General features: G+C 42.4%; 2 protein-coding genes across 2 annotated transcripts; one reads left to right on the top strand and one right to left on the bottom strand.

Annotated features, from left to right (window-relative positions):
• Window positions 1–30,263: 30,263 nt before the first annotated feature.
• On the top strand, window positions 30,264–102,483 carry LOC129337255 (collagen alpha-6(VI) chain-like). Its single transcript, XM_054990817.1, has 38 exons — window positions 30,264–30,464; window positions 35,121–35,216; window positions 35,882–36,502; window positions 37,033–37,653; window positions 39,586–40,146; window positions 41,795–42,352; window positions 44,157–44,744; window positions 45,535–46,098; window positions 50,158–50,507; window positions 51,029–51,107; window positions 52,467–52,612; window positions 52,771–52,863; window positions 53,887–53,940; window positions 54,022–54,093; window positions 54,190–54,216; window positions 56,986–57,030; window positions 57,115–57,168; window positions 59,148–59,210; window positions 60,839–60,904; window positions 61,873–61,926; window positions 65,226–65,261; window positions 66,437–66,499; window positions 68,045–68,107; window positions 68,278–68,340; window positions 72,275–72,337; window positions 74,300–74,350; window positions 75,870–75,905; window positions 77,619–77,681; window positions 78,683–78,745; window positions 81,071–81,106; window positions 81,202–81,238; window positions 86,539–86,550; window positions 90,326–90,819; window positions 91,691–91,787; window positions 91,890–92,561; window positions 97,553–97,649; window positions 98,579–98,705; window positions 100,223–102,483. Exons 1-38 carry the CDS (start codon window positions 30,446–30,448, stop codon window positions 100,235–100,237), a joined length of 6,819 nt encoding a protein of 2,272 aa, XP_054846792.1. The 5' UTR covers window positions 30,264–30,445; the 3' UTR covers window positions 100,238–102,483.
• A 674-nt stretch (window positions 102,484–103,157) lies between these two features.
• Window positions 103,158–130,619, bottom strand: PIK3R4 (phosphoinositide-3-kinase regulatory subunit 4). Its single transcript, XM_054990816.1, has 20 exons — window positions 130,531–130,619; window positions 127,637–128,399; window positions 126,328–126,461; window positions 125,647–126,229; window positions 123,871–124,005; window positions 123,499–123,720; window positions 121,829–122,002; window positions 119,964–120,109; window positions 118,573–118,776; window positions 116,562–116,763; window positions 114,894–115,093; window positions 113,731–113,941; window positions 109,032–109,197; window positions 107,999–108,163; window positions 107,056–107,267; window positions 106,499–106,630; window positions 105,523–105,623; window positions 105,133–105,221; window positions 104,482–104,590; window positions 103,158–103,764 (listed from the first exon to the last, which is right to left on the bottom strand). The coding sequence occupies exons 2-20, from the start codon at window positions 128,364–128,366 to the stop codon at window positions 103,594–103,596; spliced, it is 4,086 nt and encodes a 1,361-aa protein (XP_054846791.1). The 5' UTR covers window positions 128,367–128,399; window positions 130,531–130,619; the 3' UTR covers window positions 103,158–103,593.
• Between the last annotated feature and the right edge of the window lie 557 nt (window positions 130,620–131,176).

Raw genomic sequence — 131,176 nt, 5'->3', positions numbered from 1 at the left:
ACCAGAAACAGAGTTTACTTGTAAGTACATATGTGTAATAGTTTCAGAGCAATTTATAAGTGTATTGGTTTCAGAATAGTTTGGTAGTTTCAAAACAGGTCAGATCTTTAAACGTTTATACACACATTCAGTCACAAAGACTAAACTTCTCCACACTTGCCACTAAAAATATCCTCCAAAGTGAAGAATATGGAATTCTCTGAGTTTCCAGAAGTTAACTTGTAGGCTTGCCAGCCTCCAGGTGATAGCTGGAGATCTCCCAGAATTACAACTGATCTCCAGGCAACAGAGGTCAATTCCCCTGGAGATGGGTGATCTCTATGGAATTATACCCCACTGAGGCCCCTCCCCTCCCCAAACCCCATACTCTTCAGACCCCGCTTCCCAGATCTCCAGGAGTTTCCCAACCTGGACCTGGCAACCCTATTAACTTGCCACATAGGCTGATTTCATCCAAAAAGAAAACAGACATTCTCTCAGCACTTCCCTCACAGAATAAGAGCAGAACCACAAGTGACAAAAGGCACAGATTGGACACTTGTCAGCTTCCCTCAAGTTTTGATGGGAAATGTAGGCATCCTGGTCTCGCAGCTTCGCTCTCTGACTGCTGTCCAATGGACTTTTCAACTGTCACTTGTCCAACATTCCGCCAAGCTGCCTACATTTCCCATCAAAACTTGAGGGAAGCTGACAAATGTCCAATCTGTGCCTTTTGTCACTTGTGGTTCTGCTCTAACTCTCTCCTCTCACCCACACAGACACAGACTTCCACACAGACTCCCTGAAGCTGACTGATTGAACTCTTCCCCTCAGCATTCTGATTAAACTGCAGTTCACGTTGCCCCCTATGGTACAGCTACTGTCTAATCACAGCTCACTTCACTCACTTGTCTAGCTCCCCATCCTTCTTTCTTTTGACACCTGCATTTTAAACCATACATTCAAACCCCCACCTTAACTAGCAGAAATAAAAAAACACAAACTATTTACATAGCAAAACATTACACTGCCCCTATCAGCATGTCTGTTGTTTAACATTAAAGCAGGGCTGGATCGAGCGGGGGGCAGGGGAGTAGTCTGCCCCCAACGCCTCCAGGGAGGGGCGCCAGAAGCAGCTGCCAGCTGCCGGAGTGCGCAGGCGGCAGCATGGGCAGCCTCGCAGCTCCCCGCGCTGCCTTTCGCCTGCCCCACGGGACAGGGGGCAGCCGGCTTGCCGCGCACCCCCAGTCCTTCAGGGCAGGCAAAGGGCAGCACGGCTACCCATGCCATTTGCCTCCCCGCAGGAGAGGGGGCAGCCGGCTGCCCCCTGTACTGCGAGGCAGGCGCATGGCGCGGGCAGTCTTGCAGCCCCCCTGCGTTGCCTTTTGCCTGCCCTGCAGGACAGGGGGCGTGCGGCAAGTCGGCCGCCCCCTGTCCCATGGGGCAGGCGAAAGGCAGCACGGGGGGGCTGCGAGGCCGCCCGCGCCATTCACCTGCGGAGAGGCGAATGGCGCGGGCATCTTCCCAGCCCCGCACGCTGCCTCCAGCGCCCCGCATGATGACCACCAAAATGACATCCTCACGCCACGCTGGGAGCGCACGTGTGTGGTGCGTGCGTGTGCAAGGCCGGACTAGGGTTGCCCCGGGTGCCGGCAACCCTAGATCCGGCCCTGCATTAAAGTAAATGTTAGAGTCCTGATAAGGGATTTCCCGTATACCATGTGGCTTGACTAGAAGTGCTTACCTTCCAGAAATATCCTGAGAAGCAGCCATATTTATATTTCTGGTATTAATTTGGCTTTGGTTACATGTATCCTAAGCTGTTGTCAGAATTGTCTTGTAAACATCAAAATGTAGGTTTTCATCTTGCAACATCATTTTTTAAAACTTAATTTAATTTTTATATATAAAAACATATGTTTCATCTTAGATTTATCTAATGAGTTTCCAAGCATTCCTGACATTCTGCCAGCTTTGTAGCAGATGCAGAACGGCGTGAACAAAACATAATTAGGATTGCTTTATCATGTTTATTTTTAAAATTAAACATGGATATGGTCAGTGACCCACAGAGAAAAAGTTACAAATATATTACTAATCTGAAAGAATTCTGCTGGGATTGAACCGTGGAGGTATAAAAATCAGACTGGACTGTCCTGGATTATTTTTCACCCCTCATACTTTTAAACCCTCATATGTAGCCCTGGCAGGCAGTAAGACAGCAGTAAGGTTTTCTCCATGACAACTACTAAATAATAAAGTTCAAGCTGGGGGAAATTCAGTTTTGGATCCCCACAGATTTAAAATTTGGGCAGTTTTTCTTATAGTATGTTTAGGGGGAAGAAGACAGGAGACCTTGCATTATCTAAAGCTTATCTCCAGTATGGAAACTAGCAGTGCCATCCTAAGCAGAGTCACACCCTGGTTAGTGCGTTGGGATAGGACCTGGGAGACCCAGTTTCAAATCTTTATTCTGCCACAGAGGTTCAGTGGTGACCTTTGCACTTCCTCTCAGCCTTGCCTATCTCACAGAGTTGCTATTGTGAAGATGAAATTGAAATGAGGAGAACAAAGTTATGAACAGCTTTGTGTCCCTGTTGGGGATACAAATAAATCAAAGATTGTAAATTAACTCTGCTTAGGATGGTGCTGTAATTCTACTAATTACTTGGATTTAGGAATTCTAGTCACACCTCATTTAACTTTACCAGCCTTTACTATACAAGGATTATTACAATGCTTTCTCTGAACAAGATTATTTTATGTATGTATTTATTAAATATTTATACACTGCCTTTTCCTATAGCTCAAGGCAGGGCAGCTCACACATTCTAATTTTAAAATACAGTATAACTCTACATAAATCTGTTCCCCCTTAAAAATATTTGCAGCCTAAATCATATTCAATGCCCTAGCAAATAGAGTAGCCTCAAAGTACCTCCAAGACACCTTTTAAGATGCCAGTCCCTTCACCTCATCCAGGAGCCCGTTCTGTAGGATGGGAACTCTGACAGAAAAGACTCGGTCTCTACTGATGCCAGACAGATAGTGGGTCCCGAAAAGACGTTACTAACCTAAGTACATTATGCCATGATCCAGAATTTTATGGGGCTTTTCAGTTTCCACTTCGGGTGCTGGCAATTTACCACTCCACTGAAAAGCACCTCAAGATCATACAACCTCCACAGTAGAATCCAATAAGGAGCTGACATTGAAGGAAAGATCTACACCTGCCCACATATACATCTTTGTAACTTTTGCAACACATTGCAACTGGACACAGATCTCTGGATCCTAGCATTATCTAGAGTTTCACATTAACTAGCACCACACAGGTAATATTTTACAGATAGTTTTCCAGGTAAGACAAACACTACAAAACTATGAACACTGAATAATTACATTTTTTAGAAAGAAAGTTATGTTATCCTTAAAGCCCACAATCATCATGAATAAATGTTTATATTGTGGGGGTTAGTTACAAAGTGAAAAGAATTTCCTGGAGCTACAGGGAGGAAGATAATCTACTTTGTAAAAGAAATGAAATGAACATGACTGCATCTCTGTGCTATTACACTGTGATTTAATACCTTTTTAACTTTATATGCAAACAAAAGGGAGTAAAAGTTTTGAAATCAAATGAACAGTCCCTGCATGGAGAATGAGTAGTCCATTTTGCTGACATTTCATTAAGAAAGAACATAGAGATCCTATTTGGGGAACAATTCCATGCTCCTAACCAGCCATTTTTATATGCTGCAGTGGGCTACAAGAATAATGTGCTCAAGGATCTTACTCTCTAATCTGATGGCCAGTCAGATTGGTTCATGGATGCTGCATTATTTTGAGCCCATAGGGCTGCATTCAAAAGAGCACCAGAAATACTGTTTCCATACACGGATTGTCCTTGCTGGACCAGAGAAACTGTGAGCTGATGTGTAGTGGAAAGTGCCAGAAGTTATAGCTGACTTATGGTGACCCCCTGCCAGGGGTTTCAAGGCAACAGACTAACAGCAGCTTGCCATCGCCTACCTCTGCAACCCTGTTTTTTCTTGGAGGCTTCCCACCCAATTACTAAGCAGGGCTGACCCTGCTTAGCTTCAAAGATCTAATGAAATTGGGCTTTCCAGGGCTATCCAGGTTAGGGTGTGAGCTAATGTACATTTTCCTTAAACAACAACAACAAACCATGAATGGTGCATCACTTATGAATGGCACATATAAAACAGTCATTTTTCTCTACAGCATGCATGGAAGCATGAAACCCATCTTTCCATCTGATCACTGATTCCATGTGGAAGAGAAAAGAAGGTGCTTTAAAGTGTGGGCAGGGCACCATTCATTGCTGACATGTTGACTGTTATATTTTGTAGTTGAATATCTATGCTCACACACAGAAAGTAAAAGGTCAGTTAGCCATTGTTTGTGCATGTGTTTATTTTCATATTTATGTGAGAAGAAACTTTTCAGTGTTGTCATTGCAGCAAAGATTTTGATAAGTTTCCATTTTGAAACTTACTAGAATTCTTTTAGAATTAGAAAGTACAAAAGCTAGAAATAGATGCTACTCAGAGTCAGGATGCTTGCATGGCCTTCTCCAATAGTGGCAACCTACTATCTCCCTCTACCCCTCTCCCACAGAAAGTCTTCCAATACAAATGTCATCCTGCTCCGTTCCCTGTTCCTGTTTTACTACTCCACAGACTGCTGCTTATGCAGAGAAAGTACCAGGGGTTCTTGGGTAGCTCTGTGCATCATCTTGCTTGCCTGGGAACTTGGGATTGCTTGTTTGAGCCAACTTTGGACAATGGGATGAAACCAATGGTGCCTCAGAAATATTGCTGTTCTTATTAAGGGGGTAGACAAATTCATGGAGGCAAGGTCCATCCGTAGCCATGATAGGTAAAGGGAACCTCCACATTCAGGTCAGAGAGCGTCACAGTGTACGAGCAGTTTGATTAATGTATATATTGATACAGGGCATGTTTTAGCCTATAACAAGTCAATGTAATGTATACTTGTAATGTATGCAATGTAATGTACGTTTTCTACTGTTCAGAGTTTGTTGAATGTGTCCCTTGTTTCCCTTTTATTCTCTCTGCCGGTAAGTTCTTATATCCCAAAGACTCTTTTTTGTTGGAAAGTTTAATACTTCAGGCAATCCTGTTGTTGCAATAAAGTTTATTGAATGATCCTCTGTGTGTGGGACTGGTTTATTTCCTCAGCTGTGCTAATAGCTTAGGGGCAGGCTGATGAAGAATCCTTAGAACTGTAAGGAGCTTTCAAAAAGTTGTCTTTTTTGCCATTCCCCTCCCATCTTCCGTCCGGATTGATTCCTTTAGCTGCCTTTATTCATGAAGTGCTTATATACCCCCTCATAATTAAAGTTATTTTAGCTATCATAATGGAATTTCTCTCACTGATAATTAACAAAGCCTCTAATTGTAGTATTTTCTCTCTAATTTAGTATTTTTATCTCTTCTAAGTTTAGGTGGCGTCCATAACCTTGGAATTTCAGAAGAGTCTGAGCCAAAAAGAATCAGCACGTCAATGGCAAGCAAGACCTTTATTGACAGATTTTGTGACTTAAATGGATGTGTATTATTGCGCTGATTGTTTTGATGTGCTTTTTACACAGCTCAGCGATGATAAAGCCCTTGGGGTTAAACCAATTACATCATGAGTTCCGGTCTGGTGCAGTGAATGAAGTACCGGATTCCTGCCTCTCTAGTTGATTGGGGTAAACTGGGCCAGCCACTCCTCCAATGCACCCTACCTCACATGATTGGCCGATTCCGCACGGCTTCCCTGAAGCCGGGACGTTGCAGAACATGCCAGAAAAACTGCGGAAGATCGCGTTTTCTCGCTCGAGTTTTGCGCGATATCGCGCAAAACTCGCGTGAGAAAACGCGATCTTCCGCGGTTTTTCCGGCATGTTCCGCAACATCCCAGCTTCAGGGAAGCCATGCGCAATTGGCCACTGTAACTTAGATAAAATGAAGGAAGCCTATGCATGCTATCCTGAGTTCCTTGGGGGAAGGGTGGGATATAAATAGGATTTATTCTGTAATTGCACCAGAAGGAAATAGCCTAAGGGCTGCTCTCCTTCCTCTTTTAAAAAAACGTTTCTAAAGATTTGCTTAAATTGAAGCATTCTACCTCTTCTACATTGTGAATCAGGCTATACTTGTACTGGCCATAATAATACCTCTTTATGTTCCTTTAAAAGTACTTACAATAATAGCAATGCTACTATTATTATTTAAAAAATTCCTCACTGCACTTATCTAGAACTAATTTCAAGGGAAATATATGCCAAGAGCCTCTAAAATGTGGATTAGATTAAACATGTCACTTTCCTTCCTTCCTCATTCTGCAGCCATGTGAGCTCATTGCTTACATTTGGGAGCACAACTGTAAGTCTTGATTCCAGCAATAACCCTGCACAATTCACATATATGGAAGAGGGACTCATGATAGCTGCCCAAAGCCCTGTATTCTGTGCATTCATTCTCCACACATTGGTTGTAATTTGTGCACTGTGTCCTACATGTACATATGGAAATTATTGCACAAGCATGACCCTGTGAGGAAATGGACTATACTAATATTCTATTTCTTTTTTAAAAAAACATTTTATTATGTATTAAGCATGATGCAAACAATTGCATTAAGTTCAGGAAAAAATATACGCAGGTCAGAACTGTATTCTTACTGTTCTACAGATCTATAAGTAAAATACTTTCACAAACCTAACTATGTGAATCTTTTCTAGTGCTCTTTTAGAGAAAGTCATTTCAGTTAAAATGCCATAGTCCACCTCCTTTTAAGAGCCATTTTGCCAAAGTTAGTGCAGCCGCAGATGTCCATTTTTGCATAGTTATAGGGGAGTAATCAAGACATTCAAATATAAACAACAAATGGTTACCTTCCAGTGTCTTTGTAATTGAACATTATTAGTCTCTGACCCAAGTAACAAAACTGTAGAAAATGTTTATTGAAGCACTGATCAAACACCTTGTGAAATCTGTATGACTAGTTTGACAAGCAGTCGGCACTCTAGTAACATAGGAATACCCAAAATATCCCACTGAATGAAAAGTATCCATATATACCATTCCCCAGAAACCTGAACAAATGAGAGAGATTGACATAACAATTGTGAGCAATATCAAAATGAGTGGCTGTTGTGTTCTATAGCTCCAGTGCCCACCATCAGATCCACTTCTTAGATTTCTGGACCAAGAACTTCTTGCTCCAGGAGCTAAAATTCTTTCTTACCAGAGATCCTCATATGGACATTAATGCTTCTATGAGATTCATTTCCAAGAATATTTTTGTTCAAACTCTCCAAGGAGTTCATATGAGAAGCTGTTGTGATCTTCCTCTAAGGCCAGTTTAAGAATCCAGTTTCCATAACAAAGTCTTGGAGTCCAGTGGATTAGATAGCCTTCTGGCCTACTGCTTTAAAAAAACCCCTGAGGTCAATCATTCCTTTGCAGTGAGGAAAAGTGTTTGTCTGCTACTTTCAGCGACTGTCTCTTCTAAAAATGTTGTTTATATTAGGGGTACTTATAGTGCAGTCCTAAGTACAGTTACATGCTTCTTAGTCCATTGAAGCAAATGGTCTTAGAAGGCTGTAACTCTGCTTAAGAGTACACTGAAAAGCTCTTACTGCACAACTCTGAACATGTTGTTCTGCTTAAACAGAGAATGGGCCAGCATGACAGTGTGACACCAACATAACAATTTCAAAAATTACTGTGCTGCTGGGCAAATCATGTATATATGTTAGATACTGATGCCATCTTCAATAGGTAACCAGCCTGTTATATAGTGCAACTATCCTGCCAATTGGCCTTTGTAAAAATATTCACTTAGACAAGAGTTGATATGTCTAGCTCAGCTGTAAGGGATTTATTGTGAGGGAAATTAGAAGCAAGGCAACCAGAAGCCAGGATCCAAAGAGCTACTTTAGGTACACCTGGGGGCTTAGGAATTCCCAGCAGTATTTTTAACTTTTAAAACAGCAGACCCTGTCCTCCTAAAAAAGTCTCCTGAGGTTGAAAGAAGAGTTGTCAAGAAATTCAAACTTTGTATTGCCATAGGGTATGCGAAACTAGTTGTGAAATTTTTGGATGCTGGCCTAGGTTTCTAAGTCTGTGCCCAGACTACAAAACTGTCACTGATGGAAAACAAAACGTCTAAGTCTGAAAGTGTTTCTTGTCTCTCCTCTCATTTAATTACTTGCACATTTTCTTAAGCCAAATATCACTTGTTTTTTGTTGTTGTCGCCAGAAATTTGGCCCATTATTTTTTTTTTACTTCTTCCTAAGAAATGAATGTTCCCTTTAGTTTTCTACCATGCAGTCTCTGGACACTTAATTCTTCATCTCATTACTTGTTGGAAATGAGTTGCTCATCGGAATGGACAGGTTCATGGGAAAGCATTTCCTGGATAAATGCTTAGAGCTACAGAAATGACTTTCTAGTGAACCGTACAATTTCTGGATTAGTCATGGATTTCCTGAGAAGGATTTGACCAAATACTACATTTCAGAGATACTGTTAAGCTCACAAACACATAGTAAAGATAGAATAAACAACCTATTACATTCAGGACTGATTCATAGAAGATATACAGCATATCTCGTTTGAGGATTTATCACGATGTCTCAGACTTTCATATGTGAGCAGCCTTCATTGAACAGTATTTTTGGATCTGATGCATGCATGTGTCAATTCTTAGACGTATTAAAAGTAAATTCATAAAAGAGATGTCAGAACATGGAGAAATGTTGAGATGTTTGAATGAGCAACTATATTAAATATATTGTGATTCAAACCGGGGTGAATTGGCCATTGAGACCTTCAGGAAAAGACCCGGTGTATCCTGGTGTGATGATGGCCTGGGAGACCTCCCCCAGCCCTAAGCAAGGGATGACCTTCCTACACATATGGTGGGCATGAGCCTCTGGAAGCCAACAAACCAGAAAATAGTATCACATGGACGAATGGACCCAGCCTGCCCACCCTCCCATGGCACAGGGGGAAGGATGTATTTTGTCCAGCCTCCCAGCCTTGCAGGGAAAAACATGATGAGAAGAACACACCTGCTGCAAAGGAGGTGCCTGGGAAAACCACACACGTTACAGCACAGGCCTTTTCTTTCTCCCTCCCAATTTTGTAGGAATGGGGCCAGATACAAGGCTCTTTTCTAGGGCCATTTTTCCTCCTAGTCCTCTACTGACCCAAGCTTCTGTACTTAGGGCAACTGTAATAAACAGTAGACAATACTTTGTTCTATGTTGTGATATTTATAAATAGTAATAATAGTAGAACTATTTGTATCGATATATACACAGTAGCATTCGTGTACATGGTATTTTGTGAATTTTCATAACTGAAAGGAGGCAAAACCCTGCCCTGAGGAGATTACAGTCTAAAAATTAAAGTGGTGAAGACAGCAGAAGAATGGGAGAGAGAGCAAATGATAGCAAGAGAGGACTGTAAGAAAATATAGTTATACATAGCAAAGCTTAGTAATAGCTGAGGATGATCTGTAGTCACTGTCAGGTCTGTTGTCCACAGTCCCTCCCTCTTTGTGAGTTTTGCGATCATCTTCTCTGTGTGTGTCTAGTTTTTCACATAAGCTGCCCAGCTCCTGGGAAGACTGCACTCTTATCTAAGATGGCTCACCACAGCGGCCTTGGGACAGTTACTTCCCACTCTCCCACTGACTATGCCCAGCTGGTTGGGCACTGAGGGTGGGGGGCTTACAGAGAGAGACTGAAACTTTGTAACAAGCATTCCATACGTCATTCTCAACAAGAGCCCTGTGTACAGCCAGACGCTTTAAATTGCCTCTGTATAACCTATGGACATATATATGCTGAAGCTATGATATCTCATTAAAGAACCTTGACTCAAGACAGCGTGGATTTCTTGTTGCAAGGGGTGGGAGTCAGTTCCAACATATCCTGTCACACCACAGCATTTTATTGTGGTTTTAACTTATAGGACCCCTGTAAGGGTACATCAAGGTGGATTTTTAAACATTTTATTTATTTATTTCACTGCCTCTCTAGCGGCCTGCTTGAGGTGACTGACAACTAAAACAACGAAACCAATGCATTAAAATACAACCATTAAAAACAAACCACTAAAACACAACCATTAAACAAGCTACTAAAACAAGCTGATGCTATTAAAACAAGCCACTAAAAAACAAACAGCATAAAATAGATGCTGAGGAGCCTAAAGTAATGTAGATAAAATGATGCTTAGGCCAGGATACCATAAAGCATTTCAGAAATAAATCTTCTGAGTTAAAAGCCTGTATAAAAAGGAATATTTTAGCCTGGTAGTGCCTAAAAGTAAGATTAGTGCTGGGTAAGCCTCATGGTAGATGACATTCCAAAAGTGAGGTGCCACCACAGAAAATGTCCTGTCTCTGCTCATCACCCGCCTCACCTCTGAAGGCAGAGGTACAGAAAACAGGGCTTCCGAAGAGGATCTTAACTGGTAGGCTGGACAATATGGGTACTATAATCATGTGGGGCGATGATGGGGAAACCAAACTCCTCTCTTGCCTGCTCACTGTTTGTTTGTTTTAAAAATATATATTTCCACCTCGATGTCTCTGGACAGTTTCAGTGTTAATGTTCCTTGCAAGGGAAATGCAAGCCTTTTAAAAATAAACACTTCAAGTTAGAGTATGAAGCATAATCTACTTACAATTATACTTACATGATAAAGCTATATTTTACATTAGTGGGCCATAAGCCTTGCGAAGAAATCTCTGGGGTTTTAAGTAATCACAATGGAGTGCTTATTTCTGGTTACTTGCTAGTTGTGAAGTACACTTTCCCACAACTTATACATATGCATAATAGATTTCATGAAGGTTTTTGCCAACATCCTAATCACAGCCTGAATACCAAATTTTCCCGTAGGAGAAAATATATTAAAATTCAATACATAAAATTCAATTGTTTATTTATTTTATCCCCAGTGGAGACCCAAAGCAGCTGAAGATGTCGACACCCTGCTCTGGAGATTGGCTATAATTCTGAGAGGACACCAGGTCTCGCCTTCAGGTTCGCAATGCTAGGGCTGCACTCTTGGCTTTCTAGGACAGAGAAGCAAAAATTGGAAACATTCAGCTGAAAACACACAAAAAAGTAGGTGATCATGTCTCACAGAGCTATTGTGAAGATAAAATGGAGGAGGGGAGATCCATCTTTGCTGCCCTGAACTCCTTGAGATGGGCGTGATGAAGTAAAGAAGCAGCTGTCAGTTTATGGCGTCCAGGCTCCTAGATGGCTGGAGTGCCGTCAGGGTTGGTGCCAGCGTTTCTGGCGCCTGAGGCCGGGGACAGCTTCAGGTCTGTTGCTGCCCCTGCGTGCGTGCGCAGAGCATGCATGTGCACGCGTGCCCAGACTGTGTGATGATGTCACTGTGTGTGATATCATCACTCAGCATGCTGCTGCCAGCCAGCCCCATTGGCACAGTGGGCAGCTGGGACAGTGCACGGGTGGCTTCCCAGCCCTTCCACTCAGTTGCCCTGTGCCATTCCGGCCGCCTGCAGCACCTGGCCCGCAGGTCTGTACTGACGGTGGTGTGGGGCGGTTGGGCGGGAAGGCTGGGAGGCTACCCACTTAGACTGCCCCATGCTGCCACCGCTGGCACGTACTCCCAGCCAGGTCCGGCAGGTGGCTGGGGAGGTGTGCATGCATTCTCCCAGCCCTCCCGCTCCATTGCTCCGCTCACAGCCCCGGCTGCATGCCATGCCTGGCCCGCAACTGCTGTGCTCAGCCGGGGGCGCATGTTGGCGGTAGCAGCAGTGTGGGGTAGGAGGGCTAGGAGGCTGCAGCAGCTGTGGGCCAGGCATGGCAGGTGGCTGGGGCGGCGCAGAGGAGGCTTCCCATCCCTCCCACTCAGCCACCAGTACTGCCACCGCCAGCTCCACGGCACACGCCCCCTGCCTCAATGGACGCGCTGGCCCTGAGTGCCTGGGAACCACCTGACTCTTAGAATGAAGAGCAAGATTTGGGTCAGTAGCACCTTGAAAACCAACTAGATTTCCAGAGTATGTGCTTTCAAGAGTCAGAAATTCCTAGTTGGTCTGTAAGGTGCTATTGGACCTAAATCTTGCTCTTTTACTACAGACCAACATGGCTACCCACCTGAAACTATCCCTCAAGATGTAAGTTCTTTTATACTCCTTTGTTAAAATAGATGAGCCTTTGACCTGCAGTTACCTTGCTATTGGGCAAAAGGGATTTCCTCAGTTTGGGGGGGACTAGAACATTAGGAACTGATTGGGTAACTTGTCTAAGAGCCCTCGTGGGCTACTCTCTAAAACAATTCTGTTCCTTGATGTGTGCATGAGTATGTGTGTGCTCTCTCACCTGCTAGCTTCCCATTGAAGCTGGCATCCAGAAACGTTTAGTTAATAACTCTTTTATCTCTTTATTTTTATTAGCCTGTAACCTTAGTCTCTGCCTTATTTTACCTTAGAGCTGTGGTCTGTAGTAATAAAGTTATTTAGTAGATATCATTGCGGTGGTTCTTCTTGCATGCCCCTACTGCAAAGCCAATGCTACTGCATCCTCCTTGGAGACAGCTGTGCCCTCGGGCAGCTGGGCTGGTACAAGAAAGTCCATTCAGTATGGAGGACACCCATCCAGGGGTGGTGGCATGCTATGAAGAGAGAGGCTCCAGCATAGGGTTGCTAGCTCCAAGCTGGGAAATTCCTGGAGATATAGGTGGTGAAACCTGGAGAAAGTGGGGTTCGGGGAGGGAAAGGACCTTGGCATGGCATAATTCCATAGAGTCCACCTCCCAAAGTAGCCATTTTCTCCAGGTGAACTGATCTCTGTGGCCTGGAGACCAGTTGTAATTCCAGGAGATCTCCAGCCACTACCGGGAGGCTGGCAACCCTACTCCAGCACCTGCCTCACAAGGTCAGTGGGAAAGAATTAGAACATGCTCCTGCCCAACCTCAGCTTCCCAGGCAGAGGCACAGTACCAGAGAAAGAGAGAGAGTCTCACAGGGCAGCTGGGGTGGAGAAGGACATGGCAGAACCATTTATGCTGGTGAAAGAGTGGGATTTTTTTTTTTTAAAAAAAATCACTTTTAAGACCGTGATTTCAGTGGAGCTTAACTATCCTTTTTTAAACCCATAGGATATAAAACAGCTCAATAAACTAGATTGTGCCATATGTGACAAAGAACTCTGTACAGTAGTGTAATTGCTCCAAGAAACTCAGCTGCAAGGGAACCTAAATCATGACAGATAATGTTGGCTCCCCTTCCTGGAGGTCCCTAAGAGTGCAATGGCTGTATCTATCCCACCTCCCCTGTACACATAGTTCTTTCCTCCCTTATTCTTGGGAAATTTCAAATAGCCACCAGGAACATCCCAATTACTGTTCCTTGCCATTTTGGGGAACATCTATGACTTCCTTTCTTAGGTTATGGTGTCAGCTGTCAGTGTGGAAACGAGTGCCTCACATCTCTGAATAATGTAAGAAAGGGGGAGGGGTAGCTCAGGCTGCTATTTGCCAACCATCATTGTGTACATCAAGACTAGCAGGCCTAGACAATGCTTACATCATGGTTGGAGCCTTGGAATGTTACATGGCTCTCTGTGGTCTCTAGCATGTTGAATGTGAGGTTTTTGTGACATACAGTTGTGATTGTCACAGCCATCCATACAATCTTTGCCTGGAGCAGGATGCCAGGTGAATGCGCTATCCCCATGCAGATGGGAGCTGGGGAAAATAGGGGTACGAATGATCAAACATGGCCACTATCAGGCAAGGATGCTAACTGCCTGTTAACTTCCACAGCCATTGCTACAGCTGATCTATTCCCCACCTCTCTTCGCTAATTCTATGCAGTGCCAAATTGGTGAAGCATAACGTTGCTCATTGGTATGTTACAGGAAGAGAAAATTGACCAGGCTTGCATAATAGAGAAATGGTTGGAAGAAAATGATGTGGTGTGTCTGTCTCAATTAACACCACCTCATTATGCAATCCCCTACCAACCTCTGCCCCCCACCAGGGCCAGAAAGGAGGAGTTGCTATTATCCTCAGTGAATCCTTTAATTTTTTGCAGACTCCCAGTACAGACTATAGCTATATGCTCATTATGCTGGGAACTGCTTCCCCCTAACCATCAAAGAAGCCCACTACTTAATAAAACCATTGTATACTCTCTATATAATCGTCCTTGTTGCAGCTTCTTCTGGACCTGGGGTCATCTGCAAAACACAAGAGACAAGACATATTTTATCACAAGGACTATTATATAGAGAGTATACAATTGTTGCTCACCTCAGATCCAGGAAGCAGCCTCTGCTTGAGAATATTGTTATCTGCAGTAGGAGAAAACAGCTACACTGTATGATTACTGCCTAACCAGCAGAGATTGTAGCTGGAACCTATTTATTGTTATACTTTGTATCTTGGTCGCCATTACTCTTGTTACCTATTTATTATTGTGTTTATATGATATTTTTGATGCTGATATTTATTGACTATACCTGTAGCACTTTCGCACTTTAAGAAATAAGTTTTTCAAACTTGATACTGGTGTTGACTATATACCACCAGGGGGGAGGGATCCATTTTGTTCTGGTGCTTAGTCCGTGGTAGCTTCTCTTGTTTGGTTGTATATTCTGTTGGGACCAGCTGTCTCCCCACCTGTCCTGATTGTGGCTCAAAGGGGGTAGTTTGTGCGTGCTGGGCCATTTCCACATTACTCACGGAACATTGCAAACAAAACTCGGAAGGTAGTGTTTTCTCGTGTGAGTTTTGCGCTATGTCACGCAAAACTCATGCGAAAAAACACTACCTTCCGGGTTTTGTTTGCAACGTTCCACGGCGTTCCGATTGAAGGTGAGTAGTGTGGAAATGGCCCTGGTCTTCCCCTGAAGTGCTAGAAAGTGTGAGAGAGGGGAACTCAACTCTGGACAACCTGCTGATATAATCAGAAGACTCCATAAGAATATCTTAGTCCAGTTCCCTGCCCCAAATTCAGGAAATTCCATAAGCTACCTAAACAATCAGCCACAGTGCTCTACAATCAGATAGCACCACAGAAAAAATATGAACATTACTGTGAATCAAGGCAAAAACTGAAGGAAAGATAACTTCTGCTGACATTAGTCATGAGCCAATTTGACTCTGAGGAAAACATTTCTTTCTTTAATTATAGCAGTTTGGCAGACCCTAAGCACAAGATAAAACCAAGCTGTTAAGCGTTAATCTGTTTTTAAACAGATAATTAAAACATTTGTTTATTTGCAGATAACTGTAAAACAAATCCTACTTGTATACATATCCAAAGAACCCACCCACCACAGGAGTGTGTGGATGCTACTTTCATTTTGGATAGCTCATGTTAAACGAGCCATAGTGAATTAGGATGCTTCCACACATGAATTTTTTCCTACGTGGAATGCAGGAGGTGCCCAATTTAAACAGCATCCACATGATAATGTGCCCATTCTGATCAAGATTCATTAACATCATGAGCCTTCTCCCTTTAAACCAGATCAAAGAAAAACTACCTTTGATCCAGTTCAAAAGACAAACTATAGGATGGCTGCAGGTGGAACATCCATATGGAAATTCTACCAAAAGCCACTATGGGGAGGGTCCAATTAAGGAAATTACAGAGTATTATACCTAATAACCTTTTATATAAAATGCAAAAGTGCAAAAAGTGCTTAATTTCATAGCAATACATACATATTGAATCTAATTAATATCAATCAATATCAAGAGAGCAATCAATGTAATACAGTACAATTATTTCCAAAATGGTGGGAGCAGAATGCAATGAATATCAGCGCAAGATTCTTGTAGGTGCATTCCGGCACTCAAAGGTAAGTCCAACATATGCTGAAACAATGAAGTAAAGCTGTGAAGCTGTAAAGCTGAAAAGTTGCTTGAAGGATGACAAAGGTGCAAGGTGCCACGCCTACGGGTTTTGCTGGCATATGTTAACCATCCTGTTTCATGATATCACTTCTTCACAGGCACTTCATTCAAATTGCAAATGCTTAAGTCATACCACCATATTGGTCTTCCTCATGTTGCACAAAAGTGCCTTCCCCTTTGCCCCTCCAATTCGCTGAGCAAAAGAGATGAGACAGACAAGGGCTGATGTAGAAGAACAAAGTATATTTGCAAATATAGGGTACCAGCTACAAGGTGAGATCAGAGTGGACCCCCAGAACAAAGGAGCACATGGTATTTTTAAGGGCTAATGACATCATTTTGGAGAAACAAAAGTCACATTCAAAATAAAGCATCTGGTCTCTTTTACACCTTTAGATTGGCTATTGTCCACTTTTCAATCTTGCGACAGCATCATTTACCATCCTATCTTTGTCTCCATAGAAGCACCTCTCTCCATTTCACAACTTGTTACTTTTCTACACACACTCTCTTCTCCAAGGGGAGGGGGAGGAAAACTCATAATTCTCCCTTTGTCTCTGCCTCTGCCTCTGCAGATGCGCCTCAGGAATGTCCAGTTATCTATCTGCAAGGCCAGACATTCTCTCTTTCCATATACAGCCAGGGAGAAAAGGGGGGTGGTGGTAAAAGAGCAGGGACCAGTTATTTTAAAACATAAAGAATCCATCTTATGCCTCTTGCTAGTTTAATATCATGGCTACATGATTAATCCAAAATCCTTACTAATATAAATTTGCTAATCCCACACTCACATGGTCTAACGCCGCGGTCTTCCTCGGACAGTCTAACATTGATTGCTCTCTTGATATTGATTGGTATTAATTAGATTCAATATGTATGTATTTCTATGAAATTAAGCACTTTCTGCACTTGCTGCACTTTATATAAAGGTTATTAGGTATAATACTCTGTTATTTCCTTAATTGGATACTCCGAGAAGTTTTGTTTTGTTTGTGGTCCTAGTTCCCGGAGGAGCCCCCCCCCCCCCCGCAAGCGTTTCGGACTATGGTGAGAGTGGCAGAGCTACATTTTGCCTTCAAAATGGCAGAGTTAAGGTACATGTCCTCTCGGCCCTTTAGAGAACTCTTCTGCTTTCTCAGCTGAGCTGCACTATAGCTTTATAACACAGCTCAGCTGGGAAAGGAAGGGGGTTTCCAGCATGGGCCTGGCATGGTCTCTGTTGCAGCTGTATTTTTACATAGGTGTGGCAGAGGAAAACAGGGAAGGATGGAAGTGACAGTGAGCCGTGCAGGCACAGTGCATGTGAACATCATTCCCACCTGCTCTCACATCATGTGCTGCTTCTGCCATGGCTGGGGTGCATTTTTGCTGCCTGTATAGAAACAGCTTTCAAGAAGCCGAAAGACATCTTAAGCAGAACACTTGACAACACTGATGTACTCTTGGAGCCTGCAACTTCTTCTGTAGGTGTTGTGAATCGTGATAACTATGGTTTGCCATGCCTTAGTCAGGAAAAAGTTTAACTTAGTGACTTAATGCAATATGTTTATGACAAGCACATTCAATTATCTTCTGTGCAGTTGAATGGGGTAGTTGTGCTTGGCATGCTGGCCAGTGGAAGTGATGTTTTCCTGATAGCTGCCTCCTGAGGAAACATAAGATTGTATCAGCTGGAGAAACAAGCTGGTGGAATTGAAATATTGTGAAAGAAAATAGCCCTGAGACTCAAGTGCCAGCCCAGGGTTATGCTCTGCTGGTTCTTTCTTTAAGGCATTCATTCAGCAGTATAAAGCTCGAGAAGCAGAGAATCCTACCCTTTGAATGTAGCAGTTCAGCTGGCAGAGTTCACAAACCTGAACTGGGGATAAGCAGCAGATGTTCATGAAGCGACTCCTTCCGAGTAAGTTATTACTGTGTCGTTGGGAAAACAGCTCACATCTGTGGCCCCGTCCAGCTGATTTTTGATACCGCTTTACTTCTATCACAGCACTTCCTCCAGCCTCAGCAACAACACAGTGTTCCATCCCCATAAATAGTGGATGGGAGCCTTGTTGGGGAAGACGGATGTCCCCCAAGTGCATGCTTTATGTTCCAAGCAGGAAGATGTACCAACAAAATGCAGGAAGGTATTCATTTAGGGGGGGGGGGGACCAAGAAAGCAGTAAAAGGTATACAAAATTGCAGTGCACTATGTGGGAAGGGGTGCCTCGTCACTGTGTTTTTTTCAAATCTACTTGAGCAATTTGCATACATTTTTATTTTTAATCTGACTCTAGCCCATCTGAAAATTAGCCCATATGCACTGCCGAGAATAGGATTCACAACACTGCCTTCGCAAAGGGGGCCTGGAAAGGACAGAGTTTGGGGGAGGATGTGATCTCACTTCCAGGTGATTGTACTCCCATTAATAATTTGGCATATAAATATGCTCAGGGGTCATTTCGTAGAAAAAGAGCTGGAGGAACTCATTAGCATAACTCATTAGCATATGCCATGGCCCTTGCCATCACCGGAAGTGTGTCATTGGCATAACTGATTTGCATATGCCACACCCACTGACATCACCTGTCCTGGCTATTTTGGACTCAAAGGGGAAGGAAAAGGAAGCGTGCCACACAATCAGGGGATAACTGAATTCTCTAAGGAAACTGTATAATTTTAATAATTCAACAAGTGAGTTATACCCTATGTAGTAAATATAAGTACTAAGTCCAAACAAAGTGAGAGAGTACAGTCCCAGAGATTATATAATCAAAGTTCAGACGGCTGTATGTTGACCACGACGTCGCGCAGTCACGAGGGGAAGCACCCGTAGCAGCGGCAACGAGCAGTACCGGTCCAATCCCAATTTGCTCCTTTCAGAGGTACTCTTTCGTCAGGCCCACATTAATTTACACTTCCAACATCTGATACAAAATACAGCACCGTCGGGGTGGCTTTTCACAAACAGCAAGGTCATTCAGCATCATGAATGCCTGACGAAAGAGTACCTCTGAAAGGAGCAAATTGGGATTGGACCGGTACTGCTCGTTGTCGCTGCTACGGGTGCTTCCCCTCGTGACTGCGCGACGTCGTGGTCAACATACAGCCGTCTGAACTTTGATTATATAATCTCTGGGACTGTACTCTCTCACTTTGTTTGGACTTAGTACTTACATTTACTACATAGGGTATAACTCACTTGTTGAATTATTAAAATTATACAGTTTCCTTAGAGAATTCAGTTATCCCCTGATTGTGTGGCGCGCTTCCTTTTCCTTCCCCTTTGAGTAGTTCTGTGAAGGAAGCTCCTCCCCCCCTCCTTTTTCTCGGTTGCCCCTATTTTGGACCCAATCCTGGCCATTCAGGGACAAAATTGGGCCCAAAATGGCAAAAAGGGGCTGAAAATGGCCGAAAAGGGGCCCAAAATGGTCAGGATCGGGCCACTGCTGAATGGGAGAGTGATCCACCACCTGTCAGAGGCCCAATCCAGGCCATTTTGGCCCCTATCCAGGCTGAAACAGGCCCAAAATGGCTGAGAGTCAGGTGGGCGGGGCCACCTGACATGTGACCTCTTTGGGGAACTGCTAGAACTGCATTCCTGAGCGTTCCCCCTCGAAATGAGCCCTGAATATGCTAAATACATGCATTTTTGCAGTGGATGTACTGCACAACCATGTTCTTTGCAGGACTGCTGCAAAGTGGAAAGGTGTTGCATGGAGCATCATTGCCTGATGGCCTACATCATAGTCTGTAGAATATATCTTTGATCTAAGCAATGACATCACTGTCCCATGCCAGAGTCTAGGTGCCAAACCACATCTAATCAGGAGTCTGGATTGACTTTTCTGATGCTTGTGGGAAATCAGTCCCCCCCGCCCCCGGTGTTATTTCTGGAAAGGACTCAGGAAGGTCTGCTGCAGGATCCAGGGCTATCATGAGAATAGCACAAAGACTGGATTCATGCTTTTAAGATTACAAGCTCTTACATGATATAGCTTTAGCAAAAACAGTGTATTTCCCTTTTAAGGGTTATAGGTTTTCAGTTGTCTCAAAAGGACATACTATTAACAATAAAACCAATCAAGAATATTGCAGTCCCTTAAAGACTATTTAGTGTGCAACAAAAGTTGTTTTTATATGCATGTGTGTGTATAATTGTCAATAAATCATAATTTTTAGCATGGCCTCATCTGTGGATACTGAAGACTGTATGGAGACTGGAGCCATGAACTGACAAGACCGATCTTACTACAATTCTAAAAAATGCCTTAAATTTACAGAAAAATCTGAAATCTAAAAAAAAAATGTGGGGTTAACCCCCCCAAAATAATAGAGATGGTGCTTCTAGCTTTAAAAGCCCTCAGTGGTTGTTGCTAGGCAACCATAACAGTTTAGCCAGTATTCCAATATTGGTTTTTGTCAGTAAGAGGCAGGGAGAAGACAAGGCCCTTTCCAGGGCCCTTCGAGGGAGGCCTCATAGGGCCAGACCCAGCAACAACCATTGGGAAACCTGCAAACATGAGATCTGCATGACTCACCTAGGACTAGCTGCTTGCTACTATTCAACACAGCTACTTCATGAAATTCACTATGGTATAGTGGTAAGAATTTCAGGCTAGGATCTGGGGGACCCAGGTTCAAGTCACCATTCTAATGTGGAAGCTCACGGGGTGACCTGGCCAGTCCCTCTCTCTCGACTTATCTCACAGGGTTGTTGTGAGGATTAAATGGAGGAGAAAAGAATGATGTAAGTGGCTTTGGATCCTCATTGCAGACAAATGTGGGTCATAAATGAAATAATAAATGTAGCTGAAGATGGGGGGGGCAGAGAAAAGGTAGGTTGATGGTTGGGTGGGTGGGAAAGAAAGAAGCCAGGAGAAGAGAAAGAGGAAGCCAGGGTGTTGCCAGAAGAAGGGAACAAGGAAATAGTGTGTGGAAGAGGATACATGGGGAAATGAAGTGCCCCATGCAAGTCCATGTGGGCTTCCCACCATGCACCTGTGTTATAGTTTTCCCAGGTACAGACTGCCAAGGGGAGGAAAGAAAGCTGAAGACAGGGGAGTGGATAAAGGAAGGCTAGCTGGTGGATGGGAAGGAGGAGGTAGGTAAAGGCAGAGGTAATGGGGACTTTCAGGAAAGGGAAAGAGGAAACAGTGGATAAGAGGGAAATGAGATGTCCCCCCACAAATCCTTGCCAGTCCCCCACTTGTACATATATTTCTAGTGGCATTTCATGAAATGGGCAGTAGTCCACAAAACTTTAAGCTACTATAAATCTGTTAGGTTTTAGCATGCTCCAAGAAGTTTTGTTTTTTTTGGCTATCCCAAGTGAACATAGCTAGCTGGCCATTGAAACTTCACAACTAAAATCTGGAGGTTTTTTAGTCTTGCGCAGGCGTTCTTTTAGAGGCATTATGACTGGTTGCTGGTTCCTGCTCAAGCACAAGCTTCATAACTTTGACCTTTACTTCACAATTAGGAGGCTTTGTCAAGACATTTCCTTTGATGGATACACTACAGTGAGGACAACATAACAGGTGTGTGATTTCAGGTTGCAAGATGGGAAATGGGCAGAGATTTCAATGGCAGGGGATTCGTAGCAGAGTTCAAAGCCTGCTCTTGGATGTACTGATGATTAAATTTACAAAAAAAAAGTTGTATTTGAGAACATTGCTCATGGTTATTTCATAATCATCAGAGATATATATGCTGCTGAAAAATAATCACATGTGGACTGAGAAACTAGGAGGGGTGGGAATGTCCTTCCTAAAAGGCATCCTTGAAAGCAAATGTTGTCCTTCACTCCAACAGTTGTGGAGACAGGTCCCAAATGCAATATTTTATTACTTTCAGTGTCCATGGTTATGCCTGTAAAATTACAGATGAAAAGAAAAAAACCTGGAAAGATGTCGAAGACAAAGAGAAAGCAATCATCACCTACAGATTTGTACTGGATGTTCCCACAGTTTCTGCTTGTCAAGTTTATATGGATATTTTTCAGCTTGTGCAACCTGAGAACAGAGACGAAATCCTTGGAGAGGTGAAGTCTGCTATGTGTCTGATCAATCCTTGTCCATCCTGGCTTATGAAGGTTGTCTCCGTATGGGGTGTTTGTCCCAGGGTGGGAGACAGCTTGCAGCAAAGCATGGATGGCTGCTGTGTGGGTAGGAAGGTCGGGATTTTCCCTTCCCATGTCCCTGCAGTGATAATTTCTTCCCCTGGCCACCAGGGGGGCTTTTGATTTTTTTCCCTTTTAAAATCAATATAACAGTATGTGTATCAGGGCTGTTTCCATGCGACTTACCTTGTTCCGGAAAACAGTGAAATCTCATGCGAAATCACGCAAGAAGATGCTGTTACAGCATCTTCTCACGCGATTTTGCGCAATAACAGTGTCTTCTCGCGCGATTTCGTGCGAGATTTCGCTGTTTTCTGGAATAAGGTAAGCCGTGTGGAAACGGCCCAGGTTTTCTGAATTCCCAGCTTTCATTTTCAGCAGCTACCAGGAAACTACACAAGTCTGTCCCTGTGAGGAAAACACCTAAATCTTCCAGTGGACACCTAGTCAAATGGGTGAGGGAGATAGTAAATACTTCATTATAAGAGAGGATTATCCTAGGGGCTTCGAAATAATTCATGATAAGACTGTTACTAAAGAAGCCTTCATTTGATCCTGCTGATCTAAAAAAAATTATCAACCTGTCTCACACATACCATTTTTGAGCAAGTATTTGAGAACATTTTGATGGCTAACCTACAAATATGTCTAAGTAAAGTTTATCATTTTCAGTCTGTTTCTGATCTGGATTTGCATCAGAAACTGCCTTGGTTGTCCTGGTAGATAATGTATGCTGGGAAATAGGCAGAAGGAATGTATTCAATTCAATTCAATTCAATTCAATTCAATTCAATTCAAATACCTTTAACGGCATACAAAGATCTAAGACAGAAAACAAGTCACTACAAAATTACATAAAATATCAGAAGTCAATATATTTCTACAAAACTTGTATGAATCTTAAGCACACCCACTAAAAGCTCTGCAACTCTGCAACCACTTTAGAAATCGCTGTATCATTATCCTTTAACAGAAAACGACAAAAGGATAAATTGTCCTGGTGTTCAATACGTTTTGGCAACCTCTCAAACAGCATTCTTCGCAACTTATCATATAAATGGCATAAGGAATGTATTCTCATTGGGTCTTCTTTGATCCCAATGAAACTATCTTGACAGTCTTACTAGGATTGGCGTTTGGGAATACTACTGTACAGTTACTCTGCCTCCAGGCATCACAGCAAACTCCTACCTACATGGGGAGTATGCTATTTCCCAGAGACATCAACCAATGGGAGGCTGTGGAACCTCTGAGTGGGAGGAGAGAGTTTTGGAGGCAGAGAAAGCTTTTCAGCACCTCAGCTAGGACTTGGCAAGTAAAGAAATAAAGGGATATCAAAATAGGGCTTAACAGGAAAAGGATAGCTTTATGTAGCTTGGGTTAAGCAAGGGAGGCTATTTCAGGGAGACAGGAGATTAGGTTTTGGCTATTGTTCAGGCTAGGATCCAAATATAACCTAACCTGGCTGAGCTTAAGTTAAATTGGACTGGGAAAGTGTGGGGACTGAACACACTTCCACACTTCAGTTGCATGACATAAAGTCCACACTTCTTGTACCAAAAGGAACAGATCTTATTGAGCCTTAAAAACAAATTTCTTTCTCACCGGGGCAAGGTAGCCTGTCCTTTGGGTGTATGTCTGTGAGTGTGTATTGTGACAGTGTCCCACTATAAAAGAAAAGTGGTTTAAGCAAGAGGCATGAAGGGGATAGTATTAGCTGGCAGGAGAGCTGGTCTAAGGTTCAGCAACTTTGCAATTTGGGGATGCTCTTGGAGCCAATGATGATGATGATGATGATGATGATGATGATCTTGGGAAGGTGGGCAGGCTGAGCACAAGAGATGGCTTATAAAGCCTTTGGCTGTGCCCACCCCAGCTGGTACCCAGATGCCCAGGAAAGGGCCCGTTGCCATTTTCCCCTTCTGGGGCAACAAACGTAGCCCCGCCCCCAGCCGCCTTTGTCTGCTGGCCGGGAGGGGCCAAATTGTAAAATTTTCTGTGTGGGACTGAAATTTCAGTTGTTCAAACTTCAACCATGAGAGCCCTAAGTGGGATCCAGCATTTGAAGCATACAGCTCAAATGCTTTACCATTTTCCTTGGGGCTTTTTTGTTTCCACATTCCGTTCAAAAGTGCTGCTTCTAACCTTTAAGCCTTATTGCAGCTTGAAACCCTGATATCTGTAGAACTGCATTCTCCAATGTGAGTTCTTCATTCACTCATCACCAGAGACTGTTACCGGAACGGCTCTTTTTGAATGGGGAATTAGCTTAGCAGTCCAGAACTAAATTTAGCGCGGATCTAACCATCTATACCAAGGTCCCTTCTCCAGACGCTCACGTAATAAAGAGGCAGACTACAAATATTCAATCAATAACGTGTATTTACTAATAGTGTGGTGTAAGCCTGAACTTGCACATATACACAAGATAGCATACAAGGACTAGGAAACATAGAGTCAGAAATATAGAGATGGTCGCATGAGTAGGTACCCACGATGATAAGGGATATACTTACAATCCTGAAGCGGAGTAGAGATACAGCAGCGAGGTGGTCCAATGCCAGCACTGGATCCACAGAGAGACAGCAAGGGGGCTGGACAGGGAAGGCGTACGCACCATGTGGCCAGGGCGGCCAGCTTAAATACCCCAAAACGTACCCTGGTGCTGGTGCTGTACCTTGTGGTTCTCATTTCTCATAGATTATAGAGCTTCAATATATTTGATTAATATGAAACTTGACTCTTCGTCTTTTGCTAGCCTATGGCTTTATTTCTATGAGGCTTACAGTATGGCCACAAATACGCTATATTGAAGGGCATGGAGGCAAAGAGAACATTAAATGTCAAGGATAGGATAGAGCTGTTCTTTTCCCTTGCCTACAGTGACCACAGAGTTAGAGGGAAACAAATTGTGTTATGTGGATTAACATAAACAAGTTTCACCAAAAAAGGGTTTATAAGTAGTTTATGTACTCTGAGAGTTTCATTACTCTGAAAGCTAAACAAAGCAATGTTTATACACATCATGAAATCTGTTTCTTTGTCCCCCAGTTGCCCACCCATTCCCGAAATGAGGACACCGCACAGCTGATCAGCTAAATAACCACTGATCTGAGCACTTTTCAAGTTCCCCAGCCATTAGCATGGGCTGCACAATCTACTAGGCTGCTTAAAGGCATGCCAGTGTTGTGGTCAACTCAAGCCCTGCCTAGACTGGACATCTAACAGCCTGCCAAAAGACACAGGCCATTTTCACACTGCTTACTGGCCACGGAACATTGTGCCGAGCTCCTGGAACGACAGCGTCTCCTAGTGCGATTTCACACAAGAATGGCAGTTCTCGCGTGAAATCATGCCAGGAAAACGTTGTTGTTCCAGGAGCTCAGTGCGATGTTCCATGGCCAGTAAGCAGTGTGAAAATGGCCAGAGTTATTCTTCACCTTCATTCCATACTGGACAGTTCTAGGGTTCAACTGAGAGTCCCCACAGCAAGGGTCTCTCGTCTCCGAGCCCCCAAGATCTGGACACCCACTAACATAAAACTTGCCCAACATGAGATACCTCGTGGTACTCATGAAAATCCCTTAATTTAAGCAAGGAAATCATACTAGTAATCCAGTGTTACCCTGTTAGAGTTTTATCAGTCCAACAAGCAGACCTGTTTAACAAATGATCACCCAAAAGAACTACATTGTGAAGCATATGATAAAAAGCCCTTCCAGTCCAGAAGAGCCTGATTGGTCTTGAAGCACCTGGTTAATCCCACCCTATGGAACTGGAGGCTCTGTGAGCAGAACGTTCCAACAGCAAATGCACAGCATACCTTTACACACGTTTCTAGTGTGCCCCAATGATTGGCTGTAGTCATTTTTCAAATGTTTAACAAGGCCATAGCTTATGAGGGTCAAAATGACCCAAATTCTGTTAAATTCAACAGTAGCCAAAATGGTTTTGCAGAGAGAATGTAAATTTTTATAATTCTGTTAACAAATTACACTTCCCAAACATCATTAAAGACTCTAATTAAATCCCTCTGATTCATGCCTACTGTTTGATTTGAATATCACATTACTGCCAAACCTACCAGCTCCTTCAAGCTCTTTATAGAAGCTAGCCATCTATTTATAGGAGATAAGTCCTCCCAAGCCTCTTATATCCTTATAATCCAATCTTTCCTTATTTATTTGTCAGGATCCCAGAGCTTCATGCCCTTTGACCTCCACCACCATAACTGATTTCCTTCCTGACTGCTGCCACATGGAGGTCACCTTTTTTTTGCAAATTCAATATACCTGATAGTCAACATGGCCCCATCTGAGGATACTTAAATCTGTGGATTGAGGTCATGTAGACAGAAGTGAGATTTTCCCAGCAAACTTGGGGACCCGCCCTTGGTTTGCAGAAAAATGTGAAAAGTTAAAAAAAAATGGAAGAGGATAAAGCACAGACAACATGCCAGAGAAATTAAAGTCGCAGCATTGCATATGAGTGAAGGAAGGAGAGGGAGTGGCTGCTTCCACTGTTTTTTATATTTGTGTAAGCATACCAGTAGGGTGGGGATGGAGTAGGGTTCCCAGGTACCCACTGGTGGTGGGAAAGCTCCTGGGGATTTGCCCCCTCATCTGCTGATTGTCCAGAAATCAGTGGGAGTGAGCATGCTCCTGGAGGTTGCTCACCACTGAAAGGCACCTCAGAAGCATATGCCACCATCACTTCTGGAAGTGATGTTGTTGTGCCGCCCACGCAAGTGTTTCTGCTATTTCATTTGGGGCCAATTTAGTCCCCAAATGAGCCGAATTGGCCCCTTGTGGAGTGCAGGAACACTCGTGCAGCTGTCATTGTGATGTCACTACTGGAAATGATGTCATCATGCCAGCTCTGGGGCACACGAGCGTGAAAGAAGACCTTGTGCTCAACACAAGGTACATGCCAGATACTCCACACTCCCAATGGGAAGTGAGGAGTATCTGGCAACCCTAAGGGGGAGGGGGAGGGGGAGGGGGAGGGGGGCAGAGTGGTGGGGAGGGGTGGGCAGGGGGGTCAGGCAAAGTATCAGGGAAGTAAGCAAGAGGGCAGGCAGAGCAATGGGGAGTAGGATGAGCAGAAGCCAGAGTAGTGGGAAGGGGGGCAGGAAAGCTGAATGTGTGTGCGTGTGTGCGCAAGATTCTCCCTTCCCCCAAGCATTTTTCTTGTTTCTTTGAGGCAATGGGAGAAGTGAGAGACCAGATTGCAGGTGAAGGGTGAACAAGCTAAAGCAGGGCAGGATGGGATGCACTTGTCCCTGCTTGTCTTGTATAATGTTGGTAAGAATTTTCTTGAAATCAGAGCTTTAAAGACTGAACATTTCTTCTCACAATGGCTCAAAACACACGAGACAAAATACTTAGATTCAACTCGTGTTCTCTTACCTAAAGGTTTGCTGGGAAGAGTAGGCGTCCTTGCAGCTTAAAGTTTAGCACTTACAGTGCAGGCGTCCTTGCAGCTTAAAGTTTAGCATTTACAGAGCAGCGAGGAGGAAAGTGCTGCCGTGGGGCGCCTTTCCTCCCACTCTCAAGGTGCATCACGGCATTTTCCCTTCCCCTCACCCGGCCTGGCCCTGCAGAGCGACGCCTGACTGCACCGGGAGACTTTAAGCTGCAAGGACCCCCGCACATCCCTCTCTGCTGCTCTGTAAATGCTAAACTTTAAGCTGCAAGGACGCCTACACTTCCCGAAAAACCTTTAGGTAAGAGAACACGAGTTGAATCTAGGTATTTCATCTCGTGTGTTTCGACTGATGTCTTTATGACATTTCTTCAGAATGTCATGAAGACATTGTGGAGGCCTAGTAATATGGAAGAAAGTTTTCTCCTCAAAACAGGGCCAACCAATGTAGTAAACTCTGCTGCACTAGTATTCAGGAAGTTATCTCTGTCCTAGCATGAATGCTGACTCTCTACACAAGATGCCTCGGCACATGTTCATCAGCTGTAGGGAGATGCTATGTTAGCAGGGAAGTATAGTTTAAAAAGGCAGAGTTGGTGGAGATTGCTCCTCAGAGTGTCTGTTAATTTCATCTTCCCCTCCCAGAAGGCTGTCAATTTCACCTCTCCAGTCTAAAACCCTGTGGGATCGCAACCAGAGGGCAGTGAGGAATGGAAATGGGCTGCAGCTGCCTTCCAGAGCCAGGCTTGGACCTGGAAAGGTTATAATGGGCTTAAGTTTCCCTTCTGGCATTTCACAGCCCCTTCACACAGCTCCAGTCTATAGCAAAGCCTTTGCCCTGCCACTGGCTCTGTTTTTTTAAACTACCCTTCCTGGCGAATGTTGCATCTCCCAGCATGTGTTCTTCACATGTCAGATGTCTGACATATAGCCTTCCATTGCTGATCTTGTGTCCTCAGTGTTTAAATTCTCATCTAGCCACCACAGGACAATCTTTTTCTTTATTTATAAAGTCATTTTTTTATGTGTCTAGGATCCCAACCCCAAATTTATTTTCTTTGCGTTTTTGCAGAATATGAACAGTACAATGCAAATGCTACAAGGAACAATATTTCAACATGGAAGCATTTTCATGCTCTGCTTACAAGAACCCGAAAGGTTAATTTCTGGATGAAAATTATTACACTGGACTTAACTATTGAATTTATTTCAAGTAGTTGAAATAAACCATATTCTAAAATTCATGAAACGGCAATTTTTTGATAACAACACAATAAACTCCAGTCTAACTTCAACTTTAGTTTCCTGTTGATTTTCACAATCCCAGAATGTACTAGTTCCTATTTCATCATCTTATACTATATTATTCACCAGAAATCTCCCAAGGGTCAGACTGTTCTTCAAAAATGTCTAGCCCGTTTCACAGTTCATCCCAACTTCTTATGTTTAGAGGTCCTGAATAATGCTAGACCCTGGGGAGGGGGAGGGAGACACCTTTTTTTTAACATCCAAGTTTCAGCACAATGACGTCACCACCAGAAGTGACGTCATCATATCAACCTGACTTCGGGTTGCCCTGGCTGGCCACTCCTGAGTGTCACAGTACAGCTGCAGGAGGCTGGCCAGGCACCTGGGGTGGGCTGGATAATGGGGGTGGAGCTGCCAATGGGGAGAGGGGCCAGCCAAGTGTCCGCTATTTGGGGGATGTTTTCAAAATACTGGACTGTCCATGTGAAAACTGGACACCTGGCAACCCTACATTAAGCACACCAACTCTTGGCTATGCTAATGGAATTGACTGACGCAGGACAATGGCTAGTAAGTCATGCCCTACTTTGAGGTTATACCCAAAGGAATCAGACACTGCTAACCTCCTTTTAGGTCAGGAAACAAAGTGTTTCACTAAATTGTGGCCGGGATCAAAAAGGCCCTGGCCCTGGTTGAGGCCAGTTGAGCCTCCCTGGGGCTGGGGACCACCGGTAGATGTTTATCTGCTGATCTAAGTACTTTCTGGGGAACATATGGTGAGAGGCAGTCCTGCAACTATGCTGGTCCCAGTCCAGGTAGATGTTATGAGGGAAAGACCCGGAGGCACGAGCTGCTGCTTTTAGTGATATACATGTGCATTCTAGATTTAGCCAATCACATTCCAGAATTTTTTTTTTTACAACAGTATGGAATTCCTTATTTGGTGGAAGCTATCACATTTTCATAGGGACAAAATCTCACATTTTGTACACTCATACAAAAGTGCTATGGCCTGCAATCCAAGTGCAGCCTCGAGCCAAGATGTACAGACTGTGTGTCACACAGAAATAAGAGCTCAAAATCTGATTGTGCAGCAGTGCCTTGAACCTTGCTTCTTTCTGGTGTTCATGAAAGAACCTACAGTTGTACAAACACATGTTCTTTTCCCCGCTCTGCATTATTTTCTAGGGTGTCTTGCCAAGTTTTCCAGATGCTTCTCCCAGAACAGCCTTTGCCAGAGAGAGTTGCTGTGTTATTTGGCTAATAAGATCAAGCTTGTGATAAGAAGCAGCATGGAGGGTAAAACTAAGTGACATGAGAGAGGGATGGAGGGGGGGGCGGATAAAATATCAGCATCCCAAACAGCCTTTAAAACTGGGAAGAATAAGATCCTCTTCTGTCAGCATAATTATTGGAAGAAACCACCTCTGAAAATGAAAGTGATTTTTTTGTGTTTAAAAAAGAAGAAAAGAGAACCTCTAAGAACTCATGCCATGAAAAACGCAAGCTCCACCTTTGCCACTTTGGTTTTTGACAGTGGATTAATAACTGATGATGCAATGGAAAGTATAGAGTGAGCTGGGGAGTATGCTGCTCTCTTTGACTAGCTTTGGGATCCTTGGTCTGGTAACTGACTCTGCTAACTGCTGGCTTGTGAAAAGATTTATGGGATGTGGCTGTCAGAGCTGCTCATAAAAGGACAGTCTTTCCTAAGGTCACTTTGCAAGAAATGAAGCAATGAACATCTTGTTAGTTGGTAAGTGTCTTCCTTTGCTGCTTATCAAAGGCTGCTACAGTAATTCAAATGTAGTCCCTATGACATGTTTTAAAGTTATTGCTAGATCAAGAACTTTTCCTGAAGTGAAAATGGGAAAATAACAATTTCCACAGATAGAGAGGGATTTATTTCAGTGCATGTCAAATGGTATCAAAGATACAAATTTTCCAATCTATGTATATACAGATTTGAATTTAATCTCATCTCTTAATTTCTGATGCTGCAATGTTCATTTTAAGGATAATCACTCTGTTCTTTTGGAACAGTAACCATGTGTGCTTGCTGGTTTTATCCAGCGCAAGGTTTTCAAGACAGCTCCCCTTACCTTTACCTCTGTCTGCCTTCTTTATTGCACTTGCTATCAGAGGTAAAATATCAACAAAAGTGTATTTACAATCCGAGTAATCTAATCAAGTAAAACACTTTTGGAAATGTCAATTTTTTTCCAACAGGGAATTTAAGCATAAGTTTAATTTTTTTTCACCATTGATGAAAATTAATCTTTTTGTTGGTAATCACCCCAGAAATTTGGTTGAGAAGGTAGTCTAGAAATATTTTAAATAAATGTAAATGAATCTTTGGTAGAGTTGCATGTACTGTAACACAAATCTGATTTTTCTAGCTTTCAGGAACATTACAGGTATTCCCCTCACCAATTTCTGGGTGATGCATTGGTGAATTCGGGAGATTTCTTCTTTGCTGTGCAATTCTAAGCAGAGTTATATTCTTCTAAACCAATTGACTTTAAATGAATTTGAAGAATCTCATAACTAGGATTGTACTGTTGACCTCACTCTCTCTTTTTAAGAAGGATGAATGAACTAGGCAGAAAGGAAAACATCCTTATCAATGCAAGATTCTTAATTCCTAATTTTAGTTACTGCAATTCTGACTAAAGGTTAATTAAGGCAAGAATTTCCAGTATAATGTGACATCCAAATATGGATTGAATAGACACTACTGAGAAAAATGGATCAAGACATTCTGACTGCAATCCTAAAGACATTTTCCTGGATGAGACTTACTTTTGAGTAGACCTGCCTAGTATTGCTCCCTCTGTCATCTCCTCCCCCATAGTGATCACCAAACAAATGGTTTGCATTGACTAATAGAAGTTTATAATGTTCATGTATAGCTTTCACTATATGGCAAAGTTTAGCATTTTGATAGCAAAATAATGGTTTGATTCTTATAGTCTAATGTCCCTAATTTTCCTTCCATTGGGTATAACTATGAGCTTATCAGCATCTATTCTTCTTTTTATAATTGTTAACGGCATTATTTTATAAGTTGTTTTTAGAAATTATATTAATACAGGAGTACTTGATCTTGCTAAAATCAGTCATGGCCAAGTTCCATAGAAATCACTGTAAGAAGTTAATCAGAACTGACTATTAGCGGGATCGCGTCAGGCATATTACAGTATGTAGCAAAATAAGATTTATTGTTTTATTGTAAGTAATTCATATGTTGGAATCAAAGCATTAACTCATGAGAGGATCATTTCACTGTACTTGATTACGGTTAAATAAATCTGTTGAAGGCTTTTGAATGTAATTTGGTGTTCAATTGGAACTGATTACTTAAGGCACACTTTTTGCATAAATCTTTCCCTTTCCTTCCAAAAAGAGAAGTTAATTTTGTTTATCTTTTAAAACACAATAAACCCTCTAAATTGTTCCAGCTGTGACTTTCATACGTGCTAAGACATTGAAACCAGTACTTAAAAGTGGGTGCAGATGTGAAAACTCAGGCAAAATATAATTGGAATGTAATTTCCCAACTTAAACATTTCTGTATGGTGTAATGCTTAGAATGTTGGCCTAGGATCTGGGAGACCCAGGTTCGAATCCCCACTCTGCCATGAAACTAAAGGCCAAGCTAGAAATTACATTTTGCATGAGTTTGCTGGGAGGACTTCCAGCTGTACTGCAGCTGCAGATTTCTTGTAGCAACTCCATTTAGAAGCACCAGAGAGGCCATGTTAGGATCAGAAAAAAGTATGGGGAGAGGAGGCTTCTTGGCATCCCCCCCCCTCAAGTGTATCCTGGGATGGCTGCTCCAGTTGTCCATTGGCTAAAACTACCTCTCAGTGATCATTGCATTGATGGAAGGGGTTCTACAGCAGGAAAGACAAGTTTGCCTGATTTTCCTCATCCATGTTGCATGGCCTTTATGTTCAAGTGTGTCCCCTGAGCCCCCAGCATCACTTTTTAGACATGTCCAGTGGGTTTAGAGAAGGGGAAAGGGGAAGAGGAAGGAGGAAATTTGCCAAAGGATCCAACCATATGTATTGGACTTTACATGCATGTGTGGGAAATCAATAAAATGTCAAAACAATTTTACAGTGTCTTCAGAAGTCATGTGTTAATTTGAAACTGAACCATAGGATACAGAGTATGTCTGCACTATTGACCTCTTCTCATTTTGTTGCTCTCCCTCTTATTTATTTGAACTCCGTTCCCTTTTTGTTCCTGTGCCAAAAATTGCATGTTTGCACTGCATGCCTGCAACCACGAGCAGAGAAAAAACAAAGGGCAAGAGAGACAACTAAGGTGCATGTGAGAAATGTGTTATTTGAAATGGCAGGTTGGGGCATCTACTTGTATATAGATTTAGTTGCAAGTAGGTATTTCAGTGGGTGGTGGCAGAATGTAACCTCAATGCCAAAGTAAATCTACTTGGGACATACAGACCTACAATTCCTACAAACCTAGTACCTATTGCCAGTCCTTTACAATACACTGTTTTTACAGTCGTATATCCATTTTCCAGGAACCAATGGAAACTATGCATTGGCAAGCACATTAGAGCCTTTTTGCATCCATTTGGAACTTTTCTGAAACATACAGAGCATTGGCTTTTCTTGGTAGTTTTCAATTTCAATGCAATTAATGTTTGGCAAGAAGAGAAACAATCCCTTACAAATTACATAATATCATATTTTGAAACTGATGATCAAGTTTCATTTAAGAAAAAAATGGATAGATTTCAAATCTCAATCATCATATACAAACCATCTGTTGTATATATAGTTTTTGAACAAAAAAGGACATGACAGATAGAGCAGAAGAATATTGAGGTAAATAAAATTTAAGCCTAAAGAAATGAGGAAAGTGGAGCACATGTTTTTGTTAGTCAAGTGGTGGCAGACTGCTTGTTTCTCCTGCCACTTGATTATATAATGTGGCTGCTGACATTCCAGATTTGAAGATGCACAGCAAAATATGCGTATGTTTCCTTAGTGTTCTCCCATTCTAGGGCAACTGCAAGTGATAGACTCTAAAAACAACCATGGTGGATGGTAATAAATTTGATCACTGCCAATGGAATGTAGGAGGGTGGGGTCAAGTTAATAATAACTTTGTGCTTATATACCACTCTTCTGGACAGATTAGTGCCATATTCAGAATGGTTAACAAAGTCAGTGTTATTATTATCTCCACAAACACCCTGTGAAGTAGGTGGGACTGAGAGAGCTCTGAGAGAACTGTGACTGACTCAAGGTCGCCCAGCTGGCTTCAAGTGGAGGAGTGGGGAATCAAACCCGGCTCTCCAGATTAGAGTCTTGCCACTCTTAACCACTACACCAAAGTTAGAGGAGCAATCTGATTATGACAAAGGGAGTGTCCTCTTAGCTCTGTGGGGTGATGGGAGGCAGAGATCAGTGCCATGATAAAGAAGAGAGTAGTACTCAGATTGCTTGGCAGAGAAGCAAAACTGACCAAAAGGGAGAGGGGATTGGTGCCAAAGTATATGCTATGGAAGAAGTAACAGAAGAAACAATGGGACTTTTGTTCCTGAATTCTCACTGCTTATACTTTCCTATTGATTATAGATTACAATTGATTATAGATTCTTAATACAAGCTTGTGTCCATGAATACTTTATAAACACTAAGCCTTAATCAAACTTCACTTTAATTCATCTTTCTCAACAGCTGGCTGAGAATATTAGTTAAATCTGTGTACACTTACTTATGGTGTGTCACACAGGATCATCTTTCTATTATTTCTTTTGAATTTTCCTAAGAACGACTTATGAAGTGTGAACAGCCTGTAAATCAACTCCTTTGATTGTGTTAATGCTTTTGTTATTCTACACTGATTATACTATGAAGTAAGAAAATGGAGGAGGCATTATGGCAAATCAACTTTCAAACTGAGGGGAGTTTTAAAACCAGGTTATGATGTTGGGGGCTTGAAGTTAAATACAAAAATGAGTAATTGTTCTGGGCAGTTCTATAAGGTCCTTGCACCCAACTATTTTGTCAATCTCATCTAATGTGTTTGCTAAGAAAAGCTGGTTTATACGTATATTGATATTTGTTTTCAGTTGCTGAATTTGCATGGATTGCAGAAGAGAGCCCATTCATAGAACAGGGCTTGCCAGCCATATGCTTTATCAATACATCAGCCTCTGATTCTATTTCAGATGTAGGTATATGAGTACTAGAATCCTCCCTCTCTGCTGAAAATGTTGAGGGTGGTAAATTATTCAGATTGCATTTGGTTTCACTTGCAACTGTGTGTTAGTTTCAGATGATTTCCTAAACCAACTGCAGGCTGGATGGTTGATTTCATTTTGAGGTATCAAGTGGACAGCTAGGGATGATTTTTTTTTATATATTCCTAGGTCTATCTCTTGGCTCATCAGTACACAAACTGAAGATGTTTCTGACTTTGTTCCTCATTGTTCTTGGAACACAGACTTCTATAACACAGAAACCTGGTATTTCAATATCCTTTTCAAAATATATCAATTAATTTTTCACATGATGTTCATATGGGTAGTCCCATGAATGAGGCTGTAAACTCCTTTGGAGCTGCTCTTGTGAACTTCTTTTAGAATGCTATCTATCTATCTATCTATCTATCTATCTATCTATCTATCTATCTATCTATCTATCTATCTATCTATCTATCTATCTATCTATCTATCTATCTATCTATCATCTATCTATCTATCTATCTATCTATCTATCTATCTATCTATCTATCTATCTATCTATCTATCTATCTATCTATCCTAATCCAATCCAATCCAATCCAATCCAATCCAATCCAATCCAATCCAATCCAATCCGATAATTTCATTTGTCTCCCCACCCCCGAATATATCTTTATTCAAATAGTTCCATATTACAGTGGGTGGATCCCACCAGCTTTTATGCTGACACAGAAAGAAAGAGGAATTATCTTGTCTATTTCACTGTTCACTACAATCATATCCCATGCGGCTTTCTCTCCATAATCCCCAGCATAGGCTTTTTGAAATCTAAATGGGCTACTCCTCCCTCTTGCACCAACACAAAAAGAATCCAACCAAGTGTGTTTATTGTCTGAATATAGCTGTGTTGAGCTTATTCACTAATTTGAATTCTCTGTTTTTTTCAGCCTCTGAGTCTACAGATGTTGTCCTTTTGATTGACAGTTCAAATGCTCTTGGCAAAAAGTCTTTCCCATCTGTGAAAGCATTTGTTAACAAAGTAATCAGCAGTCTTCCAGTTGGCCCAAACAAATATCGTATTGCCCTTGTGCAGTACAGTGACGATGTGCACATTGAATTCCGGCTGGATGATTATAAAGGCAAAACCCCCATGTTAAACCACCTTAAAAAGAACGTTTCATACCAGGGTGGGACTTTAAAAACTGGGAACGCCATACAAAAGGTCCATGAAGCGTTTTTCAAAGTCCCGAGAAAAGACAGAAACCAAATTGTGGTGGTCACAACTTCAGGTCTTTCAGAAGACGATGTGAAGGGACCTGCAAAAAGGTTGCAGGATGAGGGGATAAAAATAATAGCTTTAGGAATGCAGGATGCATCTGTTCAAGAACTACAATCAGTGGCTACGCAGCATTTTTTCTATAACTTTGCTACACCAAGGGATCTTGCAACCTTTTCTCAAAATATGCCCACAGTTATTGGAGAAGCTATACAAATGGATAATGGTGTGGTCATCTCAACACCTTCTCCACCAAGTGTAACAGAAAATGCTAGCAAGGTAACCCCTGAAGGTAAGGAAAACCATGCAGTAGAATCTCAAAGGGGGGCGGGGAGTGTAGGGTTGTCCTAAAAGTCCCACAGTCATAATAACCCCACCCATAACCATAACAAGAAAAAGTCAGGATATTCTCACGTTAGGAAACAGACTTGCTTCTGATCTCTATGATAAACAGGTGAAGCATGACTCAGGAAGGGCATGGACACTTTTCAACATGTGCAGCAAATCAGATCCAGGGCTTTTATTCATGGAAACTGCTGTAATGTGCTTCTATCCTCCTCCACATGCAGTAATGGCTTGTGAAGCAGTTTGCTAGGTGGAAGTGCTGACTGCCACTGCAGTGCAACTGAAAGGGGAATTTCCTTTATTTGTGAGCATCAGTGGGTGGCCTTCTTTCCATTCAGTTCTAAGGTTATGTGTGCATCAACAGGAAGAGAAGTCTGCACAGATTGACAACTGCACAACGTTATGTACATCTTTGCAAAGTCTTATCAAACAAATAGCTACAAATCAGTTGCTAATATTTGTTATGTTTCCTCCAAGTTGCAAGGTGTCTACACGATTCAGTTGCAGACATTGTATTTGTGGTGGATGAAGGCGTTTCACATGAAGACTCCAACTATATTGCATCATTCTTGAGTGACACAATAAACTCTCTTGATGTGAAAGAAGGGTGTATACAAACTGGCCTAGTGACATACAGCACCGAGCCGCAAGTAGTATCATTACTAAAGACTGAAACGAACAAAACTGATATGCTGCAGAAAATTCAGAGCTTCTCACCAAGAGCTGGGAAATCTAACTTGGGCGCTGCCATTAATATTACCAGGAAAAGAATTTTTGATGAACGTGCTGGAAGCAGAAAGACCCAAGGAGTTGAACAAATTGCCACCATAGTCACCAACAGACCAGCCGATGACCTCTTAAGTAATGCTGCTGCTCTCCTTAGGCAGAGTGATGTGACCCTGTTTGCCATTGGCATTGAAGGAGCGAATGCTACCCAGTTAACGGAGATAGTATCACATTCACCAGAACAAAATATTATAAAACTTGCCAAATTCTCTGACCTGCCAAATCAGACCAAGACTTTCCAAAAGAAACTCTTCAACAAAATACAGCACACACTTTATGTCCAATCTGAAAGAAGATTACAGCTCAAAACAGGTAAAGTTGAAATTCCATGTAATTCAGTTAACAATAATTTTTCTCTTCTTTGTATAGTTCTTAAAAGACAGCTCAAATCCAATTGGCCCAAATATGTTAATTTTTTACATTGGCTCAACATCTTTCCTTGAAGAAAAGTCCCATATGACTTGTCCAGTTTATGTTCTCGCTTCATTGGCATACCACTGTTGCTAGGAATGTACCATAATGTCTCTTTCAGTCTTTCCTATGTAAAGGAAACTCATCTCTTTTCTTCCCCCTCATTTCCCTGTCCTTTCAACATTTTCAAAATGCCTCTTCCAGATGTTTTCTTCTCCTTCTCAAACTGGAAATTTCAATTATCTGCATTTCTGGGTAAGTGTAGAGGACTTTCCTAAATGTCCAGCTGCTAGAGGAAACAGCTGTGGGTTCGAGGTAGGACATCTGCTTGGCAAGCAGAAGGTTCAATTCCCGGTGTATCCAGTTAAGAGGATCAGGTAGGAGGTGATGTGAAAACCACTTCCTAAAGGCCAACTAGACGTGATAGCAGCCTCATGGCGGCCATATGACATGGGAACTCATCCCCCCCGCCCCCCCGCCGCTGTTTCAGCTTTAAGGTGGGGGGGGGGAAGAGCTGTGCAACGTGGGCCCAATCCAGAGGTGGTGGAGCTGCTCCCCTTTTAGGTTTCCCCATGCAAAGACTGGCAGTGTGTTCATTTTCAATCTTTTTTTTTTAAAAATTCAGCCTTGTATCAATATAGCAATAAAAGCATGAACAAAAAATAAAGGTGTGTGTGCGTGCTGTGATGTCACCGATGATGCCACCAATGACAACCGTGCCCTCGTGTGAAAATCCTGGTTACTTAAGGCATGTGCAAAGCAAAATAAACTGATTCCACAACTGTAAAAATGCAGATGGAGGGCGGACGTGGGGAAGAACCGTACCTAAACCGATTCTAGTGCTTTTGGATTGACTCCTAGGAGAATCGGGAATAGAGGGTGCAGAAAATCCCATAGCTTCACAAATCTTTGGAGACACAACAGGGGAGAGAAAGGAATCTCAGACAATGGGCATAGGAAGAGGGGGAGTGGCCAGAGAGGTGTTCTCACCTTAGACAAAGAGAAGGAACTTGCTCATCAGGAAATTGCACATTGAGACCCCAGTGTCCAAGGCAGGCTGAGTCACCTATTCCAACAGTTTTGATTATCTGCCTTTCCTTTTTTCGTGCTTCCGTGGAGATTGTTCCTTGTTTTCCTTGTGGTTTTTTCTCCTTAGATTGTTGGTTTTTCTGGCTGCCTTCAGTTAGTGAATTACCTGTTTTCTACTGTTTCACAGATCCGTTAGTGATTTTGGTAACAACACATTTTTTCATTGCTTAGATTTGGATACTTGGGCTCCCTTCCCTCCACAACATGATTAGTGGAGAGGGAGTGTGTGTGCCTCACTAGACAGACACTCTGGAAGGACTGTACCAGAAAACTGGCAGCCATTTTCCCACTGTGCAGAGAGGATGGCTTGGAGGCACTTTATTCAAAGGGCTGTAAAGTTGGATCTCTTGTGTTTTGGGGAGTCTTTAGAAGAGAGGACTGATTTGGTTCTCTGATATTTTGAAACCATTTGATGAAAGAATGTCCACTCAAGAAAATCTGCCATTTTTCATACATGCAAACTAAGGGGCAGAGATCTGATGAAAATGGAAATGGATCCCCAACTTTCCTAAGAATTCTTAAAACTAATACACCTTCCCTTACTTAAATTACAGTACAGAATAAAACAATTTTTCCAGTGCACCCCCCACAATGTTAAGCTCACCAGTGTAGTAACATTCCTCTCAACAACCTTTTGGTAAAATAAAGTTAATTGGACCTATTTATTACTTTGTAGCAACTACTTATGCATATTTTGGGGCCTACCTAGGATCAGTATCTATTACAATTTCTCTTTTCTTGTAGGATGTCTGGACACAGAAGAGGCTGATATTTATTTCCTCATTGATGGCTCTTCAAGCATTAGCTGGTCAGATTTCAATGATATAAAAACTTTTCTGAAAGAAGTGATTAAAATGTTTAATGTTGGACCGAATCATGTTCGATTTGGAGTTGTGCAATATTCAAGTGCTTCTCATGTTAAATTACACTTTGAACTTGATTCTGGCACTAAAAGGAACACTTTAGAAAGAGATATTAATAATATTAAACAATTAACTGGAGATACATATACTGGAGAAGCTCTGAAATTCATGCAACCTTTGTTTGAAAAGGCAAGGAAACAGCGTGGAAACAAAGTGCCCTGCTATCTCGTTGTATTGACAGACGGAGAAGCCCATGATAATGTGAAGGAACCTGCTGAGATACTGAGAAATGCAAAGGTGAACCTCTATGCTATTGGTGTAAAAGATGCTAATAAAACACAATTGCAGGAGATTGCAGGCTCAAGAGTTTACTCGGTGCAACAATTTGACTCACTGAAAGATATACAAGCTGAGGTCATCCAAGATATATGCACTGAAGCAGGTAAGAGAAACGTCCCTGGTAGTTCTCTCAAAAAATGCAAGCTTGTTTCACAGCCAGTGATATCAAGCAAACCCAGGTCTTTGCCTCCATGTTTGCATGAACATCTAGGGTTTTAAAAACTACTCAGCATGCAACTAGATATTATGAAGGAAATATAGGACTCCCAAATAAGGTTGCCAACTTGGGGGGGGGGGTGGAATTTTCTAGGAGTTACAACTGATCTCCAGACTACAGCAATCATTGGAGAAAATGGCTGCTTTGAAGGGTGGACACTATGACCATCAGATTCCAGTTGATCTCCCTCTCCTCCCCATACTCTGCCTTCCCCAGGCTCCACTACCACATCTCCAGGAATTTCCCAACCCAGACTTGGCACACCTACTCCCATGTGTTACTTTTGTAATGCTAATATGGGGTGCAGAGTGAGCCCGATGGTAAGAAAACTCCAGATGTGCAAAAAAATAAATTACGATTGTCACTTTGAAAACTTGAGTCAGGCTCTTCAGTATTAGAATTAAAGCTAGTTCTATTACAAAATTAATCTGATAGTAATTCCATTGGCTTCAAAGTTTTCACATGTAACTTCCTCCTCTGGTTGGAACGGATTTTTTCAGGATCGTAACCTTTCCCAAGGTCATCTCTTTCAAATGTCAGGCATATGGAGGGGGGTGGGGGTGGGAATCCCCTTCTGTGTACAAGTAAAATTTTGTCTTCCATAGTTGAAATGGGCAGGTTTACATTACCATCTATGTGAGCTTATCCTCATTTTTCCAGGATCCTCAAGTTGGATGTGTCATTTTGGTATTGATTTCTCATACTGGAGCTTGGGCTGGAGAAAATTGTTAATTATTTATTTAGAAAATGTATATGTTGTCTCTCAAGAGATCTGTCCAAGATAGCTCACAAAATAAACATGATAAAATAATAAAAACAGCATAAAATCATTACAATTAACAAACCATGAAAACCAGTCATTCTAAGCAAAAAAAAACCAGTCCATGCTTAAAACTGCACAAACATTTTGGAGCCTAAAATGAGCCTTCTAAAATGGTTCTCAGACAAGAAGTAGCCTATAAAAATAATTTAAAAACATCAAATACCGTAGGTAAAAATAAAATAAGGTTTAAATAGAGAAACCAAAAGTACGATGGTGCTGAGAGAGAGCAAGATTCACTCCTGTAGCCTGCATGCTCCCATTATGTTTAAAAATAAACTGTCTTCCTGTCCTTACGCATGAATTATTGGACTTGTGCCCCCACAGTTGGTACTTGAAATACAGTCATGACCTCTGACATAGGTCAAAACCTAAATTAACAGCTCTCTCTTCAATAGAGATGTGATCACCCTCTCCTGTGCCTTGTGAATTGAATGTGTGTGGGGGCCAAGCTAGATATGTAGGTTTTTAAAGAATTAGGTCTGGGTTCCACATACAACACTGCTTTATTTTATTAAATAGGGGAGTTAAAGAAACAATATGTTCAGCCTCAGGAAAAAGTTCTACTTATATTCTGACTTCAAAGGTTTTGCAAAGATGTTCATTGGTGCATTGTGTTGTTTCCATTCTATTGAACCATATCAGAATGATGTGTGGCTTATTTGTTTCACTTTAAGTGTATTATCTGAATAATTACTTGTTTTCCTCCTGTAGCCTGTAAGGAAATGAAAGCTGACATCATGTTCCTAGTGGACAGCTCTGGTAGCATTGGTGATGAGAATTTTAACAAAATGAAGAACTTCATGAGGGGTCTGGTAAACAAATCTGACATCGGCTTAGACCAAGTACGTATCGGTGTTGTCCAGTTCAGTGGCAGCCCTAAAGAAGAATTCCCGTTAAACAAGTATTCAACAAAAGGTGACATAATTGAAGCGATCGGAAGGATGGAACTCATTAAAGAGAACACACTCACTGGAAAAGCACTGGAATTTGTGTCTGAATATTTCAAGCCATCCAAAGGGTCCCGATCCCCCATGAACAAAATTCTTATCTTGCTCACAGATGGGGAAGCACAAGATGAAGTAGGAACTCCAGCCGTAGCCCTGAGAAAGGATGGTATCACTATCTATTCAGTTGGTGTTTTTAATGCCAATAAATCACAGCTTGTAGAGATCAGTGGGAAACCTGAGCTGGTGTTTTATGTGGAGAATTTTGATATTCTGGCGAAGATAGAAGGCAACATCATTTTTGGCATATGTAATCCCTATGAGGGTTAGTACTGCCTCTCTTTCTTCTGGGTGCCTAGCATGGGGGAAAAGGGCTTGCTTTATGAAAAACTTAAACTGCTCTACCCTGCACTTGTTAATCATGACAACTCCTAAAGAGGATTCAAACGGTTTAAACATTAATGTATCTAAGAGTAATATTTAAAAGACAAGTAATGCAATATTTCAAAAGATCAGTAGCAGCAACCAATAAAAACAATCTGCAACAATACAAAAAGTGGACGCTTTTGAGGGAGGAAGGGGAACATTTTAAAAATCAACAAAAACAGGGCTGGTGGTATATATTTACCTGGGTTATCAAGGCTGGTGCCAGGCAGATTGCTTTGGGGAGGGAGTTTAAATGTTCAGGTACTACAATTTAAAAGGCTCTGTCTCTTGTAGCTATCCATCATACCATAGACCGCTGCTATGGGGTGTACACTTACCCCACTATAGATTCTGGGAAACAGTTTTTGCAAAGATGTTTATGTTTCCTGGACAGCTGCTTGCTCTGACATTAGCCCAAGAGGTTGTCTTTACACCACCTTACCATGCTTCTTTGTGCTGCCCTTCCCTTACAGATGTCTGCAACAAACTTCTTCCTTTGGGTTCCTGTTTCTCTGGCCTCAGCTGTAGGATCAAGAGGGTTAGGTAAAGGTTACTGACCCATGGGGGGATGTCGCATCACGACTTTTTGTTGGCAGACTTTTTTTGTTACGGGGTGGTTTGCCATTGCCTTCCCCAGTCATCTATACTTTACCCCCAGGAAACTGGGTACTCATTTTACCAACCTCGGAAGGATGGAAGGCTGAGTCAACCTTGAGCCAGCTACCTGAACCCAGCTTCTGCCGGGATCGAACTCAGGTCGTGAACAGAGCTTGGGCCACTTGTATCCTCCTCCATCACCACCTCCCTGCATCTTCACTCTCTTGGAGCTCAAGCAGGGAGTCATTCTTGACCTTTAGATGTAAATATTCTCAGATAGGTACTATGTGTCACACCAGCCTTCCCTCCCTTATGTGAGGTGTCCAGGTCATGTCTGGCAGACAGTTTTTTCTGGTTGCATGTGTCATTTCTGTAGCCATGGCAGCTGAGGCTGCTTTGCCTGCATTAGTTTGTTGCTCATCACTGTCAGACAAGATTTGTCTTCAGAACAAACTTATTTGTTTACATTATTTATAGTCCACCTTTCTCACTGAGACTCAAGATAGGTACAAGTTAATATGATCAATGGCTGGGGCATTCAATAAACAGTACAATAGGGTATTGAAAGTAAGCAGAAATCCAAAACTGTACCGAAGTAATGCTGAAGCAAAACGTAAGTAATTTAATATGACATACTAAACAATGCAAAAGAACCCCAGATACAAGGTTCTGAATGGTGTCAAAAACCTATAGAACACATATGAATAGAGTTAATATTGTGGCAAAATAAATGTGCACAAAATGCCACAGGAAGCTTCACTGGGGATATGAAGCTGTGCAGGAGTGAAGCTCCTCTAAAAGAATTAACAGTTCTCTTTTTAAAACTGTGGTCTAATTCTACTTTTATCCAAGACTAAATTCTATTGGTGGTGATGCACAATAACTTACTGAGAATCTAGGAGAGAAAGTGTCAATTTGGGGTAAGCATGGCCAATGGCAACACAGCATTAGTATCACAAAACCAAGATATTAATGTTTGCTATTCCAAGAATAAAATATGTTTTGTTTCCCTTATAAAATAAAACTAATTTGTATTTTCTTTTTAGGAAAAAAGGATGCTTAAGTATGTACAACTATATTAGTAACACATGTTCCTTCTCTTCTAGATCAAATTCCAGAGTGCAAAAGGATAGAACGCTTAGATGTTGTCTTTGTAATAGATAGTTCCGGCAGCATAGGCGACACAAACTATGGCCTCATGCAGGACTTCATGATTCGCATGGTCAATAAATCTGATGTTGGCAGTGACCGAGTTCAGTTTGGAGCTCTGAAGTATTCTGACGATCCAGTAACACTGTTCTACCTTAATACCTATAACACGAAATCAGCTATCATTTCAGCTATCCGAAGTGACACACTTTTGGGCCACAATACTTACACAGCTAAGGCTCTTAGACACTCAGAATCATTCTTCACTGAGAAACACGGAAGTCGCCACCGCAGGAATGTTCCTCAAGCACTTGTGGTGATTACTGATGGAGAATCACACGATGCAGCGGAACTCGATGAAGTGTCTAAAAGACTCAGAGCCCGTGACATTGCGATTTATGCTGTTGGGATAAAAGAAGCAAAGACAGATGAACTTCAGACCATGGCAGGACCAAACAAAACATATCACTATGTGGACAACTTTGAAGGACTACAAAACATATCCACAGATTTCTCAAACAAGCTATGCAATCAGTCAAAGACAGGTAAAGTATTAATTCACTATTGTGCTGATCTGTTATTTTCTCAGTATTAGGAGCAGAGTAACCTTCTACAATATCTGTGGCGTGGATAATGTTGGTGATCCAAGGAGTGTTGGTGAAATAGGATCATTCTTCAAGTGAGCTCCCAGTTCCTCTTTTTCTCTTATTAGATTGTGCTTTTGTTTTTGTTTGTTCTTTTGTGCTCTGGGCTCTCTATCAGACTCAATACCTGGTTTCCCTCTAGGGTCAAGTTCTGGGTCCAGTGGTTCTGTGGGTGTAATTTGAGTTGGACAAAGGAATGAGGGGAATGTGTAGCGAGAAATAATCTTTAATGTTCCTTTTGCCTCAAACCACGGATTCAAATGGACACCTACGACCTGCATACAAGATCTCTACATAGTTATCTGAAAAACATATGGATGATACTTGACTGATGGAAATGAGAAGGCAGAGTAAATTTAGCAAGGAACCTTCAAGTTCAAAATTCTTGGGAATTACTTCCTTACTCCAAAATGTCTCCTAAGAACAGGAGACTTCTGTTATCTCTGTAATGTTAAGTAATAAACAGAATGCAGCACAAGAAAAAGCACACAGAACCACCTTAGCAAATTCATAACCTTAAAATGGTGCTGTGATTTCATATGCTCCTAAAGTGATGGTTATCCTCTTGGATTATCCTTTAATTCTTGGATTGGAATTTATTTATGGAATAAACAATCATGTTCTAGTATCATTTACATTGTGGAGTAATATGATGATGAATGTCTTGTTTTCATCTTGTTTTTGAATGCAGAATGTGAAGTCCACGCTGATCTTGTTTTCTTGATTGATGGCTCCAGAAGTATATGGCCACCTGATTTTGAGGAAATGAAAAAATTCTTGAACAACTTGCTTGATCAGATTAGTTATAACAGCAACATGCAAGTTGGCATGGCCCAATTTAGCAAAAGTTACAGAGAAGAATTTCCTCTGGGTGGTCACCCTAGCAAATCAGAGCTGCAAGACAAAATCTCTAAAGTGTCAATGATGCAAGGTGATGAAACTTGCATTGGAGGAGCTCTCCAAAAAGTGAAGGCCTTCTTCAGTCCACCAAGACGCAGAGTGGCTAGAGATATTCAGCCAAAGCTGCTGGTAATCACTGATGGACAAGCAACTGACGATGTTGCTCAACCTGCTGACAATCTGAGAAAGGAAGGTGTGGAGATATATGCAATAGGAGTAGGGAATGTTAGTGATATACAGCTTCAATCCATAGCTGGATCTCCAGAAAGGAAATACAAAATTGCTAATTTCCCTGGGCTGCCTGATATCACAAAACGCATAGCTAATGAAATGTGTAATGGTGGAGTTAAAGCAGGTAAGTTCAATAAAACTAATTTGACCTTCTTTGTTTTATATGTCTGCTAATGATACTACAGATGAAAGATTCTTTTCTATTTATTTCAGTTTCAAGTCAATGTTGTTGTCTCCCCAAATTTCATTCCCTTCTCTTTTGTACTGTGGGTCCATCTCCTTCCTGCTTCTGTTTTTTTCTTCCCTTATTTCCTGACTTGGGGTTCCAATATTTGATTCTTATCACATAGCCAAACCATGATGACCTTCTGTTTTGTGTTTCATTGGCACTTAAGCCAACTGGCCACAATCCAGAGGACCATGTGATCAGTCTATCTTTTACATATCAAAAGCTGTTTTTGAAACTTGAGAGAACTTCAAAAGTCATTTGCAATGTGCCACAAAGGGGCAAGTGGGCAGAGCTGCTGAAAGGGGTGAAAACACAAAAATCCTGAAGGCAGAAGTCCTTCCGTATATCTGAAAAGGTTTGAGGGATTGCATCCCCCTATTCATTCTGTATTCTCTCATTTCATATTGTATGACTGCTTCAACCCCATACAATTTCCCTCTCCCTGCTCATGTGTACTATTGCAATCTTTTTCTATAAATCCATGGAGACAGGCCAGGTAAGGGGAAGAGGAAGTTGTCAAGAAGTGTCCATCCTCTCCTCTGTGCCTGGGAGCCCTGGTAATCTTGCTAATCACCCATCAGGCCTAAAAGTGCTGCTGATGATGACCAGGTTGATTATAAACAAAGCATCCCTCATCCAGGATTTAATGATAGATAAGGTGTCTGACCTGGTATGTATCAATTAGAATTGGAAAGATGAAGGAGGAGGTATGGCTTTCTCCTGGTTCTCTCCCCCACCCAGTTTTTTGTTACCTCATCAGCCAAGAGTTAGGGCCAAGCTACAAGTGACAAATGACACCTGAATGGTAAGTGGATCGAGTGGAGAGCAAGTGAACAGGGAGGAATTCACTTGCTGTTCAAGTGTCATTCGTCACTTGTAGCTTGGCCCTTAGTAGGCATGGAGAAGAAGTGGCTGTGGTCTTTGGGGTCTGTGTGGTACTCACTAGGTACTTTGTTACCCAGAGTGCCAATTCTGAGTTTAAGTACCTGATACTGGGGACCTGGGATAGACTATGGATTCTGTTGGTGTGTCATGCCTCAGGAAGAGTGAGCCACCTTACGCTGCCACCACTCTAGAATTTAGGGTCCCTTGGGAAGGCTCAGAGTACCCTCCCAACCCTTCTGACCTCTGTAGCTTGGCCAATAAACAGGGGTGAGGACCCAGCAGAGTAACAACAAACAAAAGGATTTATTTATAAGGAGGTCGGTTAATATCAAACAAGCAAGCAAACAAGCAAGGTGCCTTAGCAACAACAGATGGGTGAAAGTAAAATAAACAAAAAGCCCTAGCGCGACTGAACTCACTGTCCCTCTGTCTGCCAGGCCTGCCTTCGCACCCTACCTCATGAGGGCCTTTTTCCCTAGAAGAAACCTCCTCTGGCCTGCTCCCTGGGAGGAAGAACCCAGGCTTTTTTCCCTCCCAGACTTATACAGCACTAGCCCCCTGTGTTCTGATTGGCCAAAAAGAGTGCCAAAACGGCCCAGGGGCTCCTGGGAATCGTAGGCAGGCCTACTTCCACTGCTAACAGGCTTCTGAGGCCTTGCTAGGCCTTCCTGGCACAGCCATATCATGACATGGTGTATCACCTGCCCTGCTCAACAGACTCGCTGCCTGAACTGATGGAGGTGTGGTGTCAACAGCTTCCTTTCTCCTTGTTCCTGCCCACACTGAGCCATGGAGTGGACTAGGGCAATCTAAAATACTGGCCTGGATTATCTTTCTGGAGAGGCTGGCAGAGCTGGGAGTCCTCCTGGGCACCACACTTTGGTGGTTCCACTCTTACTTGGATGGCCCCTTCCAGAAGGTAGTGCTCTCCCTCAGTCCTGTCCACAGAGGCACCATTCCCCTGCACTTGCCATTTCTCCCCCATGCTAGCAAGGGACTTTTCCGTTTTTTAAAGTGGTATTTAACATACCACGGTGTTTTATAACATGACAGCAGTTTGTCAATTACTATTTAAACCCTCCTCCCTGAAAAGCCCCCCCCCCCCAGTTGGCATGAGGAATAGCTGCTGGGAGGTGAGGCTGGACAGAAAAAATGAGAGGAAGCCTGTGGAAGCCCTGCTACTGCTGCACCTAATCAGTGTTGGCAATATGAGAGAGTTGAAGGAGGAGGAGGGAAGTTCCCTCGAGAGCATCAGAGCCAAACTACAAGTGACGCCTGTCATAGGTTGGACACTTGTCAGCTGCCCTCAAGTTTTGATGGGAAATGTAGGCATCCTGGTCTTGCAGCTGTAATGAAGAGCCAAGCTGTAAAACCAGGACGCCTACATTTCCCATCAAAACTTGAGGTAAGCTAATATCACATCTGAGCCAGCCAGCTTAATAAATTTTCCTTCTTGAGATTCTGTTTGGTTTCAAGTCCTTGGGCAAATCCCTAGTCCTGCTACACAGGAACCACTGTACTGTCTGACAGTGGTCCCGTTTCTGACATTGGATCACACAATTGATCACAGGGAACAAGATGGTAGTTGATAAAGTATGACAGAAAATCCCCACCCACCCCCATCCCCATAACAGAATATCATGATACTACGGAGTTCTATGGAAGATTAAAAGATCTCTGTGCACAATGGGGGAGGTGATTTTCATCAGTTCCCCCCTTCCACAGCAGCCCTCCAGCTCTCCACTCATGCTACTCCCAATCTTCCAGGAGCAGCATGGGGGGGGGTGCATTTGAGGTTGCAGTCAGAGAGGAAAACAAGGAAGCCATGGCTGGAATTTAGAGGGGATGGTTGGAATTTTGATGGGAACTTAGCCCCAGTTCATGACCGTGATCTGCAGTTAGTTAACTGGTGAAGTTTGAGCAGTATAATGCAGGAAAAGGATATGTTTACCCAGGGCTTTTTTCTGGGAAAAGAGGTGGTGGAACTCAGTGGTGGAACTCAAGACTGCACGATGATGTCACTTTGGGTCAGCTGGAACAAGGGGGGAGTTTTTTAAAGTTTAAATTGCCCTCGGTGAAAATAGTCACATGGCCGGTGGCCCCGCCCCCTGATCTCCAGACAGAGGAGAGTTTAGATTGCCCTCCGCTCCGAGTGGAGCAGAGGGCAATCTAAACTCCCCTCTGTCTGGAGATCAGGGGGCGGGCCCACCGGCTATGTGACCATTTTTAAGAGGTGCCGGAACTCCGTTCCACCGTGTTCTTGCTGGAAAAAAAGCCCTGTGTTTACCTATACTTTTTCATGATGTGAAGCAAAGTGGGGAGTGAAGGCAAGTGGGAAGAAACTAAGTAAGAGAATTCACCTTATGGCATGAATTCTCCCAGTTTAATTTCACAGCCAATTACATGGATTCCAGCCTCTTTGCATCTGAAAGAGGCCTCCTTATGTACGTGCAGTGGTCTCTCTGTGTCTGTCAATGTGCATGCAAGAAGTGCATTTCCCCTGACTTTATAAACTCCCCAGGAATCAGAGCATTTAAGAACTTAGGGAATCTTGGGGTGACTGATATGCATGCCCTATGGCCAATGCCATATCAAGACATGCTCTGTCCCAAAACCAAGTTTAAGAGCCCCCATAGCATTATCAAAACCAGCAATTTAGTATATTTTTGTATTTAGAGTCCACATAATCTGAGGCCCTGAACTGTAGCTTAGCTTGTGCTTAAGTCCCGCTAGGCTCATGGTATGCATCCCGGAACATAATTCCCCTTTCAGGATAACTTCATGCCAATTGAAAGTCAAGCTAGCTCTGTATTTTTATTCTCTGAGAGCAATGTGGCTAGCAAAATCTATTAAATGTTATTCTGGAATTAAAAGGTAAATTAAAATATACTGGGGCATAGTATTACATTGCTGAAGGAATCAGGCTCAGAGGTAGATGAACCATTTTGTTTGAATTGTCATATTTTGCTGTGTTTTCATTACTGACATTCTTTACCATTATCTGTCTCTGTCTTTCTTAATTCCACAGTTAGTTTGTAATATTTTCCATTTTATCTTCCCTCAAAACAGCATGTTTTGTGGACGTCGTTATGGGATTTGACATTTCATCTCAAAAGCCGGGTGACCGCTTATTCCATGGGCATCCTCAACTGGAAGCCCAGCTTCCTAAGATTATAGAATACCTTACATCTGTAAGCACTGTGAGTTGCAATACAGGAACAAAAACACAGTTCAGTGTGGCTATTTCTATGGGAAACACGAATTCAACTTTCTCATCAGACCTCCAAGTTGAACATGAAAAAATCATGGAAGAACTCAGAAAAATTACAATCAACAATCCATCTCATCTCAATGTCACATTCTTGGACACACTTTGGAACACATTTCAAAACATACCTGATAATGAAAAACGAAGCAAGGTAATTTATTCTCACACCAACAAAATCTTGCCTAAACTTATAATATCCTAGAGTTCAACACTTTATTGAATTTCCTTGCATCTTTCCTTTGTTCTTAAATGAGGCCAGTGTAACCTTATTTAAAAGGTTTAATTTATCCAAATATCTGATTAACCCTTTACTCTAGATATTCATTAGACCAAGGCTTTTTTTCAGCTGGAACGCGGTGGAACGGAGTTCCGGAACCTCTTGAAAATGGTCACATGTCTGGTGGCCCCACCCCCTGATCTCCAGACAGAGGGGAGTTTAGATTGCCCTCCGCGCTGCTGGAGCGGCGCAGAGGGCAATCTAAACTCCCCTCTGTCTGGAGATCAGGGGGTGGGGCCACCAGTCATGTGACCATTTTCTCCGAGGGCAACCCACTGAGTTCCACCACCTCTTTTCCCAGAAAAAAGCCCTGCATTAGACCATTTGAATATCTGGTTGCTGTTTGAACTGCATATAGTTCTTGTTTTAATCTTACATACCTGATCTTTCTTTAGGTGTTACTTATTTTCTCTGATGGCTTGGATGATGATGTAGAAGTGCTTCAACAAAAATCTGAAGAATTTAGGCAAAAAGGTACAGAGTGGATTGAAATATGGTCACTTCTGTCCAAGAGAGTTGGTATCAGTGTCAGTCCATCCATTAGACAGATTGAGGCAATTGCCTTGGCCTCTGTCACCACTCTGCCTGGCAAGCCACAGTGCCAGGTGGCACCCCAGTCCAGTGGATGGCCTGTGGAAAGCCTGCTCCATCTATCCTCTCTCTACAGTGGCAATGGAACCATGTGCCATTTTTCCAGTGCCATTTTTGCCTCCCCTTCCACTGCTGTTGGGAGGTGTGGCACCATGGCAAGCCACAGCCCCGGTGAGGACAGTATGGGTGGGGAAGGTTTCCCACAATGCAGGGAGGAGGAGGAGGGTGGCGGCAGCTTTCTTACATCATAGGGAGGTGAATTCAGGCAGTGGCTTCCCTTCCCTGCAACACAGAGGGATGGTAAAGTCATTTGCTTAGAATCTGTAAGTTGGCCCTAGTTGATATTAACAGCTGAAAACTTCTCAGGAAGAGATTCCTGTACATTGATGGGTCAGGAAATCAACAGGAATGCCTTCTGTGATAGATTCTGTTTGTTCCACAATAAGGTGTTTTTCCCCTGACCTGTATAGCCCAGGTGAGCCTGATCTCGTCAAATCTCAGAAGCGAAGCAGGGTCAACCTTGGTTAGTTATTGGATGGGAGACCTCCAATGATGATCAGGATTGCAGAGGCAGGCAACGACAAACCACCTCTCAGTCTCTTGCCATGAAAACCCAGCCAGGGGTTGCCGTCAGTCAGCAATGACTTGAGGGCACTCTCCAATACCATCATGTACTTAGATGGAATGCAAGGGGATGCAAGTTCTAGTTTCAACTTCGGCTGTAACCTTTCAAAGGCCTTGCTGTTTGCAGTTAGATGATTACACGTTTAATGTTTGCCAGTAGCAAGTTCTTCTTTGTTATGCTACCTGTCAGGTGCAATAGATTAGACCTGAGAGCCAGTACAGCAAGAAAGACTTGACAGAACCAAGCAAGGGTACTGGTGCAGGTATCTTGAAACCTAATATGCTGTCATAGTTCTGTATTCTGCAAACTGATTAATTACATAGTCGCAGCAGTGAAATATGAGCTGCTGGGGAGGGCGTTTGCCTTGAACTCTCAATGATAAGATGATTGGAAAAGTTCAGAAAGTTAGGTAATGGCTTTGCCGCCTTCATCCCTTGCAAAGTGATTTCCAGGTATTCCCATTTGCAGCTGTGCTAAAATAAAATATGAACAAATGAGAAAATCTTCACTCTTTTAATTTTATTATCCATATAATAATCTACATTATTCCCTGATGATACTAGGAAGTGAAGAATATAATAGATATTTAAACATATTCATAACTATGTTTTTAATAGGGCTTGATGGACTGATAACAGTTACCCTGGAAGGCGCTAGCAACTTTCATAACCTCCGATCTATTGAATTTGGAAAGGGAGCTGGATATAATAATCATTTGACAATTGGCTTGCAAAATATTGCCAAAAGCTTATTTGAGTATATGGTAAGTCAGACAAGAACCAAAGGGTTAGGTATTAGAGCTTTAAGTCCCATTTCTTTGGATCATCATACCAGCAAATAGATATTAATATTTATCAGTGTGAGGGGTACAGAATATTCTAAGAATAGGTATTTTATCAATTACAATTTCTTTTTTCCAAGGCGCAAATTGCTGAGAGAACATGCTGTTGTGTTTTTTGTACATGCATGAGGGAAGAAGGCCCCCTTGGGCTGAGAGGCAGACCTGGACCAAAGGTAAGGACCTTTTCCTATAATTTAATTTACATTGCAGTTATATAAGAGTTAAGTTTTTTTTTTAAAAAAAGAACAATTTTGAGCTCCATTGAAAACAAGCGTTTTTTTCTTTTGATTTCCCATACACTGTACAAAATCAGAGATTATGATTATGACCCTATTCCTGGCATTACGGACAAATTGCAAATCATGTCATGATTATTTCTAAGTACTAAAGATAATATGTTTCAAATTTGCCAAATCACTGGCTATCTTTGCTCTGTTTTAAAAAACTGCATTGAAGTTTCCAAATTCTCTTTTTTAATACTTCAGCATTTCACATGCACACTGGAATGAATCCAACATCTCCCTTCTGCAACGTGTTGGATCATAGATAGTATCTTTTAAATTAAAACCCATTCAGTGATATTAACTGTTTCCTATAATTGCAAATTCCATTGATGCCCATATCAAGAAAGAGCCAGTGAAATCATCAATATCTGTCTAAACTATTCAGTATGAGTCTCGCTGGAATGAAGATCTATTTCTCATCTATCAATTTTTTTTAAAAAAGAAAAAAGTTGATTAACCTCATCTATCATTTCCTCTAATTACAAAAATATACAAATGGCTGTGATGCCATGCAAAATGAACCAGTTTATCCAATGAGTGTTGCCTGTTGAAATGTTACTGAAGAAACAGCTTCAATACGGCCACGTAAAATGGTTCTGCACCACTTTCAGTAGTTTTGACCATGGCACTACAACTGTGCTTTATTTACGGAATGAAGTTTTCAATGGAATAGTCATATTTTATTGAACTATTTTGACGTTCCCAAGTAAAAAGTTCTTGTAATGCCTGAGATTTCCCACCAATCATATTTAAAGAAGACAATTATTGAATCTTAAGCCAACTTTTTCTGAAAAGGAAGTTGAATTAAATTTGTCAAGTTATGCCTTTGAGTAAATTGCAAGCCATTCCTAGTAAAGCTTTTTAGTCCAATGATTTTAGTACTCATCTGCTAATTCACAATTTTATTTTCAGGGGTATATTGGTACTAACGGCACTCGGGGATATATAGGAGATGATGGAGAGCCAGTAAGTTCCATAACCTTGGAATTAATTTATCAGTTCTTAAGATTTGTATGTTCCCATTGACTCTCAATCATTTTTCTGTAGGGTCCCAGTGGGCCTCCTGGACCAGTTGGACAGCAAGGCTATGTGGGATGCCAAGGTGATCAGGGAGAAAAAGTAAGAATATTCCTGTGCCACTGATGGTAATCTTATCTGCATACTTGCTGTTTTCATGTTTCATTAAATACATGTCTGTCCTTTAAAATATTTCAGGGGCGACGAGGATGGAGTGGAGAAAAGGTACAGTAAGCAAATGTTTATTTTCTGAAAAAGAGATTGTTATAGGATTTTATAGGATTTATAAACCTATACCTGGAATAAGAAAATGGTAAGAAGAGAAAAACTGTCACTAAGTGGCAAATTAAAGATTATGTGCCCATGTGTGCAATGAAGCTTTGGGTGGCTGCATTGTTGATTGTAGGAGTAGCGAGGAGGAGGAGGAGGAGGAGGAGGAAGGCATTCTCAACCCTTTTCCTGTTATTGTTGTTTCTGCTCAAAATTGCACCCCACAAATTCCCCACCACCACCGCAAGCATGCACAGTCATTACTTTTTAAAATGTTTCATATTTTTCTGTCTTCAGAAACATATACCTTGGCCCATATGGGCCTGTCTTGCAAATGTTTGATTCACATTGGGGGGATGTACTTGGCTGTTAGTTATATGATATTGCAACAAACACCCGTGCTTTCCCCAGCATCCTTGTTCCGCAGAGTGTCAGAACTGAAAACCTATAGGACAAAAGTATTGTTCTTTGATCCCTGCCATCTGCAAGAAAAATGGGGATGAGCACTCTCACTCCCTGTCAAAGTGCAATTTGATGGAAGTTCATTGGAATGACACCTCAGAAGTAAAGTAGAATGAATCCAAATGAACATAGGATAACTGGGTTGCCCATAAAACTCCTTCCTTCCCCCACTAGTTCTCATCTCAAAATCCTGGCCTTTAAAAAGCAAGTGTTGAGGTTTTCACTATTTGTTTGCATGAAATGTGTACTTGTCATTCTGTTTGGTATATCAGTCTGAAGACGCCAAGGGTTAATTGTGGTTATGCAAAAGTTGGAATGCCTGAAAGGAGAACCATTCTAGCCAGGAGCTGAGTTCCCACTTAGCTCGTAGCTCATAGGCAACAGTGAACTGGATGGTAGTAAATTTCTGATTTGAATGGAACTTTCCAGTCCAGACCATTTTTTGGTCCAGAAGAAGGAGGACATTTGACCAGTAACTTTTTGGAGTGCTTCCTGAATTCTTCCTTTCCTGGAACCAGAAAAAATATCTAGCTAGACCTAAAGCATAGTGAGAGAGAAAGGAGGGAAGTGTGAGATGTTGTTGTTATCCTGGAGTTCATTGTAGTCCTAGAACTGTTCTTTCTAAACCAGCCCTAATGCCCCTGTGAGGCTTCCAGGATTCCTTCAGAGTAGAGTCAGTGATTTGTGGAAAGCTGTGCATAGTGGAAGAATCCCAGGATACCAAGTACCTGAGCAAGCTTGAAAATGGGTGGTGGTGGTGGTAATTAAGAGGATGGGAAAATACAAGTGACAGAAGGGGAGCAAGAAGTACAGAAAATGGTGGATTAGAGGTCATCATCACATGTATCTCTTTTGAGCAATCTTTGGAAGAAATAAAGTCATTTAGCTTGGCTTTATTATGTTTTTCTATAGATTCACTGACATAAATATATCCTCAGAGTAGCAGCTAGAATCCAAATTAAAAGTACAGTTTATGACCTGGAAATTCATCCTGATTTGAGAGCACGTCAGATTTCTAAATTATCTCAGTTTCTTCATTTTTGTTCACAGGCTCATAAGCAGGGAGATTATTTGGAAGCTTGGAGATGAGCAACTTGAAGCATTCGTGTCTTTATGATTTCAAACAGTGATGTTCATAGTTTTTAGGAAGATGTTTTGCAGAATTAATGGACTTTTATGTAGGATCTCTTGTCTGTCTTTTGTGTAAGATTATTAGAAGTGATTTTTAAAAAATCTGTATTTAAGAGAAATAAGCCATTCTCCATACATTAGGTATATTTGTTTAATGGCTGCTAAACTTACCTAAACTAAGATAATGTTGAAAACCAGATATGGTGAATTGTTACATGGATACACCAGCTGCATGGATATTTTAATTTCAGTGTTATCATCAGTGCCAACTGCGGAGTGGAGGAGAGGAAGGCTATTTAGCCTAAGGGTTAAGCAGGGTTATCCCCCACCCACCCCCAACTGCTCACCTGGCTGACGGGAAAAATAAAGGGAGAAACAAGGGACTCACTTCCCCGTTCCCATGCTTGCTGATCATAACAACATTGCTGGCAGACATGCTGACATCATTTCACTTGGGCCCGGAAGTGATGTCAACACATCTGAGAAGCCATGGTTTTGTGTCAAAAACCGTTGAATTTCTGACCCAAACCACAGCAGTTCCAGCAGGCTGGTGACATAGTGATGCCACTTTGGGAAGTAATATTGAGGTGTGCAGAAGCCAGTAAATATTCCCCCTGCTGTCCTTGGTCCCCTATCCCCTGCCAGTTGCTAGGGGATAGGGAATTCCCCCCTGGAAGAAAACTCTGAGAGGGAGCTTCATATTTAGAGATTTGTTAACTTTTTGGCATCTGATAAGTTTTGTATCTTGGTCTTATGCAAATCATGTGTCATTTTTTATTTTTATTATGGCTGGGGCCTTGATAGCTGGAAGTGGCCTTGGTCTCTCTGGAACTCTGAGAGGTCCTGGTTATGATCAACGTCCAAGACAAATGGTTATAAAAGATAGAAGGGATTAAATAAGCCAGACTGCCAAATTGGAGACAGAGACAATGTAAAACCTTCCAGAGTAAGTTATAGGGAGACACTAAAGTAGTGTTGAACCCAAAGTAATTAACATTACAATGAAAATCCTTTATTTAGTTTTAGTTAGTTGGTGGAATTGAGATAGACTCCAGTTCTCTTGGACAGCTGATGTAGGATAATTGTCCTGGGTAACAATAGAATACATATTTCCTGTTTTTATTTTCTCAGGGAGACAATGGAATTGATGGAATTTATGGAATCAATGGAGAAGAGGTAACTCATATTTTGTCATCTTCTGTCATTGTGGTTTTTTGGGTTTGATAGATAAAATAAATTTTCTTTTTTGTCTTTATCAAGGGAGCACCTGGTCTGCCAGGACCAAAAGGAGAAAAAGGAGGCCCTGGCCAGCAGGTATTATTTCAAATTCTATTATTGCTTCAATTTTGAATTTTATCAGAATTAGAAAGACAGTGCATGAATGAGAAAATATTCACATCAATTCTCAGAGGACTGAAATGACTTAACAAAATATGAATTGTAATAGAGTATTGTTCCCCCCCAAAAAAGTCAGCAATAGAACTATGTTTCTTAAAACACAAAAATGGCATATGTCTCAGGCAGTTTCCATATGGGGACAGGTTCATGTGATTTCCTCCTTGCCAGTGCAGTTGTTGATATAGCACAGCAGAAACAGGGTTTTCATAATGGTGTATTTCCACTCAGTTTCACTGTCCCAGTCCCACAGTAGTAGCCATCCCCCCTTCCCCAGGATAATGAGGCTTTTTGACTATTTTTTTTAAATTGTCAGATGAATATAATTATAGAGATATGACATTCTTACAATATGTGTAACAAATTCCATGAAATCTCAGCTTTCTCTCTCTTTCTGGTCCCCCTGAGATCCAGGTCAGATTCTCTGATGTGAGTTACAGAATCCCAGATTTAACCATTTGGGTGTAGTGGTTAAGAGCGCAGGACTCTAATTTGGAGAACCGTGTTCGATTCCTCACTCCTCCACTTCAAGCCAGCTGGGTGACCTTGGGTCAATCACAGCTTCTAGCTCTCTCAGCCCCTCCCACCTCACAGGGTGTTTTGTTGTGGGGATAATAATAGCATACTTTGTAAACTGCTCTGAGCGGGTGTTAAATCATCCTGAAAGGTGGCATATAAATTGAATGTTATTATTATATTATTATTATAACCAGCCATTATTTCCCATGGGGGAATAATGGAAATTAGATCAGGGATTCTCTAACTCTATGGGGAATAATGTTTGGCAGGCTGGGGGAGGCATTTTTAAGCAATCTCTACCAAATTTGGAGGAAACCTACTCCTGACTGTCCACTAAAGACCTCCCCCCCCCCCACTTTCAAGATGTTTGGAGCCCAGGGTCCAATTTTGTTTGTCTCTGAACACACTGCCCTCAGACGCTCTCCATTGTATTCTATAAAGCAGTAGTCCCCAACCTTTTTGAGTGTGTAGGCATATCTGGAATTCTGATACAGTGTGGTAGGTGCAGCAACAAAATGGCTGCTACAACTTACCTTCAGTCACACAATGAAGATCCTTGTGTTGTGGAAGCAGTTTCTGCCAAAGCTATGTTTTTAAAAATCTGCACAGCCACTCAGTACTCCAGTAGCTAATCAGAAGCCATGATTTGCAGAAGCCCCACCTGGCCCCATCCACTTTCTAAAAACATTTGATGAGCACCAGAAAAGATGTTGATGGGCACCAGGGCTTTTTTTCAACTGCAATGTGGTGGAACGGAGTTCCGGCACCTCTTGAAAATGGTCACATGGCTGGTGGCCCCACCCCCTGATCTCCAGACAGAGGGGAGTTTAGATTGCCCTCTGCTCCGCTCGGAGCGGAGGGCAATCTAAACTCTCCTCTGTCTGGAGATCAGGGGGCGGGGCCACCAGCCATGTGACCATTTTCTCCAAAGGCAACCCACTGAGTTCCACCACCTCTTTTCCTAGAAAAAAAGCCCTGGTAATTTTACATTTGTCCGCCATCTAGTCAGCCTAATGTCTCTGAGATGGCTTAAACAGAACTGAAATAAATAGCTGTCAGGCAGGTAGTTGAATTAAAACCAGCTTGATATGTTCTCGCCTGTATTCGATTTCCTACATTGAGCAGGGGGTCGGCATAGCTGGCCTATAAGGGCCCCTTCTAATTCTAAAACTATGATCTCCCAATATTTATTAGGAGGTAAATTGCATTACATTAATCAGTCCTCAAGGTCAGAAAAGCATGAACAGACAAAGCAAATTCCGTACTTTCTGAATTAAAAAAATTATGAGGGAACCAAATAAAAAACATGAAGTTAAGAACTGAGACAGGCCCAAATCAAAGGATTTTCAAAGCTTAACATACATTTGCAACGTCTTCAGGGCAACCCGGGATCAAGAGGACTTCCTGGAGAACGTGGTCAGAAAGGCTTCCAAGGAGATCTTGTAAGTTTTCTTCAGAAACACATTTACTATACCGTATAAATTAAAGATGTGATTGTATATTCAGATCCACTAAAAAATTCTCACATAGCAGTTCTTCACTGGTATGTTATCATTTAGCAAAGTCTTAAGGAGTAAGAATGCCAGATCCTTACCTTGATTGAGATCTGATATCTCTCATAAGAGTTCCACTGCTGAAAGAAGTTCCTATGTGATCTATATCTTTGCCACTCCATTTTTGCAAGCTCTTTTGGTAACTGCAGGAGTTTTACCAGCAAAGATGATCACATGTCTACCACAGGGGAAAAGTTCACAGAAAAGTGTTTTTGAAATAAATATTGCATTTCATAGCTATATGTCTTCCCAAAATACAAATTATTGTATAGCTATGGCCATACAAGTTAGTTATCTTCCACAGAGGCCTATCCCTCTGAAACATCTCTACAGCATCTGTTGAGTGTTTGGAATAAATATCACCTCAGTAAGGGCCAAACTGGACATGACGCTGGGAATTCTATGCCCAACTCTCAGGCATTTTTTTTCTTTTTAAATAACAGCCATGGACCCCTGATTCAGATCAGGACTGTGCCTCAGGGGTTTAACCCTTCTACTCAGAAAATTCCTAGAGATTTGGGGATGGTTTCTGGAGAGATTATTTTTTTATTTTTATTTTATTTTATTGTATTTATATTCCGCCCTCCCCGCAAGCAGGCTCAGGGCGGATAACAGCATTAAAACATTTAAAACATTTCATATAAAACATTTAAAAGCATTGTACAAAAAATCAGACTTTGGGGAGGAGAGGGAGCTCAGCAGGCATAGGGTGCTCCTTCCAAAGCTGCCATTTCCTCCAAGGAACTGATCTCTGTAATCTGGAGATCAGCTGTAATGGCAGGACAACACCAGGCCCCGCCTGGAGGGTTAGCAGGTCTGCTTTCCTCCCCTATGCCGTTTTGATGATCTGTCAGAGCTATAAAGAGCTGCTATTTGCTTTGTGGGGCAAACATTCAAGGAAAGATTCAGGCAATATACAGAGTGTCTACATGGTTACTCAGTGAGACAAGCATCAGCCCCATGCAGGCATTTCAGGTCAAGAAAATAGCATGGGGCAGAGTTACTTCTCCCTCCCCTGCACCACATTCCCAATTCAAAGTGGGTGATGGCTGTAGGATGTCTGCTAGAAAATAATTGTTAACCAATCACAGAAGAACAATCTTACAGCCCACGTACTTTGTAAGGAACTTGTGGTAAGTTATACACCTGTTTGACCTAAGGGCACCGATGGGGGAAGGATGCTTCAAATCATCATAAGCTATGTCACCTGCTACAGCGAAAGGTTGGATTTTTTAAGAAATCTCTCCAAAATCAACTGGCCGTCAAGGATTACTATGAGAATATACTTCCTGGTCTTAAATATGGTACTCAGAATCTTGAATGTACAACAAAAATGTTATATTGATCCTGCTAAAAGATCAGTGGAAGGGACTGCTATATTCTTGTATTAGAAAATAGAAACTTTCTTCTCAGGAGTTTGAAAACCACAGGATGGATTTGGCTAACTCCAGCATATTATTTTGAGTGAGAATTGATTTTATTTTTTATGATAACTAAACAACTTTTTTTTTCTTTAGGGTAATCCTGGAGTGGACATTAACATTGTAGGAGCAATTGGCCCCAAGGGCTTACAAGGGAGCAAGGTAACTAATACTTATTATGACTTGGTTTACAACTGTGTTAAACGTACAACCCTTATTATAAGATCACACATTGATGACTTACGAATAACACTAAAAGCACAATAGATTAATTGACTTAACTAGAATAGATTAATACATTAATTGTAGATTTCTTATGAGCCCCATGGCACAGAATGGTAAGCCGCAGTACTGCAGCCCAAGCTCTGCTCACCACCTGAGTTGGATCCTGGTGGAAGCCGAGTTGAAGTAGCCGGCTCAAGGTTGACTCAGCCTTCCATCCTTCCGAGGTCAATAAAATGAGTACCCAGTTTCCTGGGGGTAAAGTGTAGATGACTGGGGAAGGCAATGGCAAACCACCCCGTAAAAAGTATGCCAAGAAAACATCATGATGCGACGTCCCCCCATGGGTCAGTAATGACTCGGTGCTTGCACAGGGGGACTACCTTTACCTTTACCTAATCGTAGATTTAAATTTGAATTTTCAAAGAATGGAAACATTTTTAGTAAGAAACTGGTGACAATGAGGCAAGTGATATTTCTGTCTCGCACCTTATTTCACATCTGATCAGGGATAGGAGGGGGAGGAGGGGGAGTAAGAAAGTAACAGACATGGATCAAATTTGTATTATCTTTTACAAAGATAGTTACAAAATATGCTTTGACCCATTTTCCCTTTTCGCTTAGATATTTAGACACTAAGTAGGAATTGCTCCAAAAGTTTGTACTGATGCGTTATTTGATAGCAATAATAATTATGTGACAAATATTGCTATGTGACCCAGTCCTTAATCTTCTTCATTTCTGTCTTTTACCTATACTATCTTCTGTATATTATACATTATGGTTTTCTCATAAGATGGTATATATGGCTGCTGCCTATTCATCTATCCTTATAAATGTGTGATAAGGTTAAAGATTAAGATCTTTGAGACTGTATCTTAACATGAAATTAAATTCTCCATCCATAGGGTCAAAGAGGACCAAAAGGTTCAGCAGGCATTGCAGGATCTGAAGGAAACAAGGTAAGAATAAATGCCCTAGTTCAGCAGGAAAGCAGCATACACATTCTGTAATAAATAACTAACTAAATAAAGCAAATTAAGAGATTAAACAACATCTGACAGAAAGAGTCAGAGATTTCCAAACTAGACATGGACTCCAGAAACTATAATTTCTTTCTCGTTATGGAGAAAACCCTAATATTCTAGTCGCCATTATCAAAATATTGTTGCTAACACTGTTTGAAAATGAATTCTTTATACAAACTGGTTATTATTAAAGGGGAAAACCCCAATGATTTTAAAAAATGGGATGTGGCCAATAGATATCTTTCGGGAAGCAATTGATAAGTATCTTTTGAGCGATTCCTCTTTTCCTCTACTATTCTGGCCCCAGGGGACAAATTCCTCTAGCGACAACGTACCAGTTTATCTGGGTACAGCCATCATGAAGGCAGACCAATTAAAGAGGATGGAGCCTTGCCCAGCTCACTCTTGAGAAATGTTTATAAAAGCAATGATTCCAAAAAGTTCTCTCAAGACATCTGTTGTGCTACTGTAGATTGGAAAGGTCAGGTTTTTATTTTCATTCTCCTTTAGCACAGCAAAAAGAAAAAAGTTATTGTGCAGTGGAGAAAAAAAACTAATGTTAATCTCTTTCAAAATTTAGTTTCTGGAAATCCTATACCAGTGAATAGAAACTATTGTATTTCTACTGTTTTTGTATTCTAATGTGTTAAAACCATTAGGTAACTGTAATACAGAGTTACTTCCATATTGAAAAATGTATCTACTACTCAGATATATGCAAAGCAAAATAGATATACCTCAAGTAATTTTAAAAAATGCAGAGGGAAAGCCTCCCTCCTACTAAGCCATGACTTAGTATGAAACATAGGGTCACAGGTTCCCCTGTCCTCCCGGGGGGAGGTGGGGCCCCCGGCACCTACTTGCTCCATTGTTGATTGTGTACACAGAAAGTGCACCGCTCCTGGGCCTGCATGATGACATCACTTCCGGGAAGTGATGTAATCACGTGGCTGTGGCTACCCCTGGGAGCGCTCCCGCACTCCACAGGGGGGCCAATTCAGGCCTGATTTGGCTTGAATCAGGCTGAATTTGGCCCAAATCAGGCCCAAATCAGCCTGGAATGGGCTGCTGCAGAGTGTGGGAGCAGTCTGCGCTCTGCAGTGGCCCAATATGGGCCAATTCAGGCCTGAATCAGAACAAATCAGCCCGGAATGGGCTGCTGCAGAGCATGGGAGTGCTCCCACACTCCACAGTGGCCTGATCTGGCCTGATTTGGTCCTGATCTAAGCCCATTTAGGCCTGGATCAGGCCCACGGGAGCACGTCCCCTGGGAGTGCACCTCATCACCTGGGAGTGTGCCATACCACCTGAGAGCACGCCCCTGAGGCCCATGCCTTCCCCGCTGGTCAGGTAAGTGGGGACGGGGAGCAAAGGGTGGGAGCAGGTGATCCCCCACCCCCAGCGGGGGACTGGCAACCCTAGACAAGGAATTTTTCATGCAAAAATATATCTACCTGTAACCAAAAAAGAATTTGCAAAACTCCCAGGTTGTTCCTAGCCAAAACTTTAAAACAAATTATTTTGCATGACTACTAGGTTTTCACACACACACGCACACCCAAACACACATACACATATGTGTGTGTGTCATACATGATAAATGGAAGATTAGAAAATTTAAAATTTAGAAAGCAGAAAATTTATGAAATACAAAAGAAAACAAAACAGGAAATACAAATATTTGTACACTGATTATGTGTAAAGTGCCATGAAGTTGCATTCAACTTATGGTGACCCCAGCAAGGGACTTTTGAGGCAAGTGAGAAGCAGAAGTGATTTGCCGCTGCCTTCCTTGGCAGAGTCTTCCTTTGATGGTCTCTCATCCAAGTACCGACTTTGCTTAGCTTCTGAGATCTGAGGACTGGGCTATACCATGCCACCTTCCCCCTTTTACACTGATTAGTGATAGTTACAAATCCAGGATGAATTCAAAAGCTTCTGTGCATTGTAAGTTTAATTCTTTCCCTTCTGCCATTTCCAAGATGACCTCAGTTCCTGTGGGTGCCTCCAAAAGGACACAGGGAATTCAGCTATATTGACTGGATTTTCCCAAAGATCTCCACCAGCACAGATAACAGCTCCAACCCACCTTTTCAAAATCCTTCAGTTCAAAAGAACAGCAACAGCTCTACCAAGTTCTTGCCTCAACCCAAATTTTCTTTTTCTAACTCAGGGGTTCTTAACCCTTTTTGTGCCATGGTCCCATTCTCAGTATGCTTTTAATAAAATACATAATTTCAGATTGAAAATAAAGATGTATCTTTCCCCATCCAAGTTCACAGACTGCCCCCCCCCCCCGAAATCTCTTAACCCGAAGATAAGAACCCCTGTTCTAACTAGTTTTTGTCCATCTGGATGCATACTTGTGAATTGAAATCTTACATTCTGGATTGACTGATGAATAATTTTTTTATTCATTGTGAAAACGAGTTGAGATAGCCAATCACAGGAATACACAGAAGGGTAATTCAAACAATGCATCTGTGAATGACCCATGCATCAACTTTGATAAACAGAGATTATTGGTAATTTACTGCTATGGATGGTACAAAAGGAATGGAGATTTTTCCCAGCAACTTTAACATTTATACAATTAGTATACAAAGGATTTACAGCATGCAGCAGAAAGTGTAAAAAACAAAGGAATTTCCACATTTACATATCAGTAAAAAGAATTTCTGACAGTGAAGGGGAAGTGAGGAAAAGGCTCTTGGTTTTTAGACTAAACCAACAACATGTCAGCTTATGGGGGCTAGAACTTCCTCTTCTTTATCACCAACAGTTCTACAACTCACGATATCTCCAGCAACCAAAGCACAGCCAGTCTCAAAGGAGTCACCAGTATTGCTCTTGGACTGGTGTAGTTTTCTGCCATAAATTTAGCATACTCATAGCCTTATTCATCAGTGACCTATGTTTTATTTAGGAATAGTTCAAATCCTGGATTCAAAAAGCCAACTGTAAATATTGATTTTTACAGCCTATCTCCAGTCTGTTCTCACACCCTCCTCAAGCTTATGACTTTAGAACTAACTGAGGGGCAAATTAAAAGCCAGTCTCTGAAAACAGCTGCAGAGATAACATTGCTTTCACGTTGGGAGACCATCTCCCTGCAAAAAGAGATTATATAAATCAAACCTTTGTTGAAATTTTGGGAGGAGAAGAAATTTGGAAATTTTCTTGATCAATGAGAGAGTCCTATATGTGACGTAACCAGTATTTCTTTTCTGCAGGGACCTGAGGGACAAAGAGGACTTCCAGGGCCACCGGTATGTTCCCCATAACTATACAAATTTGCAGTGAGTCAAGAATTGGGCTTTATATACAAGGACACCCAACTCCCTAATCAACATGGGAAACCTTGCTTGTAAGAGGGAAGAGGTTTATGAGAAGTGTAGCTACCTGTTTTTCATTAATCAGCATAATGCTGGCTCAACATGTACAACTCGAGCAGATATGAGGAATGAATGAGTGTACAGAGACCACTGCAAAATGTATGGTGGTGGGTGTCTTTGTCCACAGAAGCAGTTCCAAGTGAGCTGGGCCAAAATGTTTGTTCTTGTCCTTCTTTATATTTCTCTTCATTTTCTTTTTGAGATATTAGCAGAAAACAGATAAGTACCCTTTTTGTTTTCTATTTTCTTCTGTCTAATGGCATGGTTTCTGAAAGACAAAACTTTAGGCTTCAATATGAATTTCCTAAAAAAAAAATGGTTGGGAGCTTGTTCATAACACTGTAGGTATTACACTCATGCCATGGAGGAGTGCGATACATTTTCACATGTCTTTCCCCCTCACAAAAAATTGCACAAAACTTATGGTGTCTTCATGGCGCAATTTCCCATCATGACTCTGTTTCCTGGCACGATGACGTCATAAATCACGCCATGAAACGGAGTAATGACAAGAAATCGCACCATGAAGACGCCATTGTTCTGTAAGTTTTGCACAATTTTCTGCAAGGGAAAGATGTGTGAAAATAGCCCTGCTTTCCTCCTCCTTCCGTATACATGTTGCATTTGCACAGGTTGCAAAATGGGGTACTGGAAGTAAGAGGATGTCTGTGCATGCCCTCCAAATCTTCACGTAGCCCTTTCTTTCTGGGCCTTGCAAGTTACTCATGCTCCAAACACATGAAATTTGCAGCTGGCTAAAAATGGAACACAAAGTGGAAATAAGTGGGATGCACACAGACATTTCCTCCTCAACATCCCATAACTCTGCTGGCATTCCAGTGTGTTGGTTATACCGACCCTTTTTCAAATCTCCCACAAGAACGAATTGACCTGAGTATAATTTGATGAAAACGACTGAACTTCAAACATGAAGAATTGATGTGGTTAAAGGTTTTTTAAAAAGTTATTAAAATCATGCACAAGAATAGCACTGTGATAATATTCACTGAAAAAAATCTTTTATCTCCTGAAATTGTGCCTTCACACAGGGAAGGAAAGGAGCACCTGGCCCAGATGGTTTGCCAGGAGAACACGGATTTCAAGGCCCACAGGTAGATATCATGACTATTCCATTTATACATGTGTACACACAGCATACTTTTCATACACAGCATGAATTTATTTTACAAAGGTGTATGTTTTGTCACACGTGATAGACACACATCAGCTATAGTAATGTCCAAAACAGGCATTGTGCAAAAATACATCTAAGATTCTAAAAGTTGTTTTGAATTGAGTGGGAAGCCTCTACTTCTTCATTTAGGAGTAGATAGGTAATGCTGAGTGCCATCATCACTATATGGTATTGGGTGTTATGAGGTTAGATGGGATCAAGAACAGCATGTAGAAAAAGAACAGAAGAGGGCCAAAGACAGAACCCGGGGGAGCCCAATGGAAAGAGGGAAAGAAAAGGAGTCACTGTGCAGACACACACTGAATGATAAGTAGAAAGAAAGAGTCACAGAAACCTATGGGATAAAGAGACTTGAGCAGAACAGAGTGATCAACTGTAGCAAAGATGGCAGAAAGGCCAAGAAGGATGAGGAAAGAGAGGGAAGCAAAACTAGGGGGGTGATTAGGGAAGGGAGCCAATGGGAGAGCAGGATGGAGGGAAGGCAAAGCTGAAGTATACACAAGCATGGGTAGACAGGAAGTGGAGTCAGCAGGAAGGAGGCGGGGAAGAGGATATGGAGCCCCTGAATGTTTGTGCATCCCTCTCCACTCAGTTGCTGTTGTTGTTAAGCAACAAGCTCATCCATTATCTTGTTCCTCTGTCATCAGGATGGCATCTCTGAGTATAAAATATTGTCTGCAACCAGCAAGTTTGGCATTTTGTACATTTAAAAAACAACATGGAACATTACATAGAAAAATTACAAATTAATTGCCTGGAGAGTATACAGTTGTTGAAAAGAGGATTTGAAAAAATGGCAGTTTGGGGATTTGGGATGGGAGCTTGATAAAACAGCAAATGCTTCCAGTGGCTATGCACTTCTTTTGCCCTTTAAAAAGCTTACAGGCCAAATAATTAACTTACTTTTTGCACTAGGAAAAGTTTGGAAAGTTCTATGAAAGAATCTTCTGAAAGACAGAAGCTGAGACCAGTCTGAGCATGTGCTCTGGATTATGGTCTAGGGGAGGAAAAAACTAAGGTCCCTTTCATACAGGCTTTTAAAACTTGCTTTGGCTTCTGAAGGCAAAAGGATTTTAAAAACAATGTTTCACCACACACACACACCCCAAAATACAGCTAACCCTCCCCATCTCAGATTAACCCATCTCAGGTTTCAAAAAAGATAGATTAAGGCTTCATAATGTGTTTTGTCCTTAAGGTGTGTGAAAACTGTTTAAAAAATCAGTTTGCTTTCGGAAGCCAAAGCAGGTTAAAAAACCTGTATGAAAGGGACTTAAATGGATAATAGAAGTGATTTTTTGCTTCGAATATGCCAGTCATTGGGCAGGGGAGAGCATAGCTCTTGCACTACATTTCCTATATTATGAATTATACTGTATTTTCCACTGTATTACTAATTAGTGGTTCATCTGGTTGTACACATTTGGGTGAATTAATTAGACCTGACCAATGTGTTTTTCAGGGGGCAGCTGGAATTCCTGGTGTGAAAGGAGTGAAAGGCAGTGCAGGAAATAAAGGTCTTCAGGTAAAATGGCTCATAGATTTTGTTTGGCTGTTCAGTGTGAAGGCCTAACTGAAGCTGGGAAGGGGAACACACAGGTTGGTATTGAGTAATGTGAAAAAGGTGATTGCAGAAAAGAAAGTTTATTTTTGTCAACATAAAATGGTTGTTAATACTCTTCATTTTCTATGCAGGGAAGTTTGGGAGAGGCAGGCCCAAAAGGGGAGCAAGGAAAACCTGGACCCAGAGGGAGGAAAGTATGCATTAATTCTTCTGTTCTCAGCTTTCAGAGTGTAGAGCATGCCCATAGCACATAAATGATAAGGAGAAAGATCTCCAATCTTGATTCTCCAGAATTTCTTTCTGAAGAAACTTCCTTAGCATCTAAAGTTGCCACAATTTATGGACACAGGCTCATTGCCCCTCCCCACCTTCCAATTCGGAATGAAGAGACAGGCACAAGGCCATTTATTGACCCACATTAACTCAAGAACGGCAAGGGCATAACTAGCAGTACATGTTGAGCCAAGGGGTCTACCCTGGACCACCTACTCGACCTATCTGGATGAGCACCCATTGCCCCAGGCGTGAGCCATACAAGTGCATGGCTGTAACCCAGCCAGCCCAGCAAATGATTCCCTCTTTAAAGCTCCAAGCATCCCAAGCCATGGAGCCTGAGGGAAGGACTTGTACAGGGGGTCCCACAGGCAGTCTGCCCTCTCAGCTGGCAGCCATGAAGCCCGCCAGATGATCCCTGACAGACCCCAATTCCACACCAATGGGAAGGTGCTACCAGCCCGCTCTGTCTATCCAAATCTAACCTGCCGGGGACCTAGATAACAGCTCCTATTAATCCAATTATCACCTCCCCCCCGCAAACAACAGTACAAGGTAGGTGAAAAACACCCCGTCCCTTGAGCCAATTTAGGGGAAAAGAAAAAAAACTCCTGCTTGGCCCTGGAAACCAGCAACCAGCTAACAGAGCCGATTGCTGCCCCTAAGAAGATGGAGCTGCCCTTTATAGGGCCTGACCTCACCTCCTTTTTTTTTTAATAATTTTTTTATTTTTAATTACTAACACTACAAAAAGGGAAAAATGGGAACAGGGGGAAAGGGAAAAAACAACATATAAAAACACACACACTACATCTACAGGTATTGCTTTCCCTTCATACTACAATTGTTTAAAGTTAAAACTTTATAATATGCTATTAGATTAGTAGTTCTTATAAAATACAAACTACAATCAGAATCAGGTCTTCTTCCCCCCCCTGCGTCTCGGTCGCAGCTCTCTCTGAACAGCTACAGTAGCTGTGCTCGCTTCCTCCCCCCCCTTCAGCTTCTAAGTCCTCTTCTTCTTGAAACTCTTGATGATTAGACACAAAGTCCCTTAGCTGTGTTTCCGATGTTATCTTGTAGGCTTGGTCTTTATAACTAAACCAGATACCTTCCGGAAATAACCATTTGTATTTTATTTCACGCTTCCTCAGAAGAGCTGCAAACCTTTTATATTTAAATCTTCTTTTCCGAGCTAAAAATGGAATGTCCTTCAATATCTTAACCTTGTTACCCAGAAAGTCCAAATCCACATTGTACGAATTATATAAGATGGTGTCCCGAGTCTTCTTAGATGAAAAGTCGATAATAATCTCGCGAGGCAGCTGACACTTCGTTGCATATTTTGAAGATGTCCGACGGACTTCCAAAATGTCGCTTTTTAACTCTTCTTTAGTTGCCTTCGGGGATATCGCCAAAAGTTCCGACACCAAGTCCTTTAAGTTTTCACTTTCCTCCTCCTTCACATTCTGGAGACACAATACCGTCTGAGCACGATCCACTTGTAGCCCTATCAGTTGATTCTCCAAAAGCTTTACTTCTTTGTTTGTTGCCTTCATGAGTTCTGCGTTTTCCCGAACAGACTGCTCTGCCCCCGAGGCTGCTTCCTTAATGGTTTTCACTTCACTCTCAATTGAGCCAACCCTTTGACCGATTTCATTCAGTTTATCAACAATGGGCTTTATAGCTTTGACGACCGACCGCTTAACCAGCTCTTCAAGAGACTCTCCTTTCCACTGCAAGGCAGCCGAAACAGATTTGCCCATAGCAGGGCTCTGCTTTTTCGTCGCCATCTTGGGGGGGGGGGATCCGCCAACTAAGTTCCGAGACTCAATGAAGGGGAAGATATCCAAACCTTCTTAGCTTCAACTCCCACCAATCCTTCGCATACGCTTGAAATGACAGAAGGGATTCGCTACTTACAGGTTTTCACCTTAAATCTGCTTTTTGCCGTTCTCCATGGCCCAGCGGAGAAACAAAGGAGGGGGAAATCCCCACGGGAACCTGAAAAGACTCACAGTCCAACACGTTATTTTGTATAACAAAGTCAAAATTTTTAAAGTGCAAGTGCTACTGTAACCATTCAATTATACAAATCCATTTTTATACAATTTCATAAATGTAAGAGAATCCAACATAATAAACTCTACAGATATAATAAATACAATGTTTGTAATGACTGCCGGGTACAGCAGAAGCCTCTGAGGTAAAAAGGTCCTTTAGATGTATTCTTCTGTGTTCTTTCAATTTATAGGACTCCTTCAGTATATCAAATTCCTCAGGTGAGGTAGATAGAAATGTGCAGGCAGCTATAAAAAGCCCTCCGTCACGCTCAATCTGGGGGCCGGCTACGAACATCAGATTTCGTGCTTTTTCTAGCTGCCTGCACATTTCTATCTACCTCACCGGAGGAATTTGATATATTGAAGGAGTCCTATAAATTGAAAGAACACAGAAGAATACATCTAAAGGACCTTTTTACCTCAGAGGCTTCTGCTGTACCCGGCAGTCATTACAAACATTGTATTTATTATATCTGTAGAGTTTATTATGTTGGATTCTCTTACATTTATGAAATTGTATAAAAATGGATTTGTATAATAATTGAATGGTTACAGTAGCACTTGCACTTTAAAAATTTTCACTTTGTTATACAAAATAACGTGTTGGACTGTGAGTCTTTTCAGGTTCCCATGGGGATTTCCCCCTCCTTTGTTTCTCCGCTGGTTCGTTACGGGAACGGCCATTGTTGTTTTCGCTTTGTTCTCCATGGCCCAGCAGCACGCGATGTGCTGCGCAAGTCTGCCGGCCTCCGTAGGAGCAAACGGGCAATTTACCCCCTGCATCGACTTCAGGGGGCTCTTCCCAGCGCGCTCCGGACCCTGACCCCCTCACTGGGAGTCCTGGGGGTTAACCCTCGCAGGTCAACTGCCCAGTCAGGCTGCTCAGGCGCTTCCTCCCGGACCTGCGGAGAGGAACGTCCAACATGGCCGGGAAAACAAAACCGAATGCCTGACCTCACCTCCTAAAAGACCCAGATGCCTGAAAACGTAGTGGCTGTCTCTCCCTCCGGGCGGGGAGGCAAAAGCAGCACCCGGTCAAAGCGTGCTTCACATGCACTCGGGCATTCCATTTTGCTGGCAGAAATCAACAGGTTTCCCTTTTGGTAGTGATGGGGAAAGCAGCAGCTAATAATTTCTCCTTATCATGTAGTTATAGAAAAAGCTCACAGCTTCTGTTCATAAAAGCCTGGCAGTCCTATTTAATATTCATAAGAAAAAAAATTCTCAAAAACAGTCAATGGAATATAACCAACACAGCTAGAAACAAGACTGACTTTATATGTGAGTAGCACAAAATTTCTAATCAGTCTCCACTCTCCGCTCAAGTCGAAGTTTGAGGAACCTCCATGTCCAAAGGCAGTGTTCCTCTGAATACCATTAGCTGGAGGGCAGAGAGAGAAAAGGTTATTCATTTTTTGCCTAGTTTATGGGATTCCTAAAGGCGTCTAATTATCCAGAGAGAGAAACAGGCTGGAACTAAATGGAGCTTTGGTCTGATTCAGCAGGGTTTTTCTTACATCCCTAAATTTAAATAACCGTATTTATTAACAATAAACAAAACTGCTCTTAAATTGGGAAGGCTTTATGTACAAGTAAGGCTCTTCCCACAATACCCCAATTTTATTTGAATGCTTAAAAGACATTTGCCTCTGTTTGAGACTTGTGGCTATTTGCATTATTCAGAATGAGTTATTTTTCACCCCATTTGTCATGCATTCTGATATTTATTCGATGACTTGCTGTTTGAACTTCTTGGTCACAAATACGAGATTATGCAAATTTCATTGTCCAGGGAGAAACTGGAGATCCTGGAGAAAAAGGAGAAACAGGACCCCATGGTCAGAGGGGAATGAAGGTTTGTAGCTTATGCCATTCTTCCAACTGGCTGTCTGAAAACTGCCCTTTCACTCATTAGCTGAGAGAAAGTTGCTTGCCTTCCCCCCTGGGAGGAAGAGGTGACCACAACTCGGCCCAGCAGGGTATTCAGTCATGGGAGCATGGCCAGACCCCCTGGGAACACTCCACTTGGTCCTTTTTTGGTGGACTCATCACAAGCACAGTGGTGAACAGCAGCTACAACAGGCTGCGTATTGGGGTCTGGGGATGCTTTGCTCAAAAAATTCTGGAAGGGCAACTCCCAGGCCTCAAGGGGGCTCCTATCTCTGGGAAGGGGGCTCCTCCTGTAACTTTCCTCTGTACTTGGCACTGAGCAAACACCATCCCTCCTTCACCCAAGCAGTGAATTCAGACAGGAATATAAAGAGGCAACAAACAACAGCATTTACTGTGGGATCAAAGGGCAATGTGAATGTACTGATTTAAGAGGCACATTTTTTGCAGAGAGGAATTAATACATACTGTTCTTCTAAAATACTTTGGAATAGATTCTGCAGATCCCTTGTATCTTTGTTTCAAGGATGGTGATGTCACTTTCTCCTCAGCTTGCTAGAGGCCTTGCAGTCTCATTTGGGCTTAAGACAGCCCAGCAAGTTCCCTGGCCATACTAAGCCATGCATGATGAGAGGCCTGCCTCTGACCAGCTAATGGAGAAACAATATTGCCGTCCTCTTGGCAAACTGCAGACCTTGGAGCATGTGTGATGAGATGTCAGGCATCCTGAGGATAAGCCCCTCGGTGCTGGCCCAGTTTATTGTGCTTTGAGCCTCCGGTATGCTTAGGGAGAGATAAATGTTGTCCCTGTGCTGTGTGTTAGATCCACATTCCATATATTTCTTCACTCTCACCAATGACATGTTGTATGTTTTTACAATGACAATACTGTAATTCATTACTTTTGAAAACTGTTGTAAACGTAACAGTTCATTTTGTGCATTCTGTATAACTGAAAGGCACCGGCAGCGGCTTGCAAGTTGGGTCTGGAGAAATAGCCCTCACTGAGGTCCCTCCCTTCCCAGACCCTACCTATACCAGGCTCTGCCCACAAATCTTCAGATATTTCCCAGCCTGCAGTTGGCAACCTAAGAGTGACTTGCAGAATCCAATCCCCACAACTGATATCATCATACTGTGCTGCATTCAGAGGGCCATCTGCATCTTCACTAGAGAAGGGCATGAACCTGAATATGAACCAAAAACCTCCCTGAACCAGCCCCGTTCGTGGTTCGTGAACCAGTGGTTCGTGGAAGCTCATTTCCAAACTTCCACAAACCGGTCTACTGGTTCGTTTGGTTCGTATTAAAGGGCATTTAAACTTTTCCTGCTGCTTGCAAGCGGCAGGTCCCTTTAAACTATCAGCTGGCAGGCAGCGGGGGGGATCCCTCCTTGCCGCCTGCCAGCTGATAGTTTAAAAGGACCTGCCACTTGCAAGCAGCAGGGCTCTTTAAATGCCCAAATCCCACAAACCCCAGCCCCCCAGCCCCACCCCCAGGCCATTTTTGGCCTCCTTCACCACTATTTGAGGGTCAGGAAGGCAGTTCTGGGCCTCCTTCACTACTGTGGCAGCCATTTGAGGGGTGGGAAGGCCATAGTCAGCCTCCTCCACCATTCTGTGGGCCTGCGCAGTGGTGGAAGAGGCTGAAAATGGCCTTCCCACCCCTCGCGGCGGGAGGGGGAGGAGGCTGTGGCAACGGAGAAGACAAGGTAAGTGTGGGGTTGGGGGTCTGGGGTGGGGTCTGCAGGGTTTGGGCCATTTAAAGGGCCCTGCCACTTGCAAGCAGCAGGTCCCTTTAAACTATCAGCTGGCAGGTGGGGGGGGGGGGTTGCCATTGCTAAAAGGCACAGTAAATCAAAAATGTAAACAATGATATCTGAAACCAAGTGTATTTTCAAGTATTTGAGATAAAATTTCTGTTCTTAGGGGAATGAGGGAACTGCTGGTTATGGCAAACCAGGAAGAAAAGGATCAAAGGTAACTATGTAAAAGAGCCATGATTAAAATTTTAATCTTGCTTATAAATTACTCCAAATGAGTTACTGAGTCTTTCTGCCCCTCTATGCCAGGCATGTGGCTTGATCCCAGAATCTCTCAGCTGCCTCAGAATCTACTACTTATCCTGGCTAAAGGAAGCTTCCAGTGAAGTCAAAGGGCCTCACTAACTGCTTGAATTTTTTCCGATATCTTGGGCAATGACCAAATCCAAAAGAACACTGGCTGACTGCAAAGGGAGCAATGACGTTCTTAAATTCTACCAGAAGAATTAGGAGGAGAGGGTCAGGGTCAGGGTCAGGGTTAGTCCATCTCAAAAGGCCATTATAAACAGCTATGCAGAGGAGGACTGCAGTTTGTCTAGTTAGCTTGGAGGCCCTGCTAGGGAAGAAAGGGATAGAACTTCTGCCAGAGAAAAAATGTTTTGAGTCTAGCTGATCTCTTCACTTTATCAAAATACAAACTGAGGAATTAAAACAACAAACGAGTTTCTGAAATTCCCTTCTGTAATTAAGTGTATGGCAAGAGGATAGGTACCAGTCCAGAAGACAATGAGAATTCCGTTTACATTATGTTGCTGCCTTGTAAAGAGGAGACAGGCTGGAGCAAAGATTTCGTGGCCCAAGGGGAATTTGGTCAGTGGGAGGAATAACCTACTGTGTGTTACTGCTGCCTTGTACCATTCACCCTATATCTCAGTAATACCCCTTTTCTTTCGGGAATCTCCATTAGGTGACTCAATGACCCATCATTAAGAGAGCATTTTCTTTCTGGAGTCCACTTTTCATAAGCAGAGTTAGGGGAAAGGCAAGTAAATGCCTCCCTACTTTATTTTCTCATAATAGAATGTATTATATATGAATACACCTGTAGGGACAAAGGGGTGCAGCTTATGAGGGCCAGTAGAAGGAGCTAAAATTGAGGGAAATCATGGCTGAGATTTGTAGATTTCATTAAGGCCCTCCTGCTCCCCCTCCCCATAATTAAAGTACTGGGTAGACTAAGAGACTATCAACCAAGGTCACCTACGAAGTTTGTGGCTGAGGGGGGGCTTTACACTTTTTACTCTGTGTAAAGTGTAAATATGTGAGGTAAAATGTCATTAGCAAACATAGTAGAATTGCTTGCAATGGATTAAGAACTCCCAGTGACTATAAGAATTGCACCCTATGGCCATATAACATTTTATTTTTTTAATTATTGTGCTTTCCAGTTTTATCGCATTGTTTATTGTATGTATTTTGCTGTTTTTATTTATTTATTGTTTTTTAAATTTTGTAATCCACTTTGATTCTCAGTGAGAAAGACGGAAGGAAGGAAGGAAGTTGTTTGGGTAATGGTTCGTTCTTCTGCTATGTTTATTGGATTTTTTCCAATGTACCAGAGTTTATGTATGTTTTATATTTTCTCTAAAATAAGCTTTTTTATTTTAGAAATGTTGCAATGGAACTGAGATATTGGACTAATTATGGTAATTCTGTCATGTGTTATTAAATTATAGGGGCAAGAAGGATCCTCTGGAGACGTTGGAATTCAGGTATCCGTGTGCATATACTTTTGAGAACTTCATCGCACCAGTGGTGCACAGTCTCAGTTCAATATTTATTGGCAGTTAATAAATTGAACCAGCTATACATTTCCAATACAGAAGGAAGGAATTATGGTCAGTGCTGGTCAATGTCTGATGTTCAGACTGTGACAGTGCATTCCTAAGCAGAGTTACTCCAGTCTAAGCCCACTGAAATCAGTTGACTTAGACTGGAGTAACTCTGCTTAGGATTGCACTGTGAGTCTTTTTCTATTTCTGTGCTTCACACATGACATTTAAACGCTCTACTTTTCTATTCCTTGAGTATGATGTTGAGGATTAGATGTATCTCTTTACAAAAAGTAAAAATAATATTTTGGAAGGTTAATATCAGATATAATAAACATATATCCTTGAGAAATCTGACTGTTCAGATTCATTGTAGGTCTTTTAAAATGAAAATGAAAGCACTTGTCCAGCCTACCTTGTTGGTGCACAGCCTTTTTCATTTGATCTTAAATTATACAAAAACATTAAAAATAAAAGTATGCAGCTTCTGTAAGGTCTGTTGTAGACTGGGAATTAGGATTAAGCTTCCTGTTAAATCGTAGGGCTGAATGTCTCTGATCGTTTGCCTTTTCAGAGCCAACATACAAAGCAATTTGCCTGCATCCTCCACATTTTCCCACTGGTCCTATCAATGCACACCTATCCGTGATCCCCAGTGTGGCACCTGCAGGCTCCATTGTGCATGCTGATGCATTTCCTGGACCCCACTTCCTTCTTCCTCAAAGCATCCCTTGCCCAGACCAAATAGCCAATCATGGCTTTCCTCTACCTTTTTGGAGGAGGAAGTGCTTCTGAAAAAACCCAGGGGCATTGTCTTTGTCTTTGTAGGGAGCACCCATTCAGAAACAGCTGTCACTATCACAGGAGGATGCTTTGCTTGGAACCTACGCACATTTTGTGATTCACCCTGCCGCTACAGCAGCCTTTTTGTGGTAGTGCCCAATACCTGTTCTCAAAAATCTGATCAACCTGACAATCATCATCCTTATTCTACATCATCAAAAAAACCCTCTTCCTAGTTTTTTTTGATGCTGGGGGCCAGACATGGTCTCAAAGTAGGGTTGCCAGGCAACCAGCAGGAGTGGTGATATTGTGATTGTGACGATGTCATTTCTGGGGAAAACCTGGAAGTGATAGCAAGTATTGCTGGAAACTCTGTGGTAAACTCTATGGAGTAGAAAGTGCAACAAGAATTCAAGGTGGGGGCTCTCCCAACCCAACTAGGGACTTAGCAGCCCTCAAAGTGGCTGCGGATACTAAGCTATGCTCTTCCCCCAGTATGGCATACCAGTGTTAATCTTTGGCCTCAGTTTACGCTGATGCAATACCAGCAGGGCCGACACTCCCCCAGATACACTGATGCATCTATGTACAGTCTAGTTATGCTGGAAGGGCTAGTTATCAGCCTAAGCAGTTTCAAGGCTGGCCTTAGGATTCATTCCCCCTTCCCCGCACAGCGCTGCAAATTTGCAACCCGGATGGGAGGGAATCTTTTATAATTTTCTTATGTACTTGGCTATTATACATCAACTGTAGGAATGTATGTCATGGGAAATTGAATTAGGAAGAACTTTTATGTCTTGAATTCCTCTTCTTTTTATTTATTTCCCGTCCATCTTTTTAACATCTTTGTCTTATATCTATATTCGGCAGGGTGAAATTGGAGAGCCTGGTATTCCTGGGGGGCCTGGGCCGAAGGGGAATAGAGGTGAAATGGTACTGTGTCTTTGAAATAACCATTTGTTGGGGGACTTTTGATTGTGTTGTTTACCCACTGTCATTACAGTGTATTAATTTGTTAAATATTCTAAGAAGACAACATTATGTTACCTTTTAAACTATGTGCTGCCTCCTTTGGGGACCTGAAGACTGACAGGAATGTGTTTTTTATCCCTTAGCTTTCTATAACCAGTGGTATATTTATGGTTATGATTCATCGGATGGCTCAAAGTGGATTACAAAACATTTAAAATTATCATCTAATAAACCAATCACGCACTCACAATCTTAATAACTGGACTCAAAATACAACACATTGTTCAAGCAATGGGTTTTCAAGAAGCATACTCCATAATCTTGGAGCTATAACTGTCAATGCCCTGCTTTGTTCCTTTACAGATCTGAGATCACCAAGCAGGATTTCTCCCCAGGTGATTTCAAGGAATGTGAAAGATCATATATAGGCCTAAAACTGGTTTGGCCAAGCATAGGAAGCACGCACTGGTTTCTTGGGAATTGTTCCAGTAAGCCAGATGCCCAGTTGGAGCCTCCATTTTAAACCAGAATGGTCCCAGTTAAAACAGCCCAATAATGTGCAAACAGAAATATATTATATACAGATGGTTGCCCAGTGTACTGCAGCATGCAAAAATCAGCACCAAGGTGGCCTGGGCTGCAGCCGCCACATGTGTAACTGACTTATTTTTCTCTGTTCATCTGCTCTAACAGTGCACTGATCACAGCTAAGGAATGCGTACAGGCTTTGTAATGGTCTCCAAGAAAACAGGGAACTGGGCCATTGTGGGGGCTATAATAGTGCTTTTAAAGCCACTTTCTTTCCAGGTTCCCCTTGCCGCCGCTCCAATATTTCTTAATATAGCATACTGACTGGCTGTCACACAATTGCTGATGTGGGTGGTACCTTTTCCCACTGTAATATACTGTTTACATTTTTTAAATGTTGTAACTAAGACCAATTGGCTATATAACTTTTCCAGGGCCCTGTGGGAAAACCCGGTACACGAGGTGCCCCAGGAGAACGGGGTTATCCAGGACGTCTGGTATGCCTTCATTTGATCACTTGTGTATTGATTTTACCTGTGTCAGAAACAACCCATCTGTTGAATTCCTGAAGTGTGTATTTGGGTGCGGGTCTTTGACCGTACTAAATCATTCCCAAAGTGTATGCTTTTCTGATATTAACTAATCTGAGATGTGAGTCACATTATGTTCCCTCTGGAGGTGGGCTTCGTACAATGAAGTCCTTCCCAAGGAATTGTTGGTTCTTCAGGTGACCAGATTTTTTTAAAGCACCGATATCTTTGCTACTGTGTAGAAAAGACAATTCTGACAGGTGCAGTTTGCCTTTCAGGACTGAGGGGAAAAACCTGTAAATCCCTCTTCTGCACAACTATGAAAGGTACAAGAGCCAGGTTCCCTATCATCACACTGGTACTGTTTTTTATAAAGAAGCAAATTATTTTTTCTAGTTTGAAGGGAGGAAGAGTGCCTAACAAGTGATTCACCCATGCTTGCTCAATCCATTTCCCCTTCTTCCACACACAATGTATAATAAAACCACACTGTAAATTATAAAATGACATTCACAAGAACAGAATAGAGCAATTTATTCCCTAAACTCTGTTATTTTTTAAAAAAATACAACCCTTTGTGCTGTTCAGTATGTGAAGGGGAACCTCAGCCCATAAACCAAAATACTTTGAGAAATTGGATGTCAGCTTCTGTAAGACATTTCTTCACTATGAACATAAACCAAGTGTTACAGCTGATCCCTTCCCCAAATCCCTGCTGTAATAATCTGTGGGAATGTGTTGTGGTCATTGCTATCTTACCTCCCTATCTTTACAAATCTCATATTACCAACGTTATCATCATGGAAGACTTGGCAATTAAGCCAGTATCAAACTTGCATTCACCGCTCGTAGATGTAGTGATGATCAGATGGCTTCAAAGGAGACTGGACAGATTCATGGAGGGTAGGTCCATCAATGGCTACTAGCTGAGATGGTTGAAGACAGAGGGAGTAAACAATCAGTGCTTAGGAGGCAACGTCAGGGGAAGGCCTTGGTATCTGTGTCCTGTTTATTGGCCCTCCAAGGCAAATGCTTGGCCACTGTGTGCAGGTTTGGATGGACTACTGATCTGATCCAGCAAGCTCATCTTATGTTCTTGTGTAAACTAGTTTAAAGTTAAAATATATAAATGGAAGCTGAGGAGGAGAGCTTCCACAAATCTGTTGCATAAATTCTCTTGGTTATTTTGAGGTTGAAACAGCATATAGTCTTGTACTACAACTGACTGGTTTGTGGATCAGGACAAATGTGTACATGAATCCTGATCCACAGTTGTTCTGGCCATAGCGTCCACTAGATGTATGTGGGGATCTGTTCCAGCAAGGATAGTTGTGTGGGCATTCCCAAGTGCAGATTTTGCTTACGTGATACAGCGTTGCTCATGAGGCCACACGTAGTATGGTGATCCATGGATTAAAGGCTATTTCTGGGTATAGATTCAGAATGATTGTACTCAGGTGAAGTTTAGCTGGTAAGCAAGATTTTTTCTGCACCTTTATGGGTAACATTTGGAACACCTCTATGAAACGTTGCAGATATTATGCTTCTGTGGTTAAGGGACTGAAAACAATTGTGAATTCACTTGCTCATCATCTCTCTTACACAAATTCTTTGTTGCCATTTCAACATTAATCATTCTTTTAACATTATGTCTGCACCAAAAATAATGCTAACCATGGTTATTTTCACAATTGTTTCCTAGTTAATTAGGAGAACCTTGTTAATGATTAGAGGTGTTAATTAATCAAATAAAGTTATCACCTGAGACAGGACTAAAACAGAACTTAAACATTTGAAGCTGGATATGGTTAACATTAATTTTAAAGCATAAAACTACTCCATGGTGAAATAGTAAAGAGTCCAGTAACACCTTTAAGACTAACCAACTTTATTGTAGCATTCTTGCATCTGACAAAAAGCTGTGGCTCTCGAAATCTTATACTACAATAAAGTTGGTTAGTCTTAAAGGTACTACTGGACTCTTTACTATTTTGCTGCTACAGACTAACATGGATAACTCCTCTAGATCTACTCCATGGTGACCACTAAACAGAGAAGCGGGGATTCATGTTGGAGGGACTGTGAGAGTCTGTGAGGCATTCTGGAAGTCTTAGCCACTGCTAAGAAATAGGGAAATGTTAAATCTATACAGGTCCTGTCCCATGATAGACTGCTTTATTAGGGAACCATGAATGAAGGGTCTTATCTCTTATAGTGTAGGCAGATACACAAGGTAACTTTCAGAGAAATTTCTAAGCATACAGTTTTCTGATTCCAATGCTGTCCTTCTAGGGTGCAAAAGGAATGAAGGGACTGGCCTCATTTTCGGTACGTATATCTATAGAAGGAATTACATGTGATCCACTAAGAGAATTATATACGAACAGTTAATGAATCTCATTTCATTTCGTTTTTCCTCCCAGCCCTGTGAACTCATTGAGTATGTGCGTGAACACAGCCGTAAGTATCTAGCCTTGATTTTTGATACTGAATGGTCAGAAATATTAACAGTGAAAGGGAATGGTTGGGGGAAAGTCCTATCTAGGGAATGGTGAATATAGTGGTTGATTGACCTGAAATAATAATAAGTGGGGGGATGCAAGCCCTTTACCCCCTCCAATTTATGCAGCCCAATTGCTTGACTCATCTCACCAATGATAATCAAGAAGGAAAGTGGGGAGGATATTGAGCTGTTGGGACCTCCCCCTTGCTAGTGCTACAGTGACACAGATATGGGCAGGTTGGCAGTTTTGAGCCCCGATGGGGTTTGGTGGCTGAAATCTCACTGCTTTCTCCTGTTGCAAGTACCTATTTGTTGACTCTTGCAAGAATTGAAACACAGTGAAAAATAAAACATCATCAGTGGTAGAGTACTGACAGCATCATAGAGATGGAGGGCAGCCAACTAGTTTTGTCTGTATAGGGAGGGCCCTGTGCCTTTGAAAACTACCTGACAGTCAGAAGAGTGACAAGTACCACTTATCTCTGAACCTCCATGTTGGGCACTGCTCTGTTTCAGTTCTATTTGATGTGCTTGAAAGGCACAGAAGCTCTGGGAGGACAAAGCTGGAAACCCCAGAGATGAACACTTTTTTTTCACTTGTCACAACTGCTGTTCCCATAAGCCTTGTGTTCTCTATGGTATTGGCCTCTCTGTATATTGAAAGGCTGCTTGGTTGCCTATGGAGAGACAAGAAAAACATGGGAAATGTCATAAATGTGCTTTGACACACTGATCCTGTGATTGGACCTGGTAGGTGCCGCTGTTTAGGTGCTCTTCTATTCTACGTGCCCCAGCCCCACTTTGTGTCCTTAATGTTTGCAACGGGAAGAGGTTGCATTGAAATGCTGCCTGAAGTGTTTGTTCTGCTCTGGGTGCCCTGGCTCTGAGGATTCATTGCAGGATGCAATTAGTCGTGAATGTTGGGCCAGCAGTGGCAATAGATGGAAGAGAGAGTTAGCATTCACTCAAGAGGGTGGCTGTGATTTCTGTTGCCTCAAATGGTACATACTGGAAACTTTGCTGTATTGCGGGGGTGGGGTGGGGGGTTTGATTGACAAGTTCTTTCTTTATAGAGCATTCTTTTTTTATATTCTAAGTGTGGGGACACAATTCCAATCTGGAAAGCAAATGCGGGGGAGAGAGATGCTGTGGCTATGGGTGTTTGGGCATATTCTGCTCCCTCTGATGACATCAGAGACAGAATTTTAGGGTTGTATTTTGAAGCATGGGTTTTTTTCCCCTAGCGGGTGCCACTTTCCTTGCTTAGTGTATGGAGTGCATTGTTTTTGCAGGCCCTGATGCAGCAGTGGAGTTTATTTTATTTAAAGCATTTGTATCTCACCTATCTGCCTTATTAAAGCCCTCGAGGATGCAAACAGTTTAAAAGACAATAAAATCAACTTTAAGAACTCTGTGTTTGTGTATGTAAAAACAGCAATTAATATGAGCAAAAAGGAGGGTCAATAAAGGAACACCAGAAAAAACACTCACTTGTTGGAAGAAGTTGATGATAGAACAGGACAGGCAAATCTCCTTGAGGGTGGAATTCCACAGTTTTGGTGTCACACAACCAAGAAGGCCCTTTCTTGGTTTGCAACCTGTGTAACCTCAGATGATGGCACCCGAAGCAGGGCTCCTGAAGATGATTATAATGGTCAAGTAGGTTCGTTTGGGAGTAGGCAAGCCTTAAGGTATGCAGGTCCCAGGCCATATAGTGTTTTAAAGGCCAGTACCACTACTTTGAATTGGGCCTAGAAACAAATTGGAAGCTAGTGCATTTGGATCAAGACTGGCGCGATATGGTATAACTCAATCCAGCCAGCATTCTTGTTTTAGCCAGTTGTCATTTCTGGACACTCTTTAAGGGCAGCCCACAGAGAGCATCTTGTAGTAATCTTATCTAGACATTACCAGAGAGCATGCACCACAATGCTAGTCTGCAGCTAGCTCACCAGCCAAAGCTGGTAGAATGCTCTCCTGGCTACCACTGCCACCTGTTTATCCAAATGGGGGCTTGGGTCTGGCAGCTCCTCTAAGCTATGAGCCTGTTCCTTTAGTGGGAGTGCAACCCTGCTCAGAACAGGGAGATACCTCAATTCCGAGGCAAGTGCTTCAGGCCGCCCATAGTACATCCGCCTTGTCAGGATTAAGCTTCAGCTTATTGGCCGTTGTTCATCCCATCTCTGCTTCCATGCACTTGTTGAAGGTCTCTGCAGTCTCCCTGGGATTTGTTGTAAGTGCAAGATAGAGAACCTTGGTGGGTGATCTGAAATCCCAAGGCAGGATACCTGCAAAAAGGCTTTGAGGAGATGTGTTATGGATCAGCCCTTTATTTTTTGTTCTTCATAGCCACTGGGACTTCATTGCTCCCGCAGCATGTCCTCTTTGTGCAGAGTAAGCCATTTTCAAATCCTTACTTTGTACTAATAGCTCTGAGTGATGTGGCCCTGTTCCAGTTAGCTTGATATTTGATATCCCTTACTGTATGCTGTGGGGTCTTCTTATCATCTATTGGGTCTGTAAGAGCAGGGAGAAGGGAGGAGAAGTGGGAGGCTGTCTTTTAACTCTCTTTCAAAAAACTGGTCTGCTCCTTGCCTGTTTCTTGGCCAAACTTACGTCAAGGCAAGTCTCCCAGGTTGGCCTCAGAGGAGAATTCTGAGAAATTTAGAGACGCTCATTGGAAAGCAGTTCCCAGGGTGATAAGCCTGTACGTGTTTTGCAGAACCCAGGTGCAAGTGAGATCATGGGAGTAGCAAAGCCAAGGGCTGGAGATGCAGAGCCTCATCCCCTGCATTCCATCTTGTTCAGCTATCAGAGCACTGGTTGGGGACGGGTGGCATGACTCAGCTGCAGAGAGCCATGTTCATGTGTCTCAGCAAGGCCGTGATTGGTTCTTAGAGTTGCTCCATATTGCTGGCTGATATAGGATAAAAATGGAGTTTCTAAGATGGTTTTTTTGCTCTTGGGACCAGCAGTCAGACAAGGTTGCCAGCCCCTGGCCCATGGCCAAGGCCATCTCATTCTTGAACTAGACTGGAAAGCTAGCTGTTGATGTTTTATTCCATTCAGAGTTTCCAGCTTGACTTTACAAGAAAGCATCTGGTTTATCAGACAGAGGATCCTGCTAAATAAAGTAGGGATTTTAGTTAAGCAGTTTTTATTTTTCTACTTATCCTGTCTTTGCACTCTTTCTATATATGTATTCTTTTTGTACAATTCTTAATAAATATGTTAATCTTTATCCTTGTATGGTGTTATTGGGTTTGGGCTTCAGTCTGAATCCAGCATCTCGAACTGTTGGTCCAGCTACCAGTTAATTGTTTTAGTGGATCTCAGCAAGCAATTGGTCTGTCTTGCAGAGCTGACCTCCTCGATTAACATCTGGTATGTCTGGAGGCTTTACTTTGTCGATTTCTCAGCTTAGAGTTAGTCAGAGGAAATTAGTGGTAGTGCTAGCTATCACAGATTAGAGAAAAGACATTAGTTACATTTTTGGCTGAATGGAAACGGTTTATAGACTTTTTACACGAAATAGATGATAAGGACTTGATGACATCTGGATTTAGAGATTAAGAACAATAGGAAAAAGAGGGCTTTCTGTTTAACTTAGAATAAGTGCGACTATGAAAATGATGTATACTTGTTGCGGGGAAAATCGGAATTTGTAGTTTCATTTTGGGTTTTTTCTTTTCTTTCTTCTTCTATTTGTTTATGTATTGTTAGCGTGTCTTTTTTTCTTATAGAATCTTGTGTTTTTTATTTTTTGTTTATTGTCTATAGTTACTATAGTTTAAATAAAGAAAAACAAAATAAAAAGGTAGTGATCTACTCTAAGGTGCAAGGGTCTCTTGCCCTCCAAAGTGTTTGTTCTTGAACCTCCTCCCCCCGCCCCCCGGACTGTGACAGTCTCACAGAAGAGTTTAAAATTACACTGCTTATTTTGCATGGGCTGTCTAAAGGTGGACTAATCCTACAGACAGAAGATGTTACAAACATCCACTTCTGTCACACACCCCACTATAACTAATAGTGCCCTTTGTACAAGTAGAGCCCCATTTCCATAAGGTTTATGCTGGAGGTAGCCTGCCATCAGTGCCAAGGCACTGCAGTATTTGTACCACTATGGGATAGCTTTGTGTCTAACTGGTAAAAGGGGATTTCAGAGCAATCCAATCAGTTAATAATCTGTAGCAAACTTTACTGGATTTAACAGGAGCCAGTTTTAAGCAGTGCTAGCAAATTCTAGTTGGTGGCATGCAAGTTAAGAACATGTTTGTTTGTTTGTTTGTTTGTTTTTGTTTGTTTGTTTGTTTGTTTGTGAAGCTCTTTAGTTCTGATGTGTTATTGTAATCGCTGTAAAACAGAACATATTAACAATGGCTTTTGCTTCAAACACTGATTGGCAGCTTTTATTTTTTGAATTGTACATTAACCTTATCCTTTGGTATCTCAGGAAACACTTTGAAGATTCAATAAGATGCAGATTGTATACACTCAATAAAGTGATTTATGAGTTCAATGGCAGATGATTAATCCACTAGCATTGTTTAAATCAGTTGACAGTTCTAAAAATATTGACTCCTCTGTTTAAAAAAGGAAGTGCGCTTTTCCCATAAAAGATACTTTTTACTTTTGTTAGCTGATACAGTTGTTAAATTCTTAATGTAGCCTGTGTTATTACATACATTACAGCTGTTAGGAGCAATCACTGTGTTATCTCATAGACTTGCATTCTTATGTAGAAATGTCACCGGCTATACCTCTTGCACGTTATGGACTTTTAACCCACTATTTACAATGTGTCCTCCCTCCCCTGTGTGTGTATGTGCCAAGTAGGGTTTCAATTCATTCATCTGATATACTGGATTCTTGCTTATGAAATCTTACATTTTTAAAGTGCCATGTGATTCTTTTTTTTCCCCCTGCAGAAGATAACTACCCTACTGGAATCTATTGTGTGTAAAATTCTGTAAATGGGATAAAATCTGATCTTTAGGGGAAGGGGTTCAATCCATTAAATAATGCTTTATGCAAGAGAAATTATATTTTAATAATTGAAACTACTTTCAACTGGTTGTGCTACATAATATCTATCATAACAATAAGAACTATAAAACAGTTTTATTGTCTGATCACACATTCCTGGTGGAAGCAGTTAAAGTAATGATTCAAGCCGTTAGTAACGGCTGTGTTTTAGAGCATTATAAGTAACATGGTTAGGAATAATTTTATCTTTTTCTTTCTTCTTTCTATTTAGCTTGCTGGAAAGGTGAGTATTGTTCGCAATTCTAGGTTGCAGCTTGTTCTGTTGGCATTTCCAAAACATTGTGAAGAAGCTTTAAGTGGCAGACTTGGTTCTGATAGGTGAATGCAGTTCTGTTGCTAGGATAGGATATCATATATAACTATGATTACAAGAAGGTAGAAAGGCCCACTTCAATCCTATAGGCCTGCTTCCTTAAGTCTACAGTGTGTCAGTTCAGTTCAGAATGATATGCGTGAACTCTGCTGTCGAGGGAGAGTTGGTGTTATGCAGAGTTAAAGTAGAGAGGCACCCTTTCCACACACCTACTTGCAGCTTATCATAATAGGCATCACTCTGCAAGAAGGGGCCTGACTATTTCGCAACCATTCTTCTGCTGTGCATGTCTGAACTCTGACAAGATTAATTTCTCTTGCCATCATTCAGTGATCATTTTTATTGTATTTGTGGGTGCAGTTGCAGTGCCCTGGCTCACTTACAGGACAGGTGTATGCGGAAAACTGAGACGTGAGAGTGACTCCATGTCTCTTTTTCACCTTCAAGAATTCCACAGATGTGTAGGGAATAGTTCAACCCAGCTTTATCCAGTCCCAGCTTACAGGTCATACATCCTCATGCTTCCTGCCCGAGCTCCAAGGTAGCACTTCTCTCCACTCTTCCTTCCAAGTGGACTCTCTGCACTTCCACACCCTTCAGTCTACCTCAGGCTGCACCTAACCATAGCCTTTAACACCCTCCCTAATATCCAGACACGACCCCATGTTCTGACCCAGGTCCCTCCCTCCTTGGACCTCCAGGCTCTCCTTAGCCTAAGGGTATGCCCTTCCCATGAATTGCCACTGCTACCACCAACCAGCCTTGTCCCACAGAGTGGGTTCAGGGCCTGACACTTCTTGGCCAGTGACCCGCCCTCCTCCCCCATTCCAGATCTCCAAGCTGCTGATGCACTCCTTCCCACTGCTCCATGCCAGCTCCTGGGCAGGAGAGGGGCACCGATGGTCATTCCTTGCTACAGACTTTTTTCCTGGGGCAAATCCACATGCCCTCGGTGTGTCCTGGTGTTGCGCTAAATGTTCGCTAAACACCCAGAAGTATAGCGTCTTTCTAGTGCGATTTCAGAAATCGCACTAGAAAGATGCTATACCTCTGGGTGTTTAGCGAACATTTAGCGCAACACCAGGACACACCAAGGGTGTGTGGATTTGCCCTGGTTGTTTCTTTTGCTGGTTTTTTTTTTTACATTTGGATATTTAAAATTGGTTCCCCACAATTTAACAACATTCAAATCCCGTTTAACCCTACTACCCACTTTCCCCTCACCTTCTTCCCTAACACAGCCTGTCAACAAAAGAAGGAGGGAAGAGAAAAAGGAAAGAGCTGCACATGTAGGTAGCAGAGAGAAGAGATTTTTAAAATAGGGTGAGAGGGGTAGGAGGGGTAGATGGGAAGCAGCAATAAGGATCCAGAGAAGGAACAGAGAAGGTGAGGTATCACTGGTATGTTTGCCTTCTCCTCCTGAACCCCTCAGCCAACATGGACTGGAGATATATTGGTAGGAAGATGAAGGGTGGAAGAAGGTAATATTTAAGTATTTTTATTCTGCCTTTACAACTTGTTAGCACCCTAAGGTAGCTAACAAATAAAAAAAACCCACTACCATAGCAAGCCAAAAAATTAGAACATAATAACACAATATCGAAAGGCTACAGAGCAGATCCGGGGTCAAAATACAATTACCATTTGACCCAAGACTCAGTTACACTGGAATAATAGCATCTTGACCTGTCATCCTAATATAAGGAGAAAGGGGGCCAGACAAATCTCCCTTCCCACCAATTCCAAAGGCCAAGTACCAAACTGCAAAGGCCCTGCCTCATGTACCTACAAGCGACAACTTAGATCTTAGAGGGCCACAGAGCAGCACTTTTACTGATGAGCATACAAATTGGTTCATTGGGGTGTAGATGCTTTAGATGTCCAGGACTAAACAGGTTGACTTCATTGTACTTTGAAGGGTGTCACTGCTTAGGATTCACTAATACCAGCACTTTGAGTAACAGGCTGTGTTTGAGAAACCTTCAAGTTGTGATGGAGTGTTCTGCTACTCCAAGGGATAGCACTGGAGGTTATCTGCTCTCCTCTACACTGGGGGTTAGTAACAAAGTTCACAAGTGACAGTGTGTGCATATACAATCCATGTTCAGTGTATACTTGATTGTTCTTTGCATTTGCATTGAGAAATTTTCAAGTTACAGTCAAAGCATGTATGATATACACCATACATTTATCTGGGTACTGGTCCCCAGTTTCATTTGTAAAGTGGGCGCAGTTTGGCTCATTCTTATAAACAGATGTATGCACGTACATGCAGAATACATTTTTTTTCTGGGAAAAGAGGTGGTGGAACTCAGTGGGTTGCCCGCAGAGAAAATGGTCACATGGCTGGTGGCCCCGCCCCCTGATCTCCAGACAGAGGGGAGTTTAGATTGCCCTTCGCGCCGCTCCAGCAATCTGAACTCCCCTCTGTCTGGAGATCAGGGGGCGGGGCCACCAGCCATGTGACCATTTTCAAGAGGTTCCGGAACTCCGTTCCACTGCGTTCCTGCTGAAAAAAAGCCCTGATTCACAGTAATTCCTTCATCTCAATTTGGAATCAGCTCAATAATTACAAATTTTCTCAGCAAACAAAACTCACTTTTGCTGAGGGATCCATCCATGCTCATAACTTTATCCTATTGCCTTATCAGTTCCAACTGTTTCTGGTGTCATCTGTTTTTTGTTAAACCCTGAACACCACTGGCAGCCCGGAAGGAGCTGCACAAAAACCTTCAGTGAGGATTCTGAAAGCTCTGTCTGACCTTGAAGAAATTCCTGTGTCTTAGAAGAAAATTAGACCTTGTCTAATGAAGCAGAGAGAAGTTTCCACACACAGACGAGCAGCCATTTATTAAGCAAAGGTTCCTTATATACTTTTTCCCCATTTTTTAAAAATAGTTTTTGGTGATGCCTCACCTTTTCTTTGGTAAATCTTCAATATTAGATATTTTAGATATGTTAGATATTTTTATTTTAAGAACCTAGCAAGAGTTGTAATTTACACTTGCACATGCTTTCAGCTATAGCCCATCTTTAGGGCCTTCCCCCCATGGACATTCCTATTTGGTGTGCCTTTTCACTTATAAATATCTGTGATTATTAAAAATTCAAAATGAAACTCTCAGCTCTGTTTTATATGTATATTTATTTTATTTGGGCCTTTTTAGCATGCTTTTCTCTGCTCAGAGCAGCTTACAATGTAAAAAACAACAGAAAACCATCAATTCTACAATGGTTACTTAACCACTAGGTTGCTTTGGCTTGCCATCAACAGGCAGGTTGGGCAGGGCCAGACCAGGTGGTAACAGCTCTGCCCATGATGGCAACAGCCTTTCCCCAGGCAGGCAGGCAGGCAGGCAGGCATTAGAAAAAGAAAATAAACCATTGCATCATTTTCATTTCCCCAACACGGCTTTTAGGAGCGCAGCTCCACAGGTAATATTGTATCCACAATGCCAAGATTAACTAGTTATATTTTTAAATATTATAGACATGGTCCAGCTTGTGTTAAGCACCCCTTCTAAGTCCTATGATTTAAATTGAAGAGTTAACTATGTGCTTAGATCTGTTCCAATTCAAAGTGTCCACTTTTGCCAAGATTATGCCCTAAATGTGTATTTTATGTCATATTTCAAAACGTGTTCCTAATCACTTAATTTTATTATTTATTAATTTCACATTCTAGGAGCGCAGGAGTGTCCAGTATATCCCACCGAATTAGTGTTTGCCTTGGATGTATCTCAAGATACCACTCCTGCAATATTTGAACGAATGAGAGAGATCATCATCACAATTGTGAACAACACCAAAATCAGGGGGAGCAATTGCCCACTGGGAGCAAGAGTAGCCATTGTGTCCTACAACTCCAACACCCACTATCTGATCCACTTCTCAGATTTCAGGAGCAAGGAACTGTTGCTCCAAGAGCTGAAGACTCTTTCGTACCAAAGATCCTCAAGTGGACGGGACATGGGTGGATCGATGAGATTTGTGGCCAGGAATGTTTTTAAGCGAACTCTCCAAGGTGCTAATGTGAGAAAAGTTGCTGTGTTCTTCAGCAATGGTCAGTCTGCTAATACAGTTTCAATCAACACAGCAGTCCTGGAATTCAGTGCATTAGACATCCTTCCAGTGGTCATTGCTTTTAAAAACATCCCCGAGGTCAACCGTGCTTTTCAGGTGAGAAACTGTGGTCTCCTTCCTCTTTGTATTCAGGCGCGTCCTCTTAAGGTTCTTGTGGCTTCACATGCAGAGTTATTCCCTTCTAAATCCATTGAAACAGGTGCACTTAGAAGGCTATAAAAGTGGTTTAGTTGTACTGGAAGGCAGATACAAAAGAATGCCGTTGGAAGAACGCCTGTGTCCCTGTGGTGATGGGGAAATAAAATCACTAGAACATGTCATCTTTGACTGTAAAATACACGTGCAAGTACGAAAAGTTTATATAAGGCCTATACTTTCTGCCCATCCAGGTAGACATAGAGCTTTTCTACTTTCATAAATGCTCTCGGATAGATCCCAGGATATAACACATAAGGTTGCTAAGTTTGGTTGGATGGATCAAACCGACAGGGAAAAGCCCGGATAGTGGTAGCTAGCAACAACAAGTCCGGGAATACACGTGCTCTATTTTCCCTATTGTATCCTCACGGCAACCCGGTGATATAGGTTGCAGGGGGTGGGGGTGGGAGTCACAGCCTGGCCAGCCCAAGTTCATCAGCAGCCTTCATGGCAGAGCAGAGTTGGGGGTGGAGGCAAGGCTCATGTTCCTAAACTGTACGGCTATCACTATAACCACTGTTATGATGGCATTAGTGTCAATTGTTCCTTAATAATGTCTTGTTTTATCGGGTTATGGGCAAAGGTGCTTTATATAGCCATCCAGGAAGATATGAACACAAAGCATAGAAGTGAAGCATCAGTCTTTGGCAAGCCCCCCCCACACCCCCACCCAGGCACATTGGACTCACCAGCTAAATATATATAAGATATACTATCCACTTGCTTGATAAAAGTTCTCTCCCTCCTCCCAATCTTTTATTACTTTCAGATGGATGACTCAAGACTGTTTCAGGTTATTAATATTCATCAGGAGAGAGATTTTACACCAGCTTTACAAAGATTCCACCAGTGCATACTTTGCTACGGTAAATGCATGCGAAAAGAACATGAGAAGCAGCCCCTCCCCCAAGTTACAGTTTCTATTTCTTTACATTGTGGTGTTAAAATAATTTTATATCCTTTTGCAGACAAATGCAGGTTGAATGAATCTTGCCTACGTGACAAAACCTCCTCACCTCCAACTTACATGGATGCTGCTTTCATTTTGGAAAGTGCAAGGAACGTAAGCCCTCTTGAATTTGCAAAACTGAAGGACTTCCTAAGTTTATCCCTTGACAACTTTGACATTTCTGCTCGACCAGAGAGCACTTTGATAGGCGACAGAGTGGCTGTGGTGAGCCATGCACCACCAGATTTCAGGCCTCAAACACAGAAGAGCCCAATTAAGACTGAGTTTGATTTAGTGACCTATGATAATAAAGAGCGGATGAAGAGGCATATCCAAGAATCTGTCCAGCAGCTGAATGGAGCAACTGCTGTTGGCCATGCCATACAGTGGACCATCACTAATATCTTTGCAGAAGCACCCAGCCAGAGGAAACACAAAGCTATCTTTGTGATATCTGCGGGGGAAACAAGTCGATGGGACAAGGAAGTGTTGAAAGATGCGGCCCTGAGAGCCAAGTGCCAAGGCTATGCTTTGTTTGTGCTCTCGTTAGGGCATGAATATGATGATGTAGAACTCAGGGAACTGGCAAGCAGACCAGTGGAGCATCATCTGGTACAGCTTGGGAGATGTCACAAGGCTGAACTTGGATATGCAGTGAAGTTTCTGAAGCCATTTCTGCATCTTATCCGGAGTAAGTTGCGCCACAACTAACTTTGCCCTGTTTTTTAGAGAGCTTGGAAATTATTCAAGGATGCTCTTGTACCCTCTGCATATCTGCTCCTGTACACAGCACAGGGCTTTCCCACATGCTCAGCTTATTCCTGATTTTCTTAGCAGTTGATTCAGAAGCATTGAAATTGATTTAGGTATGGTTCTTCTGCACATCTGCCCTCCTTTGCATTTTTACCGTTGTGGAGGCAGTTTATTTTTTTCCTCACATGCCTTAAATGACCAGGATTTTCAAGCGAGGATGCTGTCGTCATCGGTAACATCACAGCACCCCCCTTTTAATTTTTTCGCACATGCTTCTATCGTTATATTAATAAAAGAGCTTATTTTTTAGATATAAAATGAACGCCCTGCCAATCTTTGCACGGGTAAGCCTAAAGGGTAGCAGCTCTGCCACCCGTACCTAAGCCCCACTTGCGATCCAAACCAAACCAAACTGGCTGGCTTAGAGCCAGGAGGTGGAGGCCAGCACTGGTGGGGTGAACTGACTTCTGTTAGGATGGAGCCCAGAGCAGCAGCAGCAGCTACATGCTTTTCAGACAGCACTGCTTCTTCTGCTGTCAGATGTGGCCACACATTCCCTTCCCAGGACCTCTAGGGCTTTTGCCTTTTTTAAAAAATCATCAATTTCATATCAATATATTGACTTTCCATTGTAATAATAGGTGTAGAAGGTTTTCGGCATTCCTAACGTTCTATTGTACAAAAGTAAATCTTCCTTCCCTTCCCTTGTGAAGAGATAAGGGAAAAGACATCTCTCTGCAATGGAAGGAGCTAGAGGAGGGAACGAGTGGTTCAACAATGATGAATATCCAGTCATTGAAATGCGGGTTGGAGGTGGTTGGGAATGGGCAGGGCAAACAAAACCGAAAGAAACATGCACAAGGAAAAAAATCAACTCAAAATCAGCTTCCAGAAAAAGATCGGGGTAAAAGAACCAGAAAAAAACCCTGGAGCATCCCCCCCACCCCACCCCGCAAAAGAAGCAAGAACTAAAGGGGAGAAAAGATGTGGAAATTAGTGGATAAACTGAAGAAGGATGGGTCCGGAATCAACAAAAAACTCCATGTGGAAAACCCCTTAGAAATAACAATGCAGGAATGGTGCAGTTAAACACATTTATTTTACTTTTTTGTGAGGCATCTGGCAAACCGGAAAAAGTGTAAATTTCAACAAAGAAAAATAATGTCTTCACCATAATACATTTATATGTAATTGAATACTGGGGAAGGCATAAACTGACATTAAAATATAGCCAGCTTTTAGATTATATTGAACAGCCATTAATGGAGATTGTTTCAGAATGCATGATTAATTGAAACATAATTTCCAGGCCAAACAGAATTGGACAGCTAACTTGCAGAGTTTGCCAAGTGTATTTTTCCCCCCAGTCCCTGCGGAATCAAAGGAATGTTAATAATGAAATATTTCAATGAATGAGCTTGTCTTAGTATGAATTAAGAGCACAATTGAAAGCTGGAGATTCCACACAGCTTTACTTCCATTTTATGCTGAGAGTGTTGTAAAACTGAGAGATGGGAAAGATCAAGCAAATGTTTAAATCTTAGGTTGACGTGAGTTCAGTAAACTTCCAGAACTAGGTTGCCAGAATTTGGTAAGCCTCTCATCAAAAACACATGACAGACTATTACAGAACCTTTCCAGCTCCACGAACATCTTACAAGTCAGGAGGAAAAGTGAGTGTATGAATTGGTGGCTTGAATCCACCTATTGATTTACTTAAATGTTGTTTCCAGTGGCAGTTTGTGTGATGTTTCATTGTGGTTAGGGTATTGATAGGAGTGTGTGCAACCATTACTGCTGGTTAATCCCTAGCATCTCTACTTAAAGCATCTCAAATAGTAGGATTTGAGAAGCATCACCGCTTAAGATTTTGGGGAGTTGCTAGAAGTTGGAATGCAAAAGACTCATCAGACTGCACCTTATATCTTGACAGAAGTTGAAAACATGGTTGTATGTACGGTACTGTCAAGGTCTGTATCACAAGTAAAGAGACTGCAGTTGCCAAGCGGTTTGGCAAAGAAAGTGCAGTGACTTTATCTGTTGTTATTGTGTGGGGTGAGAATAAATGTGTATTCTAGGCATGAATGTACATACTAGATATGGGCACAAATCGAAACATGAAGCAATTTTCGTGATGAATCGGGCTATTTCGTGTGTCGTGAAACTGTTTTCTGGGGCTGTGTTTTTCACGAAATCCATGACTTTTTGGCCCGTTTCGTTAGATTCGTGAATGATTCACCATTTCAGACAGGCTGGCGCCAATCCATTGATTGTCTAGGCAACAATGGACCCAGACCTTTTGTTGCCATTGGAAACCCCAATCGTAGGCCACTTTCCCTTGATAGGCAGCTCTCCTAGCCATCTGGAGAGATTCCATTCTGCCCTATACTGCCAGGACCAGGGGGTTAATCCCGTAGGCAACCAAGGAGGTGGGCCTTCTGTAGCCATGGGCACACCCATCTCACCCCTCCAAACCCTGTCAGCCACCCACAGGCCTCCTGTTCTGCTCTATGTCAGTGTTTGTTATAAAAGGTACCTCTCTCTGCCGCGTGCTTTTCAGTTCCAGTAGACAGGGAGAGGGAGGACCTGTTGCTGGGATTGGAGTGAGAGAGTGTGTGGAATTGTGCTTTTGGCTGCTGCTACTATAAAAGAGATTGAAAGAGGCCTCTTATTTCCAGCTCTTGGCCTTGCTGTGAGAAGGTCATTGGGTGAGGGTGCATTTTTTCCTCCACCCCACTCCACCCTAGTCTCAGGCCTTAGCCTGGCTCTGGAGCCTAGACCTCCTCCTTTTTCATTTGCTTGTCTTTGTTTCTTCTCAGTTCTTTCTCTGCTCTTTTGAGGGCTCACACACTTGCTGTTTCATTTGGTTTTGGGCCTCTCCCCCCAAGCCCAGTCTTAGGGCCATTGCCTGGATCTGCGGCCCAGCTTTGTGTGGGTTCCTGAGGAACTCACTCTTCTGTTTACTTTCTCTCTTGTTGTGTACTTGTCTGGTGCAGCTCACTCTTGTTTTGTGCACCCACTGTGTACATTTCATTTTTATTTTGAGCACCATTCCTGCCTGGGCAGGTGTTTCTGTGGTGTTTAGGGGATCTCCCTCCAAGCCCAGTCCCAGGGCTATTGCCTGGCTCTGGGGCACAGCTTTGTGTGGGTTCCTTGCCTGAGGGCAGAAACTCCTCAAAGTTATCTTGTTTCTTTTGCTTCCAAATTATTTTTGTGTGCCGCACTATGAGGAGTGGAATGAAGAGCAAGGGTGGTCGTAGGGGGAGGAAGTGCACATCTTGTCCTGGTTGCCCATCAGAGCCCAGCAACACTGTGGGGGGAAGGTCTTGGAGGCACCAGAGACTCCTATTGTAGTAGATCTCCCAGTGGGGGATGTGGAGGAGGCAGGTCTCACCGCTAGTGGGAGTGGAAGTGGATATCCTCAAAAATTTTGAGGAAGATGACAAGGGGGGATCTCAGGAGGAATGGCGGGGTTTTGGAGAGACATCTAGCTCCTCCCAAACTCTTGGGACTGTCCCTGCCTGCAGTCCGCCCCTCACTCCGTCTTCCCAGCCCTGCGTCACACTGCAGCCGCTAATCCTTTATCCTCTTCCTGACCAGGGTTGCCAGCCTCCAGGTAGTGGCTGGAGATCTCCTGGAATTACAACTGATCTCCAGGCTGCAGAGATCAGTTCACCTGGAGAAAAAGGCTACTTTGGGAAGTGGACTCTATGGAATTGTCATGCCGCAGTCCTTTCCCTCCCCAAACCCCACTTTCTCCAGGTTTCACACCCCAGATCTCCAGGAATTTCCCAACTTGGAGCTGGCAACCCTACTCCTGACTCACCAACTCCCGGTTGCCATTTCAGTCAGGCAATCTGGCAGCACTTGGCTCTCAGTAACATATTACAATCTTGGCCAAACTGGGAGGGTGGATGGAGGAGAACCTGCTGAAGTCTCCCTGCAAATGTGGCATCTCTAGGTGAAGCACCACTACAAGTGTAAAAGGAATACAAAGAGAATAAATTCAGAAATAAAGGTTACGAAGGGGGATAATGTATTTTAATGGTGGGGAAATTAGCCAATCTAAACAAAAATAAGCTAGGGCATCTGATAACTAGCACGTAATACAACAAGCTTCTCCATTCAAGTAAGGTGGGAGACCAGGTACAGTGAGAGATAGGATTATAGCTGCTGATCTTGAAGTTTGATGGAATCTGAACTGATGCAGGGATCTAGGTGGCTGCCGCTGGGCAGCAAATAATCCAAAGAGGAAAGACCATGTGCCAGATAGGAGCTCCACACTCACAAAACACAGGTTGCTTGGGAGCAGGCAAGAAGTGTACTTTGGGGAAAGATTCTGTCCCCAGTGGTAGGTGAAAGAGGTGGTAGCTTAGGAACCAGCGTCCTTTGAGGGAGGCAGGGTCCAGGTACATAGTTGGGAAGAAGTGCTTCATGAACCAAAATAAGGAAAAATCGGGATAGCTCTAGAAAGGGAAAGGACTTTGTAAGCCTTGGGTACAAATTTAAGGTTGAGTAAAAGTGAGAACGGGATGGAGGTAGATGGCCTAAATATTTGAATAGAACTTGGGCAAAGAAGTTGAATATGGTAATAGTGACATAGTCTGTTTTGGGGAAAGGCCCAGTTATGATACGTGGGGTTCCTTGATCAGTCATCATGATTGCCATTTCTAGGTGACGTTTTTCTCTCCCAGGACCTTCTGGAGGCTGTCTTCTCTCCCAGATAACCAAATTAACCAAGCTGTGGTCCTTCCTTCAATTTCTGCCTTTGTTCTGTGATGATCAGAGACTTGTTTACTTGATTTAATGGGGGGGGGGATTAAAGTCTCTAACCCCAAGATGGAAATCAGAACAAAATGGAGACAGGGTAGCCACGGTGTTCATTCAGCAGGTTTCTGTCTGCTATACATGTATTTTCTGTTTTGACAGATAAAATCAACAGCTATCCACCAACACAGCTCAGGAAAAGATGTTCAGACATCAGCACCCAGAAGCCAGTATATGTTCCACTACTGTCCAGAGACAGGTGAATTCATTCATTTCTAGAAATGTTCTTGCTGAACAAAAATGTGAAGAAAAAACTTCAGTCTAAAGCTGTATGATGGCCTTGTGCATAAGAGATCTAGGGCTGGGGGAGGGGCTGTAGCTCAATGGTAGAGTATCTGCCTTGCATGCAGAAGGTCCCAGGTTCAGTCCCCAGCACCTCCTGCTAAGAAGGATCATGGAGAAGGTGGCTTGTAGGTTTTGGATACAGATTCAAGGCTGGGTAAAGGTAGGAATGAAATGGAAGTAGCTGGCCTAAATATGGGGAAAGATCTTCAGAATTTGGCCCTTGCTCTCACTAAGTAAACTCAGCCAAATTATTGTCTCTTGAACTTCTGTTCTCTCTATAATATGATGGTACTGGCATATTTTAAAAATGCCTTTCCCTGCAGCTGCTATGTGACCATAAGAGTCATCAAAAAACGGAACATCATAATTTGACTCATACACTGGAGTCTTCCTGGCTGACTGTGCATTTTCTTAATGCCAGCAGGATTGCACGTGCTTTTCTAATTTTACATTGTGTTTTCACCAACTAAAGGTTTTATTTGCTGGCACTGTGGATGGCCACCTCCACCCTCTGCAAATTGCTAACTCTGCAGCAGAGACAGTAGGCGGGGGCAAAGCATCTGCTAAATAGCACCAATAGCTGTAGTACAGGTGCTAGGGCTGGAGGTAAGCTTAAACTCTAGTGTAACAATGCAAACTCTAACTTTGCAACACACAGCTTCCTTACACCAAAGCCTGTGCACTTCATGAATAAATCTTGCGGAATATAGGGACAGATTAAATATTTGATGGGATAAAATATTTGATGGTCAGATAGTAAGAGTTATTTTCTTCAAGACAATCTTGCACTAGAATTTCTGTGAACACATTAACCTAGATTGTGTTTTGTTATCTTATACCTAGCTCTCCAGTGGATGAGACTGTGTCAAGAAGAGCTAAGGGTCTAGAGACTGAATCTGCAGTTCTGGAGTATTTGCCGGGCGATTCAGTAAACTCTGAACATTTCATCAGCAATGCACAGCAGATTATTGTAAGAAGGATTTATGTGACAAAATTATGCAAAGATACACATAAGAGGAAAAATCATATGGGACAATCCATTAACAATCCCCTGTTAAATCCTCCCCCTGTACTGTACACACTGAATATGGGAATCGATCATACCTTAAATTTAGATGGGTAATAATAAGTGAAGATAAATTAACTTTTAAGATTTGGAATCTCATAAAAGGGGCCTCAAATCTCATGAACAAGTTATAGTATAACCCAATTAATTCTGTATATATATCCTATTGGATTACAAGCATAATCTCCAAGTGTAAATATTGAGCACATGGAAAGTTTCTGTATCTGTGTCACACCTCTTCCCCATGGTCTGTAAACATGTAGCAAAAGATCTTTCTGGGGATTTTCCATCTTCCCCTTCCTCATAATGGCTGCAGTACAGTGGGCCTACCAACGCAGTAACGCATGCAAATTTGTTGGTTACGCAGGCACCTCTACCCAGACAGAGAGATCTAGAAAACTCTTGGGCATCCTGGCCATTGACTACACAAGCAAGAACCTAATGAGCCGCTGTTCATTAACTTGCAAGTCTGGATGCCTAAGCTTGTTGAGTCATAAAGCTGACTCAATGTCACAACTTGCCCCCCTTGTGCACTTTGCTGGTGTAGGGCAAGTTGGAAAAGAAGATCTTAAAATGCAAAGAGTACAATCTGCAGACCATTAAGAATTTCCAGGTACTGTTTATGATTACTAGGTGCTACGTACTCAAATCCCATTGATTTCTGTAGGAATTAATTATGGCTGCATTGCAGTGCACACAGTTTCAAACTTTTTAAGGGCATCTTAACATCAAACTTCTACATGCTTTGCAAGTAAATATTGGTGTATCTTGCAGGCTGTCTGAATTATCAGGGGTTGAGGAGAGCAGAATAGGACCCATAAAGGCTGATTGTGGAGAGGCAAGGGAGAGGGGCAAAGAGGGTCTACTAAACTGGACTGAGACAACTTCTTGTTTGAACTGCTAAAGGAATTCCCTTCTTCCTGCCAAGAGTCCTTCCCTTAATGATGCCAAAAGTCCTGCCAAGAGTCCTTCCCTATTTCATACCAACCTTTATTTTCCTGCTTATACTAGAAATCCTTGCTTGAATACCACTAGTTCTCTGATATAGTGCTGTACAGATGTGCATATGGTCTGTCACACCAACAACCAGTATCTACCCAGTCATTTAACTTATGATGGTGCAGGCTTGCTTAATGAAACTTTTTAAATGCCGTCCCGTCAAGTAGCAGCCAACTTATGGTGATCCCATAGGGTTTTTAAGGCAGGAGCTGTTCAAAGGTGCTTTGCCTTCCCCTGCATAGCAACCTTGACCTTTCTTTGGTGGTCTCCCATCCAAATACTGACCAGAGCTGATCCTGCATAACTTTCAAGATCTGTTGAGATTGGGCTGCCTGGATCATCAATGTCAGGGCAATGCAACTTTTAGGAATGAAAAAAGCTAATATTTCCCCATTTTCTTCATGTTTCTTTTTTATTTTCAGGAACTTGGAAATTAGAAAAATGTTTGAAATTGGAATTTGACTGAAGAAATAAATCTCCGCAGAGACTTGTCAAGAAGAACTGTGCTCTTCTTTAAAATCCTTATTGTTGCCATACCCCTGAAGCTCTCATTGGTTCCATTTGCTTAGGAACCAGGAATCAAACATCTCTGTGCTGGAAAAAGGGAAGACTTTTTATAAAACTTGGACATACTAGAGAGGCTTTTGGAAGGTGTAGCATACTAGTTCATGCTGAAGAATGAAGTATGCCTTGAAGCAAGAGAGTTGTTCTTGGACAGTTGGGATGAAGCCCAGCAGCTGGTTGGACCGATGCCCTTTAAACCTTACAGGAGAGCCATGGGGAAGAGTGTTTGTATGAGTTCATCCCACAGGACTCATTTGATGCTGAAAGGCTCATAACTACATATGTGTGTTGCCTACAGATTAAAATTTGAGTCCAGGAGCACGTAAAGACCAACATTTTTTTCCTGGTTATAAGCTTTTGTGAGTCAAAGCTCACTTTGTCAGACACCTGTGCTACTGGCCTCAAATTTTGTTCTACTACTGCAGACTAACTCTGCTACCCACCTGAATCTTTCCTACAGATTGAGCAGATACTCATGGAACTGACGCTGCAGCATGGAAGATGCACAGGAGCAGCCCGCATAAATGCAGGGCCTGATGTGCCTTGGGATAAGCCCCAGAACAGCACCTCACCTGGTGCTCTTAAGGGATACTGTGCAAGGCACAGGATTCAAGCCATCCTATGGGTGGTGCATTGGAAACTCTGCAAATCCTTATACTGGTGGCTCTTTTCACATGGAAGTATGGTTTGTGCAGCTCATGAAGCTGTGTGGGAGGGCTTGTACTGCACAGCTGCAATTCCCTTGCAGGATCCTCTGTTCTGCATGGTATGCACAAACAAGCCCATCAACATACTAGAAATGAAATTTTCAGCCATGCTCTAATAAGGGATATACAATAATGTCATTAATAGCTTTTCTGAGTAAATATAGACGGTGCTACATAACCAAAAGTAGTTTAATACAATACCTCAATTAGGCTCTGAAATTGCTAGCGTATTCAGGGCTGTTGAATTTGCTGCACAGAATAGGATTCTGTGTGACAGACCTCTTCTATAGGTTAGTAGCTTTGATGCCATTATTGATGTCTGCACAGTCCTGTCTCGTGTTGAAATTTTTTTATTTTTCCATTTTTTAAAAATATTCTTAGCAGTTGTGCTTTAATGCTCTTCCAGAGTGCTGGAACACTGAACTAGCAAATTAAATAGTCAAATGCACAAGCGTTCAGTCTGATAAGGGATAAATGATAACGATGTTAATAGCTTGGCTGAGTAATTTTAGAAAGTGCAACATGACCCAAAGTAGTTTAATGCACTATAGTAAATAGGCTCAGAAAAAGATTTTGTTATCTAACATGCGCTGGAGAGACCGAGCTATGCAGAATCCTCTCCATATCTGCAGCTGCCATTTTGTGTGAAGAGGGTATTGAGGATTTTCCAGCTTTGGGGAGCATAACCAGAAGCCATATTTTTAGGGTTTGTGTTTCTGTCTACCAAAGCTAGAAAACATACTGGTCTTTTCTTTTTACAAAATTTTGACCATGTATGGAGGAATGTAGGTCATACACCCATTATGTGAGGTTGGAGAGCTAAAATCATAATGACTGAACAAGGCTAAGGACTGACAGTGGACAACAGCACCCAGATTGCACCTTTTTGGACTTCAGACTACTAAGTCATTCTGAACCAAGACAGCATAGCATACTACCAAGATGGCTTATTAGCACCAGTCTCTGACAATTTCCTTATCTGAATTGGGTAACCCAAGCTGGCTAAATTAGTTCTCCAATTTGTAGTTCAGATGTAGGGGGAGGGAACACATTCACTATCTTAGACACTTGAAAAATCCAAACCCTCCACCTGTAGAGGTCTCTGAGTCCTGTTCAACCCATGCAGGGTCTCAGTATCATTTCTCTGGGACAGGTTCAACTCTCCCCCACCCCCACCCCACATTTACACAACACGCATAGTCTTTTAAGGAAAGCATCTATTTCTGCAATGACATGCATTTTCACCTGTGCACACAGTCTCAGTTTAGTTTACTCAGTTAAACTCAGTTGCTCAGATACACTTCTGGCCATTATGGTTATGGAAAATCTGTACACCAACTTGTGTTATATAGATGAGCATACTTATTTTCTTCAGTGTGTTTTCAAAACAGGAATAAAACAACTTGAATACAGGCGGTGTAGAAGTTATTTGGTTTAAAACAAAGAAGTTGCTATCGCAAGCATCTCCAAAGATGAACACAGAAAGAATGCTCACATAGCTGTTTCCTATTTATAAAAGAGAGGGTGTTGGTTTAACTTATCTGGAAACAAGTACAGTATGTGCAAAAGTGGGTTGGGAGGCAGATTTGTTGCAGAAGCAGAAAGTCAAGCAAATCTCTACTCAGAACTCAAGATGAGAAAAGGTGGTTGAATCCAACCTCACCTGAGCAGCGTCACTCCAGAGATTCCAAGCCTTGTAAAGGTTACACGAGCACTTTGGACATAATGGAGACTATGGGACTGAGGCCTACGCCAGTGGCTCTTTTCTTGCAGGATAACATTCATGACTTGTCACACAGCTCTACTCCTTACTCTACTCTGAAATTTGGGAGGTGGGATCAGGGAAAGGAACGATCCTCTAATTTGTATGGTTAAGATGTTACGTAGCAACAAGCCCAGAAAAAAACGAAATCTATCTATCTATCTATCTATCTATCTATCTATCTATCTATCTATCTATCTATCTATCTATCTATCTATCTATCTATCTATCTATCTATATATATATATATATATACACACACACACACAACAACAACAACAACAGTATCATCAATAGCCTCTCTTTACAACTTAGGCACAGAGGAATGATCCAAGCTGTTTATTTTTCAATATGGAGTATACAAGAATGTGAATATATCTGAGCAATAGTGCAATATTGATTTTATCACTTTTTCTTGTCCAGTCTGTAAAAAAAAGTTCAGTTTCCATAAATATTGTTGATGTGCAATATAACGGCATTTTTCATGTTTATAAATAGGCAAAACAAATGGTAATGGCTTCCAAGCAATACCATGGTTCTTCATTTTAATTGCTTTCATTTGGTACTTTTAGGAAGTGCTACATAAACCAAGCTAAAATAAGGAGATCTGAAATGGTCACCAGTATTACAGTGATAATATTGTTAAAGAGAGTTATCGGTCACCTTCATCAGCTCCACAGTCTATTGTTTCATGTTCTGGAAGCAACTATTTGTATCTTTTATTACAAGTATTTACAGTAAATACAGATCAGTGCAATCTTCATTTCCACACCTTCACAATGCCATCACGCGATGCAGTAACTATGAACCCTTGAGTTGTCTGGAAAGTAGCAATGTCTGTAATAATGTCATGGTGTCCAACCGGTAGAGATTCTGGACCCCTTCGAGGGGTTTCATCTGTGGGACCCACCTTCTGCTTATTCTGAATTTCCTGTCAATTAGGAGAAATTACAAAATGCAGCTGTGGTCAAGGGTCACAAGAATGTTGCCTTAGTTTTCAAGGGTTTTCCCGTTTTTATCGTAACAGCATTCATATGGGATGCATTATATTTTGAAACTAGAAAATCCCTAGTGTCTCTGGTATTGTTCCTTTACTACACGCTGCACCAGTCTGTATCACAGGTGTTTATTGGTTCTGCTGTCATTAGTCATTTACCCGGGGCTGTGTCCTTTTAGGAAGATTTTAATACCATTTTTGAAATGGCTGTGCTTTCCTTCAATGCTCTGATCTAAAGTGCTGGAACACTAATCTGAGGTTAAACAAGCAAAATGCACAAGAGTTAACAATAAGTTGCATCCAGAAGGCAGCTTTTTTGCACTGCTGATTGTGCAATTTAGTGTGAGTGCAGAGGAGCCTGGCATAATACAAAATTCAGAGGCACTTCCAACCCTCCAACCCCGTTTTTTCCCTTTTCATTTGGACTGTGCCATCAATGCTAGTGAGGAAGGGAGGGACAGGAGGGGGAAATGCAGTCTGTCGCACCAAAATCCCTCCATTTGGAAGCCATTCTCTTAGTCCTGCTCCTAACACCACATATGAATGGTGAACTTCACATAGGAAGTCCAAAAGAGACAAGAAGCAGATGCATGAGGATGCTGAATCTGGTCTCTGATTCAAACCTGGATATGAAACTAAGAAGCAGCATACCTGGACCACTTCTGTGCCTTCAATGATCTTCCTATAGTAAGAAACAGATGGGCCACTAGAACTTCCAGCAACAACGTAGGATCTTTCAGGGTATGCTAAATCCCAAAATCTGGAAAAAAGCCAACACCATATAAAATATTTGGATATTTAGCCTATAATATACTTTTTCTGAAGTTGAAATATTAAGAACTGCTGTACAGTTCTTAAGTCACACCAAACGTCTCTCCAGCTTGACACCCTGTTACTGGTGGTGAGATCTCGGGGCTTATAGTTATTTCTATATTCAAGAATAACAGTGTAATCCTAAGCAGAGTTACACCCTCCTAAACTCACTGACTTCCAGTCTTGAAAGGATGTAACTGTGCTTAGCATTGCATCATTTCACATAATTGTTCCTACAATGAGCATCGTATCCAATAACTATCACCAACTATCACCCTCCTTTGGCAAAACACACCTTTTCCTCCAGAGAAAGGCTCCTATCAAACTGGAACATGCCCAAGATTTAATCTTGGAGCTCCACCGTTACAGATAGGTAGGAAAAAATTGTACCTCAGAAAAGGTACTTTATTACTTCTCATAGGTTTTATGCAAATAAGAACATTATAGAGTGAGACGTTGAGAGAATTATCAATGTTTCTTGGAAATTACCTTATCTTCATATCAGAACCTGCAGTCAGTAATATAGGATTTCCATCTGCAGGGCTGCAGTATATTCCATGAACACTATGAGCTGAAGGCTAATGGGCAGAAAAGCAGGTATTTTGAATTAAAGCCAATTTATAATTAAAAGAAAACAATAGTACCCTCAAGCTATTAATCCTGCAGGTTCTGTTAAAAAGCAGCTGGAAGTTCTTCTACGATGCTCTTTCTTTACATGTAGAATATTTCAAATCATGGTTAAAGAATTCAAAATTTTACATTCAAAAGTCTAAACTGTGTTCAGAACACCAACTATACTGACACACGTATCTCCGTCAAATGCAAACCCCCAGAGGACCGCAAAATTCTGCCCCACATACAAAAACCAGGAAGCCAAACCTGCAACTCTGAAAGAGGAGGGGCGCTGCTGGCCCACAGCGTGAACCGTCGGTCACCTGTTTCCATATCCCACATGGAGACTTCATTGTTGCCTTGAACAGCTATGGAAAAGCCAGTGACAACAATTATACCAAAAGCACCGTCCAGGGGTTACGCTTACTGTTTTAGAAAAAGATTTACTCTGGACATTCTACTCTATCGGTAATTAAAAGGATGAGTAAAAAGAGTTTATTGCTACTTTTCACAGCATTCATTACAATCCATTCTTGTGAAGATACTACTGGAGCTGCCCAAAGGAAAATGGTTTTACTTCTCACATGCCCTTATTCTGCCTTGTTGTTTACAATCCTCTCATACCTCTTCTTCCCATAGACAGAGGGGTAGAGCTCCAGCTCCTATGAATGCTGACAGAGTATTCCTATTGCTGGGGAGAATCCTGAAGTGCTGACAGGATTCCAGTTATTATTATAACAACAACTCATTTGATTTATATATTGCCCTTCAGGATGACTATACCCACTCAGAGCAGTTTCCAAAGTATGTTATTATTATCCCCAGAACAACAAATTCCCTGTGAGGTGGGTGGGGCTGAGAGAGCTCCTAGAAGCTGTGACTGACCCAAGGTCACCCAGCTGGCTTCAAGTGGAGGAGTGGTGAACCAAACCAGGTTCTCCAGATTAGAGTCTCACGCTCTTAACCAGTACACCAAACTGGCTTTCATGGTTGCCACATGGTTCTGCCCTTATCAAGAAGCCTGGCAAATGCACCCACCCTCACCCACAAGCTCAAAATGCCAATCCACAATCATGAGAATTTTCGAAGTCCCTCTTGTGCTACAGTCCTTTCCTTTGACACACATTAACCCGATATATTATTCTGCCTAACAAGGGGACATCCAGTTCAAAGATGGAGAATGAGCTCCAATTCATTAACATTAGAACTGCTGAAGAAAAGGGGGAAAAAACAGAAGTTCTACCTGCAATAACCCATGACTGAGAGAGGGGATGCATCAGCAGGCGCCTGATCCGTGCCCTGGAAGGGTGGGAATGGCTGGAGATTGGTAACTGGAACCTCATATCCCAGCATGCCATGGTACCACTACTTGTGCCTTGTGAATAAAAGAGAATCCCTATCACCAACTTAAACATTTTAAGCACTCTCTTGAACAATCTGCTGGGATATGAACCAGTATGTACAATATTCAGACACCTTTCTCCTTTATACCACTACAGTAGTTTTTAGAAAATCAACAAGTGCTTTAGTGCTTATCTTGTGGTTCCTCTCACGGGGGCCCTATGAAGCAAATTACTATTGGCAGAATTAGGAATTTGAATGCAGACTCAAGACCAGCACTGCAGTCCTTGAGGTATGCTGGCAAATGTGGACTTGCAAATGGCATCTTACATAGCAATTCTAAATGCATATCATTATTAATAAAATTCTATGATAGTTTTTATTTATACTGTAAGCTCCTCGGTTTCTGCATGGTAGAAAGGAGGCGATAAAGAAGAGATAAAGAAAACAGTAGCTTACCAATACAGAGCCAGCACTGGTGTATGTCCACAGCAAATGAGGTTATAAGTCCCAACCTTAAATCATGCTTTAATGTCCAGGCATTGTTAGAGGATCTCAGGTCCCATCCAACTAAGGAACCATTCACAGTGGCATAAGCCAGTACAGACTGGGCCCCTGCATTGAAGTGATGCATGTCGACCACACAGCCATCATCCCTCTGATCTAAAAACCTGAGAGTAGAAAGAACACAAGGAGATGATCTTCCTGGTTTAAGCGCTTGTGAAATTCTGCAGGGCCCTTGGAACCCTTGGGAGCTGCTCCTCTTTCCTATGCACCACCTTCCTGGGGACATACAGCTGGCTGAGCAGCAAATCTAACTGGACATACCCCCTCTGGCTGTAAGCACTTGCCCCTTCTTCCCCAAGTAGTCACTTGGCCTGTGTTAGGGGGGAAATGAGCAAAACACTCCCTTTAAGCACTATTTCTCCCTACATCCATAACTAAAGTCTGAATTGTGAGTCTTACAGAAGTACAGAACTTGGGATTCTTTTGCACAGGCAAAAGAATGAAGTGCGAGAACCCTAAGGGTGGTAGAATGAGCTATGGTACTTCAGAGAGCAAAGGGAGATGCCATTTTTGAATGCATCCCTATGTTAAAAAAGAGTCTCTGCAGGTGCAAGTCTAATGTATCAGGAAGAAAGGTTCTAGCCCGCCCCATTTCCTGTGTGCTAGTCTTCTACTTGTAAGGAAGTGTGATTTTTTTTTTAACATGGTGCTCATTCAAAAATGTGATTGTGCAGTCTGAACTGGTACTGTACGTTCTAGCACCTATTTCCCACTGTATATATTGAACATCTGTCTTTTCATTCTACTATGCAGCTTTTAACCTCTCACTTGAATCAGAAGAGACTGTCAATATGAGCCTGCTTGTGACTACAGCAGTAATTTAATGAAAACACACCTGCTTTGTATTGGAAGAATTTTAGGAGATTTGGGTAGTTTCGAAGCTTCAATCCCAAGAAGTTGAATTGCTCCATTATCCGAAGCTACAGCCAAGAAGTGAGAGCCCTGGCAAAAGGTAAGTGTTGTCACTCGCCCTCCAATCCGAGAATATGTCGAAATTGATCTGTTTTAGAAAACAGAAAGGAACATTCTGTTAGTCTTGTCTAACCATTCCACACAAAGTGGATGCTAACACGCAATAAAATAATTACAGAGCAAATACCCAAATACGATGCTCACACATCATGTCTCTGTACTTTATAAACCAATTCATGGTTATATCCCACCTAAAATGACCTCAACTAGCATCATTTTCTTCTGCAGAGTGTAATGTCCCCATCACCCCTCCTACTGTAATCCCAAATGTCCTCTGGTCCTGGGGGAAATCTTAGGGGGGATCCAGGTGTGAATCAGGGAATCCTTGGAAATGGCAGTCCTGCACGGATAATGAGCAGTCTCTGTTGATGGAAGAGGGAGTCCAGGCTGGGTTAATCCTCCAACTTGCTCCTCAGATTGGTCAACTTGGCAAATGAGTGGAGCAGAAAGAATGACCTCTCTGTTCCTGTCCTATCTACTTCTTTCAGAAATTTCTGTTCAGCCAGACAAGGATTTTTTGGGAAGAAGCCATGACAAACTAAGTCTTAGAATCAATTGTGCTGGGATTGGTTGAAGAGGGTACAGCATGGATCAGGGGTTTGAAGAGTTGCGTGTGCAAAGGAGATATGGAAATGCTTTTACTGGAAATTTGTTGTCACAGATTTTAAGTCTAGAGAAGGAATGGGAATCTGAAATGTGAGAGAGCAGAACATGGAAATAGATAAAAGTCAAAAAGGAACACCTTATTAAATGTGGTGATTCACTTCTTTACTTGCACACTTTGAAAGAATCGTATGGATGTCTTGAAAATCTCTCAAATGTACTCTATACCCAAGCTGTAGCCAAGAAGTGGTTAGCAGTGCAAAAGTTGATCTTTCCTCCGCATTGCCCGTTACCTGGTGGTGGTAGTCTTGCCCTCCATTTTCTGACTGTTCCAGATTTTGACTGTTCCATCATTTGAGCAAGTGGCAAAAATAGAATGCTCATCAGAGACTCGAATACGGTTCACGGCAGACTTGTGCTCATGAAGGTGAGCAACCAGAAGCCCTTTAGGATGCCAACCTATGCAGGCCAGCAAAAAAAAGATTGGTTTACTTTGAAAGAGAACAGGAGGATGCATCCAACCTGCCTCTCTGACCTTGTGATCCAGCAAAGGAGAGAGTCACGAGAGAGACAAAAACCAAAACAAAATCGTGACGACCTAACTAACAAGTCCAATAATAATTACTCCCACAACCGATTACTACAATGTTTCAGCATACATTTTATAAATAGTATTCAAGATAATCAATTAAACGCACACACACAGAAACCTTGCCACGGCAGCTGCAAAGTGCAGTACAATAAATTGAATTCATGCAGGGTTTTTTTACATAAAGTGCATAGTGCCAATTCCAATATTTATACAACACTCTGCATAATTAAAGTGCAAATGCTACAATGATTATAATTCATAAAGCACAATGTGCAACCCCACAGTCATAACACTGCATAGAAAATCTGCCAGCAGACAGCTCGTGGATATCAGTGAAGGGGAAAAAAGTCCAGTCAAGGACGTGCCATCTGACGGTTGGACCAGTTCCTGGGTATAGGGCCGTTTCGGATCTTTTTCAAAGATGGCAGGATGTCAAACCAGAGCTGACGCAATCTTTACTCTGCTTATAATAGGATGACAATTGACCATTCACGCCAGCCCATCACCCTCACAAGGTAACTTACTGGGTTCTCTGATGCTAGACTCAAAAGAGTCTTGAATATGGAAGTTTGCCAATGTGCACATGAATAAAATTTAATTAAAATATTAAATAAATGTAGGTAATTAAAGAAAGTCCTCTATACTCATCAAGACTAGACTACTGTAATGCATTCTACATCGGTCTCCCCTCAAAATCAACTCGGAGATTTCAGTTGGTGCAGAACAGTCCAGCTCATTTACTCTCAGGAGCTAGACAGAGCGTCCACATCACTCCCATTCTGCAGCCATTCCACACTGGCTGCCCAATTTGTTACTGGGCTCGATTCAAGGTCATAACTATCACATTCAAAGCCCTTTGTGGTCTTGGCCCCTCATATCCGTGCCTCTTCCCCTATCTTCTACCATGGCAGTGTTGCTCCTCTGAACAGGAGCTTCTGAAGATACCACCTGGCGGTTGGACAAAATCAACTGGCTTGGCTTTATACTTGTTTTTTAAAAAATTGGCTGTTATTCCTTATCGTATCTGTTTCTGCTGAATTTCCTATTTTTCACTATTATACTTTGCTCACTGAATGTCCTAGCAGTCGATTATATTGCATTTTCACTCGCATTGTTGTAATCTGCCTCGGATATCAGAAAGGCGGACTATAAATATTAGCAGTAATTAAGTCTGGTTGCCCGACGAATAATATTTTGCTTTGAGAAAACAAGCAAACAGAGCAACTATTATTGAAAGATCCATATGGCTCAAATGTGCATTATCTTGCAAGTAGTGGCCTACACAACTCTTATTTATTTTATTTTACTTGGATTTCTACACAACTCGTTTTTATTTATTTTATTTTACTTGGATTTGAAGGGCTCAGGGCAGATTACAACATTTTTAAAACACATTAAAAATAATTTATACAATTAAAACCATAGATTTTTTTAAAAACTTCACACAAAAATATACACTCAGATGGCAGCAATCAATAGCAGCAGACACAACTCGACAAGATAAGGTGGTGGACAACCCTAGTAGGGAGGGATTCAGATTTTATTCTTCTCCATTTTTTCAGCCGGTGGAGGCCAAGCCCAACCTCAACCATATGCCTGGCAGAACATCTCTGTCTTGCAGGCCCAGTGAAACGGTAACACATCTTGCTGGGCCCTGGTCTCAGTGGACAGAGAGTTCCACCAGGCTGGAGCCAGGACCGAGAATGCCCTGGCTCTGGTTGAGGTCAGGCGGGCCTCCTTGGGGCCAGGGACCACCAACAGATGTTTCTCTCCTGATTGGAGTGTCCTCTGGGGCACGTATGGACAGAGGCATTCTCGCAGATAAGTTGGTTCTAGTCCGCATAGGGCTTTGTAGGTTAATACCAAAACCTTGAACTTGATCCGGTACTCCTCTGGCAGCCAATGCAGCTGGCGCAATATAGGTGTTATATGCGCTCCAGTCAGTGCTCCTACAATAACACGCGCTGCTGCATTTTGAACCAGCTGCAGTTTCCAGATCAGGCTCCAGGGAAGCCCCGCGTAGAACGAGTTACAGTAGTCCAGACAGTTGCCTAGATTATTGTAGTTAAATCAGTGACTGAGAGGTACAGGACAAGCTGCCTGGTCCATCGTAGATAAAAAAAGAGGACCTGGCAACCGCTACGACCCGAGCCTCCATTTTCAAGGAGGCATCCAGGATCACCCCCAAACTCCTAACCAACGACACTGGCGTAAGTGGCGCCCCGTCGAGGGTTGGGAGTCAGAGTCCAGCACCTAACCCTCCGCAAGTCAAATACAGGACCTCTGTCTTCGTAGGATTTAATTTGTAGGATTTAATTTTAGTCAACACTGTTTCAACCAACCAGTCACGGCATCGAAGGCATGCTCCAGGACATCCGGGGCCGAGCCAGGCTGGCCGTCCATCATCAGGTATAACTGGGTGTCATCTGCTTATTGATGACACCCAAGTCCAAAGCTCCACACCAACTGGGCAAGGGGGTGCATATAGATATTGAACAGCAATGGGGAGAGTATTGCCCCTTGTGGGACACCGCACACCATAAGTTGGCAAGATGACAGTCTCTTCCCAAGCACCACCCTTTGTCCCCGACCATGGAGAAAGGAGACCAGCCACTACTAGGCAACCCTGCATAACCCCACGTTGGTGAGGCGGTGGGTCAAAGTTCATAATTGACCGTATCAAACGCTGCTGACAAATCCAATAATATCAGCAGTGCCGATCCACCTTGAGCCAGGTGTCTGTGGAGATCATCTGTGAGGGTGATCCGCAATGTCTCCATCCCATACCCCGGGTGGAAGCCAGACTGGAAGGGATCTAGAGCTGAGATTTCATTCAAAAACCCCTGCAGCTGTTCCGCCACCACCCGCTCAATCACCTTACCCAGGAACAGGAGGTTTGAAACCGGGCAGTAACTGACTGGGTCGGTGGGGTCCAAAGATGGCTTCTTTAAGAGAGGCCTCACCATGGCTTCCCAGGGAAAACTCTGGAGCTCAGGGACAATGACCTCCAAGTGACTCTGTACTCCATCGGCACTGGCCTTTACCAGCCACGACAGACATGGGTCCAGGAGGCACGTGGTGGGTATCACTGCTCACAGGGTCCAGTCAATCCCATCCCTGCAGAGTGGACCAAAATGGTCAAATGTTGGCACAGAAGACGGCCAAGGGGTCTCTAGTTAAAGTACTGTATCAACCGTGGCTGGCAAATCGTGGTGGAAAGACAAGATTTTATCAGCGAAGAAGCTTTCAAAAGCCTCACTGTTTATATCTGAATTCAAAATCTGACGGTCTCCATCTGTCAGGGAGGTCGATGAATGAACCATATTAAAAAATTTTGCTGGGTGTGAGCTAGCTGACGTGATGGAGGCTGCATAGAATTCCTTCTTCACAGTCTTCACCACCACCTTATAGGATTTCATAAGTGTCCTATAAGATGATCTTGCTTCTTCGTCATGGGATCGCCGCCACACTTGCTCAAGCCATCTTGGCTCCCACTTCTTCCAGCATAGCTCCTCTGTATATTATGGAGCTTGTCCTACCCGAGGGCGAAGAGGGCAACCGGGAGCGATCTTGTCAATGGCTTTGGAGAGCCGGCCTTGCCAGTCCTCCACCAGTTCATTCAACAAACCGCGATGGAGCATCGGATCCTGCAGAGCATTCTGGAAGCCAATCGGATCCATGAGTCTCCGTGGGTGAGCATAAATCAGCTCACCGCCCTTGCAAGGGGGGGAGGGGGGTGGCAGATCCAGCCAAGCCTTCAGGACTGAGTGGTCTGACCATGGCACAGCTTCTACCTCTTCCAGAACAACATGTGTCCCCATCCCGAAAATCAAATCTAGTGTGTGGCCCGCTTTGTGTGTAGGAGCCAATACAACTTGGGAGAGTCCCAGTGCTGCCACGGATGACACTAAGTCCACGGCCTGCATAGAGGTGGCATCATTGATGTAGACATTTTCCCCCAGCACTACCTATCTAGGGTACTCCAAGGCCCACCCCGCTACCACCTCAAGCAGGCGCGACGGGGTATCTGCTGGTGCGCTAGGCGGTCAGTACACCAGACTTGCAAAGTACAAGGAAACATTGCAAGAAATTCATTAAACCGCCAACTGAAACAGCGTAAGGACAGGGTATGCAGCCACATATCCATAATTAAAAGGAGGTCCTAATCCAAATTCACATACACCTTTCCTGAAAGGCTTTTAAGTATTTGAGGACAATAGTAAGTATTGATACTAACAGCGCTGCAGCAAGAATGTGCAAATGATGCTCAGTACTCTGGGCCCATTAAGAGGACTCCTTGTTACCCACACTCTCCACCAGCTGACATTGGCATCGACTTTTTTGAGGTCTCCCCCCTCGGAACAGTGCTAGACTTTCCCCAAGGAAGTGCTGAGAATCACCTGGTGGGGGTGGCTTGCTCTCCCATTCCGCATTCTCCATCATCTGCTTCGCAATTCTTTCGGCATTGCATTGTTCTCGCTTCTGCTGGATGAGCTGCTGAAGCTCCGTTTTACACGTGGTGATACGCAGCTGGTACGTGGAGGGTGAGGCGATATTGCTTAAAACTTGTATGGTTGGTTTCCTGGCTTGGACAACAGTTCCATCTGCTGCCTGAAAACCGTAAATCATACGATCATCCATCTTGCAGTGCAATCCCAACCCCACTGATTTTTTAAAAAGTGCATTATTTCTCTCTTCTTGTTAGAGGTAATAGAAAACAGTAAACTTTAAGGATTAAAAACCAAAAACAAACATCACAAGGGTTGTAATTACTATGCTGCAGGGAGACCGGTGTGATACATCTATTTATTTATTTAATTGCATTTATATTCTGTTCTCCCTGCAAGTAGGCTCAGATCAGAGTATAAAAACAAGGTAGCAAATAGATAAAAACAATTCCAGTTCATAAAACTCAGCAAAGTTCGTATCGCACAGTCCCTCAACAACATGGGATGGGTGGTTAGCTATTAGATGTTAGATAAGAGAGACCCCGATACAAGCTCTTCCCCTTGAAGGAGGGATTGAAATAAAAATATAACAGGTACATAAAGTCCACTTCTGATTGAGATTCAGAAGCTCACATTCCAGAGGTGGCAGTATGAATACAAATCATTCTGGTCTTCTCAGAGCAAGGTGTTTTAGCTACATGCCTAAAGAAAAATGATATCGTTCACATTACGATTCAGGTGAGTTGGGAATTTCAGATTTTGCCAATACTAACTGGCTCCCCATCCACTTTAATATCCAGTTTATTACACAACGGCTGATTCCGCACATGTTGGATAATGCACTTTCAATGCACTCTATCAATCGTTTGAGGTGGATTTTTTGTTCCGCACACAAAAAAATCCGTTCCAAATGATCTATAAAGAGGACTGGAAGTGCATTATCCAACGTGTGTGGAATCACTCAACATCTGGTTCAGAAGCTGGCCCGAGACTTTGCAGGCCTCAGACAACTAACTGATCAGAAAAATATTCCTAAACGTTAAAAGACTCTATTGGCTGCTTCTTCCTTACTATGGATTGGGTATAATACGAATTAAAAATATTCCTAGAAATACCTGCGGAGAGGATGACAAAGGAGCACAAATGCCAGCGGAAGACTCTGACCGAAGAGGTTTGCCGGTCTGGATGATTTCTTGCTCTGCGGCTTGGCCATGCCCTTTGCTCAACGGCTGGGGTATATTAGAAGGTTCCAACGAGCCAAACATGCTCTTCCATTCTTCATTTACATTTGAATCTTGTTTTACGTGTTTTCTAGCTAAAGTCAACAAGTCCCCCAAAAAAGATTATCACAAGGCTGCACATGATTTATCGTGACAAATCTTCAAAAGTGGCCATGACCTTTGCAGTGTAATCAGAACCTGAGACTCATATTGATATATGATAGTATGTATGACATTAATTAAGGGGGGGGGATTGGAGAGATGATTTAAATCGGCTGTTAAACAATGACTGGTGTAAAGAGTGCAGTCCATCAACTGTACAGAACAAATCTGGGCAGAGTTATAACCTTCTCAGTTAATTGAAGGCAATGGTTTAAAAAGCTGTAACTCTGTTCAGGATTGCATCCCAAGAAATCCTGCAATATGCATCGGAAACCCTACAGATCACTCATGTAATCAGGAGCCATTTACACAGAGAGAATGGACGAACAGCGTGGTTTATGTTCTTGGCATTAAGCTAGGCTCAGCATTAAAGAAGGAAGAGATAAATAATTTGACAGAGGAAGGATTACTGCTGGTGTGAAATAGGATCATGTTTTCAACAAGACAGCACAACACCAGCTGCATGCTCAAGTGTGCTAGTTATGAAAAAATAATTTGTTTTAGATTCCATTTCACGTCCAAAAGCTGCAACATACTGGACCAATCACATCCAAAGATCATTATGCGAAAAAGAAAGCTGTAAAGTAGTGCTGGCTGACTGGTCAGTATCTTGACAGTTATTCATTTTTATGTACCACGCCTTTATAGCTTTAAAATCTAGTCCCTTCCTTACCACTTTACAATATGATATGGTAAGTTTTGTATTGTTACAATACAGCAATGCATTTTTATCAAGTACATAGGAATATTTTCATGGGTCCATGATATGTGGTCAAAAACAAACTATACAAAATTATATATATATATATATCAAACACATAAATCTGCCTATTTTGCATGCATTTGAATAATTGACAAGGAATGGTATAGCAGCAGAAAGCTGAGTCAATGATTAAGGAAACATCACTGGAGCCCGTGAAAGACCATCATGGCTGATACAGTAGCTCTGCCATCTATCTATAATATGGAAGGTTGATTCACCTGAAGCTGAACATCTGAAAAAGCCTTTGAATTGATACAAAAATTCCATCTAAGATGTGTGATTTCCAGTGCCTCATGAGTACATGCAGTTCATCACTTGATGTTGTAGCCATCCAATGATGAACGTACATGTGTGAATTTACCCTAAGGGCAGGTTATCGACAAACAAGTAGATTGTTTTCATTATCACTCTCAGATGAATGAGTGAAACAATTTAATTGCAATTTATACTTTGAAAATTCTGTCTGTAGTGTAAAATCCCTCTCTAATCTGCCAAGTAAAAAGTAAGCAGGTATTCCAACCAGGTATGGAATTTGTGGACACGTTATGGTGGCTAGTGAAATATTTTAAATCCTTAAAAATATTATAAAAAGAGCAATAAATGAAATAGAAATAAAAGAACCACAGGGCTTTGCTAACCACGTTTGTCATCGGACTCCTGCTTCATTTTGACCAGATCGACTTGTCTCCCCATTATACCCAGAGCGGCCAGGTCAATCACTCCTTTCTGGGTGCTGTCATGAAGGTGGCTCTGGTCCACTATGTTAGCCTTCGCTTTGTTAGATTTTAACATGAAGTCTCTCAAGGCTAGCAGCTTGTCCTCTTCTTCTTCTGTCATCCCCTACAAAGGAAACAAGGGAAGTCTAAGTGAGCGTTTCATAGGGAGCGTGTGTAACAATGCCTGCATTAAATGCAGCCTGTTAATGCTGCATTTAAACAGTTACTTGGGAACTGTTCAGCGCACTGCACCAGTATACTGCTTTTAAATAAACAAAACTGGCATAGGTTTGTCACTCATCCATAAAGACCAGTCTTGAGTCACCAAACAGACTTCACTTTCTTCAAGTAAAAGAGTCCTTTCTGAGTAAGAAATAAAAAAAACCTTAAAATGGTGACTCCCACTAATCAGAATAATCTGTGACCAACGGAGTTTTAAATCCCTGCATGGCCAAGAACACCACATGACTACTGCCGAGCCATTATCAGTGCAATCTTAAGAACACATTTCTGGAGTAAATCCCACTGAATAATCAACAGGATTCTTAGCAGATCTGTTCAGAATTGCTCTCTCTAAAGTAGTCTAACCCTCTCACAGGATAGCTGAGGAGGAGGATCAACATCCACCTCCTCCCATACTGCCTCGCTGCCAGTTGAGACCCTCCTCCCAAGCCCTGTAGAGGTGAGGCAGGGGGCATCTAGAGACAGAGCGGAGGCACTTCACCTGTGGAATACACTTTCCTTTCAGGCTTGCCTGGCACCTATCCTACTCTCTTTTTAGGTGCCAGGCCAACACATTTATTTTTACCCAGGGTTTTAATGAAGAGGTTTGATCTTTTACAATGGTTTTTAAAGTCTGCTTCTACAAGAGGATCATTTTAAGAAACTGTGTGCTGGTTTTTATGCTCTAGCTGTGTTTTATAGGTAGGTTTTGAACATTTTCTTAATTTTAAGGCTGTTTTGTAACTTTATCATGTTTTACTTTGTGAGTCTTCTCAACCAGGTTATCTAGAAAGGGGGCATATAAATTTTCTAAATAAACAGTGTAGGGACTATAGAATACTTTTGTCCAGGAGTGATATGCCTGAATCTTATTAAAGAGCGACTCAGTACAGGTTAATTAATCTGCAACTCAATGGTTTTCACTGCTCTCTTAACTATATGATTTTTAGATTTCAAGCTTTAATCAGTAAATTCATCAATGACATCTTTACTCCTTGGTTAAAGAGTTAAATCTCCACTGAGCCCCAAATTTCACTGGGTGACCTCAAGCCAGTCACTGTCTCTTATCCTAGCATACCTCCTAGTTGAAGATAAAATGGGGGAGGGGCAATATATACCAACCTCAGCTCTTTGGAGGAAAGTTGGAATCAAAATTGTAAAGTTTTAAAACAAGAGTCTAAAGATCATATCACCATGGAGATTGGTATCACAGAGCGAATTTCTTTTTGGACAGGCAAATTGTCCAGCAGACATCACTGAGAGAATTTACAGTCCTTGACTGGAAATAAAATGAAGACGAGAAAATGCACCATGTAGCGGCCCTGAATCACATGTTAAGTTCTGCTCGATGATACTGTCATAAGGCTTCTGATTTCTGCAGCACTTCTAGATCAGCTCTTAGTAACTACACCTGAAAGAAGGCAATTCGAGATCCCATGTCTCCCTTGACCTACGGCTTGTAAGTGGTAAATCTGCTACTTCCACACAGCTCTTGAAGAGAACCATTACGCACATATGTTATAGAACAAGGGGAACATGGGAACATTCTCCCATCTAAGCCCCCACTGACTTAAATGACACTACAAAGGAGAAGATCCCAGTTTGTCATGAGCCATGTATATACTTCAGAGTGGTACAGCTGCCAGCACAATACGGCCTCCCGCTTGATCACAGATTCTGAGGCACTGCTATGATACCACTAAGCCATTACTTGAGAGAGCAGCTTCTTTAGTAGCTGTGCAATTGCCGGATCTTCAGGAGGTGGGCAATCGGGAAGAGTGCCATTTCTTTTCTTCTGACGAAGTTGCAGAGTTCTGAAAAGGCTTCCTATATCCTTTGATCTTAGAGCATAATCAAATATGGAACGACTGACAGGCTCTTTAAGGACGCTCAGTAGAACTATTTCTTTATCTATCTGCAAATCAGGAAAAAGGAATAAATAAGTGATCACATAGAAGCACAATTTAGGAATATTATGGAGGCATTTCAGGTCAATGTGTTCACACAGGGGACTACTGTGAAGGCTTAAGCATGTATACTCAGCAGTAAGACCTATTGAGCTGAGGAACTTAACTCTCTAGTAAATATGCTTAAGACTGCAGCCCTAGTTACTGACTTTAATGTCAGGTTCTAAAGAAGTCCATATTCTAAAAAGTGCTAATAAGCTTTGAGAATAAAAAAAGCAGTTATAACTTTGCAAGCCCGATCTACATCTTTCCAGTCAAAATAGTTTTAAATAACTACTTTAGATGACATTCAACTACTCTTGTTGATATTGTGCCTTTTAATTTGCAACATGCTTTACAATCATTACTATATTTTCTTCATAACAGTCTTAAGCAGTAGTTCATTACTATTCCTCTATAACTGTTATTTATTTATTTAGTACATGTTTACCCTCCTTTTCTCCATAGGACTTAGGGTAGCTTAAATCATTCTCCCTTCTTCCATTTTATGCTCACAACAATGCTAAGAGATAAGCTAGGTTGAGTGTGCACAGCTGGCCCAAGTTCCCCAGCAAGCTTCGTGGGAGAATGGGGATTTGAATCTTGGGTCTCCTAGATACTAGTCTAACCATTACTACCTACCCGGATTGTTTTAGTAAAATGTTCCTCTAACCTTTCTGGCATGGTATCGTTTGCTTCAGCAACCAATTTACTGGAGCAAAAAATCTAGATAATAGAGTTTGTCTGTAGCAAAACTGGTGTGGTTTGAGAAGTCCAGGCTGCATAATATGGTGGAAATAGGGACGACACAGAAAATAACATTATGGTGTGGTATCTTCCTCATTCCTACAGAAATATTTAGGAGTGCTTGCTTACCCTATAAGGCAGCACTATGCATCACATTCCATGCCTACATGGACAGAAGCCAATGACAAGGGGTAGAGGCAAGCAAGGTCATGTCATGACATCTGTGTCATGTGGTATGTATATCTTTACGGCACAGAGCAGGATGACTTGCTAGGGAGATAGCCAAGATACGGTATGGAACACAGCTCTCAGAGTTAAGGCAAGAAGATGTGGAGCCAAGTCACCTCCAAGTTTCTGATACCCTGCAGTTCTAAATGGAGGAAAGTTATATATGTAACTGAAACCTTACTTGGATGATTGGCTGAGTGATGAAAGGATGCAGGTAAGGCATCAGTTTGCAATAAACATCGGCAATATTCAAGCGCTGGGCTACAACAGTTATAAACCCAACTGCTCCGTAGCGTATCCAGAGATTAGGATGGCATAGGAATGGTGCTGAGGAAGTAAGAAATAGAATTGGGTTTTAACAAGTGTCACTGTACATTCATTCATACAATTCAAATTTGAGGGACAGGACCCACGGAAGTTCACAAGTACATGCACCAACTGCAGACCAACCTCCAAATGGGTTCCGTTCATTTTATAAAAGCATAAAATATTACAATTCTGTCACATGATGATCTTGCCTGGTGTGTGGTAAGTGACTAGACTTTATTGGTTTTGTCCCTTTTAACCCACACTTATATTCTAAACCATCGATAATAACCCCTGAAAACCAGGGTGACATTTTATTTATATACTTTATTTTTACTTTGCCTTTCTCCCCAAGAGGGACTGAAAGAAACGTATATCATTCTCCCTTCTTCCATTTTATCCTCACAACAACCCTGTGAGGCAGGTTGGGCTGAGAGTGTACAACTGGACAAGGTCACCCAGTGAGCTTCCACGGCAGAGTGCAGACTCAGACCTGGGTCTGCTCTGTCCCCTCTGACTCTCCGTCCACTGTACCATGCTGGGTGGCAAGCACTGCAACAGCAGGTCATCCACTCTCTTATCCTTGCTGCTGGGGACTTTTCCTCATTTTTCTATTGCCTTCCCATATATGAGCTATCTTCTTTCTCCAGAAGTCCAATTGCATTTGCCAAGACTGAGAAACACAGTATGACTTGGTGGTTGTTGTGGGTTTTCCGGGCTGTATTGCCGTGGTCTTGGCATTGTAGTTCCTGACGTTTCGCCAGCAGCTGTGGCTGGCATCTTCAGAAGTGTAGCACCAAAAGACAGAGATCTCTCAGTGTCACAGTGTGGAAAAGATGTTGGCAGGTCATTTGTATCTACTCAGGAGGGGTGGGGTTGAGCTGAGTCATCCTGTAAGAGTTTCCCAGGGTGTGGAATGCTAATGGCGGGAGGCTTCACTGTATCCTGAGGAGGTTCTTTTGCATATGGATTGGTGCTTGATGTGCTAATCTTCTCTGCAGGGCTATTGTCGAGTATAGAGTGTTTTGTTAGCCTGGTGTTTTTCAGAACTGGAAACCATGCTCTGTTCATTCTTAAGGTTTCTTCTTTCCTGTTGAAGTTTTGGATTAACACATCAAGCACCAATCCATATGAATCCCACCAATCCTGGGAAACTCTTACAGGATGACTCAGCTCAACCCCACCCCTCCTGAGTAGATACAAATGACCTGCCAACATCTTTTCCACACTGTGACACTGAGAGATCTCTGTCTTTTGGTGCTACACTTCTGAAGATGCCAGCCACAGCTGCTGGCGAAACGTCAGGAACTACAATGCCAAGACCACGGCAATACAGCCCGGAAAACCCACAACAACCATCGTTCTCTGGCCGTGAAAGCCTTCGACAATACAGTATGACTTCCTGGCGCTACTACTGTTGGTGCTTTCTTTCTCTCCCAGAAACCAAACTCCAATAATGAGGTTCTTGGCTGCTTTCTCTTATCCGCTTTCAGAGGTCTGTATTTAATGGACCCTGGTTGACAAGGTCAAGTTAAAGCCATTTTGGTTGGAATCAAATAACTGACCGTGCCATCCTAAGCAGAGTTACACTCTTCTAAGTTCATGGAAGTCAATGGGCTGGGAAGGGTGTAATTCCTGTTTAGGATTGCACTGTGAATGGAATCTATGGTGGGTAACTATACTGGCAGAGAATCCACGTCATTCAAATATTGTAAATTGCACCCAAGAACAGCTGCTTACCGATATCACTGGCAAATTCATAGATGTGTGGTTTCTGCAGAAGCCCTAACTGGCACATACAGGTAAGGGCATTGAGGGCTTTATAGATGACAAATTCTTCAGCATCACTCAGCCCTTGCTGGAGCAGCGGCTTTAGGATTGAAGAGCTTTGCCAGCCAACGTAAGCTGCAACACCTGAAAACCAAGCAGAAAGAATACATACTGCTATACCTAAAAGCCAGGCCAACTCAAAAGAGATGTCAAGCTCATATACCGGGTCAACTTAGTAAAGAGTCCAGTAGCACCTGTAAGACTAACCAACTTTACTGTAGCATAAGCTTTTGAGAACCACATCAGAGCTGTGGTTCTCGAAAGCTTATGCTACAGTAAAGTTGGTTAGTCTTAAAGGTGCTACTGGACTCTTAGCTATTTTGCTACTGCAGACTAACACAGCTAACTCCTCTGGATCTAGGGTCAACTTATGCTCTCCTGAAAAAGGCTTAATATGTAGGCTTCATTTGAGAACAAGCAGAAGTCTAGCCCCAGATTTCACAAGTTTGGTCATTTAAAAGAGTGTGTGTTTATTTGGAAAATGTATATGCTGCCTCAGGAGAGAAGTGCTTAGGGCAGTTCACAAGTAACTACAGCATAAAAGCAAGCCATAATAACATTCAATGTATATACCACCTTTAGGACAACTTAACAGTCCACTCAGAGCAGTTTACAAAGTGTGTTATTATTATCCCTGCAACAATCACCCTGTGAGGTGGGTGGAGCTGAGAGCGCTCTGGAAGAGCTGTGGCTGACCCAAAGTCATCCAGCTGGCTTCAAGCAGAGGAGTGAGGAATCAAACCCATTTCTCCAGATTAGAGTCCTACTGCTCTTAACCACTACATCAAACTGAAACAACATGGAGCAGCTTTAAAGTGATGTTCATGAGATGATCCCCAGGCTAGAAGCAGACCATAAAAACTGTAGAAAATATGGAACACTTTTAATTAAAAGTCTGTGTTAAAAAAATCTGTTTGGGCCTGGAGGTAAACACCAGATGAGCCTCAAGGGAAAGGGCATTCCAGATGTAAAGTGCCACCACTGGAGGGGAAAAAATCTCTGCTCTCCCCTGTCTTCCCTGTGCAGGTGGGAGCCCAGAAAGCAGGGTGTGGGAGCATGATCTGAACTGGCAACCTGGGCATTACAGGAGGAGGAATGAATGTATCACAATTAACATATGGAATGCACTGCCTCAAGATGATGTGATGGCCAAAAGCACAGAAGACTTTAAAGACTGCCATATATTCATGGAGGGGAGATTATTCATTGCTTTTGGAACAAAAGCTTCCTTGTACCTCTGATCGTTACATGCTGGGGACAAACAACTAAGAAGGGTTGGATCCATCATGCCTCACTGGTAGCCTTCCGAGCATCTTGCTGGCCACTGCTGGAGACAGAGCACTGGAGCAGATGCACTACTGAATAGATCTAAGAGGGCGATTCTTACATATGTATGATTATGATTCAAGAACATTGCTTCATTAGTTGCTGTGATTATGCTCCGAGGAGCAGGTTAGTACTCTGCTATTCCAGACAGAATGTTATTCTCGTAAACAATTTAAAACCACTCATTACCCCCTTTTCTTTAAAAAAGCTCATTTAATATAATGGGGGAAAATGCTGTGTTGCCAAGCACATACCTACTATGCTGTCAAAAAAAGCTCCCCGTAGATGCCAGTCATTCTTATCATTCAGGAAAGTGATCATATGGGACAGGAGAACGTCATTGGCTTTTTGACGTCCAAAAAAGACGCAGAGGCGCGTGATTCCGTTTTCCATCAGGGTCTGCTTCACAATATTTTCTGGGTCGCTCAGCAGAGTGACCACTTTCTGCTGGACCATTTCATGCAGGGCCTGAAGTTCTGCAAGAGTGCCATGGAAACAAGCGTCAGCAAGCGTAAGTGCATGTCCTTCAAACAGGTCATCGCAGGACTTTCTTGCAATCTGAGCCATTACCACAAAAACTAACTACTCATCCTCAACCATGCAAAAGAATGTGAAAGGAACATCACCGGTGTCATAATTTTCACTAGGGTGTGACGTGTCATCCATTTCCTCACTGTTGGGTTCATTTTCCATGTTCAAGTTTTTTAACTGGACGAGCTCCAGGAATCTTAGAGCTGTTTCAGCCAACAGTGCGATGTTCTCTGCAATGATTAAAAGTAATTTTAAGTTGCTTGAAAAACGACATTTAAAAAATTAAGTACTGACGGTAAATCAAGCACTCTGAATATATGCTATGAACAGCCTGCCATGTAATATAATCAACATTATTATGCACATATCTACTTACACCTGGGACTTTATACCCAAAACCTAGGGCAGGAAGGGAATCAAATATAAAATGATACAAGGAAAAACTTGCTTAAAATGTGAAATGTTGGAGGCATGGTTTGCCATGACGTGAACCAGCCTGGAGGATTCTGGGGCTTGCAGTCCTTACCCCTTACAGAGCTAGATAAAGGTTTCCAGTTTCCCAGCAAACTGTGGTGCAATCTTATTCATGCTTATCCCCTTAAGTTCAATTATATATATAAAGGAAGTAAAAAAAAGTGAAACATCAGCAAGGTTATAATTTTCACTAGGGTGTGACATGCATCATCCATTTCCTTCCTGTCTGGTTCATTCCCCATGTTCAAGGTTTTTTTTAAACTGGGCTAGTTCCAAGATATTTATTTATTACTACATTACATTTCTAGACCGCCCTCCCCGTCAGACGGGCTGGACTAGCTCCAGCTTTGGTTTGGGCATAACAAGAAACTATGGTTTCCTGGGTCCAAAGAAGAACACCAAAGGGAACACAGAAAACTACAGTGTGTGGTTCAGAGGCCATGCCAAATTGTGGTTTGCGACAAAATAGGAAGTATTTAATTATAAAACTGTAAGTAAAGGGAAGACAGAATGCACAAACCTGAGGATCCCCCGGCACATTCATGTAATGACCAACCATAGATCACCTAGTTACAAAAAGACAAGTCAACCAAAGAGCCAAAGCAGTGCAGTGGTTAGAGGGTTGGACTAGGACCTGGGAGACCCAGGTTTGAATCCCTTTTCTGCCATGGAAGCTGGTTGGATGACCTTGTGCCGGTCACACATTCTCAGCCTGAATCGTTGCAAAGGTAAAATAGAGAAGAGGAGAATGCTGTCAGTTTGCACCCCCCTCCCCAGGGGAGAAAGGTGGGGCATAAATGAAGTAAACAAAAATAAATGAAGTAGACAAAGTTTTGTGGGTGTTCCAGGCTTGGGCATTGTAGGATTCCTTAATAACCACGGCAATACAGCCCGGAAAACCCACAACAGCCATCGTTCTCCGGCCGTGAAAGCCTTCGACAATACATTCCTTAATAACTTTGCCAGTTTGGGGTGAACCCCCAAGAAAGCTTCTTTGTGTCTTTGCCACATGGATCTGGTCACTACTAACATGCTCGTAATCTTCAAGAGACATCAGGCATTTCATCAATTTCATCACTGAAAAAGACAGAGCAGGACTAGAGCAGCATTTGGCCAGATCCAGGAAGGCAATTCTTATATCAGTGACATAACAGAGCATACTTCTAGGGGAGCAAAATATTGGCCAAAATCTTGAATTTAGACAATTCCTAAGACTGTGCTTTACATTTAAAGGATGCCAAACTGAACCAGAACAATAAAATTCAGCACCAAGAAACAATCTGCAATTGCATACATTTAACCGCCAACTTTCATTTATTTATATGATGTTGGGACAACCCAGTTGGAAAATACTACTATTCAAGTCATTCTTGCTTCTTGCCCCCTTTATTTCTTACCAGCATATGCCAGTCGGACAATTGTGGCTTCATCCTGTGCTAAGTGTGCTATGCCTGGCAAGATGTACTCTGGGTAGATATTGATATCATTACGTGGCACTTCTTTGACAAGAGCAAGAACTTTTGTTAATGTCCTAACGGCTTCTGCCCTCACCCTAGGCACAGAGTCATTGCTGAAATGCAAGAGGTAAGGGGTGATACGATCCAGCAGGATTTCCACACTTAACCGGGGGGCCAACTGGAGAATCAGCTCCAAGGCAGCCAGCTTTGAATCACAGTATTTGAGGGTCTGCAGGCATGAAGTTATCACAGACACCAAAATGACCAGCCCATTTTCCTTTGTCTCCCCTTCTGCTTTTTCTGTTTGGTCATGCCCACAGAGATTGTGAATTATATTGTCCAGATCTTTACGTATAACAAGGATGCGTTCATCGGCAGATACAAAGGTTTCCTTTGCAAACTGTGCCATGTAAGGCTGGAGAAAGGTGTAAAATATTTCAGGAAACGCATTGTTCCGTTGTTGTTTCAAGTAGTCTTCAGCAGCTAAACGTTTTTCTGGCTCACGGTGGATCATTTGGGTAACCTTTGGACAGAAGGGAGCAAAATGGCAAATGTAATTTGTATTACTGAGTAGGAACAGCAATTCAATAATTCATCATAATGAGAACAGAGTTATTTTACCAGTTCTCTGATACTTCGGTCTTCAATTTTATTCAGCACTAGTTCAGGGGCAAAGAGACCATTCCTATATGCTAGAAGCTGCGACAGGTCAAAGAACGGTACCCCTTCGGTAAACAGCTCAGCTATCACACAGCCTGGAAAAGACCAAACAAGTGCGAGAGAATCATGGAAAAGGTATCCCTTCTATTGTCCACACACAACCAAATTCGAGGGCATCATACAGTATCTAAATGAGCCACAGAAGACAAAGGGATGCAATGTATTATTAGCATGCCATGGACAGCCTCTGGCTTGCTTTAAACACACTGTTCTCTACTATTCAACCTCATCTGCAGAAATTTAGAGTCTTTGTTTTTTAATTCTCTCCTTATCTAAGGCCCTTCCGCATCTAACAGCAAAGTCAGAGAACAATCACACTGCAGTTTTCGCTAGACTGTACCACTTCAGACTGCGTGGGGTAATGTGTATTTGAATCTTCTTCATATAAAAAAAGAAACTCTCCCAATACGTGGGTAAGTAGCATTCCACCTTCCTTTAATCCCTGTAATCTGGATTTTTAATTTATCAACGACCTAGCTAATGGTTGCAATGGCAAACCAGAATCTGGCACTCTAAAGCAGGCAAAGGAGACATCAGGGAACTGACAAAGACTGCAGTCTGAAGTGCAGCACACGAACATATAAACTCTGCAGCTTTCAAAAGGAATAAAACCTTAACAGCAGTCAACTAGAGGAGGAAATGCATGTAAAAAACCTGATCCAGGTGCCAGAGATAAAGTCATTGCCAACTAGCAACACTTGGAGCTCAAGATGAACACATATTCTTCACCATGAGCTAAGGAAACATGAACTCCGGAAAAGGAAAAATTAAATGAACACATGAAGCTGCTTCATACTGTGTCAGACCATTGGATTATCGAGGTCAGCATTGTGTATTCTGACTAGCAGGGACTCTCCAAGGTCTCAGGTGGAGATTTTTCACATCACTGTCTGATCATTTAAACTGAAGATACTAATGGCTGAACCTGGGATGGTCCGCAAGCAAACCATATGCTCTACCACTGAGCCACAGCCCCTCCAGTAGGAACATGCTTCAAGATTATTTCCACATCTTTCGCTCAACTGAGATTTCTCCAGTAAAAGGATTACCACGTTTGCCAGAGATTGCCTAGTAACCAACATTGCAAAGCCCACGTTCCTTGTGTGAAACCATAAGAGTTTTCAACCAATTTAAGCTCAACAATTGAAATGTTCAACACTCATTTCCCAAAGCAGCACAGCTCATACAAGATTTTGGATCACCGAAGTACCTGCAGAAAAGATATCCATTGCCCGTTTCAATTCCCCCCTGCTTCGTTGATTACTATTGGCCAAGTCTACGAGTGGGGTAGAAGGATCTCTTATATTTTCCAGTTCTGTAGCAAACATGCTGCCATCAACAAAGCGCTCAGGAGCAATGTAACAAGTTCGTCTTCGTGATGTGTCAAAGAAATAATTGAAATCAGCCGGGTTGTCTTCAGGTAGGTACGTTGGCTTAAAACTTGCAAAATCTGTTAGAAGAACCCAATTCCAGCTGGTCACCATGATGTTTTCTGTTTTGATATCCCCGTGACGGACCCCAGATCTGTGCGCTTGGTCCACCGCTGTCAAGATCTGGAAGGCTATCCACCTCTTCTCGATGTTGTTCAGGAACGGCCTTGTACTAATACGGTCATAGAGATTATCCCGTACATACTGCCTGAAGAGCATAGCTGCTTTTTCAGACAATGTGGCCTTCTGAAAGGGAAGACAGTTTTGGGCTGAATGTAACCTTATTTTCAGTTCCTCCAGCTCCTGCTTGTAACTTGTTAATGGTAATGTTGGGTCTTGAATGGCAAACACCTTCACAACCACCAGGCCCTCTCTGTGCTTGGCTCGGGCAACTTTAAAAAAGCGAGTACTGCCCAGGCTTTTGTCATATTCAAAGTCATGGATGTCTGAAAAATAGCTGTCAACTGAAAGGATCTGAGAAGGGGCAATACCAGCCAGCTGGTTCCCCATTGCAGCAGCTTTAATTCTAGGTCACAACTCCACCTAAAAGAATAAATAAATGAAAGGTGAGATAGTTATTTGTCCATCCTGCCCTGTTCCACTAAAAATATCTATACATTTCTTATACAAATGACACAATATAACATTTCATTTTGGTTTGTAAATTACTATCTCAAGGGGTTACATATTAAATATTTCTTAGCAGCTGCTATTCATGTTTTTAATTAACACTGGTTTATTTTAGTACATTGGGATTTAAAACTTGTGGGGATACCTTAAGAGAATTTAATAAACAGTCCTACCAAAGAATTCTGTTTTGTATAAATTCCTAGCTGTGATTTATTAGCCTCTGGCACCTTAATTACTGCTTCATTACAACTGTGCAGCACAATCCTAAACAGTCTCACACCCTTCTAACTCCAGTGACTTCAATGGATTTAGAAGGGCATAACTTTGCTTAAGATCACATTGGTAACCAGACTGCAATTCTATAATCATGCTATAAATTTATGTAAAGAAAACCATCTTTGATAAACAAGATGATGTCAACATGTGGTGGAAGGGCTGTTTTGTAGGGAAAAAAGTATTTTAACATGTAAATTTTTAAGCCTTCTATCAGTATCAACAGGGCCACCTTTCTCACTATGCCCCCCATAGCAGCTTTGCTCATCAGAACAGGGGCTTCTGAAGGTGTCACCTGGCAAACGGGTAAAATCACCTACTACCTCTACACATGCCTTCTCCATTGCAGCCCCCACCTTATAGAACGGCCTGCCTGACGAGGTTCGAAAGGTTCCCACCCTCCCGGCTTTTTGCAAACTGTGCAAAACTGAATTATCCAGAAGGGCTTTATTACCCAAGTAGTTAGGGCTGTACAGTACAGAGTGGTTTAGAAAACTACGTGAGTAAAGGTTTAAAGACGGTGGTCTATAATACCGTGTATAGTGGTTTATAGCTCATGCGGTATACACAGTAGGAGCCTACTATGTAACTTTTATTGTTTAACCCTTCGTATTAATACTTACACTTTGCTTCAGTTTTGTTTCCAGATTTCAACTCGGTTCTAAATTTCTACAATACAAATCCTACTGCACGTTTATTGGATGTCTCATCCTGCTGATTGTTATCAATTTACTCAGTGAAATCTGCCTTGAGTGCCAGTGAGAAAGGCAGATTATAAATAACATAAACAAATAAATAAACCAACGCTGCTTATTTCTCTTATCCCAAGAAGTGAATAAAAGCTACTATTTTTATTGTTTCCTTGCTTTAGGTGAAATAGCTGTATTTAGAAGGCCACTTGGGTTCAGTCCGTCAGTAGAAGTTTGGGGTAGAGCCTACTTCCTAGCCAGGGCTGCTGACTGAGGGGCAACACTGGAAGAGGCTTTGCTCCCTGCGGGTTCATGCTATGCAATGTGTTTTCATATGATTGCTTGGTCACAGAGTGGGGATGGGGAGATAATCTTCTGCAAGGGCCTGTCCTGGTTGCTGCAGTGCTTGCCTCCCATCACTAGCACAGCTGCCTTTCACAGCAGCAAAATAAAACAGGAGTCCAGGGACGCCTGAACAACAAACAAAATTTATTTCAGCCAAGTTTTGTTCAGGGATGGAGCTCATGCCATCAGCTGCACCGCTTTTATGATAGTATGCTTCTGCCTTTCAAGGGGGCATTGCATCGAATTTCTGCCTATTCAGATGCACAAGGCGAGGGTTACCAGCTTTGGGCTGGGAAATTCCTGGAGAATGGGGATGCATCCTGGGGAGCGTTGGGTTTAGTGAGCAGAGGGACTTCAGTGGGTTATAATACCATAGAGTCAACCTTTCAAAGCAGGGAAACTGAACTCTATCATCTGGACAGGCCACCCTATGCAAGGCGGGTGGGAAAGGCAGTTTCAGTCTCCCGCCTGTTTCTTCTGCTCAGAATCTGGAGACGGGGAAGAACGCAGCGTCTCGTTTTGCATGGTTTGACAGACGTGGCTTTAGGCAAAGGAAGGTCCTCTGTGGCCCGGGCTTAGGGGGCATCCCCCCACGTAAGAATCTCAACCCAGCGGCTCCTTAAGCAGAGTTTGCTAAACACACACGCGCTCACCCACCGGCCAGCCCCCTCTCAGCTGGGAGCAGGGCTGAGGGGAACCGCCCGAGGAGCCTCCGCACCCGCCCAGCGCTGACTCACCCTCCACCGCCTTCTCGAAAGCCGGCCCAGCCCGCGGAACCAGGTCCGCAGCCCCGCGGGAGAGTCGGCGCCTTCGCTAACTACGCGGAACCGGCAACCATCACACCAGAAGAAGGAGGCGGCGTCGTGAGCTCACATCCTGGCGGGGAGGAGAAAAGCGAGCAACAGGCCGGCCTGGCGGAGGGAGGAACTCCCAGCCGCCTGCTTTGGCAAGCCGTCCCGACCCGTGGGCATTATCTGATGAAGGAGGCTTCTTTGAGGCTTCCCAAAGGATTTTTCAGCGACTCAGAAATTGGGCAGGGGGGGAGAAAGGCCGTGTGAGGCTTCTTAAATTTACTATCGGGTTTCACCTGGTGGTGAACGCCGTTAAACTCAGCGGGGTGTGTTTCTGAATAAAAGCGTGTGTAGGGTTGAGTTTTAAGGTCTGGGTGGTGGTGTATATTCGTGGATCCTTGTTATTGTGTTAATCATGGTTCCGCACATGTTGGATAATGCACTTCCAGTCCTCTTTGTAGATCATTTGGATCGGATTTTTTTGTGTGGAACAAAAAATCCACCTCAAACGATTGATAAAGTGCATTATCCAACGTATGCGGAATCAGCCATTGTTTATAAGGGCTAGGAAACACCGCACCAGATCTCCAGT

The sequence above is a fragment of the Eublepharis macularius genome, chromosome 11 (assembly GCF_028583425.1).
Source record: "Eublepharis macularius isolate TG4126 chromosome 11, MPM_Emac_v1.0, whole genome shotgun sequence".
Lineage (NCBI taxonomy): Eukaryota > Metazoa > Chordata > Lepidosauria > Squamata > Eublepharidae > Eublepharis > Eublepharis macularius.
This window is presented reverse-complemented; position numbering and strand designations above follow the sequence as displayed.

Bases quoted from the DNA above. Each gene is read 5' to 3' on its own strand.
- LOC129337255 (XM_054990817.1), top strand. The intron at 61,927-65,225 runs GTAAGAATAAAT...TCTTTTCTGCAG, and splicing joins CAGGATCTGAAGGAAACAAG to GGACCTGAGGGACAAAGAGG. The intron at 77,682-78,682 runs GTACTGTGTCTT...TAACTTTTCCAG, and splicing joins AGGGGAATAGAGGTGAAATG to GGCCCTGTGGGAAAACCCGG.
- PIK3R4 (XM_054990816.1), bottom strand. From the start codon at position 128,366: ATGGGGAACCAGCTGGCTGGTATTGCCCCTTCTCAGATCCTTTCAGTT. The intron at 123,721-123,870 runs GTGATGTTCCTT...GCACTCTTGCAG, and splicing joins TAGTGAAAATTATGACACCG to AACTTCAGGCCCTGCATGAA. The intron at 103,765-104,481 runs GTATGCTGCTTC...CCTAATTGACAG, and splicing joins AAGGCACAGAAGTGGTCCAG to GAAATTCAGAATAAGCAGAA.